The 137,583-nt window shown below is 36.0% G+C and overlaps 2 protein-coding genes across 2 annotated transcripts; both read right to left on the bottom strand.

Annotated features, from left to right (window-relative positions):
- Positions 1-27,853: 27,853 nt before the first annotated feature.
- LOC149784867 (glucoside xylosyltransferase 1-like) lies at positions 27,854-57,070 on the bottom strand. Its single transcript, XM_089978442.1, has 8 exons — positions 57,010-57,070; positions 53,148-53,555; positions 48,464-48,629; positions 44,645-44,785; positions 40,083-40,275; positions 36,711-36,860; positions 32,030-32,202; positions 27,854-30,176 (listed from the first exon to the last, which is right to left on the bottom strand). Exons 2-8 carry the CDS (start codon positions 53,495-53,497, stop codon positions 30,018-30,020), a joined length of 1,332 nt encoding a protein of 443 aa, XP_089834568.1. The 5' UTR covers positions 53,498-53,555; positions 57,010-57,070; the 3' UTR covers positions 27,854-30,017.
- An 8,442-nt stretch (positions 57,071-65,512) lies between these two features.
- LOC149784866 (prenylcysteine oxidase 1-like) lies at positions 65,513-94,091 on the bottom strand. Its single transcript, XM_089978441.1, has 5 exons — positions 93,677-94,091; positions 87,397-87,603; positions 80,915-81,095; positions 74,782-74,990; positions 65,513-70,586 (listed from the first exon to the last, which is right to left on the bottom strand). Exons 1-5 carry the CDS (start codon positions 93,756-93,758, stop codon positions 69,781-69,783), a joined length of 1,485 nt encoding a protein of 494 aa, XP_089834567.1. The 5' UTR covers positions 93,759-94,091; the 3' UTR covers positions 65,513-69,780.
- Positions 94,092-137,583: the final 43,492 nt, after the last annotated feature.

Raw genomic sequence — 137,583 nt, 5'->3', positions numbered from 1 at the left:
TGGAGTGTTTTATGGCGAAGAAGAAGCACAGATCATGTTTGAATAAACCCAAAATTTAGCAAATGATGTATGAAAAAAAACAAGGAGTGGCTATGGATTCTATCAGAATTTTATAATAAAAAAAAAACAACAGCATCAGCGATTTGTAAGTGATACCACGTAGCCCTTAGGGTAAAGACGTTCTCTCTCTCTCTGTCTCTCTGTCTCTCTCTCTCTCTCTCTCTGCCATAGAACGGTCGAAGCTTGTACTTCTGACTTTCTGCTGACTGCTGGACCAGTGCTAGATTTTACCTGATATCCATCGATTTAAGTAGTGTCTATTTTGGTATTTATTTGTACCTAGCTCAATTGCCTGTTTCAACATAAAAAAAATTCTCAAAAAGTAAACAAACAAAAAAATAATAATGGGATGAGCAAACTTTTTTAAAAAAGTTTGAATTTAAAAATACAAAAAGGTGTTTAAAATATTGCGATCTCTTGTTAGACAGCCTGACACATAGAAAGATAAATGTGGGTATCAATATAAAAAGGCGATACATTTTCAAGATAAAAATTAAAAAAAAGTAAAATTGGGATGAGCGAATTTGAAAGAAATTTTAAACATAAAAATGACATAAAAGGTATTTACAAAAAAACTGGGATGCCGCAGCGAGTTTCGAACTCTTGTCTTGTTTTACAGAAGCGAAGCATATTTTAACACTTTTCTACTTTGATGTCAATGGCAGTGCCAACAAGAACAAAATATCAATAATAATAATAATAATAATAATAATAATGTTACACGCACACGGGTATTTACTTGACCGAGCGGTTGTCAAACCCTGGCGCGATTCTCGCTAGAAGTCATAAGTTTCCCCGACTTTCCAAAGACTTCCATACAACCTCAGTTGTAAATCAGAAAGCCCGACGTGTCCATTCTATACCTAAATTTTCCTCTAATTAATGCAAGACCACAGAAAAACCAAACTGTCAACTATCCATCAACCGTACATCTGCGTGTTTTGGCTTCATTATGTTTCCGTACCACCAACCGTTCACGCCTTAGAACCTATGTGAGTACTCCCTAACAATGGGAACTATTTTAACTCCGCCACCTTAGGCCAGTCAATGTATGCTTTCCAGGCACATTTCGCCGATATAACTGCACCATATTCGGCCGCATGGCGACATAAACGGTCTCTGCCAAGTCCCTTTTTATTTATGCCCTTGTGTAATTTACCGGTTTAATACCGTAAGTGCTGTCCTTGCAGGCACGCTACCAATGTATACCACTAGATTTTAATATGTACTATTTTACGACAGGGACAGTCATTCGGTTCTGGTTGGAATTCACTACTAGTGAACCAGGACATCATGGAAACACACTAACACTTCACTCCGTGACGTTTGCTCCTATTGATTAGCTCATTAGTTCGGGCCAGGAATATTTCCATGGCGCCAAATTCCAATAATCAAACAAGTAATCACACAAATCTAAGAATTGCTTAAAACGGGGCACTACAACCACGTGCACATACTCTAAATTTACTACATTAATAATAATAATAATAATAATAATAATAATAATAATTATATGCCATGTCAAAAGTAACAAATTGTTATTGCCACAAGAGCAATGTTTGTTTTAAAGCATAAATACATTCTAACTTCGCATGCAAGCTGTGGCGTACTAAAGGTAAATGGCGTCGGGACGACGATGATAGCCTAAGGGTTTTTTGGCGCCACAACACCTCTGGCACCCATCCATGGTTTTGGTGCCCCAATGCCACTAGCGCCCGGAGCAAACACTCCGTCCGTACCCCCACTCTCCTTTACAACACTATTGCATACAAGTTTATATTATATACTTCCTTCTCCTGACATCATAGACCTAAAATCAAGGTTTCTTAATCGTATGCTTCCAAATATAAGTCAAGCCCAATAGCTCAGTGGAGCACCCCTCCCCCAAAGGTTTGATCTCCTTGTCATGCCACTTAATATCAGATAAAATGAATGAGCATTATTAGTTTATTACTAAAATAGTCCATTTTAGTCAGAAGAGATTCAAACTAAAGTAGGACATTATCATCCTTGTGTATTCCGAGACGATGAAACATAAGGTAGCTAGGGTAAATCACCCTTAGCTGATGATGTGATAATCTGTGGAAGTGAGAAAAAATAATTTATACGTTTGTGTAATTGTGTCACATACACACAAATATAAAAACCAATTCCACAAAAGCACTGTACCTCTTCATCAAATATTTAAGTCCAATTTTCATCGGTTCCGAAAAGTGGTTTAGCAGAAGTTTTTTTCTAGGTGATCACAAATATATACAATCAGGTTAAAATAATATATACAATCAGGTAAAAAATAATGTTCAAGCAAAAGATAAGCAACCTCCAGCTCATCATCATCACCATTAGCAGCACTATCATCATTGTTGTCATCACCATACCATTATATCAGTTTAGATAATAATTTTTCTTCTTGTTCTTGCTTTTCTTCTTCTTATAATACTAATAGGAAGAGGAATACATAGATTTATTTATTTATTTATTTATTTATTGTCATGGTAGCTTATAACTTTTCAGTACTGACTAATTTTAAGATCAACCAATAACAGCGTTGTCTCCAAAATTGTATAATCCTGTCAGTTTTACAGGCTTCCACAATTCAAGAAACTCAGTGTATATGTTGCTTTATTTCTTATATATTGGTCACTATAAAGGAGGATGTACTTCAGGCATGACATTGTTTTTTGGCTATATTTTAAATGTATTACCAGTAAACGGTAATAATATATGGCTATATGTATATTAGAAGTAACACTGAAGATAATATAGCCATTAAAATATTAAAATATTAAATTAAAATAAATAATTTAAAATAAAAATAAAAATTAAATTAAAATAAAGTTTTTGAAATGATATTAACATGGAAGTTTATAAATGTTTATGATTAAAATTTACACGAACCTTGTGCATGCAACATTAGTGCAACAAGTTTTATCAATTTGCATAATAATTAAATAGTTATTCTTTTGTAGTTTCTATTTCTGTCCACATTTTATCTTTTTCATAAGCCAAACTTTAAGTCTTTTATCTTCCAATATATATATAACCTAGTACCAAAATAATAACTTTGTATTTTATAAGAATATCTAGTTTGAATGAATTATTAATGTCAGTTTGTTTCATAATTCCATTCCAGTTTCCATCTGCATATTATTTCTGGTGCGCCTACATTTTTAATAAAAACGAAGATGGAGCCTTCATGGTAATATATGGTTTTGTAAAGTTCCTTGAAAAATTGTGAAAACAAAATATTTTACAAGAATCATAGAGACATGATACTGGGATAATTCAGAAAGGAAAAGAAATTGATTCCATTGCTGTCTTTCTTTCGATTAATGTTTCAACACTACAAGGACTTCCATATTTGTAAAGTGGTATGTGATGAGCCCTTAGAAAGACAAACTGTCCACATCTTCAAAAAGATCAAGCAAATCAACATCGAATGTGTATCAACAATTAGCATCTCTTGCTACTTTAAGTTTGGGTCTGTATGAAGTGTTACAACTCTATGGTGTTAAACTAAGTAACAGAAACAAGCGAAACCGTAAAGTTTAAGAAAAGCTAACTTTGTGCACCATCAACAGATTTATTATGTCAAGTAAATTTTTCTTCTTCTTCTTCTTCTTCTTATTATTATTATTATTATTATTATTATTGGTGAACATGATATTTGTGCTGCTGGTGTCTTTAATGTATTCTCTTGATATTGTTTTATTGTGGTGCTGTACACACCCTCAAGCACTTCTCCGCATTTTTCTGACATTACTGGAGGTGCCATCCAGTTATTGGTCTAAGTGGTGCTAAATAGTGATGGTGATTGTAATGTTTTGTTATTGAAGAATAACTCCAGTAGGGATCTATAACTTTTCTCATAGATTTTATTCCATAATATATATATATATATGTCAGCAGTGTCACATGTGCAGGCGCGCACTGAGAAAATATATTATGAAAAGAAGAGCGATAGATGCATTCCAATTAATATGTAAGGTATGTACAGCAAGTATGACTTAGAACGCGATGAGAATAATGATAGCGTATGACATGAAATTAATGTTACGTATAAATATGAGTGACAACATCATACGTGGAAATTTTACTAAAAGAAATTTGTTCAAAGTATAAAGACTTAGTTTCTAAGGATTCGACGCCAAACTATATAAACGATATGTTCAGTAAAAGGAAAAATAATGTCAATACAGTTTCTGGTCTATCGATACTACGCTCTATGCAAAATTATAACTTTCTTTTTTCTAAGCCCGAAATGGAATTGCATAAAAATAGTTTGGGTCCAATAATTTGGAACTGTCTACCTATAGATGTTAAAGAAGTACCATCAGAGCTTTCATTTCGTCACAGGCGTTTGAAATTGATACAATCTAAATAATGTCTATAACCGGTTATGGTCGGCTTCCCCCCCCCCCCCCGTGTGTGTGTGTGTGTGTGTGTGTGTGTGAATGAAAAAGCTTTCATATAAAAAGTGGCGGGCAACAAATTGTTGGTTTAGTGCGTATGCTACGTTAGGTCGTTAAACATGGTAATTACTATTGATCAAATAAGATGAAGATTTAATCTCCTTAGCTGATAGTTCTAGCTGAGATGAAGCATTGAAAACTCGTGCAGTACAAGGCAGATTCTAAAATAAAATACACAGACATTCATTAATGTGGATAGTCACTGTATCCTGATTGGAAAACATAGCTTTTGTTTATATCAAATGAGAAGAAACACTAACCTTAGCTGTTAAATGTCGTCTGCAAAAATGTAAGGGCGCCCCCCTGTGTTTCATTTCAACTATTGCCAGATCATTTGGAATCTGAATACATCATTTCATTTTTTGGGTTAAATCATTTAATTCTAGACTACATAATTTCATTTAATACTACGTCATTTGGAAGCAGATTTCATCAATCCGTTGTTCTTTAAATCATTTAATTTAATACCACATCATTTGGAATCTGAATTCATCATTTCATTTGTTGAGTTAAATCATTTAATTTCATACTACGTAATTTCATTTAATAATATGTCATTTGGAAGCAGATTTCATCAATCCGTTTTGTTCTTTAAATCATTTTATTTAATACCAGATCACTTCATTTAACGCCACATCATTTGAAATCTGAATTCATTATTTCATTTTTGGGGTTCAATCATTTCATTTCATGCTACATCATTTCATATCACACAACATCATTTGGAATCTGAATTCATCATTCCGTTTGATGGGTTAAATCATTTCATTTCACTCTACATCATTTCATTTAATACCACGTCATTTGAAATCTAAATGCATTATTTGGTTTTGTTCGTTAAATCATTTCATGTGACACCACATAATTTGGAATCTGGATTTATCATTTCATTTGCTAGGTTAAATCATTTGATTTCATACTAGATCATTTGATTGATGTAGTTTTGGCGGCGACGGCTGCCCATAGAAAGACGCGCAATACAAGTCCACATGATTAACTGATTAAATACGTATGATAGTGTATTGAACTCCAATTGCTACTGGTTAAATAATCTTTATTTCAATGCAGGAACGCAAGAATGAATGCTGACCGATTTTTAAAGGTTGAATTTCTGCGACTAGTGGAAGAAACAGAAAATAATATAGGATTTATCAAACAGTCATTTCTTGTACCACGTGGAAGACACGCTTTTCAATATGTAGGTTTTGTTGGTCACTATTAGTATTCAATAAAATATTCATGATAAAGATACATTATCATAAATTTAACAAAGCGTTTTCATGCTCCAACTAATACTCTCTCTCTCTCTCTCTCTCTCAAATATATATATATATATATATATATATATATATATATATATATATATATATATATAATAATAAGAAGAAGAAGAAGAAAACAGTAATTATTAATAACCACATTATAATAATCAACTTAAGAAATCAATAATTAATATTTGCATATTATTAATAGCTAAAGCTTTAAACTCGTGTATAAATTGCAATGCACGCTGTTAATATTAAGTTTTGTTACTTTACGAACTGTCTCCAAATTACGCAATTTCCAGCTTCTTTTAGTTTGATGTTGCATCACTTGCAGAAAAGAAAGTACATATTAATTTATTATATAACTAATATTAAATGTCACAGATATGAATTATACATTTACAACCAATATACACTATGGTATATACGATATAAATGAAGTGCGTCTCGGTGTTTCCATTGCGTTCCGGCGTTTCGGTGCGTTCCGGTGTTTCTATGCATCTAACAAACATGTGAAAACGACCAAATGACAGAAAGAATCCATAATTTTTTAAAAATTAGTTTGCTTCTTAAATAGCACCTGCACCAATTCAACCCTTTGATTTTGATGCAAACAACGGTATATTTTCTGAGATAAATGTAATAATGAGATAAAAAGATGGCGATAACTTTTATCAATTTCAAATTTGGGCAGACTGAGCATAAATGAATACCTACTTATTAAATACATTTTTACTGTTACATGGCATTACATAAAGGAATTGCATTTTGTGAAAACTTATGTCAATATAGTGTTTGCAAGCCAAACTGTTCTCTGGGATAAAATGATGCACTGTTAACATGTTTCATTTGTCAGATATTTTGAATGAGGTAGAATAAAAAAGAATCCTTTTAATCACCCTACCGATCCGAAAGAATTTCCAGGAATCTAAGGTAACAGTTTCTTTCTTCGTTTTAACTTTTTGTATTGAAATCATCTCTGACATTCTAAAGAAGCTCCAACACACCATATTTGGCATCAAAATGATTTTCTTATGTTAAACGAAACGGAAGAAAATAGTCATATTCCTTGTTTCTGACAGACTCTGGCAAAATGTTCAATATTTGTATCACAGCTTGTCTACTTGGTATAAGTTAAAAATAACCTTAGACAATACTCATGTGAATCAGTACCAAGAGAAGCATTTTTTTGTTACTTGCAATTATGTTAATTAGATGAACTTGATTTTGTGAAAAGCGCATACAGAGTAGAAATGCCCAAAGCAGTGATATACCTTGTGGATGCAGTGCTGTCAAGGAAGGAACTGTACATAAGCTCAATATGAGGGTACAGCATACACGAGGAAACCTGTACGCAGAAACTCCATGCATTTCATAATATAAAAAATGTATATGTTCTTCTTTGAAGGCAAATTATATTAATAAGCCTGGAACAGATGAAATAACAAACACTGAATTTGATCCCAGGCCAAAACATTTAAGGAAAACTCAAAATTATTCTTCATATTTCCGAAGTGGTTTTTCTTCTTGCTTTTTTAAAAATAATTTATTTTACAGGGGAATACAAAAATAAAATGAACATTTATAATATTTTAATCTGCAAATTTATGTGCCATTGCTCACGATCAGGACTGCCGGAAATTAACCCAAGAGCACAATTTGTTTAAGGGAAATAAATGTTAGTGAAATAAAAGAACATTTTTTTTTGTAAAGGAAATAAGAACGAGTTAAATAAAAAGATTATTTTTAAAGGAAATAAAAGTCGGTGAAATAAAAGAAAATATATGTTTGTAGAGGTGATAAGAGCTAGCAAAATAAAAAGAATTTGTTAAAAAGAAGAAAAGGAAATAAGACAGTGAGAAAAGGTAATTGATTCAAGGAAGTATGTGTTACTGAACTAACATGTCAATTTTCAAAGGAATTAAGAGTGAAATAACAGGACAATTAAAAAAAAAAGTAAATAAGAGTTAGTAAGACAAAAGTCAGAGAAAAAAACCTTTGAAATAGTATACGAGGAAACCTTTGAAGTTGTATACGAGGTCAGTCCAAAAAACAATTATGGAAAGATAAAAGGCTTAAGCATGTACAGTCATCAAATCTTGGGAGGGTATGCAAAGCTACAGACAAAACACATTTTTTGAAGCTTGTTCTTTCTCTTTGTAGACATAAGAAAGTTTGATCTGAGGCCATCCTACACAGAAAAATTATGAACAGGAAGATATGAGAATGACTTCCTATGTACAGTAAGGAACTAATTTTTTCTCTAGTAAAATATGCTTCTTCGATAATACTTACCTAATAATGATACATTAGGTGGGTCGGTGGTTCTTTCCGGGGTTTTCCCGGGTTCTTCCTCCACCATTAATACTGGCCGCCATGTATAGCCGTGTGCTGAAAAATGGCGTTAAACCCATCAACAACAACGACATTAGGAAAGTTACTACTACCTCGAAAATCCAGCCTTCCCAGATTATAACGTTTTAACTAACAAGATAAAAGTTATATACTCACCTAGGTGGCAGGTATGTACTTATCAAGGGCAAGAAGGCGCGTGATCTTTAAGTATCACTGCAGAGCTTCCACTGGGTCCTGTAGATCACCTTGAGATGAAGTGTTCACAGGAGAAAGGAATTATTAGCAAAGTCTGATTAATCATGAACAAATGCCTGTTCTTGGCAATTGAAAATGGGCATCATGAGTGATACTGACCCATTTTGTTGGATCACCAATAGGACATGTATTCGCCGATTTTGCTTGCCGTTCGCCGATGCGTGAGGAAGCATGACTTATGTGAGAGGTGATCCAATCCAAAATATCTCTTGTTGGCCATGTTTTTGTGTCCATTCCACTTGGGCAAGGATCCAACGTCATTGGTCATAAGAAATCCAAAATGAACAGAAAGATCGGATAGGTCTTTGGTTTGCCCTATATTCCCTCTTCCATGATAACGCAGCGTGCCAGTGATCGTGGAACGGTAGGTTTAATTGTGATTGGTGCTAAATGTTTCTCATCGAAGAGCCATAAGAAGTTAGCTATTGAAGTATGGGTGCCTGTAGTAGTATACATTGTTCTTGTGCACGCCATTGAGAATATATTCCATTACCTTCGTACACCTTAGAGGTAGATGGGCCATATCACTTGAAGGATTCTCCACCATTTATTATGACAACCGTTTGTCCTTAAAGAGCGAATTTTAATAAGATGCAGATGTACAGGTTCACTAACTCAGGACTGGGATGAAACACATGATGTCGTGGTTGCTAAAAGCATAAGAGGGTATGTCTTTATTCCTAACAATTCTGTTGCGAGATTAATGAGGTTGATCCAAGATTTCCCATTTGAGTGAAATAATCAGGATGGGGAAACACTCCGGTTCATTTGCTTCCTGTATCACCCTCTGAAACCTGAGGTTTTGGAGGAGGAGCGTATACATTTGGCTGTTGCAATCTATATAAAGAGCATCGATTATCCAGGCATAATGAATGCAGGACTGGAGAGACAAATCTTGGGATTATTGTATTCCACCTCATCGTTAATGGGTTCATCATATGTCGGTTCCATCGAAAAAAAAACAAAAAAAAAAAACCGAGGTATGAAGAGACCTTTCCGTTTCTATTAGTTCGCTGTTGCGGAACAATGAGTTCGCCAATACATTATCCAACCTGTGATATCCCAAACTTTGACGTGGATTTGTGCGTTGAGGACACCAATTTAGAAAATCCCGAACAAGAATACAAAGGTCTGGGGACTTGTTTCCGCCTTGCTGTTTGAGATAAGTCACCACAGTGGGGTTGTTGGACAGAACGAGAACTCCATTTCCTTGTAGGTTCTTCAAGCACCAATGAAAAGCTTTCAAAACGGTTTTCATCTCGAGAATGTTGATATGTATATAATGATACTGAGGGGGGCAAAACTCCTCTGGCATCCCGAAATAGACTCAACCCACCCACCCGTGTTGGCATCAGCACCGAATGTGGTTGCCGGAGGTTGTATTTGCACGGGTATTCTGGACGTTGAGTCTAGTGAGGCTTAATTGCCTTCAAGATGCAACCTCATACTGTGCAGACTGAAAGTTGGTTCAGTGGTCAAGGGTTCGGCCTCCATTTGGACACATGCTCATTGTAACGGGAGCACAAAAAGGCGACCTATGACTAAGACACATTGAGCAAAACCCAGCAGGCAAAGGAATTCTCTAGCAGATGGATTGTTCCGTATAAGAAAGGAATCTACCATTGTAATTAATCAATTCTCGTTCATGGAAGACCTAGTTGACTGAACTCTTGAATGTCTACGATATTGGAAATGTGATTGTTGACAAGGAGACTGAGAATGAGAAAAAGGGTAACAAGTGATATCATATCTTGCTCTAAATATATAACTAGCTGCTGGTTTGTAGCATGTTGTTTTTGTTGGAGAATAACAGGTCTTCTGGAAGTTGTGTGAACTGGGGCGTGAAGTCATGCCTCTTGCAAATCCACACTGATTGCACAGTAACCCCCGATGGATGGCATTTAGAACCCATTGTTGTATTCTATCGTGAACCCAAGAGCGTAAAAGACTTGAATGAATGTGCTTAGGTTGACGATCAAGTGATGAGTCCTACGTTTGTAGCTGAAGGATCTCTGGGCAAAGGAGGAGGTGCGATGAACGTGATAGAATCCACCAGAAACCGCTTGTTGGGTCCATATATCGTTATGGTTAATCTTCCCCATTCGGCAACGAAAGATTGGAGCCTTCCCGTTACCAGCATCTGTGATAAGAGGGGGTGGAGGAGCATGACATTATATCATTTATGATATGGAGGGTCTCGAGGAAACGTTGCGTAAGCGATCCACCGCCCTTTGCCTCTTTTCCACTTTAGTTCGGGAGAAATGTCGTTTTCGAAATGCGGTGGGACTGCTTCCCAGTAACTTGTGCTCTAGGGATGTCCATGCTACCGTGTGTTGGTTGCCTTGCAAACCCTCCGCTGTAATTGAACCAGTGAGGGATGAGAAAGAGTGTATCCTTGGTGGCTTGTTGCAAATTCCGTCTACTTGATGATTAAACGGTCTTAAAGAAAGGTGTCAGCAGAGAGCATTTTATCTCATTCCACCTGTTGAAAGTTCATAGTATGTTGGACCCTATGTTTACCAAGTGGATTACTCTATAAACAGGTTCCCACGTATGTCCGATAAAATTCGGGGTGGGGCAAGGTAAGCTTATTCCGCCTATTGAAAGATCACCATAGATATTATATGCTACGTTGATCTCACGGTCACGACGCTACGAATCAACTAATGGGTATCTAAATGGAAAACTGGTGTGTAAGATGAATAAAACCGCCCACAACAATTGCGAGGGAAGGCATCTGCGAGAAGAAGAAAAAAAAAAAAACGTCTGTATACATCTGGGGCTTGTAATTGCCCATATAAGCAGCCGAAAATGTCAGCAACTTTGTCTGATCGTGGAAGCAATTACAAGTATATTCTTCCGTAGTCAATGCTCACCTGCTATCTGAACTGTAGACCAGCCAGTAGGCAGTAGACTACCAAGTAGGTCTCCACTATTTTCTGACGTTTCTGGTAGTGGAGACAAACCGTGCCAGACACAAATTGGAATGAATACAAATTAGTTTTCAAAAGTACACATGAAACCTGCATCTGAATCCTTTATTTTTGACCCATGCCATTAATCATTTAGAAGGCTCATTTTTTTTTTTTATATAGCATTGATCCATTTTAGAACAGAACACTGGTGTCACGTATATAACTATAAAGTGTACTTTAAGCCAAGATAATATAAAAAACTTACTTACATGAATCCGGACATAGTGGAGATTACACACCAGACCTGCAGTTATTAATAAGGTTATAACAGTGGGAGGGAACACCATCGCAACCCATGCAGTTATGTAGCAAAGGCATCTAAGTGTGTGAAGATGGCAAAGTGATAACACTGAAAAGTCAGAAACTTTGTCATCAATGATAGAAAGAACAGAAAAGTTGTAAATTTATTGATGGCAACTCCTCCAACTTGTTTTAAGGTAGCAAACTTTTAAAATACTTGTATGGATTTTCGAGGCCTCTCTGTAGTTAAACTACTTGTATGGATTTTCGAGGCCTCTCTGTAGTTAAACTACTTGTATGGATTTTCGAGGCCTCTCTGTAGTTAAAATACTTGTATGAATTTTTGAGGCCTCTCTGTAGTTAAACTACTTGTATGGATTTTCGAGGCTCCTCTGTAGTTAAAATACTTGTATGGATTTTCGAGGCCTCTGTAGTTAAAATACTTGTATGGATTTTCGAGGCCTCTCTGTAGTTAAATTACTTGTATGGATTTTCGAGGCCTCACTGTAGTTAAAATACTTGTATGGGTTTTCGAGGCTCCTCTGTAGTTAAACTTGTATGGATTTTCGCAGCCTCTCTGTAGTTAAGATACTTGTATATATTTTCGAGGCCTCTCTGTAGTTAAACTACTTGTATAGATTTTTGAGGCCTCTCTGTAGTTAAAATACTTGTATGGATTTTCGAAGCTCCTCTATAGTTGAACTACTTGTATGGATTTTCTAGGCCTCTGTAGATAAAATACTTGTATGGATTTTCTAGGCCTCTCTGTAGTTAAACTACTTGCATGGATTTTCGAGGTCACTCTGTAGTTAAACTACTTGTTTGGATTTTTGAGGCCTCTATAGTTAAAATACTTGCATGGATTTTCGAGGCGTTTCTGTAGTTAAACTACTTGTATGGATTTTCAAGGCTCCTCTGTAGAGAGCGTGCTACTTAGCACAAGAAGTTTTAACTGGCAGCATCACTGGATTTGGTGCCAATCCCAGCATCCAAGGGAGATCTCTTTAACTGCCAACTAGGTTGTCAGATAACTTTAAGCTTTTTAGCTAAAACATTTTAATCTTAAAGGGCTTGATCTGTGAGACAGAAGTACTTCTCCTAATGTATTATGATTGGGTAAAGTATTTGAAAAAGAAAATCTTTGCAAATAACAAAATAGAAATGCTGGCAATATGGCCTGAAGTGATCCAAGATAGTTATTGAAGAGTTCATACTCCAGTATTGTGTCAACCTGGTTGTGATGTAGCAGATAGCAAATGTTTACACTCAAATGAAGAAGTTGGCTGATGAGAAAGTCCAGTGGGAAACTATAGAAGAGACCATTGATAAGATAATCCACTGACGTGACTGTATGGGTGTTTAGTCTTCAAATTCATGTGGCATCATTAATAATTATACATTCTTTTATATTCACCTATAATGGTCTCCTTATGCATTTGTGGGCTGAAAAGGTCAATATCCCGGAAGGAAGAGAAATGCACACCATTGTCAAGGAAAATGGGAACATACATAACAATGCTGCTATTCATTCTGGTTTCCATATCTGACATACCTGTTGCAAGACTGCAACTGCCCTTCAGTACCAACATGTCCTGTATTGTTGGCCATATTTAACTGGGCTTGCATATTTATCAATGTTGCTTGAAGAGAGGACACAGCATCCAATAACATGGTATCCCTTTCATGTACATAGTGTTGTTGTTGTTCATTAATATTGTCTCCAGTGATAGGAGCCCCACTAACCAAGGGCATGGAACAAGACATTCCAATTGCTTGCATCTGCACAATAACTTGACTGGTTCTTCTGGCCTGCACAGAGAGGTATCCAACTGACTATCTGCAGTGGTGTCTAGGTTAGGGGGCATGTCAGTGGGTAATGATTCATTAGCAACTGATGGAAACCCTCCATGCCAATACAGGCTGGCAGCAGTTCCACTATTTGATCTTGGCCGCCATGTTGGGAATCTTGTGTATGCCCTGATGGGTTGACATCCTCGGTTCTTCTACTGGCTTGAATCTCAGCACCACCATTGAAACCCTTCAGGTTCTCTTTGCAAAACTGAATAGGTTGAGATTTATTTAACAAAGCTGACACAATATAAAATAATCTCATGAATTTTGTTATCAGTTTTTTCATTGACCAATTTTCTGGTGACTGAGCATATTCCCAGTTTTCTGGTTGTGGCTGATGTATAACCACTGCAACAAGGGGTTGCTGCTGCAGCTTATCCATGATACCAAGGCCGCAATAAAAAGTTATCATTAGAATCAGCAATTCACCAGCAGAACTTTTGAGTTTGTGCAGTAAACAAAATAACACAACATGAAATCCACTTTAAGTTGAAGAATCAGACAAATTCCTCCTGTTACCATGTAGTACAGTAATCCAGATTAATTAAAATTTCCACCATCATGACCTGGGAAGTTCAGCACTATCTCAACATGGTAACAGTATAACTTATGTATGAGTCGTGGAAACACTATATACTCTCATAAAATGGTAAAGTTAAATGAATGATGAGAAGATAATAAGCAACTAAAGCCTGTCTACCTTCACAAGAGTCACTTGAAACTGACAGGCACTATCTGGTTTCTCTGCTCTTGCCCCGTTTCCCATCTCTCATTGGCTGATAGCTGATACATTGTGGGCAGGTGGCTGAACAGACATTGCATAAGAAAACGCTTATTTGTGTAAACATCAATTAATTAAATTAAATGCCTAATAAAACATGTAAACAATTTAAAAAACACAACTCAAGAGAACAATCAATGAAAGATAACAAAAATGTTATTAAAATAATCCATTTATTTAAATGTTCAATATTAAAATATTTTTTATATTATCTATATTTATACATTTATTTGTACCTGTTTATTTAAAAATTATTACTATCAATCATATTATTCATTAAAGAAGCTAATGTAATGCAAATAATCAAAAGCATTTTAACCTAAAATATGAAATAAATACACAAAAATATAAAAAAAATAGTGAAAAGAGAACAGAAAAACAGCATCTGGTATCTTAAAAATTTGTCAGAAACTGTGACAAATGTTCAATCAATAAATTTGCATCATTCATTCAACCAAAATATTCTCAACATGAAATAAATCAATCTGGATGATTCATTACCAAATGTTTCAAATTCAATCAGACATGTAAAAACTCTTTGTCTAAGACACATACAATCTTCTCAATGCACACATTAAATGCTATGCATTCATTTATATTTGTCAGTATAATTGGCATGGTTTGTGATAAATGACATACTTTTGTACCCATGGTATTTATGCACTTTAAAGTTTACTGTTAAAAAAAAACATTTTTTGAACCCATTAATTTCATACACTATTAAATAGCTTCTTTTAAATGTTTATTTTGTTTTATTAGTCTAAGATAGGCCATTACTTTATGGCCAGCAAATAACAACAAACAATAAAGAAAGGAACAACACTACATGAAACTTATGCAACAATGGATTTGCTAGGGAAAACAAAGAGGTCCAAGTTGGTTTAATATTGTTCACCTTGGTAACTGACGTGTTCGGCCAAAGCAAATTAAATTGAAAAAGGGGAGGGGAAAGAAAAGGTCAGAGAACCTTGCAGTCTATTAATGTTGCTGTGACTTATCTTCAAATAAATCAATGTAACAGTCAGATATTTGTTAAATTTACACTTAGAATCATTCAAGTTATGACAAAAGAGAAAGTATTTATGTATATAAATATTAAATGTACTGGAAAATGTTTCAACTTTTGTTCTGGATATGTTTTGCTTACCAGTAAGTATTAGTATTATCATTCCATACTTCACTAGTTTCTCTCAAACTATTTTTTTTTTAAATGATTGATTCTTTCATAAAACTACACAATAGAATTTCACCCAACAATATCATTTTATGGCACAATTAATATGCACAGTCTGTTGCTAATAATCAAAGTCATCCAAGATCTTGATGTTATAAACCCAGTTTATGGGAAATATATTCTACAGATGTACGGACATAACAAGATCAACCTATCGGATTGAGGTATCTCAATATATAGATCTCGTTTATTAAAGAACCTGTCATTGACAACGATAATATAAGGTTATTTACCAGGATGTGGCAAAACTGGATTGAAATGTGGTCTAAATAGTGATAACAAACTTAGCCAATCAGATAAATATCAATAGTGATAACAAACTTAGCCAATCAGATAAATATCAATAGTGATAACAAACTTAGCCAATCAGACAAATATCAATAGAGATAACAAACTTAGCCAATCAGATAAATCTCAATAGTGATAACAAACTTAGCCAATGAGATAAATATCACATCAATAATGTGTACAGATCTTGCTTATATTCAAACTATTCCAACATCTTGATAATCTAAGTCTATTCAACAAATCTGATCCAAATCAGATCAGAAATATATTTAATTAAGTGTTGACAAGCTTAGCCAATCAAATGTGAGGTAAGATAGTTCATGAATTTCATTCATAATCACACTTGACCAATATCTTGATGACATAGTCCAATATATCAAGTTTGATTTTTACTAAAATGTCTGATGAAATATACAGTTGTTACATATATTGGATTTAATTTATATTTGATTTAATTTAATTGTTCGTAAGTTTAATTTTTTAAATATTTTCTTTACATGTCAAAATAATGTAGTTTTGTTTACTATGAACTTGATATTTTTTCAGAAAATAGATTGACTTTGACTCTTCAGTTGTAAACACCTTAAGCTGACCTAGTTCCCAACCTTGGTTTAGAAATCAGTGAGAGAAGTAAACAACTTTTTATTTTTATCTTATTCTTAGAGTAAAATGATTGTTTTTTTTATGGTCATATTGGGACTACAAGCTTTAGACATGAATACTTATCGAAGATTCTGGAAAGTTGACCTCATCCAGGAATTCGTTTTGCATTTCAAGCTACTGTATAATCATTGTTTATAGAGATTTTTCTCAGCTTGGGCTTAAAACACTTTATGTCAAGGTATTTGTTTGTTTGTGACCAGTTTGGGGAATTACATTTAATGTTTATTCAAATTATTTGGATTTTAAAGGATAAATCTTTTTTTCTGGAAAAATTTGAGTGCTCATACAGAATTCTTGGACAAAGACATTTCATTAATTCAAACACTGGATTTATTGTTTGTGAATAACACAGAACTGTAGACCTTACAACACCACAAAGGATACAGTATACATCATCGCCTTCCATCTTGGATTTTTCATTGGGAATTGAATTTGAATTCATTAGAACATTTCATTACTAGGACTTCTGGGGCCCTGAGTAGCTGAGTGGCCTAAAGCACTCACCGTTCTGGATCACTGCCATCCTACCTCTGTCTGCATGGGTATGAGTCTCAGGCTTGGCTAATGTAGGTACATGAGAAAGCCTGCCAATAGTTTCTCGTGGGTTGGTGGTTTTTCCCAGGGTTTTCCAGTGTTCTTCCTCTACCAGCTATACGGGCTACCATGTATAGCCTATCTTGTGCTGAAAAATGGTGTTAAACCCTACAACAACAACTAGGACTTCTAAAATTTAATTCGTGGATTATTCCTGGATTATTTTTGGATTTGATTCTTAAAACGTAAGTTCTTATTTTTTAGTTTTTACAGTATTTTTCCAGAGAAATAAATTATTTGTTAAATTTTTCAAAGCTTGCTGTTTTCACTCTTTCTTTTGTTACTGCTTATTCGAGCCTTATCATGTAACATAAGACAGTCTATATCGTGATAAAAATCTCAGTCAATCAAATGCATGATCATCTCATATTTATGCATAGGTATCATTCTAAAACAAAATCATCCAAAACTTGGTATTATTAGCTTATTTACCAACCCTAATTAAAATTAGGTGATAAATACAGACTCTCGAGTGGTAAGAAGATCAGTCAATTATATCTAATTGAATAAGGATGAAAAAACAGCCTCTAGAGAAGGAACAAGCTCAGAAGTATATCATTCATATTTGTATATCTTATTATAGAAATCATCTACAACTATGATCATATAAGTTTACTGACAAAAGTGGGAAAAAATTTGATTGAAATTTGGTCTCCAGAATGGTAAAAAGGACAGCCAATCAGATGCAAGATCACCTCATTGACATGCACAGATCCTGCTCACAATCAAATTCATCCAATACTTGATAATTATACAAATAAACAAATCTTATATTTGAAGTTTGATGAAATGTGGCTTCAGTAGTGGCAAATGAGCCAAAATCAGAGGTAAGATCACCCTATTAATCTGTATGGATCCAGGATACGTTTGAAATTGTCCAAGATCTTCATGAAATTAGCATATGTTCCAAGTTCAATTAAATTCCTATCAGAAATTTGGCCTCCAAAATAGAAACAACTTCAGCCAATAAAATGCAAGACCATATCATTATTATGTGTGGATCTTAATGACATAAGCGCATATTCAATGTCTGATCCAAGTCATCAAAAGTATGGCTTCCAGAAAGGTAACAAGGTTAACCAATTGGTTGTAAGATCCTTCATTAATAAGCATGGTTCTCGTTCATTATTGAACTTGTTCAAGATTTTAATGACAAACTAATATTCCAAGTTTGATTGAAATCAGATCAGAAATATGGACTCCAGAGTCACAACAAGTAACTGTTGAAGGATGATCAATGACACAAGATGCATGGCAGTACCACAAGCTCATTTGGCCTTATAGCCACAAGGTAATGAAGCTGTCAAAACATAGAAGATGCAAAAATCGAATATGATGCACAACAAAAAAAAAAGTAAAAATTAAACTCCCAAAATGTTTTGAACTCTTAAAAACGTAAGGATTGAAACTTTGTGATCATCAAAATTGTACCAACTTAATAAATACAAATGCAAATAATTATTTTTACTTCCTGTAAAGATTTCCTAATCTTTCAAACAAAATACAGAAGAATGAACATTAAAATATCATTAAATTATTATATGTTTTAAATGATAAATTATTGATGAAATGGGACATTTCTTTTCCTTTACAGTGCAGGACATGTTATATTCATTTTGTCTGCTTTTCTATATGATTTAAAATAATAACTGAAAATATGTAAATTTCTGTAAATATTTGAAATATACAATTTTCTGTACAAACAACAAGAGATTCTCTAAGTCATCAAAAAACCCACTGATTTCATGACGGTGAGTTCATCTACATTTGTGGATATTGGTTTTTGAGGTTTTCCAAAAATTTTAAGATTGGGCAGGATTCCTGTTGCTTCCACAGAAGGGTCATTATTTACTGTAGATTGGGGCAGGAATTTTATTGTTTCCACAAAAGAATCATTATTTTCTGATGATTGTGGTGGTATTCCTATTGTGTTCACAGAAGGGTATTTGTTTTCTGCAGACCGAGATGGGATTTCTATTGTTTTAATTTTTTTAAATGTAGAATGAGGTGGTGTTCCAATTGTTTCCACAGAAGGATAATTATATATAATGGGTCTTTAAATTTGTTGTTTGTAGCAACCACAGAAACCACAAAAACTGGTACCTCCACAAAGAGTCAATTAGAAGTATTTATAAAAGCCTTTCAAACTTTATTATGCCATATCATGTCAACAATAAACAAAATTAATTGATAACAAATTTGGGGGAGAGAATGGTAAAACAAATTATAAATGATGACCTAATAAAATGACACTGGGCCAGCAGGCCACAAGCTGAAAAAAATTTTACACCAAGCTCATTCATGATTAAATTATTTATGTTCCCGGCAAAATTGATGAATTTCCCAAAAAATGGAAGAACATTTATCTGCCTACTTATGCAATTTTGACTTACTGTACATAAATTTCACACTGACACGATTTCATATCAAAACTAAACCAACAATTCTTGTCAATATATTACAACAGAAGCCAATGTCAGAAGACCTGGCAATCAGAAGTCACTTAATTAATAAAGTTAACTATGGTTTCATCAATATAAAATGATGCATACACAATCTGACTCAAACTCAATAATAATTTGTAAAGTAATGCTATTACATATCTATTATTATCACAATAATGTGATCTTCATCACTAGTTCATGTTGACTTGTCAGCATTAGAAAATACGAATTATGACACACAAAGCATCAAGCCATGATCTGGAATTTCTGATGCTGACAAGACATTATCTAGCAATCAAGATCAAATTACATGTACTATTTTGTATCTATCAGTTTTCAGATAATTTAAAAGAAATCAACATACTTCAATGAATAACAAAAGAAACTGCTTAACTTTACAACCTTTATAACATGAACATCATTTTAAATCATGAAACAAATTAAATGCTGATCCCTTGATATGTGCATGAATATCATAGTTTATGAACAAAGGGCAGGAAACAACACTCTCATTTCACACTGATCACTGGTAGTAACATGAATTCTTAGTAGCATAGGGGATGCAGACAAGTATCTGCTATTTGCAGTTACAGGCTAAAAGTGGTGTGCAAGTCCTTGTTATGGTAATGACAGCATTACAGTTATTTACAATGGAATTGGAAAAATTATTTGAACTTGATGATCAAGATTTGTTACAAACAATGTTATTAATTCATTTTGATGTCATATAAGCCTACAGTGTAACTGGGAAACATCATGGAAAGTGTTCCAGTCTCATTGGAGAGGATGGTGATACAGAATCAGAAAATGAGAGTATCAATTTCCTACTTCTAGGAAATGATGGTAAAGTTCAGGCTCTTTCTTGTGTAAATGTTTTTTGCCTGGAAAGTAATATCTGGGATTATAACACCTGCAAATAGTAAGAAATATGATAAATAAAAACTCATTTGTCTTATAAATATAAAGGATGATGCAAACTTGAGTTAAAATCCAAATGTTCTAAGTAATGTTATACTGCAGAAAATAGATGTATAAGGAAGGAGAATCAGGGCACAACTCCATCATATGAAATAATGGAATTCTGGGTATTTAATTCATTCAAGTCTCATAATCATAAAGCAGCTTATTAAATTTGGTTGAAATCCAACAAATCTTAGTGAAGTTATGCTGCAGAAATCAAAATTATGAGGCTGGGCAATCATGGGGGATAACTCTCACAAGAACTGATCAATATAAAGCAGCATACAGTGTTTAGTTGAAATCGATTAAACCTTAGTCAGGTTTTGTTATGGAAAGAGGCATAACACCTGCAAATGATGTTATGCAACACTGGAAATCAGAATCTTTCAAAGTCTCTTTAATATAAAACCCTATGCCACTATAGGTTTAAATGCAACAAACTGTATACTGCTGAAAGTTAGAAGAATCGACAATCAAGGGGCATAATTCCTTTATCATGTCATGAAATGCTGGAAATCAAACTCTTTAAAGGTCCAATTAATAAAACGCTAAATGGTACCCTAATATACTGACCTTAACAAATTTAATTTTACTTGACCAAAATTTATGAAGAGCAGCAACAGACAAGCTTTAACAAAAATGAAAAAAGTTATTAGGATGGATGCGATGGAGTGGTCATTTCACAAATCATAATTGTTAGGTCAAAAGGCCCCTACCTGGTCAAAAATTGGTGCCACTGAAAAAAAGGATAAATCTAAAACATATTTCATTACAAGCTCCTCTGCTTTGGGCCTCCCAAACTTTGAATTTAATTCCTCATTTTTCAGTAACCATGTTCCAACTAGAATTTTATTTTGGACGCTCAAGTCTTCATTTTCCATCTCTATTTAAGCTGTTTTCAGTATGAACTACAGCAATAAACAATATCTTTGGTCTTTATTTTCTGGGATTAAAAACAAAGGCCTATAGCACAGCCCCAAATGAACACTGAACTTTAAAGGACCCCACCTGCTACAATTTGCTCTAGAAGGATTTAATCAGAGGACTTTTATGAATAGAAAAGGGATGTAGCCAATAAAAATGGGCCACAACTCTGTACAAAGATGATGGTGTTTCATTTGTAAACCTCAGGTTTTGGACACAGGATAAATTACCGACTGGCTATAAGCCATAATGAATATTAAACACCTTGAACTTAGAACCCGTCTATCAAATTTCCGTCAGTGAAAGCCAAGGTATATAATCTTTTAAGATAGCTTTTTCTATTTTGAACTTCAACACTACTTCTAAAATATTGGAATTTTGCATATTGATATGACAACAAGTTAGATTTCACAAATTAGTAAAACAAAATCCTAAGCATGTATACACAAACATTACTGATACTTCTTATGGCATCTATTCCAATCATATTAACAAACAATGACAAAATCTGAAGGCTAGAGAGCACCTACTTTCTTCAATCAAATTTTTTAGTGGTCATCAGTGAATTTAGTGAATTAACTAATTTTCACTAAAGTGTTAGTCATAATAGCACTTTGTGATGAAAAGATTATAATGTTATTAACGTTCATGAGAAGGGCTCTTGAAAAGACCTAAAAAATTAGTATGTGTCATTTTATGTACTATTGCCATGTTCTGCTAAAAGGTGAATACATACATACATACTTGTTTATAAATCGAACCAAACTGCAACAACAAAGACCCTGATCTGCCATAGCATAATGAGCCTACAAACTAGGATATACGTTGGTTGTTCTACTTAATACTCCTTACAAACTTCACATACCCAGATCTGCCAGCGCATCATGTGATGGCAGATCTGGGTCTGTATAGTTTGCAGTTGGAGTCATTAGCAAGTATATACAGTAGTTGTTGTATAAGCAAGTAGATATAGTAGTTGTTGTATAAGCAAGTATATATGGTAGTTGTTGTATAAGCAAGTATATATGGTAGTTGTTGTATAAGCAAGTATATGTGGTAGTTGTTGTATAAGCAATTTTATATGGTAGTTGTTGTATAAGCAAGTATATATGGTAGTTGTTGTATAAGCAAGTAGATATGGTAGTTGTTGTATAAGCAATTTTATATGGTAGTTGTTGTATAAGCAATTTTATATGGTAGTTGTTGTATAAGCAAGTATATATGGTAGTTGTTGTATAAGCAAGTGTATGTGGTAGTTGTTGTATAAGCAATTTTATATGGTAGTTGTTGTATAAGCAAGTATATGTGGTAGTTGTTGTATAAGCGATTTTATATGGTAGTTGTTGTACAAGCAATTTTATATGGTAGTTGTTGTATAAGCAAGTAGATATGGTAGTTGTTGTATAAGCAATTTTATATGGTAGTTGTTGTATAAGCAATTTTATATGGTAGTTGTTGTATAAGCAAGTGTATGTGGTAGTTGTTGTATAAGCAATTTTATATGGTAGTTGTTGTATAAGCAAGTATATGTGGTAGTTGTTGTATAAACAATTTTATATGGTAGTTGTTGTATAAGCAATTTTATATGGTAGTTGTTGTATAAGCAAGTAGATATGGTAGTTGTTGTATAAGCAAGTATATATGGTAGTCGTTGTATAAGCAAGTAGATATGGTAGTTGTTGTATAAGCAAGTAGATATGGTAGTTGTTGTATAAGCAAGTATATATGGTATTTGTTGTATAAGCAAGTATATGTGGTAGTTGTTGTATAAGCAATTTTATATGGTAGTTGTTGTATATGCAATTTTATATGGTAGTTGTTGTATAAGCAAGTATATATGGTAGTTGTTAAGAAATAATGTAATTAATATTCCGTTTCTAAATTTGTTTGAATTAGTGTAATTTGGATTCTGAGAATCCCTTCTGTTGGAATAAGGCAGTCACATTTCATTACTTTTTGTTCGCACAGCTTAGCATGGGTGCATACATCACTTTTCTTTCATCTATAAACAGGCCTATCATAGAACCATTACCAGGCCAAGCATAGAACCATTACCAGGCCTATCATAGAACCATTACCAGGCCTAGCATAGAACCATTACCAGGCCTATCATAGAACCATTACCAGGCCAAGCATAGAACCATTACCAGGCCTATCATAGAACCATTACCAGGCCAAGCATAGAACCATTACCAGGCCTATCATAGAACCATTACCAGGCCTAGCATAGAACCATTACCAGGCCTAGCACAGAACCATTATCAGGCCTAGCATAGAACCATTACCAGGCCTAGCATAGAACCATTACCAGGCCTAGCATAGAACCAGTACCAGGCCTATCATAGAACCATTACCAGGCCAAGCATAGAACCATTACCAGGCCAAGCATAGAACCATTACTAGGCCAAGCATAGAACCATTACCAGGCCAAGCATAGAACCATTACCAGGCCTAGCATATAACCATTACCAGGCCTAGCATAGAACCATTACCAGGCCTATCATAGAACCATTACTAGGCCAAGCATAGAACCATTACCAGGCCTAGCATAGAACCATTACCAGGCCTAGCATAGAACCATTACCAGGCCTAGCATAGAACCATTACAAATGCATAATGCACATCAATAATTTACTTTAATTTTACATAGAAAATATGTTATACTTTAAAACCATGTACTCAAGAAAAGATCCATAAAAATTGTTTCATTCACTATATGCTAGTTAAGTGTGAGTGACTTGGATTTTTAAAGTAGCTTTAAAAAAATTTCAGTCATATTGGTACGATGTCCGCAGTGTGGCAGTTTATAGTGATGTCTAGCACTTGGGCATCATTGCACAGACATGTAGCATCATGTCCCACCCAATCACATTATCCTGACACCAGGCCGATGAGTCCTAACACTACCCTCTTAATGGTAAGCGCCAAGTGAGGCAGCTGTTAGTACCATTTTTGTAAGTCTTTGGTATGACTCTGCCAGGGATCGAACCCATGACCTCCCATATCCGAGGTGGACGCTCTAACCACTAGGTCACTGGAGCAGTCTGCTAGTTAAGTAATTACAAAGAAGCAAATATTGTTCTACTGAATGACTAAAGAATAATTAACACTAACAAAATGAACAAGACCTTGCCACTGAATTCTGTAAAATTTAATAATCACAGAAGTCATGTGATACACTTTAGAATGAAGCTACACAGCTAACTTGGTCGGAATTAAAAAGAAAATGTGAATGCTGGTTTTCACATCATAGTGAATGTTTATGTTAAGTTTTTCTATGGCCATAACCTGGTGATTTGCAAACTTATTCAAGAGCTTTTTCAGCTAAAGGTTCACTGTAAATTTGATTGGATTCCATGAGAAAAGGATAAAACCCATCAAAGGATAAAACCCATAATCAAACTCATCTGACATTCTGGTGAGGTAAAGTTTCACAGCCAATTTGGTTGAAATCAAACAAAACATGTGAATGTTAATGTTAACAAGCAAGTAGGATGCATATTCCAAGTTCATCAAGGGCCAAAACTCTGCAAAAAATCTCAAAAATCTGGTCTTTGTTGAAATAATTCAAGCTTTTAAGATAAAGCTCCAGTGCAAATTTTATTGCAATTAGACAATAAGAATTAACTGGAATGTTTCATCTCACCTGTTCTGCTGTGGCATATTACAAAAGCAATTACCACGGCATGAAAAGTAGGTCACTGTGACCTAAAAGGGCCCAGGGTGACTAGTGCTCTCCCGTATGAATAAACCCATAAAGTTTCACAACAATACATACAACATTCAGAAAAGAGAGTTAAATACATGAAAAGACTGATGTCCTATTGGCTGAAAAGAATCCAAGACAATTTCTTCATTTTAACTGCTGAGCAGTGGTGTATTGACAGCCCAAGGAACCCCAGCAACTATAGGATGGGATGCCTAGGCCCAGTGGAAACCCAAATTTCCATCCAACAATGTTTTTTGGGGAGAAAGGAACTCCTAATTAGGTTTTGCAGGTGGGGTCAAGAATTTTTCTTGATATGCTACTGATGCTGAGTGTTTAAACTATCATCTATAATGTCCTGAGCAAAAAGATTTTCAAGATTGTCACTGTGGTAATCATACTGGATGTAGGATGAACACAATTTTTATTTAGGACTAACTAGACATCATTTGAAGTTTTTGATAAAAACTCCATGTCAATATTGACCAGCTGTCCCAGAGGAGTAGCAATAACAAGAGTTTCAATATGTCCACCACTGTGGCCATGTCAAATTGGCATTGCTGTTATTTAGGACCAACTAATACTAAATCAATATTACCATACATTAGGGAGGAGTTGTAAAAAGATTTTCAAGATGGCTGCCACAGTGGCCATATTGGATATCAGATCAAGATCCTTTTCATGTAGGAATAAGAATGTCTTCTGGTGAAAATCCCCTATTGGGAGTAGTGGCAATAATTAGATTTTTAAGATGTTATGACACTCTTAATATCAACATCATGTCCATTTAGGACACGAGACTAGTCTTTTCATGAAAATCACATGTTGTGTTGTACAATAAATCCAGCAGGAGTAATGAAAACAAGATTTTCAAGATGGTCATCATGACGGCTGAATAGGATGTCAGATTAGTACCATTTTCATTTTGGACCAAATAGGCCAAAAGAAATCTTCCAGTGACAACTCCATGTTGATCCATTAAGTAGGAGTAGTGATAATATTTTTAAGATGGCTGCCACAGCAGACATATTGGATGTCAGATCAGAATTTTTTTCATTTATGACCAACGTTAAATATGACCAGCCAGATAGAAGCCCTGGATCAGAAAAAGCAAGATTTTCAAAATGGCCACCATGGAGGCCAAACTGGATTTTGAGTAGCACCATTTTGGACCAAGCAGATGATGGCATGAATATATACATATAAAGTTTCATGGCAATCCTGCAAGTAGTATAGGAAGGGTAATGATAACAAACTTGTGCTAACGGACAGATGATGAATGGAGATGAGGAATAACAGACTATCCATAAGCTCTTCTGGTCTGTAACTACTAGACCTAAAAATTTCATGGAATCACTGAAGAATGGCGTGGCTGTTTTTCGTTGGTTTTTAACAGCATAATCAGTTATATAATGCTCAGAAATGTCAGCCATGCACCTTTCCCAAAAAACATGAAGGCACCCAACCCAAGCTGGTCTGTGCAAGTTTTGAAACCACTACCCTTTTGCTCTACAAGCTCTGCTGTATCTCCCTAAATGGAACATGAAATATAAGTCACTGTGATCTACTTTGGTACATGGTGAGTAGTACCCTCAATGATGAAAATACACATCAAGTTTCATTACAGTAAACATAAGTGTCAGAAAAGCAATGCTAAGTGTGACAAATCATTGTAAGTAATGTAGTACAAAATGTAGGTCGCTGTGACCTCCTCTGGTCCATAGTGACTAGTACCCTCCAATAACAATAAACCCATTAAGTTTCACAACTCTGCATACAACAGTCCCAGATATACTGTACTATTTGCAAAATCCACAGTGACCTACTCTAGCCCAATGTGAACAGTTCCCTTCAAGATGAACACACCCATCAAGTTGCATGGCTTTACATACAACAGTATCAAAGAAACTGAGATAAACACAAAATTTAATGCTAGTACCATCATCATCAGAACAGTGATCCTTATGTCTCACCTGTAAAGAAAATATGAATGCTTGAGTGGTCACAAGTCACTGGAAGACCTATTCTATGTCAACCAAGGCAATAACTCTTTGAAATACAAATCTTCTCATCATCACTACTGAACCTTGATGGTAACTTTAGTTTAAATCAAATGAAAGATGTGGAGGCAGGAGTGTTCACATGGTTCATGTCATGATGATCACAGGCCACAACTTTAATAAATACATGCAGAATGTGCTTCACATTAAACCCCTAAAAATTTCACAGTAGATTTGGCTGAAATCTAATTTTCCTTGAAATGTTAAAGTTACAGCATGCCTAGGTCAACAGTTTTAAAAGCATTATTTTTTAGAAATATGGGCTTAGCTTAATCCTCATCAGACTCATGTCAGCTCTTGTTGACATACTTAAAGGCAAATCTGGTTGAAATCTCATAAAGAAGTACCTAAGGTGTGCATCAAGGGCCATAACTCAAGAATTTTGCTAACAATGTGCTTATCACCAATCTTGCTGAAATTAATCTTTTCAGAAAATTCAGTTCCAATCAAATGATAGTTATGAATGCAAATGAATATGTATGGACACATGGACAAGGAATATGAATGGACACATGGACAAGGAATATGAATGGACACATGGACAAAGAATATGAATGGACACATGGACAAAGAGACAGATGACCCATTTCTGTGATACAAAAGAGATGTTACAGTATGTACTCACAGCAGGTTTTTTTGGTGGAGAGATTTGATTTGGGGTTTTCATTTTTTCTGAAATATTCATTTCCAATAAGACTTCTTTGAAAAAGCAGAGAACCATGAAAATTCTATAGAAAGTGATTTAATAATATGTGAATAATATAAAAATAAATGTTCAACATACAACAAAATATTAAGAAAATGTAAAAATGTCATTACATTCAGGTGCCATGAAAATGGCAAACTGTACACAAAAAATAATCACAACCATTATTCTCCCTCTTTAGTTCAAATAATGCAGTTAGTCATATTAGGAAACTAGTCTAAAAGGAACTCACTCTGCAAGAATCCACCTTATCCAGTATCATGCATTTTTACTATTTTATTACAGATGTTCACACTCAACTGAGACAGAAACAAACAACCAATGACACGAGCACCACATCACATCAATGCAATGGGAAATGACAGGCCACACCTGCATGACAGCTACATCAAGCATGTACAGTTGTTGGTCAAATGTAATATATGTCATACCATCACCAAATACAGTAGAGTCCCTGCCATCTTTGACAAATGTTCAAACTGGAAATTGGTATTTATCCATAATGAGTCTCTCTACTACTTTTCTGAGGACAACTCTCCAGAGAGGAAAGCTGCCTCATTAGGGAGGAAAGAGTTCTTTTTTCTTCATACAGGCAGATAATCACACTTGTGTAAATATGCATAATGCCAGATTTGTTTGGATTTCCTTGTTTACATTAGTCCATAGAAGAATTTCTATATACTCCTTTTAACTGTCCAGTGTTGAATACATACCAGATATTCTTAAAAAATAACAAGATTTTCAAATTAGCTGCTATGGTACACATATTGGCTGTCAACTTGGCACCATTTTAATTTACAACAAAGTGGACATCATTAGAAGTCTTTTATGCAAAACTCCCAAGTCATAATGATCATCCAATCCGAGAGATTAGTGACAACAATATTTTTTGAATGTCAAAATGGCAGTCATTTTGAATGTATGACTGGTAATGTTTTCATTATGATAACTTGGTATCATAAAAAGTCTACTGTTGAAAACACCATGTTGATAAAGCCATCCATTTGGAGTGGAGTAGCAATAACAAGATTTTCAAGATGGCTACTGTGGCAGCCATATTGGATGTCAGATCTGCACCATTTTCGATTAGGACCAACTAGACATCATGCTAATATGACCATTTCAGCTATAACAAGATTGTCAAGAGTACTGCTATGACATCCATAATGGATGTCTGAGCAGAACCATTTTCATGCATGACCAATTAAACCATTAGATGAAAAATGTCAAGCCAATCCTCCAAGTAGTTTAGGAGGAGAAGCAATAACAAAATAGTGTTTACAGGTAGACAGATATCAGAATAAAGACAGTCAACAGGCAACAGACAATCCTACAAGCTCTTCTGGTCCATGAAGAAAAGAGCTAAAAATATAGGAATCAATGTGCCTGTTTCAAAACCACTAAAGTAAGATAATTACTGGATACCATACCATATGCCCTCCTTCCTTTGAATATATGTATACAATTTGGTACAATTAAATATTGAAAATGATCGTGGTAATTGCACTATTTATGTATCTGTGAATTATAACTGCTATGTGGGCTACTGATCTACCAAGTTCTTCACCGTGTGGTGTATGAAAAAGACAGAATAATGGACATACAAGACAGATGGACAGACAAAGGATACACCAGTATCCCGACACTAAATAGTTTGGAAAAACATATTAAATAGGAAATAACTTATTTCTCTTACAATGGCACACCAACAAGTTTCTTCATGTTTCTATGTAAATGAGCATAAGACACTCACTTGCCATAATGTTTTCTGACTTAATGACTCACCTGTCATAATGTTTTCTGACTTAATGACTCACCTGCCATAATGTTAGTTTATTAATGGATTCAAATTATATTTTAAATGTATCTTCTGAATCCAATAGGATAAGCTCTACTTTACTGCAGTGGCTGATGTCTAGGTATTATTGCCAGCAACTATCACTATTAGTGTCAGCAAATAAAATCTAGAATTTCATACAAAGACATTACTTTTATGTGAAGTGTCAGTGCAGCCATTTTTTTCTTTGGGATTTGGGATTATTAACTGCATCCTAATGGTCTGTACAATTAAACAAATAAAGCCGCACCAATGATTTTATTAAATTTGCAGTTAGTGTCTTGTGTCCCCTGGGACTCATTGTTTCATAATAATTTAAACCAAAGAAACTCATGCATACACAAAGGTTATCTAGTTGATTTCTTGTCTTTATTATCAGGTATATATTTTTCTATCTGACTCAGGAATATGTGTTTGACTTTGCCACAGTTGGAATTCTTTTCCAGTTCCAGGTATCTATTCATCTTCTCCAGTAGTCCATACTGTATGTCGATTCCAAGATGGTGCTGCAAGCACAAAAAGACAAGAATGTAAATTGACTTTTAGAACAGCAAGTCAAACCTAATTCAATGATATAAAAAACCTGTTACATGTAGAAATGTGTCAATATGACATGGATTCCCCTGCAATGAAATGAAATTAAGTCCAACAGGGGCCATAATGCCATCAAATTTCATTACAAAATGAATGGTCAACATCTTCTCAGTTTAAATCCTCATACCAAATTTAGTATCAATCTATGAATGTCTTTCAAATGGTACTGAGCAGATATGAAATCTGGGACTGTTGTGACATGACAGGACATGCCAAGACAGAACAGATGGATGTCTGTACATTCCCCTTCCACAGTCAGGGCAGAGACATACAATTCTGTAAAATCCAACATTTTAGATAAACACAGTTTTTCTACTGAGAATGTTAAAGAGAATTTGAAAATCTTTTCAGTTAAATGTCATTTAAAAGGAGATTTCTATATCAGAACAATTCTCACACATTAACTACATAATTATTTTCATACCAAAGACTTATAAAAATGGTACTAACAGCTGCCTCGCTTGGCACTCAGCATTAAGTAGTGTTAGGATTGGTCGGCTTGTTGTCAAGATAATGTAACTGGGTGGGACATCATGCAACATGTCTGCGACATGATGCCCCAGTGCTAGATATCACAATAAACTGCCACACTGTTTACATCATGGCAATATGACTGAAAAATTGTTAAAGCTACGTTAAAAACCACACACACCCATACAAGTTTAATGATAAATAAGTATAAAAAACCCATACAGAGCATCCGCATGCCTTAAAGGTCAAATACAGAGGATTATTTTGCAACAGATTTTTTAATTTTTCATTCCTAAAAACCCCATGTTTCTTTTTCTTATAAAAATTTGATTGCAGTTTACAGATTATTGCATTTAAAAGTGAGGATCATACATATGATGTGCAACTGATATGCATGCAGGCACTAGAACAACAATTATGTTAGTGTGGAGATAAGTGTTGAGAATTTGCGATAGAATAGTGATCTTATGGAGATTCAAGAAACTCCTTTTTGAGGGATGAAAGCGAGATATATTTTGTAAATATTACATTATACAAATCAGAAAAAGAAGACAAATACATTAAATATCTATTTTTGGTCAAATCTAAATACAATAACTTTTTAAAATAAAATAGTTCTTAGTAAATACTTCTCTCCCCTTTCAATGTAACATCTAATCTTCTGCCATGTTCTATTTGATATTTGCAGTTATCATTTCTCAGACATTAATCAATAAAGCAAAGGTTAAATTCAACAGAATAAAGGTTACAGTGACATGTTTTCAATTCAAATTTCTATACCACTGAAAGGGGACAACTTATTTATGAATATTCTTCTTCCCGTCCTTCTACCTGTCTCTGATCCAATAATTACAGAAGGTAATCCAGTTGGCAATAATACAATCTAACTCTTCAATAATTTTAGCAATACACTGTGAATTCAGCACGACTAAATCCGATTAAAAAAGAGATTTTTCATTTACATATGTTCTGTATACAGCTTGAAAAATGTACTTACTGATAATTTTCTCTATATCTTACCTCTGAAGAGACATTTTTCTGAGGTCCCTTACAACATATTATTGCAGGAATAAACTTCTTGTAAGCAGCTAACTGTCTTAAGAGTACAATTTTTCTATTCCCCAAAGTGGCTGTTTAACATGTTTGCCTGTATGCACAAAGTTTTCCAGATGCCCCAAAAATCTAATTTTAGTCATAAATTTGCTAAGTCTCAATATTTTTGCCCACATAAATATCACAAGCTGTTATAAATTTTCAAAGAAACAGAATAAAGAAAGGAAACATGATGAAGTACCTCCTTAAATGCTGTATAGACTGCTTTGAAAGCTGGCTGCTTATCATTATGCCAAACTCTACGACATCCATGAAGCACATAGGCCCCTGTTTTTTCTGCGCTGTGACAAATGCTCATGTACATGCAATGGTCTGGTCTGTAATTCCATTCACAGGGATAAACATACAGTTGATCTGAAGACAGAAATGTTAAACATGAAGCTAATTTGCTTCAAATTTCAGAGTAATAATTTTGATAAAGTATGAATAGAAACAAAAACTACAGCAATCTATAATAACGTCAACTTATTTTGGGGAACTTTGTGATTCAGTAAACATTTGCATTCTAAAATTTTGAGCGACTTGCTCATTGGCAATATGCATATTGTTTGTGTTCATTTTATAATTTACATGGATAAAACATACCAGCATTTATTTATTTGCCAAGTATGTTTGGACAGATCTTTGTGAAAATTCACACCTCACTGTAAGAATATAAAGTCTAACAGAATCGTTTATCACAATCATGTTTTTACAACAAAATAACCTACCCCTATAAATGGATCCCTATAAATGGATCAAAAAGGATGTTTACTACACCCATACAACAACAAATCAATTACAATAAAGATCCACTACACAACATATATATACTCTGTATACACTGAATACTGAATGACTCATTTATTTGTGAAACCAATTTTTGGAGTAAAATGTGCTTTGATAAAACTGAACAAATTAAATAAGGAGTATGACTATTACCTCACAAATCCAACCCTCCCAATCTTGTTTTTATCACCAAAAGTGCTAAAGGTTGTCTGCCCACTAACATGAAAGTCTGACAAGAGTAACCTACACTTGGGTTGAGGGATTGTTACTAAACCCATAAGTCAGTTACTACTGAAGTGAATGTGCATACTCAAACAGGTTGCAATGTAACTAAAGGAATGCTTGAATGTATCAAGTGGAGTGAGTTACATCCCCTTTTCCAAGAGATGATCACATTACGTACATGAAGCAACTTGTGAGAGATATGGGCAATGTCAGCACCTTGAATGCCCAGACATGTCTTGTATGGGAATAACTCCCTCTTGCCTCCTAAAATCCAGTGGAAGTCAGATGGCTGCATCAGTGTGAAACTGCTGAAAAACCTGAAAAAGGTAGCCTGTTGTGATACTGCTAAAGGTCCCACCAGGGAAAAGTGACCCTTTGGGATGAAAGATTTCTGTGATAAAAGCTAGAGAAAGCAATTTTTCATTAAATTATGTTTATCTGTCTTTTTGATAACACTTATATGATGACATTAATATTTGTAAAATAAGCTTGCTACCTCCTGAATCCAGCCTTACAAACTTTAACTTATTACCTTCCCTTGACTGCCGCTAGGAGGTGCCAGTTTTAAGCAAGCTGATACTTCAAATAGATGCTCACATTTGTGGAGAGGCTGGAAGGATTTTACCATGATGTAATTTGGTAAGTATGCTCAGAGTAAAACAATTTACACAAAAAAAATGTGCTATCTCCTTTGAATACTTTCTGTGATCACATTAATTTTATTAGGAGGGAATGCTGAGCATCCTACATCTACCATGGGCACCCCATCTTTGCTAGCCAAGGGGTTCTGATAACCCTATCTACATCTTGGCGGATCAAACAGCATATTGGTGCTTTGTCCTAGTGACATCTATTGGATTTCAAGTGTTGCCTCCCTTAGTATATAAAGCCAACTAACCAACAGTATGGTGCATTGTACATCCACCAGACATGGTGGTGGTAGTTGACCTAAAAAGGATTTTTTGTAAGTTTAACATCAAAAGTATGACTATGTACCAGAGGGAAGCCATTATAGGTGTATTTGAGTGAAAGGTATTTGTGCAAACACGGACCAATACTGGAAAATTGCTTATTTATCAGTCCATTCAAGTTGTGTGCTCCCCTTCTCTTGATCGTTTAGAAACTGTTCAAATATGAACAACTTAATTTTGATTGGATGTGGTGGCTCAGACCTGAAGCTCAGAAATATCTGCTTGATATGCTAAGGTGTGGACTGGGTTATCAGAACCTTGGCTAGCAAAGATGCAGACACCCTTCAAGGGCAGAATCGTTGGAATATCTTTATGAAGGATAGTCCACTCTCCTAAGTTGACAGTAGCACAACTGACAGTTACATGATCCATGATAACTACATCCAGCTAAGAAAAACTAGATGAACTATTTTTACCGATAAAGTTTCTATGCTAAGCTATTACCCATGAGGAGGGTCAACTGTGTTCTATGCTAAGCTATTACCCATGAGGAGGGTCATCTGTGTTCTATGCTAAGCTATTACCCATGAGGAGGGTCAACTGTGTTCTATGCTAAGCTCTTACCCATGAGGAGGGTCAACTGTGTTCTATGCTAAGCTATTACCCATGAGGAGGGTCAACTGTGTTCTATGCTAAGCTATTACCCATGAGGAGGGTCAACTGTGTTCTATGCTAAGCTATTACCCATGAGGAGGGTCAACTGTGTTCTATGCTAAGCTATTACCCATGAGGAGGGTCATCTGTGTTCTATGCTAAGCTCTTACCCATGAGGAGGGTCAACTGTGTTCTATGCTAAGCTCTTACCCATGAGGAGGGTCAACTGTGTTCTATGCTAAGCTCTTACCCATGAGGAGGGTCAACTGTGTTCTATGCTAAGCTCTTACCCATGAGGAGGGTCAACTGTGTTCTATGCTAAGCTATTACCCATGAGGAGGGTCAACTGTGTTCTATGCTAAGCTATTACCCATGAGGAGGGTCATCTGTGTTCTATGCTAAGCTATTACCCATGAGGAGGGTCAACTGTGTTCTATGCTAAGCTCTTACCCATGAGGAGGGTCAACTGTGTTCTATGCTAAGCTCTTACCCATGAGGAGGGTCAACTGTGTTCTATGCTAAGCTCTTACCCATGAGGAGGGTCAACTGTGTTCTATGCTAAGCTATTACCCATGAGGAGGGTCAACTGTGCAGCTGCCACTGGACCCACCAGATTCAAATCTTGTCTCTGCAAAGGTACTTCCCAGTGATAAAAACTCAACTCATTTGACAAGGTAAGATAAGGACTATGTTCCTTCCAAACCTGAAAAGCTTGATTATATAATTCATTTCAAGAAGGTTGATATGAAGAGATTATTTCTCTGGATCCCACTTGCCACTGGCCATGTCAAAGTATGATCATAGGTGGGTTTCCTAACTGTATGAACTGGCATCCATACAAAACAATAATTTCCAGAGCAGCCTTGCTGTGAGCCACGTTTTATTGCAGAAATAATACTATGTTCATCATGATCCTGACCTTGTGATCAAGTCAAATGGAAACCACTTGACTAGCACGATCATCTGCAAGGGGTGCATGTTGGTCTTGTTCAAGATGTTTTGTTGTGAAAATCTGAACTGTCTCTATCAATGAGAAGAAAAGTGTCAACAAAAGCAGCAACGGCAAAACCAATGGAGACTGCATCCTTCATTATGCAGTGAGGGTTACCCATACCTTCTCCGGCCAGTGTAAACATATAAATCACATATAACCCAAATCACACCCTATACACTAGATATACATGTAGTGTGATTGACATCAGTTCCAACTAAAAACATTTACACCCTGTGTACTTAATAACATTGGCAGAATTCACATACAAGGTCAAATACTACAGTTAAATTGAATTACATAGTACAAACCCACTGGGGGCCATTGGTGCTGACATGAAGTTAGACAAATGAAGTGTGAAATTTTCATCTTTGATAAAGACAGAGCAAGAAATAGACATAGATTAGCTGCATTATAATTCCCCATGTCAGAAATAGCCATGAATATAACTGGAGTAAACTTCCCTGCATGAGAAACAGACATAGATATAGCAAGAGTATACTTCTCTGTTTAAGAAAACTGCCTAGAATCGCTCAGATGGTGAAAAAGACCCAGTGGATTTGAGTGACGTATAAAACAAACATTCTTCCTAGCATGAGCTGAACTGTTAACTGACCTAAGGACCCAGTCTCTCTACCCAATGGGAGATCACTCTTACCTGACATCAAACTTAGTGCGCACAGAACAATTATCACTTTGGTTGCTCAAAAGAAGCTTTGGTGGGGGGTGGGGTGGATTTATGATGTAGTGGATATGATCAGGTAACATTTTCTTTTTTAAATTGTCTCAGTGGATAATATCTGATGCTGCACTTAATGATTAGAACCAAACATCAATTCTGTATGATGAAGCAAACATCAATTCTGTATGTAGAACCAAACATCAATTATGTGTGTAGAACAAACATGAATTCTGTATGTAGAACCAGACATCAATTCTGTATGTAGAATCAGACATCAATTCTCTATTTTCTATGTAGAACCAGACATCAATTCTCTATTCTCTATGTAGAACCAAACATCAATTCTGTATGTAGAACCAGATATAAATTCTCTATTCTCTATGTAGAACCAAACATTAATTCTGTACGTAGAACCAAACATGAATTCTGTATGTAGAACCAAACATGAATTCTGTATGTAGAACCAAACATGAATTCTCTATGTAGAACCAGACATCAATTCTTTATGTAGAACCAGGCATCAATTCTCTATGTAGAACTAAACATGAATTCTGTATGTAATCTCTAACAATTATGCCCTCACTTACCATGAACAAATCAAATGAAGAAAAAAACATGCCACTTTTTTTACCTGGATAAAAATGAAAATATATATTGATTAGGTCCTGATCTCCCCATGTAATTTTCAGCTTGTACTCTTTGTAATAGTTCATCATAGATTGTAACCAAGGTGAGGATCTCAGCCTTGTTAGATTCATCAACATCACTCCAGAATTTACTCCTGAAAAAAGTTAATGAACAAAATGCAAGTAACATAAACATATTATATACAAATATAAATTTATACCTTAAAACTGACTGTATGAGTCAAGTCTCTATCAAAATGCAGCCATAAAACTGACAAATTGCCATGGAATATGTCTGCAAGAGAGAATGGCTTAATGAATGTCTATGCCCCTCAGTTCACACAGCTGCAAGTTTAAAAAATAAACACAGTAATTCTTCACTTGTTTGAATATAATATTTAATACTACTAAAAAGTCTGAAGCAAATTTAAATTTACCCATTTTAAAAATTCTAATGGTATTTTCAACATCTGAAGAGCATGATTTAAATAAACACATATATTACAGTAAAACCTGTTTTGAGAGACCACCCCTTCTACCATGGGTATCATTATGTCCCCAATCCATGTAAAATAGACCTCTTTGTTGAAAACTGAAAGTTTTGCACAAAAAGGATTTCTATTTCTTCAGTAAGTGACCTTGACCGTTGCTCCTTTGACAATAAAATGATAGGCAACTTCTTTCATACTCTAAGTGCAAACCATTCATAAAGTGTAATCCTGGTCTATGATGAATATTGCACAGAAATCATATTTTATTCTTTCAGTCAGTGACCTTGACCTTTCACCTTCTGACACTGAAATTCATAGAATTCTTCCTTATCCCAAGTGCAAGTTATCCACAGAGTTTGGTAACTGTAAATGGTAGAAATTTGAATTCTTGTACAGAAACTGTTTTCCTTCTTTTAGTCAGAGTGACCTTGACCTGTGAGCTTTTGGAATCTGAAGTCAATAGGTTTCTTCTTACCCCAAGTCCAAGCCATCCAAAGTTTTGTAACTGTAGATAGTGGCAACTAAAGTTATTGTGTGGTAACCAAAGTGGTAATAAGACAGACAGATGGATGCACATCATAACATTAATATGCACATATAACAAAAACAAATGGTTATCTTATGGCAGGTGTGTGCAGAATGGTCAGTTTTCAAGGTCAGAAAACCAAATGACTTTATAAAGGAAAAATACCCACAATTGCTGAACATATATTTTATTTTTTATTTAATTCGTCTTAAAATATTACATACATTCATATAAGTTACAATGCATGAAAAAATACACTAATTATAAATATAAGAATCTTAACTTGAAGTGTATGTGTCGTCTTTTGGCACTATGGTATGTTTAACAGCAGTAACAGATGACAAGATTTCCAACCATGGCACATTTGGCCTCAAGTGCAGGTTTTAATGGCAGTATCAGCATTACAGACCTTTACAAAACCCCAAAAATTAACTCATCCTGGAAAAGCTAATAACTTAATGAGAAAGAGAGAGGAATGCCTTAAAGCCGGTGATCACATATTGTAAATCCAAAGATAAATGATTTACGACAGTATCAGTTATAATGAATGGAGGGTGAGATGGCCTCTGGTATGACATTATCAGCATTGTGTGGCTTTGACCACAAACAAATAAACAAAATGAACATTTGAGCTGATAATTAATCCATGACAATTAATCCTTTAAAGATGGAACTGTTAATCTTAACAGGGATTTAGTTAATCTTAGCAGGGATTTAACAGGGATTTAGTTAATCTTAACAGGGATTTAGTTAATATTAACAGGGATTTAGGTGACAATGAATTTACAATGGTGGTTTTGGCATATATAAGTCTGGTTTACTGTCTTCAGCATACAAATTTACTTTTATAAATAAAAACTGGAAGCAATACTCAACTTTTAACCCCATTTTTTTATATGCATCTTGGTTCAAAACAATCTGTACACTGCCTGCCGACTCTACATAGCAACCATGGTTACCAAGGATTAAATAAAGGTTCTGTTGCAATCATATATGGTTTTACAATAAAGTCACTGACAACAGCAATGAGAAACATGTTCTGTGAAACAATCATTGTTACTGGTCATGTTTAGCAGGTGGTCACTCACAATGGTTCATTTATATAGCAAAAACAATCTATGCACACTGATTTTGGTTGTAAATGACACGTGGCTGCTCATTGCAGAGGTCACTCAAATCAGGTTTTACTGTACACTACTTCAAATTTCAGGACAGATTTAAACATTTATGAAAACAGACTTAAAATTACAAGAAATACTTCTAAGAAAATAATAGCATAAGATTAAGATGAAGCAGGGTTCAATGAAAGTTGCATATTTGTGATAATGGCAAAAAAAAGTCACATGGACTACTATAAAAAAAATTGGTGCAAATTTCACAAGTCCCATCATGTTCCTAGTTGTGAATTCAGCAAATTTACCAGTGATGTGCATTGTGCAGATACATGTCTGACTTGCTAAAATTGGTGACTAAGCAAGTCTAGTCACACTGCCTGATGTCAGCTAATTCATACTTAGCATGTGAATAGACATCTTCTTGAAGGTGATCCACTAACGTTCTCATGACTTTTTCGAGGAGAATTGCCAAAATTAAAAAATCAACATCATACAATCGAATGAAATTGTCTGCAGAATACTTCCCTCTTTTTACCCAGTCCATCATTAAAAATTGAATATAATAAACTTTTGGAAAGGAATTTTGAGTGGCTATGAAGTCAGAATGATATACATCATGGGTCAATGTAACCTGATATACATTATGGGTCACTGTAACCACAATCTCAATATTATCAAAGTCAGAATTTGTTATTTTTTACTCTCAAAATAAAGACTGTGCATTCAAATAACAGTAATTTTTAAAATCAACACTCTGTGATGGACATGTATGAAGTAATTCTCATTTACATATCATCAGATATTTGCTTATACAGGATTTAGGCTGCTAAATAATACTTAGGTAATATAAAATAAGATATCAGCAATGAGTAATAGCTGCAACATACTGGTTAGTAAAAGACTAAAGTACCTTACATAAATTAAATATAACAATTGAAACATGTTTACTTTATAAATTAGGTCTGGATATATTTTACAGGCAATCCATCATAAACATCTAATTTTGCTATAAATTATCAGTAAATGGTGGATGATTCCTTGCTGATGTCCTTATGATATCACACAATGACTTCCCTTAAATGAAGAAATGTTAATATCGATATCTGACCCTTATATTGATATCTGACCCTTTCATAAAATATCAAGACCAATATCCCTTAACCCAAGTTTGAACCCTGCATTACAATAAATATACTTGAATGTGTAAGAATTATGTCCAGAAATCTACAAATTTAAATAGCATACCTAAGGCTCCATAATAAGGGTGCCTTGCAAATCTATTATACCACCCTATGGCAGCATCCTCATGTTCCGGAGCCAGGGCAGCCAACTGTGTGGAATTGAAAGATTTAAAAAATCCCCAAATGTTATCAACTGGGGACAGGAACAATACATCTGTGTCCACATAGATCAGGGCATCCACATCTGTTAAGATTGACTGAAAGTAGACATCAAAATGCCCTCTTGAAATATGAAAGCAAGAGAGCCAGCAATCATAACCTTTGCAGTTACTCACCACTCTGATGCCCCAAAACTTACAAGAGATCAATCAGAAGCAATGACACCAGATCAAATCACTGAATGTCTGAAGGGTACATCTAAAGATGCATCTGGTATGTGCCCAGGTAACTTCAGACAGAACCACAAATGCATGCACATACAACTACAAAACACAAGTACTTACTAATAAGCAAGCATTTGCCCCCCACCCAATCATTTTGAAGTCCAGCCACCAGTGTTAGCTCTTTTATTAATCAGGATGTTAAACCGAAAATGTAGTCTATTTCCAGACATGCCAAATCAATACCAGCAGGTATAATAGCACCAGTGCTGATGTCAGGATACAAATGAATGACAACAAAAGCATTTAAAATCAATGTGAAACTCACCAAACACTACAGCTCAAGTAGATATTCAGTCCCTCAAACAGCTACCAAATGAGTCTAACCCTATGTGGACCAATATAAAATGCACATGAATGGAACAATACTTACTTCAGCAACTAAGAACTGATGGCAACTTTAATCTAAATGAAATAATCTAACCTTCCTGATCAGTTTTGTCAATATTTCAAAACTTTGTAACATTTAACCATGTGTGTGTGTGTGTGTGTGTGTGTGTGTGTAGGAAAGAGAGAGCACACATTGTATCCAACTCATGGCCCATAACTTTTCAAAAAGTGCAATGTCTACTAGTCATTGTAGTAAAAGCAGGTAGGTTTACAGGTATTCAATGCTATATGAAACAGAAATACCTGTTTGACACAAGAAAATTGGATCTTCTATTTTGTATAAACTTAGATAACTATCAAACTGCTAAATAGATTGACATACAGAAACAGACATGCATATTGTTACAAGTCTATGCTCTTAAAATAAGTAACAGAAAAGAGTGAAAAGCAACAAACTTTGTCAAATTAAACAAATAATTTATTTCCCTTGAATACAAAGTAAAAATGTAATAAAAAGGATATTACAGTATTGTGTGTGTGTGTGAGTGTGAATTGGATTTTTAATGTAGCTTTAAAAAAAATTCAGTCATATTGCTACAATGTCTGCATTGTGTCAGTTTACAGTGATGCCTTGCACTGAGGCATCATGTCACAAACATGTAGCATGATGTCCCACCCAGTCACATTATACTGACACCAGGCTGACCAGCCCTAACACTAACCTTTTAATGCTGAGCACCAAGCAAGGCAGCTGTTAGTACCATTTTTGTGACTCGGCCGGGGATCAAACCCATGACCTCCCGCATCTGAGGCAGATGCTCTAACCACTAGGCCACCGGAGCAGTCACAGTAATGTGAATTAAATCCCAAATAATCACATGAATTACAGACTCTAGTAGAAAATAATTTAAAGTCCTGAATAAAATTCAGTAGAAGCCCAAATTAAATCCCAAACTGGAGGTGATGTGTCTGTGGTAGTTCATAGAGTGTTGATGTGCCAACAGTCTTTTGTTGAATCACAGTAATATAATTCCAGGTTTGAATTCACTATAAATTTGAGTGAATATCTCTAGATCAGAGCAGTTTTTTATTTCCAGAGAAAATAATCACCTGAATTCAACAATTTGAAGAAAATAGATTAAAGCCTGAAATAATACTGGACACAAAATATAATACAACTTGATTGTGCTAGAACTTAAAGCACAAATTAAACGCCCTCTCAATTACAAGATTATATAGTTCTCTACTTGACCTCAGGTCAAAAATTAGCATTTTCTATACAAAAAATATTACCTAATGGAAAATAACCAGAATGATCCTGATGTTTACAAAATAAAAATATTAATTATTATTAGAAACCACTTACTAATATTAAATTATTGACCCAGACCCAAATAAACATTATTTACTTCCATTAATAATGATCCTGATATTACGTCCATACACATAGAGAATATTTTAGCTATGTATTAGTTGTTTATAGAATAAAATGTTTACAAAAAATCAATTCAGGTCAAGCAGAAATTAACTAAATTTTGGACAAGGTCAAGTCCAACATTTACGGCCATTATGGTAGTCAACAAAAGAAAGTCTTAAAAACTTTCAAGCTTAGACCTTGGCCGGCAGCTAAGCTGACCCCCTCTACCTTACTAAAAGAGCTTTATTTTTCCTAAATTATTTGGCTTATATGCAAGAATATACATTATATATCCCTGCACTACAGTCAGACATACATATCCATGTACCTCAGTCAGACATGCATATCCCTGCACTTCAGTCAGACATGTATATCCCTGCACTTCAGACACAGACATTGCATATCATTGCACTGCAGTCAGACATTGCATATCCCTGCATGTCAGTCAGACATATAGTATCTATGTTGAAATCTGGACATAGATATGGAAATCCCAGTCAAGGGGTTTCATTATTTGTCTTTCCACTCGGCAAGTCTCGTAGGGAGACATATAATGTAACCCCGTGACTTGGATTTCCTTGTCTTGGTCCAAACACCAACATAGATTATTTTTCTCACCCAATATTTTCCTTTAAATTAAAAAGAACTATTCACTAGTGTAATATAGTTCACGTGCAGATGTTTACATGTAGCTCATTAATACAAAATATGTTAATGAGGGCTGTGGTGTGACCGTTGCATCTGAAGTACACAGTTCATACACGCGAGCAAAGAAAAATAACAATTTAAAATGTCGCATAGTAATGAGGTATCATCACATTTAATATATGGATGTTATATGAAATTGACAATAAATAATTAATATTTATTACAAGAAACTGTTTCATTTTCATCAGTTCCAATTTTGAAAAGTTATATTGTAAATAATGAAACGATACTGGGTACTCAGTTCTACAGTAGTTATACTTAGTACAAGCTGGAACGAAGAGTAACACGTTGCATTAGATTATTCATGCATAATTAGTGATCTGTGTCACTATCGTATAAAGCTCTCCTTTTCTTAGGAGGTGGTGAAACTGTTTGTGACATACTTGTGTTGCCCTTATTATTGATTGTAAAATTACCTGTGTATAAAAGACCCTCCAAATATGGACCCTAGTTGATAACCATGTGCTAAACTTTCAAGTTCACGGATTCTTTGAAGAAGAAAAAATATGGCAAGTGCTACAGTGAAATTTGCTTATGGATTAATATGTTGATGGATAAATGATTCCTTCTGGCTGGCAAGTACATTATTTGTCATTAGATATTGTAGGCATATTTTTGATTCAACTGGGGCTCAATGTAGATGCTTAAAAAAATTAGAATAAAGCATGTTCGACATAACACAATTCTGGCTGTGACTAAGTTTTTCGTAGTTGTTAAGAGAGTTGGGAGGCTATGAAGTGTATAGGTCCATAGTCTATGTGCATGGATCAGTGTTTTCTGGCATAGTTCATTTCACACAGCATTGAGAATTTTATCCTATCAGTAGCACACTCAATTTTCAGGTCAGTGTCATTAAATATAGCTAGCAGTATATAATTTGTTTCACACAAAGTATTTAAAACTAGTTAGGTAGCTTTAGCTGCATTTAATGATGCTGACCTGAAAATGTACTGAGCTAGGACTGCATATAGGATAAAATTTACCATGCTGTGTGGAACGAACTAGCATAATACCCAACAGCTCGACATACGTTTGTGTGTATCTTTGTCTCTTTCTAAATGTTTTTGTATGGTGTGTTCTATGTTGTTGTTGTTGTGTGATTTTAGAATAAATACATCAGGGTTTCTTCTTTTAAAAGTAGTTCTGAGCATGTGGACACCTTGACTGAGACAACTGGTCTGAGATGACTAGACTGAGACAAGAAAAGTAAGGTTAGCAAAACAGCTAGATTTCTCTGTCGCATGGGTGAGAAATACATATCCCCACACTTCAGTCACAGACATTGCATATCATTGCGCTAGTCAGACATGCATATCCCTGAACTTCAAAGACATACCACTGCACTTCAGACATGTTCTTAATGACAGCAGGTATTTCTTTATTCACAAATAACATATTTTCTCCCTTTCTCAAGACCTTTTGAGCAAAGAAAGATTAGAATATTTCCACCACATCTGTGAATTTTATATCATATTGTACTAGGCTGCATACATATAAAAAAAAAAGCTGAATTCTCAAAATTCCTCTTTTTTTAAGCATATTTCCAGTGAAACCTGTTCATAAAGAATACTTATATTCCTTTATATGTAAATGTTCTTTATTTACTTCCAGCATTTAGAAAATAAGTTCATAGTGTCTTTTATGAGCATGTGCTATTTATATGGTGGTGTCAGTTCATAGAGCCAGTATTGTAGTGGGTGCTGTTAAAACCCTACAACCTGTCCAACTTACCGGCATGAATAAGCGCTGTGAAGCACAGGGTTTGAAGAGTGTCTTCCATTCATCTGGCTTGGAGGTTCCCTCCATTGGAAAGGACAGATCATAAATGTGGTACTGAAATCTTTTCCTGAATTCTGCTGGCCAGATATCCAGCTGGCATGAAAATGAAATAGTATAAATAACTTTAGAAACACTTAAGAGTTCTGTATTATGGATATTTATTTTAAATAATTGTGCGCATGTAAAGTGTAAAATCTGAACAATTGACATTAAAATATATCACATTTATCAACTGATTGAAAAAATCATTATATATCTTAGATTTATATCTTACTGAATACACAGTAAAAACTGTCTCAAGCAAGCACTGGACATCATGCCACATATAGTGCATGATGTCCCACCCAGTCACATTATCCTGACACCAGAACGACCAGTCCTAACACTAACCTCTTAATACTGAGTGCCAAGCGAGGTAGCTGTTAGTTCCATTTTTAAAAGTCTTTGGTATGACTCAGTCAGGGTTTGAAATGGTGACCTGGCATACAATGTAGACGCTCTAAGCATTTGGCCACCAGAGTGGTCCACAGTTTTGATGAGTGGTATTTGGCCAAGTGATTGCTCAATTAAATGAACCACAGAAAAGTGTTTGATGAGTGGCATTTGGCCAGGTGATTGCTCAATTGAATGAACTCAGATCACAGTTTGATGAGTGGTAATTGGCCAGGTGATTCTCAATTAAATGAACTCAGATCACAGTTTGATGAGTGGTAATTGGCCAGGTGATTGCTCAATTGAATGAGCTCAGATCACAGTTTGACAAGTGGTATTTGGCCAGGTGATTGCTCAATTGAATGAACTCAGATCACAGTTTGACGAGTGGTATTTGGCCAGGTGATTCTCAATTAAATGAACTCAGATCACAGTTTGACGAGTGGTATTTGGCCAGGTGATTGCTCAATTAAATGAACCAAAGAAAGAGGCTGTATACTCTCAGACAAAGTTGTGTTGCCCTGGAAACATCTACTATTAAGCCAACTCATGCAAAGTAGGATCATGTGGAAAAGTTGTACTTTGGATATATGAGATTAAAAGGGATCAATGACATTGGTACTAATCTGCAGATTGTTTCTTCAGCAGTTAGTAAGTGTGAAATGTATGTAACCCTTTAGTTTGTATGACATGAACATAATTATAACATTTTAGTATTATACAATGTATATAACACTTCGGAATGTATGAAATGTGCTTAATTAAAACACATTAGTATGTATAAAATGTAAGGTATATAAAGATAACACTTTAGTATGTATGAAATGTATACATTTATAACATTTTAGATTGCATAAAATGTATATCATTATAACACTTTAGTATGTATGAAATGTACATAATTATAACACTAGTAAGAAAGAAATTATATACAGTAGTCCCCCTCTTAAACGGCACCCCTGACCAGCGCCCATCCACTTCTTACAGCCTGAATCCTTTGGCACCGACAAGTTTGTATTCAAAAGTACCCCTCAAGAATGGACGCCCTCTAACGTGACCAGCGACCAGCATATTAGTGCAAAAATGGAAAATATTCCCCTAACGAGAGGCCACTGTTTTTCCAATGTATCCAAACCAATAATTAGTTCATATCGTGATGTAAGGTAAGTAATCAGATTACCTCTATCATCGATACATGTCTCCCAATGTCAAGTTTCCATTACTGAAAGAAGTGTTGACTAAAGTACATGTAACACTAAGATTAATATATCATTTTCTATAAAAGCCGATGTTTACAGGAAATGGGCTCAACAATGTTATGATTGTGTTTTGGCTTCACACATCTATCAAGTTCTTCTCTTTGATGATTACAACTGGACATAATTGTCATGATCATTAACAGGGTCAGTATAGGCTAAAAATAGATTTTGTGCATTAAGACACGCACAGAGAGAAACTGAAAAAAACAGGGTACCAGACAAAAAAACTGAAAAATCGTGTGACATTATTGCTTACTTTTATGAAGAAGGCATTTCATTCACTCAACCAAAGTTTTGTCTGCATAGTCAAATTGCATACAGTTAGCAACATCCGAATATATCATTACCAAATATTAATATGTCATCACGTAAATGGAGACCTATTAATTCAGAAGAAAGTCAGTTAATCTACTCGATGACATTAGGTGAAGTGTTAAGTGGGACTTGCTGAACAATTTTATGAAGAAAAGACTCAAATAAAACAATTTTATCTGGAAATGGCTTGAATAAACAACATCATAACTGATAAGGAGGTTATTCAGTAACAGTGGGAAAATGGAGGAAATGGAAAGAGAATTATGTATATACCAAGATTTAAATGATGTTTTTGAATGGTTTTGCAACGTGCATCACAACAATACCCGCTCACATAACACAAATAAGAACTATTAATGTACATTCAGTTGAAATAAGTATATTATTATTATAACAAGAAGAACCTTTTAATAATTAATGTTACTTTTAAACAAAGATATTAAATGAAGATATTAAATGCTTTGAAGTATGTAGCTTTCTTACTACGTACATTACATACTTCTCACAAAAAAATTAAACTCCCTCTGGAAAGGCCACCCGTCTTATAAGTCCACTTTCCCAGTGCAGAATGGGTGGCAATATAAGAGGGGGACCACTGTAATTATAACTCTTAAGTATTCATGAAATGTATATAACACTTCAGTATGCATGAGATGTATAATTATAACACTTTAATATGTATGAAATGTATATAACACTTCAGTACGCATGAGATGTATAATTATAACACTTTAATATGTATGAAATGTATATAACACTTCAGTACGCATGAGATGTATAATTATAACACTTTAATATGTATGAAATGTATATAACACTTCAGTACGCATGAGATGTATAATTATAACACTTTAATATGTATGAAATGTGTATAATTATAACATTGCTTGTCTTTCATTTGCTAAATGGAATAGGAACTATACAAAATACTTGTAATCAACAAAATAAAACAGACAGTAAAAATGCCTTTATTAATGTGGAAATTTAATGATGTCAAGTTTCTTAGATGTTCCCAAATTCTATTAAATTGTATCAAGTTTTATTGAGTCTCCATACTATAAAAGGATACAATGTCTTCTTTTGGAAGCAAATGAACAACACAAACGATTATTAATTTTGGATTTATTACAACTGCATCAGATGAAAGAATATTAGGAAAAACCTTTCAATTTCATGAAATCTGTGCATGTAAATTAAATCAATTTCTGTTTATCCTAATCTTTGACAAATGTGTCATTAGACATTTTTCAGCACTAACAATACTTTTAAAACAAACCAATAAATCATAATTTACAACCCCCATTTGGACAAAGTTTGGTGCTTTGAATATTAATTTGGTTCATATTTTAATGCAACCATAACTTTGTGGCCAAGCTAACCCATGAAAAGCATGAAAACTGGTACCCTATGAATAAAACTGAATTTACAATATTACTGATTAGATAATTTAGTGGACAAAAATACAGTGTGCATAATTGTTTTTATTTCTGCTTTGTCACTGTACTGACTTGCTCTTAGCACAGTACCATAAAGTACCTCTAACATCATTCCCGTTGGACGGATCCATGTTCTTAGAATGATATGCAAACTTACAAATGCCAATCATATTCAGTGGTTAGAATTATACATGGGGAAGAGTTGTAAAACATTACCAGTACTTTCATATGGACAAGAATTGTGCATGGGGAACCAGTGTAAAACTTTACCAATACAGCAACAACTATGCAAAGGGAAGATAAATTTTATTTGTTTATTAACTCTTTACCTGATCTCTGAATTGTTGCTGCAAATCTTGCTCAGCAAAGATGTGGAAGATAAGCGGTGATAGAGAAAAAAGTACAGCCGATTTCAACATGACAACTGACTCTTCTAACCGGTCACCGCAGGCCACAACAGAGAGGTGCATGCCATTCTTGAATGTCTCAGATGTCCTGTATAATTAAAAAGTCACCAGTGAGTATAAAGAATGTCATAGCTTTATTATCCCAAATTTTGTCAACTCACAAACATTAGTAGCAAAATTTGACAACAAACTGTCAGACTTCAAAACTTCCCAACATCTCTCCATGTAATATGCAAATACTCAAAAAGATCATCAATCTAAGATTACAAATGATTGAAAGTTTGTGTGACACTGCTATTTGTGAAGGATAATGCATTTTAATGGGCCATCAAATGATAGAAAACATAAAAGCCACAAAATAATTGTTAAATATATGATAATGTCAAGAGAGGTTTAACTTCAGGTAGATATACACAAATAAAGGTGTACCATAGTACTACTATATTCCATTGTTAAGAAATCTGAACAAAAAGTTAATTATTGTCTTAATTACAATAGCCACTGTCACATTATGACAAGAAGAACATGGCTATATTGAGTCATTAATTACAAGTTAATTAAAGGTATCTAAGAGTCCTGGTGTCCAAGTAATTCTAGTTAAGGCCAGATGAGGGTGATTTGATAAAATTAGTCAGGCTATCGGTAGTGAAATGAGGCTATCCATTTGGGAAATGAAATATCTCTGTGTGATATAAATTACCAACTATCGATCTGAAGGGTGTGGACATTAAAGAACGGCTTTTCTTTCTCGGTGGTCTAAGAGGAAATTTTAAATTATTGACTATATCTTGATGAGGAAATGGGAGCTAAGGGTTTGTCCCAATAGAAGGAGACTGAGGCAGTCTATCCAGGCTGGTTTGGACAGGTATTGAACCTGAAACCCTTGAATGATGAGTCTAATGCTCAACCAAATGAGCTAATGTGACTCCCTGAGAGAAGCGCATAAATTAGAATAATTACTTCTGGTAGATCCAAGCACCACTTGCATAGTTAGCCGCTCAGTCTAATATGAAAACTTGGATCCAGACAAAACCATGTCAAACCATCACTGAGTGCACACATGTGGGAAAGGTATATTCCACTTGGTTTTCTCTCATGGGCAAACTGTACCACACATATAGCAGCATTCTCTCCGGGTTATTTTACTCTGCATGTCACATTATGCTATCATTTCAGCCTGCTAGGGTTTAGAACCTGCTAATAAGCCATAAACTTATGATGCTATGCTTTTATCTTTCCCACTATCCTTATAAAATTAATGTGTTAAATTAAACATCATGTCATTTGATTCAGAGCCATATACTTCTTACCTCTTCTTTGGTACTGAATTAAGATGATCCATAATACTGTAACTACTCATTCACTTAGCTCTTATCTGGGGCCCCGAGTGGCCAAGTGGTCTAAAGTGCTCTACGCCACGGATCACTGCCATTTCACCTGTCTGCGTGGGTTCGAGTCTCGGGCTTGGCCAATGTGGATATGTGAAAAAGCTTGCTGGTAGCTTCTCTGGGGTTTTCCCAGGTTCTTCCTCCACCATTAATACTGGCCGCCATCTATAGTCTATCTTGTGCTGAAAAATGGCGTTAAACCCTATAACAACAACATGCTCTTATCTTTTCTACCTTGTTTGCCTAACTACCAATGCACAATCTTTGCAGTGGGTTTCATCTTTGCACTGACATAGTCATGTGATTGACCAGTGATGAATGAGTCTACTGTTAATGTGTATTATATATTTCAGTCATTTTCACCACTGTCTAAAAACATTGTACAAATTACCTTTCAAGTTAAGCAAATTCTTGTGAAAAATGGACACACATCACTTAAAAAATACATAATTACCCAGCATTCAGGTAGCCTCATGTTGGCCTGGTTACAAAGATCTGAGATTGGTGTCATCCATATGATGTCCCCATTGCAAGAGCATAAGAAATGAAGGATGAGGTTCAACGCTGAATCAAATACTTCATATCTATGGGTGGAAATTGTTGGATCAGATGGTAAGTTTTCCATATTGCTAAATTTTGGTTCAGATCTACTGTGCTACCAACAGCTGAGATGAGATGGTGTTGGGTGGGAGGGTGTAATTCCTGTCATTATTACAATAGTTTTGTTTTCTTAGTAGTAACAGTAGCTGTAGTTGTGATTGTTGTCATTCTTAATAATTTCCAGAAAATGTGATGAGTAATTAAAGTTGCATTTTATCCATGAGTTGCTCTTATATTTTATAATACAAATTTGGATACAACACGGTTGTGGTGTGGCTCCCAAAATTTCATTTACATGTATTTTTCTCATACATAGAAAAAAATTCTTTCTTAAAAGTACGAAAAACGCATGCAATGTTTATCATTTAGGGGAAGAGATCGCGGATGAATAATACAATACGAACGTGATGTGGCTCCTGAAATTTTATATGTATTTTTCTCGTGCATGAAAAAGTAGATTTTTCTTCTTTAAAGTATGAAAATATGTAAAAAGATTATTCTGTGATTGTGTAGGGCTTTGCCAATGTCGCAAACTTGGATTTTTTTCCCTTACTGGTGGCAAAATATACCATTTGGTGATTTTTTATATTATTGGCAACACTGTATGCTGTTTAAACTTGTATATACAATCATTGGTTTGGAGTGGAGAAATTCAGAGGCCCCATGAAAGGAAGCCGCAAACTGGATATAAAATGTACTGAAATTTATCTATTGTTACATAAACAAATTCTTTGTCCATATTGACAAACCATGTAAACAGTGCATTGTTATATTATAATCCACTTATCCTGAAATCTAGCATGAGTACTGTATGTTGAGAGATATCTGCTTCTTTGTTGTTGATATTTCTGGTAACAGAGATCAACCAGAGAAAGCATTCTCTCGTAATCTATCTTTCATCAGATTTTTGGATGCTCGCTAGTAATTAATATATTTACATAGACTGACATTTGTATGTGGATGGTAAGTAAAATTCCTCTTCTTTTCACTCAGAATTAAGTCCTTCAGAACACTCATATTTTCTGTAATAATCCCAGAACACCTGCGTCTCTATCATCCGTTGATCCTTTGTTAAATTTCTGACGCATGCATGGAAGGCAGCATCACTCTGCTACCATAAATGTAAAAAAATAACACAAAAAAAACCCATCTTACTTATTGGTTTATTTAATAGGCAGGGAGGAACAGAAACTAGAATAGACCAAACAACGGCCAATTCCTTTTTAAAAATGTACCCAGATAAAATAGTTTGCTGAAATTTCAAAGGAAACAGATTACCTTTGAAGTACCAATTGTTTTGAAAACGTACTCAGTAAATGGAAAAAAATCAGTCTCAATCATGCAATACAATTATTTGATGTTGCCGCCACAATAAGAAGCTGTCCTTTAGTGGTGACTTCAATAATGCATGCACCCTTCATCAAAGAAAGCCAACTATAATCGTCAATAAAAACAACAAACTTTTCTTCAAAGGAATTCAGTACCAAACTTAAAAATAATGAAATCTGATGGATTTTTGCATTTTCCAACGTTACTGGAACATGTTAACTGTGCTGTGAAAGTTTCGTTTTTGCAGGGAAAAAGTTTATGCACAACCAATGGCAGCTTAAAACGCAAACTAACTTTTACCGACTTGGGATGTACTGAAAAGTAAATGTGCTTCATCATTGATTGTGCAATGTTTTTCCACTGAATTCAGACCAATATGACCTGTGACAAAATTATTGAATATTTTAAAACTGTGTGTGTGCATATTTTAGATGGAATCACTTGTATTGTGGAGTCAATTCTAACTGATGAGATTCGCAGTTGAGTACACGGTGTTGATACTCTATTCATGCTATACATTAAACATGTATATATAAACAGCATTCACATACATGTACCAATTCTTGGTTCTCTAAATAAAGTAATCTATTATATATGCCTTCCATGTTTTCACTACAGGTGTTTTTCTCAAAAAATATGCATTGATTTAATATGGTAACTGTGCCGATGAGGCACATATTTTACTGCACATATTTATTACCTACCCCCCGCCCCTGTGCAAATTTTGGGGGGTACATGCATTATTTTCTTCAGCTAACTCACCTGGTTGCTTATAACACGGTTTGGTCTATAACATGGTTGGCTTCTATGGCTCCAAACTACCGTGTTATAACGGGGTCACACTGTATATATGTTTTAAAAAGATGCAAATTTAAAAGTGTTGAATTATTCCAGTACTTAATTTGTATTAGAAATATTTCTCCCACAGTAAACAACTAGTTGGTATTTTTAATGTATTAGGATCCTGGTAGTTTTGTATCTTTTTGAACATCCATTATGAATTTTATCTTCCTTTTTTTTTCAGACTCTGAAAGGTAATTTTTACAACGAAAAGAATCGGAGTGTTTTGATTGTACAAAGACACCATAAGAAAAACAAAACAGAAAGACTTTAATGTTAATGTGGCATTAAAAATATATAGGGAAGCAAAGAAATTAAATGATATCATTCATTTAAATTCTAAGACAAATGAGTATGGCATTAATGCTTTGCCTGATGCTATCAAAATGTTTGGGGGAGATCGCTGATACCAATGAGAGAAAAATCAATGAGTATTTGCAAATTTATACCTATCACTGGGTTTGCCAGCACTCTCCTGTAGCTGAACAGCCTTCATAGCTTCAGCATCTTTCTTTCCATTTGTATCCCCTGTGGAAGACTTTTCTGCCTCATGTAGTACAACTGACTCATCTTTATTTACATTTGTATCCCTTGTGGAAGACTTTTCTGCCTCATGTAGTACTACTGACTCCTCTTCATTTACAGCATAAAACTTGAGATCTGAATCTTCTGATAAAGTTCCAGTTTCTTGGCTGTCCATTGAATCTTTGCCTTTCTTTATGACATAATACATATAAATAGCTACCACAACAATCACTGTAACACCAAACTTGAAAATCATTCTCCGTCGCCTTGACATTCAATTGGATTGCTTTTCATTTGGTGGGCAAAAAAATGAAGTACATTCCTTGACAAATCTGTTAAAAAAGCAAAGTTTTAAATAAATACAACTTGTAACAAGAAACTCTTAAATGCAGACTATTTGCAACTGCACATATCACAACATGTAAATTCTGAATTTGAACAAACATTGTTTCTATGATATATTACAAATCATATCAATGAAATCATTTTAAAATTTAAGATGAAGTACATTTTACAATGCCTGAAGTACATTTTACAATGTCCAAAAACATGTACTAAAACTCAATAATACACTTGTCTATAAATCAAGTCAATAATACTGTATATACTTGTTTATAAATCAAGTCAATAATACTGTATACACTGACTTGTTTATAAATCAAGTCAATAATACTGTATACACTTGTTCATAAATCAAGTCAATAATACTGTATACACTGACTTGTTTATAAATCAAGTCAACATGCAATCAACAAAGACCCTGATCTTCCGTAGCATAATGCACCATTAATATGAGTTTATTTTGTTCATAATTAATTTCATCCAACAGGTACATAATATCAAGATCAAACTAGTATGCTGACAACCTCAGCCAGTCAACGGCTAGATAATATCAAGACCAAACTAGTATGTTGACAACCTCAGCCAGTCAGATTCAGAGCCACATCATTAACATGCATCATTTTCACTCACAGTCACACTTAAGCAAGATCTTCATGACACAGACCTATTTACCAAGTTTTATCAATATTCTCTAAAACTAAAGCCTCATGAGAAATAAAAACCTCTGTCGGATGCAAGATCACCTCATAAATATGCAACAGTCTCAGTCATAATTAAAATCTACCAACATCCTGACAATATTAGCCTATTAACAAAGTCTGATTAAAATCTGGCCAGAAACAGTCTCTCTTGTGGTAGATCTGTTAAATTTTGTATGGCAATACAGACTGGTTCAACAGTGATTCAATCTATTTAGAGGTTCAATATTTTTAAGTGGATTGATTAACCAGATAAATGCTATTTATATCGAAATAAAAATCTGTCGTGCAAAACAAAATCTATTACTTTCTTCTGTTATCAAAATATGTGACTCTTACACACACACATATATATATATATACATGTAGATATGTACTAAGAATACTTACATATCTTATTTGAAATTGTAAGTGGAGGGCCATTATATGTACGACTATAGTCTGAATATACATTCCCATTTTTTTGTACCCCCTACCAATTTAAATGACAAAAAGCACAAATGAAATAAAAGATGAACAGAACCTAGTTTATGTATTGATTTATAATTTCAAACCTGATTATGCCCAGGTGGGACCCTAACACCGTTATCATCTGCACATTTCATTCAAACAAAGTTTTCAGTATAAAAGAATACCTGTTCACCAGTCATTTCCAGTCCCAGACTAGTCAATTTTCAACAAAGGATGTATGCACAACTACAGATGTATGTAGAAGGAAAATACTATGTCATCTTCTTCTGATATTTACAATATCGAATCACACAAAGGAAAAGAATGACAATTACAAATTTGCCTTTCATGTGGATTTAACAAGCGATGTGATTTCCATGTACATGTGAGCAAAGGATACAATCTGATTAAAATCAGATCTCCATTGTCCTACGTGAAGATCTAATGACAACCACAGGTCATGTCCTGGTGACCTCTAAATTAGCCAATGGAAATACAGCTTTCAAAAATCTGAAAGTGAATCAAATGGTTAGGTACACATTCTTGCTCTTTATCCACACTGCTCAGCCTCCAAGGCAAAGATATAAGACTTCATCTTACTGGCTGATAAAATTAGCAATTATGGTAATAACACAAGGTTACCAGAATATGACCCCAAAGCGGTCACTGTCAGATGTTCATGTATAACAGTGAAGATCTGATTTAATCAGATTGACAAAGGATATACCTTTTAACTCTCAACATTATCTGGCAGTTACAAAATAGGATCAACTCCTCACAATGTTGTCCAAGGAAATCAACCTGCCCATAGTGTACACAACATGGTGCCATGATAGTATGCAAGTTCTGTTAAGCATGAAAGGTGCAAAGAATGCCATTGTTAAGGACACTCTGGTCACATTCAGGTTAGAAATTATAAATAAATGAATGAATTGACTACATTCTGTGTACTTTTTATCACATTGAAAGTTTCTGTTATTGAAAGTGTTAGGGAGGTACAAAACCAACGTGAAGGTATAATCAGACTATAAATCAGATTCAAACTAAGCTGTGCAACAGTGTCAGTATAAGATGTCATTTGGCCCACTGTTTCCCTGGCAAAGTGGTCAGAAAAGAGCTACCAGGATATGAGTATTAAGGCTGCAAGCCATCGACTCCCTCCAACACAATCAGGCATGTCAGTGGGTCGACATGTCACATTGTAGAACTCAGACTTAGTCCTACAACGCAAGACACATAACCCGATATTTTTCTTCTGGGGGTGATGGGTCTTACTGTCTAACTAACGGCGCTGTGTAGAAAGTCAAATTTTCAGGAATATCACACACAACTGGCAACCAATAAAGATGCTTTTCTACAAAGTAAAGTTATAATGTTTTTGTCAGACTTTACTAACCTGATGGCTTTTCTCCAATAAATTCAAATTCTCACAAAAGAAATGGACCTGTTTTCAAGTATCGTTGGCCTACACTTCAGTTGGCTGGAAAGTGGAAACCAATGAAAGCAGGGAATGCCGATATCAGGTTAAGTTGAAATATTATTCTTTAATGAAACAAATAAAAATATATTATGCAAAATGGGACTGTAAGCAACGTTTTGTTTCGTTCAAGAAACATATCTCCCACATGAACCTACTTAAACATACTTAGGCATATCTCGACTACTGTCGCATTGTAACCAGTTCAAATGTACGTCAACAGAACATGAAAATGCATCCATTTGCAATTGTCATGTATTCATGCTGGCAGGATAAAGACAGCACAGTAAGTATATTAATGACACATAAATTAGTGGAAGAGTGCTGATATAGGCTGGCAAGTGTGGGAGATATTCCTGAAACATTTACTACTCATTCCGATGTCAACCGACATCGGAACACGCTATACAAGGCCGTTATTTGGGTAGTAAGGCATAGCACTAAAACAGAAACATGTGCTATGTCTTACATTGTAGGACTAGACTCAGACTAAACTTCATCACAAAATAGTTTCATTTCATGCTTCTCAATTTTTTATCATTAGTCTATTCATGTGTGATGTATTCTGTTTTTAAAATTCGATAAATTACACTGTTATATTTAGACAATAGAGGCTTTATAAGATGAAGCAAAATACCATACAATCGAGTAACTATCGAAAATATGTTCCTTTAGGTTACGTTGCCTTTGTAGTCTAAATATGTAAATTCCTTTGAGTTCTCGTAAATACCAATACAATAATTCAACAACGAACAACTATTTTTTAATTAATAAACTGTTATTTGTTTGATGCTCTGAAGTGCATAAGAGATTGCATACGTTATTTATACACCGATTACTTTCAACATTGTAAAGCAGCCATAATGAACCGGGAGTCACTAGATAACTAGAATAAAGGTTTTTACCGGAATAAATACCGGAATAAAAGTAATTACCGGAATAATTGTGCATTAGTAGGCGAAACTGGGGTTTTTGTTTGAAACTCAAACATGTGCAGCAAATGGTGACAAAGATATTTAATGCAAATTACATATTCATTACAATAGGTATAGACTGAAGACTTGCTTTTAAAAAATCTAACATTTAGAGCATTGGACAGGAAAAATTCATTATGGGGGGAAATTACATGCTGCAAAAAAAATAAAAAAATTAAACTAAACTGTTCACAAAAGCATGGTGATATTATATGTATGTGTCTTGTGAATTTAATTTAATTGGCATCCAACTTCGTTTACACCCTCGTGTTCAGTAGTGCCGTTCGACAAGGGGGTCCACAGAACCGATTTCTTAGAATCAGTACCCTTTGGACAATTAAGATTCAGTGTTTTGGTTCTTTTTTTCTCCACCCAAATTCGCGTTATATAGAAGTCGGTAGAAAACATTATTTGTATTTTATCACCAACATTTTGCTGAAACAAAAATATGGCAAAATACCTGATTTGATGAAATGTATTATGAATTACGTTAAATCAAGTACGCAATACTATAAAGTCAAATACGTGTATAATACAGACAGGAAATAAAAGCTGGTATTATTGATTTTCAAGAAAGACAATGGACAAATAAAAATGCACAATATATATATTTCAAAATATAAATATTCTTATACGACATTTATCTCAGCCACCCCACTTTAACAAATATCATAATAACAAGAAAAACTACATTTTATTTTAAATATAAAACAATCAAACATAAGATAAATCACAACAAATTATCGACGTTGAAAGGAATATAATACTGGAGAGAGGAATATAATACTGGACAGAGGTATGAATGCATTCTTTCACACTTGAAGAAAGCAAAACATTTCATTATGATTAAGAAATCTTTAAAAATATTTAGTGCATATCATTGACCCGTTGTGCTGTAATAAAGATGGTATTTACAAAAAGTTAATCTCAATTAAATAATTGAGTTCTTTGATGCAAACATGTCAATAACTTAACATTGTCAAAATTTGTACATATATATATATTTTTTTTTTACAGCACGGTCTGTCATTTTCAGATGCGCTTTTTGTCGGAGATGGACCCAGGAAATACAAATGTAATGGCTTTCACCATAGCCTTTTCACAATCGCTCCCGATTACCATGTCCCTTGTGTCCACGTTGTGTGACTAAAATTTTAATTGCATAAAGAAACGAGAGCAATTTTCAAAATTACTGTTTTCATATATAAACATTAGACCAATGAAAAGTGTCCGATCTCGAATTTCTGTCATGATCAATGTTACTTCGTTTGTAGCATGTAAGAGGTACATGCATTCCACGCAAGTTAAACGTCTGGTCAGTTCAAAGAAACTTCTGTCCGGTAGAGCACAACTTTTTTGTTTTAAAGTCCAATAGTTGTTCATCACTGTGCAACATTACACAAGGAACATTACCAGAAATTCTTAAAACAGACTGAACAAATGAATGCTTGTGATCCACTAACCTTTTCAAAACGAGAACTATGGTCCTTGTGCACAACCATCTATTGTCTTTTAATTTCTATATTTCTGTCATATATTTGGTGTTTACAAGAGGAGCCCAAAAGCTCATTGAGTGATTCCATCATTTCGTTCATTGTGTCAGCATGCGGACTAATGTATCCCTCTGGATTATGTTTAGCATTCCCATTAGGATAAATCCCAGGAAATTCCCCAATATATTCAACGAGAATAGCATATAAATCTGGTGACAACCGCGTCACACTTTAAAAAAAAAAAATCTACCTTGGGTCACCTTTTAGTACGGTATAGTAACGCTTGATGATGACAAAGTTGTCCTCAGATGGTTGAAAAGGCAAAAGAACGTGAACTTTGTTAACGAAAGTTCCGTACAAGGCATTGCTTTGAAACGACGTGCTTTAATCTCCCATCACGCAAAATTAGAAAGTGCGTTTTAGGCAGGGCACCCTTGGAACTTTCATACACACCGCAATTAACAACGAAATCGCTTCTACATTTGTATGACTTTTTTTTTTTATTGCATTGTGATTATTTTTTACGATGAAGAAAACGTTTTCCTTACGACCATTAACAATTTACCAAGTGGGGTTTTTCAACATTGAAGAATATGAAAAGCGACGCTCGTTTTCCACAAATTCTCCGAGTATCTGATCTATGGATTATCAGCTGAATTGGACTCAAAATTTGATTCATCGGGAGAGTCTGCTATAATTTATGTCTGACAGCCCGTTTTCAAGACATGTTCGCCGTCATCGTCGAAGGATGGAGAGGTTGTTGAGCACTCGGCTGCAACGCGATGCTCGATATCGTGGTCGTAGGATGTTACTTTAGTGTTGGGTAGGCATTCAATGTCCATCAAATTTGGAACGGTATGGCAAGATCAATAAGTTTTCTTACACAATATTATATAATGAATTTCCATGCTATTTATCAAAAGATTTACATAATTTGTGTTGTTTGTTTATTACAATCGTTAACTCTTTTAATGTATCACGTTGCTCACATGCGTATTTCAAAAATCATTCATCTTTTGAGCCTCTTTAACCAAGGTACATTACGCAATTACGCAAAATAGTGATTTAATGTTTCCTGTGATATTAAAAAGCACCACTGATGTTCGGGCAATGTGATTCCCACTATACGTATGCTCCAGTATTGTCTTCACTAACTGATGTTATTAATACCTCTCTCTCTTCTGGGGAATTCCCATCATTTGTCAAAATTGCCATTGTAAAGCCTCTGCTGAAGAAACCAACACTAGACCATAACGATTTAAAGAACTACCGCCCAGTTTCTAATCTCCCATTCATTTTAAAAATCTTAGAAAAGGTTGTTCTGTCCCAACTTGTATCTCATCTAAATTCAAACAGTCTTTATGGCAGTGTACAATCTGCATATCGCCCATGCCACAGTACTGAAACTACTCTTTTAAAAGTAGTTAATGACATTCTCTCTGCACTGGATAGCGGAAAGATTACAGTCCTCACCCTCCTTGATTTGTCTGCAGCATTTGACACAACAGACCATGATATATTACTTCACCGTCTCCAGCATGTATTAATGGAATTCATGATACAGCCTTACTGTGGTTGAAGTCCTACTTGGTCAACAGGACACAAATTGTATCTGCAAATCGAATACACTCCAACTCAGCTGATCTATGTTGTGGTGTTTCACAGGGGTCTGTTCTTGGACCTGTTCTCTTCATTCTGTACACTCAGTCGCTCTCAAGTGTCATAGATCATCATCCAGTGTCTTTCATTTTCATGTACAACCTACATAAGCTTGATGTTTCCTCAATTATTAACAAAAATATTTTGCACCTGTGATTAAAACCTGCAATGGCATTGATGAAAACAAATGAATGCACACCCGTCACATATTAAGTCAATGTGACACCCACCCCCACCCCCAAATCAGTTTTGAATCACAATTTAACAGTGTATTATGTACATATCCATACATGATCGTGTGTATATTTATCATATAATAGTCCCAAAATAGAAATGTTGCATTTCAGATATTGATTAGCACTTCCATCAACAATAATTATAATTTGAATTCCTTTTTCACATTAACAGTTGTTGATTTGACAGTTTCTTGTATAAAGACAAGAAATGCCCAGTTCTGCTTTGAAAACTGATAGGCATGCGAGAATAATCAAGAAATCACAATTTCTTCCTTGTGAATTAAAGACACACAGAAATAGGTTATTGTAGTTTATTTTAAAATACAGACAGTACTGTTACTACAATCATAAAGCACAGGTGGCTATACATGCGTGTATATTTATATAGATTGATATGTGGGTTGCTAAATTGACCTTTCTGGGTACAAGTTTTCAGTCAACATATTATTATAAAGATAGATTTTAAATTAAAAAACTCACAATAAATAATTTTCTGAGAAATTAGGCTTATGAACCCCAACAAGAACTGGTAAAACATCCGTTCTTAGTGGTTTAAAAATTTAACCATTTGTTTAGCTTCTTGCCACACCCTACCCTGACAAATGGAATTAACTATTTTCTCATTTATATGGAAGTCAAATGTATATAAAATTAAAAGGGAAATTCTGTTTCAGAATATTCATAATGGATGATTCGCAATAATGGATATGATTTTTTTTACATCAACTTTAAAAATAACTTGGATACACAGACTTCTCACAATGTGACATAAACAACACTATCATATTACGAGATGATATATACTGTAGTTAAAATATCAAAAGGACATGAAAAATGTTTCTGATTGTCTGATTTGGATTTTAATGTAGCTTTAACAATTTTTCAGTCATATCGCTACAATGTCTGCAGTGTGGCAGTTTATAGTGATGTCTAGCAATGGGGCATCATGCCGCAGACAATGTAGCATGATGTCCCAACCCAGTCACATTATCCTGACACCAGGCTGACCAGTCCTAACAGTAACCTCTTAATGCTGAGCACCAAGCGAGGCAGCTGTTAGTACCATTTTTGTAAGTCTTTGGTATGACTCAGCCGGGGATTGAACCCATGACCTCCCACATCCAAGGCAGACACTCTAACCACTAGGCCACCAGACCGGTGAAAAATGTTTCAATGGCTTGGGACTTTAGAAAGAAATGTACTTCAAACAGATCTCATGGAAACAAACTTGAGTTTGAACTCACTAATAAGAATAAACATGATACCTGCAGTAGCCTAGTGTGGTATTATGGCAGTAAACCGGCACTAATGTCATTATTGGAATTTAACATTAAGCTGCCATTTTGAAAATGTGACAGTATGGTGCTTATGGGAATGTAATGTTAAAATGTTGACAGGATTAACATTAGTATGGTATTATGTCAGTTATGGGAATTCAACAAAATTTACCATTTACAAATGTATCTCCAAACAATTATTGGAAATTTAGTTCTAAAATGATGGTTATAGGAAATGTAATGTTAATAGTGTCCCACAAGGTTAACATAAGATGACTTGTGTATCCATAGGACTTGCATGATGGGCCATAACACTATTAGCCTTCTAAAGGATATGTTTTCACATACACACTCACCTGAAGAGTAAAAGTGCTCATACATGCACATTATCACAATTGAAAAGGTCACACAAACACACACACACACTCATGGAAAATTGGTTTTAAGATTTAGTTGGGAAAGACAAAACACAAAGACATGCACATATAAAAACAAAGAGTTTTAGCGATGATGAGTAGTATCTGTGTGGCTTTAAATAGGGCCATCGAGTTTGTCAGTTAAAAATGGATAAACATGACTACACAACTTCACTTGTCTTCTTCACAAGCTTCAATGCACTGCTGGTTCACAAATACTTCACTGAGGCACCCTTGTCTCTTCACAAGCTTAACTGCACTGCTGTTTCATAGACAAATACTTCACTGAGACACCCTTACCTCTTCACATATCTTTTTCCAAACAGCGGTGTCAGGGATCTTGGTGATGGGCCACAATGAAATGTAGTCTGGATCAAACAGCATTATTGAAATGATAACTGATAAATGTATATTGGTCAACAACTGAACCTGTCTTGAGAATGGCATTCTTGAAATGATAACTGATAAATGTATATTGGTCGACAAATGAACCTGTCTTGAGAATGGAAAACACATGGGATGAATGCACCTCTATAGATCATTGAAGACTAGAACAAAGCTTATTTGAAGGCTCCACCATCAGAATGTCTGACATATTTCTATCTGGTCATGTTTTCCATCAGCCAATCAGAATACAGTGGGTGTCTCCCTTTCTCTCTCTTGCACACACATTCCATAATATAGTGACATCTAATTATGCAATCTGTTTCATTTTACAGTCATAAACAACTCATTTTGTATTTTTTAAAATATGCTAAGATTACAATTGCATTTGGTTGTTAACTAAAATCTTTTTTAGTTGTGAATATTCTTTTTCAAGAACTCATCCTTATTTGTTTCCTTCATTATTTTAATTTCTTTGATTTTCATGTTTGTTTTTTCTTTGATTTAAAAAAAATCTCATAAAGGGTCTGTTAGTTGTTTGTCATTGTGGCTGCTACTAGCATCTCAATTCAAAAAATTTAATTATTTCTTGCTTCAGTATTTATTTTCATTCCACAAGTTTGTTTGAAATTTAGTGAAAAATAGTAACAAATGGAATGCATAACGGTTCCATGCAAGGGTCCCTAGAACTATCTCCTTCAGTCCAGTCAGGTTTCCATATGTCTGCCTTGTGACTGATGAGAATTCTTAGTTACATTTTCTGATTGATGTAAACCAAATTGAATGGGTAACTTCATCTAAGGTAACTTTTATGATGTTTTCCGAGCTATGGCTCCTAAGCAGCTTAGGCTTCTGGCTAGTCTCTGAACACTGCAGCATTTTTAATCACATTTGCTAATAATAAACAGTGAGGTCTCAGATTAATTTGATGAAGACCAGATTATTATATTTTTTTGAGACACAATAATACCCATGACCCACTTAGAAGAGCCGTGCATCCCAAGGTATTTTGAATACTATAACATTCACATTTGTTTGGCATCAACCATCATCCCCATTTTCTTAAAGCTTTATTCTGACAAGATCTCAGACGAGTTTGATGATCTGCAGACTTGGACCATATTTTACTCGTTCTGGGGTTTGATTGCCTTTTTGGATGGCTTGGGAAAATTAGCAGTCATATTTTTATTTCAGTCTAATCATACAGATCCTAGTTACAGAGTTTCATATTGAATCAGATAATACCAATTTCAAGAACGATTTTGATGATATCTTACTTAGTTATTGCGATTGAGATACGTCCGATTTTCATGATACAGTATAAACTACATCTACTGAGCACTGGTTTCAGACCAAGTGATCAACAGATTGAATAGCAAAGGTACATTTGTTTGTCAACAAAGACTTCAAATGTTTCCATGAAGCAAAATTCTAATGTGTGTGTGTGATTTAGATTTTTAACCTAGTTTTATCAATTTTTCAGTCATATCGCTACGATGTCTGCAGTGTGACAGTTTATGGTGATGTCTAGCAATGGGGCATCATGCTGCAGACATGTAGCACAATGTCCAACCCAGTCTTATTATCCTGACACCAGGCTGACCAGTCCTAATGCTAACATCTTAATGCTAGCACCAAGAGAGGTACCTGTTAGTACCATTTTTAAAAGTCTTTGGCATGATTCTGCTGAGGTAAGAACCCGTGACCTCCCACATCCAAAGCTAATGGAAATACAATGGTAGACACATATAACTCAACATAACTTCACCAAATCATGATGTCTATGAAAATTTTGATAAATTCTAAAATGCAAACTGTTGAAACCTGTTATTGTAACAGACACAGAACAATCTGCTGTTTCTTCAACATTGTGACAACAGGTGTTCTGGGTCAGTGACAGTGTGTAATATAAATATTAGGCTTTACAGTTTTATGTTCCAAGTCCATGCCACATCATCTACCATTCAATCTGTCTTAGTGTATGTTTCTGAATACAATACATCTTTCTGCATACATGCATTAATAGTGTTTTATTTTTTTTGAGGGTCTGATACTTGTAAGTGTCTGTTAACATGTTCCAACAGTTTTATACATGTAACATTTTGCTGCGTGACTGGTAGTGCAACATTTATTTGTATATTTCACATCATAATTTGCTAGCAAAGAATCAAAGAATGAGTACAAGTATGTGTGATTTCTTCCATATTTTTTTCTTCTTTTCTGCGGGTGGGCTGCAAACAATCCAAAAACCTCTACATTCTAATAATCAGCCAGCTGGCTATTGTTTCATGAGAAGTCATATCTGGCATTTGGAACAATTGAGCCTGGTTTATTGCTGTGCCTTTCATACCATTAACAATTTCATTTCTACATCAAAAACACTGCTATGGTTTGAGTACACAAAAAAATAATTGTTCTTAAAAGTTTGTGTCAGAAACTACTATCCTTGCTCACGTTAAAAATGCCTCCTAGAACCATATTTCTTAAGAAGGTCATTATTTACATGCCCGACAAACATGTTCAGCAAAACTGTTAAAATATTTGGACATTGTTGGACAAGGTCAACCCAAAGGAGTAATCCAGTGAATATGACAGGCAGTGATGTCACAAGGCATGATGGGAAAAACATCATACTACCCTATATTGTGATGTTTGGTCCCAACATGCTCTTTTCTTAACCCAGCTTTTTGTACCTGGCCTCCATAGTAAAAGTCCATAGTGATCAAAAATGTTCGACTGGAAGCTTTCTGATGACAGTTGAGGTGCAGAGCATCAACATTCTGGACTGAACAGGCTTTGGCTAAACTAATTATTAAATTTTAGAATAATAATATTTGAGTAAATACACCTGCATGCCCATATCAACATACACTATAACAAATGAAGTTTTCAGGATTGGTTTATTTATTATGTAAGAAGACAAACTTCATAATGGACAATTTGCAAATAGAAACAAAAGTGTGCAATGATACTCTTAAGTAATTTTTAAGAGTAGTTACAGGTGCATGAGGAACTGCTATGACTCAGTGGTTAGATTGCCAGATACATGACCAGAAGGATACATGTTCAATAGATAGGCATATAAGCCTGGGTTGGCCACTAAGGTGTCTATGGGCAAGGCACTTTATCCAATGGCCTCAGCATATAACCTTTCATGTGCTGATGTACTTATAAAGGCCAATAAATGAACCAATCAATAAGTCTACAAACAAAAGGTTTACTGTGGATGAACAGAACAAACTGAACACACCTTCAGAGAGCAGTGTACATGTCACAATGGGTCACAGTTCAAACAGCCACTGAGTTTTTTCCAAGGACTCTCAAGAACTTCCCAAAAATTTCAAGTATTTCTTTTCTAAAAGAAATTAAATTTTCTCTTTATGTTACTTTGTTTATCAAAACAATGGGTTAGGATGTTTTACGTGATTTCTGTATATAAAACTAATTTCAAAAAACTTCTTTTTCCTTAGAAAAAGTCGGAACAACTATTTCAATATTACCCTTCATGCAAAGCTCGTCTAAGAGTACAAGAGAATCTAGAAAGCTTGCACATCTTCAAAAAAAGCATTCTGGTTGACACTGGATCAAACAGAAAACTGATTGAAAAATTGGAGATCTCCCTAAAAATAACCAAATCCATTTGAGAACAGCATAGGTAATGTATCATTATTTAAAGTCATTTTTCCTAGCATGCTAGCTGGTAACACTCCCGATCTGACATCCATGTCTACCAAATAGTACAAAATTCCCAAACCAAATAAGGAATTCTTCAAAAGAAGTTACACCAACATACAGAAACTTTGCTTAGGAACTGCAGATGATTAGAGATTTGAAATGCACTCTATTTCTTTCTTTCAAAATCAATATATCCAACTGCTTCAAAGATGAAGAGAAACATAAAATATATATATATTTCAAAATATATGAATATAGGTATATAATGATGCTACCTATTCAATACTAGGTATGCATGTTCAGGTGAGTGTTCCTGTGAGGGACAAAAAGGAATGAAATTGATGATACACCATGTTGTACATACAAAAAATATTTGTGTATTTGTATGTGTGCATGTGTGTATTCATTCATATCTAAGTCTAAAGGTAAATTAGCTTGCCAACTAATGATGTTACACCCTCTTTAAATAAAGCTATTATTATTATTATTGATTTAATTGTCTTGCAGATTTCTGTTTACAGCATTAATTATTTCAAAAGAAATGCATGGTTTGATTACTAGTATTTCATGATAACGGATTCTGGCTGTAAGGAGTGGGTGGCTGCTGGTCAGGGCGCCGTTCAAGATGAGGACAGCTGTACTAGTTAACCCAAAACAAATACTGTTAATTTATTATTGGCTTGGGGAGGTGGGCACTGGTTATGTGTGAGCATGTTCATGTGTTTCCCAATTATTTTTGATTTTGTGGGTTCCTACATAACGAATAATGATTAATCTATAAAGACAACTGTGCACTTTCCAAATTTAAGTACCACAAAAATATTACTTTTTCCACATACAAGAAAATGAATAGCAACAGAAATAAATGAACTCAAAGTGTCCACTGAATAAGTTTACTACATGAATTCAGGCCATTGCTGCCTTCATAAAAGATTACTACATCATATAATGCAAGACTGCAGAAAGCTATTTCAGACAAAAGTACAACAGTGGAAATCTGTAGCCAAAACATGCCATCAAAAATAAATGGGTATTATTTTTTTGGCCCAAAAAACTACAGTTTATTCATGAGATTGTCTAAAAATGCAGATAATCTCAAAACTGAGGAATAATGAAACACACGCATAATAATACCTCTCACATGTAAGGCATTTTCAATAATACAAAGAGCAACACAATTTTCTTGTTTGACTTTTAATTAAAAACAAAAATTGACACCACATATTTTTTCAATAGTCTTCTTAAATTGCAATGTAGTTGCTTGTTTAGTGAAAATCTGTGTTGTACACATATAGTACATACTAAGAGTAAAATATACCATTAATCATCTACATTGTTATTCAATATGTTTAATGCAAGCTAAAACAGAAGTGTCAGTGAGACCAGTTTTGCAAAATCTTGTCAAGTGCTGTATGACAACATGGATTTTACAGTTAGCATTGTGGTGCTAAGTGTTATAAGCCAACATAGCTCTAGTAGTAAATAAACTGACTGAACTACTATTCTAGCACCCAAAGGACCCCATATTAATTTACTGAGGTAATGTCCAGGCTATATGTTAATCAATGCACAGTTAATAAAGCAGCTGTTGTTGTTGGAGCCTTCTGAAGTGGGACTTTGACATGTAGACGATACAGCAGGAATTTTTAGCAGTGGATAACTTGGAGCAATTTTGTAGCACAGAGCAAGGTAAAAAAAAGAAATCAATAAAAGTACCTATCTTATGTATTTACTTATAAATTGTATCCAACTGCAAATAACATAGACACTTATCACATGTGCTGGCAGATCATTGATCTGTGCAGCCTGCTGTTAAGGTAGTATATATGGGGCTTTAAATGTTATCAAGATCTGCTAAAATATAATTAGCCAAAATTTAAATCCTGTTTCTGACCAAAATTACCCAATTTTACAATACATCATGATAATATGGACACAATCTGTATAATTTTGATTGAATTTCAAAACAGTGCCAATGAAATATGTTTAAAAATGTTTTAATAAGAACATCTTTGATATTAAAGGAGCTGATATGCTAATAAGAGTTAATAGTCAATAGGTCATCTGTGACTATTCTCTAATGAGTTAATATTCAATAGGTCATCTGTGACTATTCTCTAATGAGTTAATAGTCAATAGGTCATCTGTGACTATTCTCTAATGAGTTAATACTCAATAGGTCATCTGTGACTATTCTCTAATGAGTTAATACTCAATAGGTCATCTGTGACTATTCTCTAATGAGTTAATAGTCAATAGGTCATCTGTGACTATTCTCTAATGAGTTAATACTCAATAGGTCATCTGTGACTATTCTCGAATGAGTTAATAGTCAATAGGTCATCTGTGACTATTCTCTAATGAGTTAATATTCAATAGGTCATCTGTGACTATTCTCTAATGAGTTAATATTCAATAGGTCATCTGTGACTATTCTCTAATGAGTTAATATTCAATAGGTCATCTGTGACACATCAGCTACTGTACATCCAGTACTTTTTTTTTGGTCCATTTTATGCATAGTCTATATATATATAATCATGTACATATGAGACTTCAGTGTCATTTTCCTGAACTTGTGAAATACAATTAGTATCCAAATGCCTGTAAAAAATGCCCATCAACTATACTGTATTCTTTATTCAAAAAAGTTTGTAAAGCCTAAAAACAAAATCAAGTTTTAAAATATTTCGACAAAAAGATTTTTAGTGATCCATAAACTCCAAACCACCTGTGGAAATTAAACTTCACTTTTCTAACTTTCAAACTGATCAAATAGCACTTTGTTTATAAGCTGAATATGAAAATGACAGCTTTTTTGAAGAGGTAAATGGAAGCCTTTGATCTTAGTCACAGAACTCATTACCTCACATCTTAAATGGCATATCATTCAGTCCAGTTTTTTCCTAAGGTGTTTTAAGTTTATAAGGGATGGTTCATTTCTTCATTTTTAGACTGAAAAATTAACTATTTTAAGTGGAAAATGCCCCCACAATCATCTAAACTGCTCTCTAATGTCCATGCCAGCTTCTGTCATTAGAGGTCATGGATTCAAATGGTTAGATGTATTACAGTGTCAATACAGGTGATGGATTCAAATGGTTAGATGTATTACAATGTTTTCCTTTTAACCAATAAACCTTAAATTTATAAAGAAATGGTAATGTAGCAAGCATTCTCTTCACTACATCAATATGCACTTACTAATGAGTAAATGACAATCGGTTCTCTACATGCAGTCTACTGATAACCAAGAATGGCGAGTAAAATGACTAAATGAGGAAAAATCATAAAAACTCTTTTCCCCACCATAAAAAAAAAAAAAGAGTCAAATATACATGTACCTATTTTGGTACCTCAGTAAAGAAACCTGATCAAAAATACACAGTGAAAACAACTGACAGAGTAAAGAACTCTTTATCATTAACGGTTCTGTGAATAATTCATGTGGTAATCTTTCAGTGCTACAAGCTAATTTACAATTCTGTTTTTTCGGTTCTTGATTCCCTTTCAGATTCTGCAGACAATTCATCTATTTTATCATACTGTCCATTCCAATGATAATATGCCAGCAATGCCACATTTTTAGCACTTACTATACTCATTTCGATGGCAGAAGCTGCCATTTCTATCCCACTAATATGATAAAGCCGTTCATTCAATATAAATGATGGTAAATTAATGGATGAGGGATAGTTAGGGTATGCCATCCAATTTATCATTCGTAAATCATTCTGTTTTGGGCAAATATGATTAATTTCATCCTCTGTTGGAACTCTGTTTGAAAAAAGTTTATAAACAACTTTACCATTTTTTAACTCTTCTTTATGAGGTTCAACAGGTTTTTGTTTTGAAAAAGAATTAAAGAATAGCTTGTCATTAACTGTAAGTATAGTATGTGGTAGATTATTAACATTATCATATCCAAAGAATGTGGCATTTGGTTGTCCTTCTATGAATGTTGCAACTGTTAAATGGAAATCATAATCTATGGGTTTGATTTCCTTTTGAAAATTACTGAACTCGATATTTGCAATTCCCTTGTAAATTGGAGTGGCAAGGACAATGATGTCATACTCTTTCATCTCTGGCTTTTCTTGATCCGAAGATGTGGTGTAGTGAATGGTGTACATTGGTGTATCATCTGAAAGTAGAGTCACGGTGCGAACCACTCCATGTATTAAATTGGCCTTTGATTTTTCCAAAAGGCCTTCTGGTACCTTTTGGTTGCCTCCGATAACATTCCACAGCCCTGGTTCAATGCCAGCCATTGATACAGCACCTGAAGTATTAAATAAAATATGCATTACATCTTCATGTCACATCTGTTACATTGAAATATTGACATTAAAACTATGAAGTATATTAAACATTTAGATTTGGAATAACACATCAATCATCTGGATCCAGACAAAGATTTACTCCATATAATCAGGTGTCCAGATTGTCAAAACTGTGAACAGAAGTGTATGGATTCTAATCATGCCTGTGCCAGTTGGTGATTTATTATCTACTAAGTTACTACTGATCACTGATTGAGAGTAACATTATGGTTTGTACAGGCCCAAGGTAGTTTTCAATGATTTTCAGATTTTTCAAAGAGGATGTTTTACTTATTGAATTTGAACTTTCTCTACAATACTTTCTTTATCACAGCATAAACTGGTACAAATGTATAAGAAAAACACATTACAAATAAACACATGCTTACATAAAAGATAATCTACTCCACCTGGTACCTAATTGTGTCACATGTTGCTTGATTCACCTAATATTATAAAATTTAACGGTGGTTCGTGAATATGAAAATAACCAAAATTTTGAATTGAAAAAAGGATATTTTATTCAGTTTTCTAACAGATATGAGAGACATCTGAATTTAAAAACTAACTTTTTTTTTTTATACAAATTTAAAGAGTTTTCAAGGCTATCCCTCAAATTCCAGATTTTTCAGGGTTGTACAAGACATGTTCTTACATAGATTTCAAGGGGCCCAGAGTGGCAGAGTGGTCTAAAGCACTCTCTGTTATGGATCACTGCCATCTCACCTCTGTCTGTGCCGGTTTGAGTCTCGGATTCAGCCAATGTGGGTATGTGAGAAAGCTTGCCAGTAGCTTCTTGTGGGTCGGTGGTTCTTTTCGGGGTTTTCCCAGGTTCTTCCTCCACCATTAATACTAGCCGCCTTGTATAGCCTATCATGTGCTGAATAATGGCGTTAAACCCAACAGCATAGATTTCAACTACTTAATGCCTATGATCAGACCATAATAAGTCCTTAATCGGCTAGTGCACTCTGTATGACAAATTATATATTGTCATTGCTGTACTCTCTTTGAAAGAATCGAATGTAACTTTATCTCACTGCATCTCACTTTCTCCACCTCTCTCCTAATTACCACAATGACTGTAAATCTTGGGACACTATAAGTCATGGGACATCCTAAAATTATTTTCAAAAAAGATTTTTTATGACATGTAAATGTTGAGACACCATATTCAAGCAATTTTTTCATGTACTATTAAGTCTTGGGGACACTACTAATTGATCAATGTATTTTCTCAATTGTAACGTTAACCCAACAGCATAGATTTCAACTACTTAATGCCTATGATCAGACCATAATAAGTCCTTAATCGGCTAGTGCACTCTGTATGACAAATTATATATTGTCATTGCTGTACTCTCTTTGAAAGAATCGAATGTAACTTTATCTCATTGCATCTCACTTTCTCCACCTCTCTCCTAATTACCACAATGACTGCAAATCTTGGGACACTATAAGTCATGGGACATCCTAAAATTATTTTCAAAAAAGATTTTTTATGACATGTAAATGTTGAGACACCATATTCAAGCAATTTTTTCATGTACTATTAAGTCTTGGGGACACTACTAATTGATCAATGTATTTTCTCAATTGTAACGGCCTTTTCTATATAAAAAAAAAAGAAAAATCGACCATGGATATTTATTAAAAAAAAGAAAAATCAACCATGAATATTAAAGGACTATCATCATGAGTGGATACATGGAAATGATAAATTGATATAATTTGTTTTAAAAGTTAATAAATATATTATATTTTCCTGTTTCCTTACTATATCTAACAAATTCAAATATGTTTAATTTGATCAATGACAAGAGTTGAGCATTAGCGGGTTGCTGTAAGCATTTATAACAGTATCTTATCCTTTTTTTCTTCAATTTCTTATTGTTTGTTCAAGCATTATTGCTTTAAAATATTGAATCAATGTACCAGTAGTTAAATTTTATTTTGCCTTGAAAATACAAATACCTAACTCGTTAAAATTATGCTTTAAGTATGACAAGAATGAACAACAATAGTGTTTGGTTCAATGCTTGCATCTAGTGAACATGTTTACATCATGGCATCGCTACATGTACATTGATGCTTTTGACTTGCACTAAATGAAATACATCCCTTTGATATGAATTATAGGCACCATTGCACTAAACTTACACAATATCTCCAAAATACAATAATGCTTTCAAAATAATTGTAATACATTAAAAGTTCAGACACAGTTTACTCTGAATACATGATGATTCACTGGATCATAAAAACTTATTCATAAATGAGCATTCACTGTAGCTTAATTTTTTTAATGGATGTTAATAAGATGCAAAATCTATCTAAAATACTAATCAAGTGAACCGATCCGGTGGCCTAGTGGTTAGAGCATTTACCTCAAATGTGGGAGGTCATGGGTTCGATCCACGATTATAAAAATGGTACTAACAGCTTGTACAACCTTGGCGCTCAGCATTAAGAGGCTAGTGTTAGGACTGGTCAGCCTGGTGTCAGGATAATGTGACTGGGTTGCAGTGTCCATTTTTCAGAATGAGTATTAAGAATCTGCTTAACTTAAATAGTAATATGTGTCAAATGTTTGACTAAAATATATACCTAACACACTAACAGTAAACTCTATTATTGCAGGCTTATAACAAGACTCTGTCAGGGCCAAAACAAAACAAGCATCAAAGATCATGCAGCAGTAATTGGGCTTCACAACCTAATGAGTAATTATCCTAGATTACCTTAACTGCATGCACAAGAGGTAAGATATAGTGTCATTTGAGACTGGGCTTTGAATCAGGTGAGACGATATTTATTTAACAGATTAATTGTACAGGGTAGCAGGAAATATGAAAGCATATCAGCATTGGTGAATTATGTATTGTCATGTTCTAATGATAGTGTATTGGGAAAGGCAAAGGGCCCTGAGGCAAACAATGAATTATAATTGTGCAAAATTATGTTGTTTTCTATTTCTGTTATTCTTTCCATGCTGGTGTCATGATCAGCAGATTAGTTTCATTTTAAGATGCATAACTGTTATAATAAGTAAAAACAGCTGTGGCACAGTTGTAGAATAATCTGCATAAAGAATGTCTGCATTTTAGAAACCGTTTCAAAAACAGCAAGATCCCAGCCCAGTAAAATATTGTTATACTTAAAATATATTTTTATTTATACATGTATGTATATGGTTCAATAGCTAGTACAATGCAAAATCCTGGCTGTATAGTGCTGGCAAAAGGATAACTTCCCAAATATTTAATGGTATAAAGTTCATCAAGTTTAGGAATATAAAACCTACCAAAACAATGAAAACAATTACACATGACAACAGGAAAAATAAACATTAAATTATTTAAAAAAGATCTATAAAACTGTACATAAAAAACAACTAAATTCTTACAGAATAAGGTAAAAATCTGTTATACAAAGTACACTGAAGTACACTCAAAGTGCACTGAAGCATCTCAAAATCAGATGTGAGAATTTGAGGCTGAAATTTGAATTGGTTCTGACACATAAATACTGATTCTTTTGGTTGCAGTGAGTTAGGAAATAAATTTAGTTCATACTTTCTTATTATCTTCATGAAGCTCCTATAGATTATATGGACACCTGTTCAAAAAGAACATTGTTGAAAAGGGGTCTGAAGTGATGTTCCTCAAAATTTACTCTTTACATGTCTATAAAAGACACATTTTTGCAATTCCTTGGGTGTCCTTTATGAGGTTTCACTTGTACTTAGCAGCCACCTGTATGCAAAAGCTAGTTCTGACTGGGTCTCAAGGTGGCTAAGAAACCTTTCCAGATGCATTGCATTCCACCTTCTCATAAGATGCTGGCAGCCAGCTCAAATGCTTCTACTTTTACAAATCTTAACACTATAGCCACTTACAGCAGTAATAACTTTTGTTATACTGTTGCAATTACTTGACTTTATACTTGTGGTCTGTTTGTTTTGTCTGGTTTAATGCCTTTTTCAGCACATGATAAGCTATACAAGGCAGCCTGATGTTTGGTGGTGGAAGAACCTGAAAGACACAGGGAAGAACCACCAGCCCACATGAAGTTACTGGCAAGCTTTCTCACAAACCCACATTGGTCAAGCCAAATTTACTAATCATTTCCATCCTATATTTAATTGCATCTTACCAACAAGTCCATGCACGTCAGTGGTTTGTCCATAGTTCATCCTCAAGCCTCCCATCACAAGTTCATCAATGAATTTGTCAGAGAACCCTTCCTCCTTCAATAAGGTCCTGATGGATTTCTTAGTCCAACTGACTAGAGTTTCATCCATTGCACTGAGAAGATCTTCTACAGTTGAAAAAGCATGACCATCTGCCTGTATCTGATACAATCTGTAGAAAAAAAAAGAAAAAGCATGTCTTGTCATTAGGGGTGGAACAATACACATGCCATGTATCGATCAATTCATGATACACAGCCTGTGATATAATGCATATCGATACACATATGAATGTGATCCTCTTTCCATTTTTTGAAGGTAGGTGGTGCCCTTTTCTTGTTGACATACTGGTAAGGGATTCTATTTCCAATATGCAGTTTACAGACAGACATCGAGTTATCATATATTTATATGCAATTCTCATTGATGACAAGATAAAACTACTTTCAAGCACACTACCTGTTGGCTGTCAGTGAGTTTTATTCAACGTTTTTATAAGTCTACTTTCAAACAGACTACCTGTTGGCTCTCAGTGAGTTTTATTCAATGTTTTTATAAATCTACTTTCAAGCACACTACCTGTTGGCTGTCAGCGAGTTTTATTCAATGTTTTTATAAATCTACTTTCAAGCACACTACCTGCTGGCTGTCAATGAGTTTTATTCAACATTTTTATAAATCTACTTTCAAACAGACTACCTGCTGGCTGTCAGTGAGTTTTATTCAACGTTTTTATAAATCTACTTTCAAGCACACTACCTGTTGGCTGTCAGTGAGTTTTATTCAACGTTTTTATAAATCTACTTTCAAGCACACTATCTGTTGAATGTCAGTGAGTTTTATTCAACGTTTTTATAAATCCGCTATCAAGCACACTACCTGTTGGATGTCAGTGAGTTTTATTCAATGTTTTTATAAATCTACTTTCAAGCACACTACCTGTTGGCTGTCAGTGAGTTTTATTCAACGTTTTTATAAATCTACTTTCAAGCACACTACCTGTTGGCTGTCAGTGAGTTTTATTCAACGTTTTTAGTCCATATAAGACTGGTTAAATTTAGCTCACTTTCACCACCAGGCCTTTGTTTTTCACTGCATTAATGCTTTCACCACCAGGCCCTTTGTTTTTCACTGCATTAATGCTTTCACCACCAGGCCCTTTGTTTTTCACTGCATTAATACTTTCACCACCAGGCCCTTTGTTTTTCACTGTATTAATGCTTTAAAAACATCTTATTACCAAATTCATGTCTAATTTAAACCTGGAAGATGTTATAATGTTATCTTCAAAACAGAAGAAATAATGCAATATCCTCATGCAAATGAAATCTTGTCTAGAACAAATCTGGGCATAGGAATAAGGATGAATCTGTCAAATTATACTTCCCGAAGATGCTGCAGCCACAGTTATATTGTTTTTGTTAGAGAAGAATGAAAACTATTGACAATAATCAGTCCTATTACAAATTTTTGTATAAAAATGTACACAAGGTGGTAAGCTTGAGTGGTTTGTAATCTGCCTCCTCAATCATTCTGTGCTAATTTTATTTATTCTGTTGGCACCTTCCATCACTGGTTAAACATCTTCATGTACAATTTAAGAGATACACTGCCAGGATTTTATCTAAAGCAAGGACCTCTCCCTCTGTCATGGAAATAAGGGGGAAGGTATACAAAAAAGGCAGGGAAGGAGGAAACATTGATAGTGCTATATTTACCTAACATTTCCATATCTGTCTCTCCTTCTTTCTGCTCCACTCTGTTAGAGCTCTAGTGAAATAATAGTCTTTAAAAGATGTCACCGCTAGTTGTATATACATTAATCTCTTAACTCTGATCCTTATCTGTAAATGAATATTGTTCTGTGCTTTTCTGAAAGGGCATATACATAGCTAGCTTTGTCAGCCTGAGTAAGTTGGGAAATTGATCTTTATGACTGTTTTGTACAATTTTCCAGAAATCACAGATATTTTCTTTTGGATACATCTGCTCTAAAATAGAATTTTTCATTATTAAATATAAACGGTGTCAAAGTTTCACTTTTTTCAATCAGTTGTTTACTAAACCATTCTTATCTGTTCCATAATGCTGTATCACGGTATGCTTGTTCAGAGATAAATATTCAAATAAATAGCTTTACTTCATTAATTTCAGTTGTTATTTTAAAACTTGAATCTCTGTGTTCACAGACATACCTCTTTCATCACAAATGATTTCATGCTGAAGGATTCTTGTTTTGCCTGTATTAAGTGCCATTACACAAGCTTGGGGTTTTTCCCACAGCATGTGACCATGGAGCACTCTCTCCTGTTGCATGCAAATCAATAACCTTCTGGCAGAATTTGTATTTTGAAAAGCTCTCTGAAAACTATCTCATAATCCAAACTTGATATTTTTCGTCATGTAGCCACCTAAGTTGGAATCAGCATCCAGACATGTCGAAGCAAATGATTCCAATTTAAACCACTGCTACATCCGGGCTTCATACAAACGTTGGTTCAAAATGTACAAATGCGCAGTGGCCAGTTGTGGAAAACTTTCCATTACAGCGCACAAACTTAGTGAGAGATTGTGTTTTTGTTGTGTTTTTTTCCCTTTCATTTTATTAAATTCTGTAAAATGAAAACTATTTATTAATACCCTTTGGCTTTTTAAGGTACACAGTCAATAATGATGTTCCACTCAGTCACATTATCCTGACACCAGGCTGACCAGTCCTAACACTAATCTCTTAATGCCGTGCACCAAACGAGGCAACTATTAGGACCACTTTTATAAGTCTTTGATATAACTCTGCCTGGATTCCAACCAGTGAACATCATCCAAGATGGATGCTCTAACCACTAGTTACCACAGTGGTCATATAAACTAAGTAACAGAAAGAAGCAAAACCAACAAGTTTTATGAAACTAAAGAAATAAATTAGTTATCAATGTAATTTGAGAGGAACTTATAGTATCATGAAGTAAATCCCAAATAATCCTGATAAAGTTCTAGTGAAGTCCAAAAGAATGAAAAGTTTGGTATAAATTTAAAAAACCAGAAATGTAATGGTCTGCCAAGAATCTTGACGTTGTCAAAATGGTGTTGTCCAGAACTCCTTTAAATAATTCATGATAGTTCCAAAATAATATTTAAGTCCAAAAATTGAGCATACTCTATTTCCACTTAAAGCCTAAAAAAATGTTTTTTTCTCTCAAATATTATCTAAGAAAAACATAAAACCTCCATGTGACAGATCATACTCATTCTAATTTTTCATAATACCTATTCAGGTGACCTAACTCATCCAATAAGGATTAACTTAATTCTTCTAATATACCACCCAACCGATCTGTCCAATGGAAAAAAGGCAACCGACTTTACTAACAATTCTATTATTAGTAACTGTCAATATGTACACAAGTATCTATTTATAGATCCTATGCAATTCTGTGTTCTTTAATATCCCTAAAACAGACCCTAGTCATGCAGGCAAAATCTATGATAATCAATACAATTTACAGCCATTAATAAAAATTACAAAAATTAAATAAAATCATATAGCAGGAGTTACAAAAGAAAAATATAGATATATATAAGACATTACAAAGTTGTAGGAATAACATTAAAAATTAAATGTGCAGTGATTTCATTGGTTGTTGAAATAAAAAATTAGTGTTATTTTCAAGATCTATCATGTTGTAAGACTCCATTCCTTGCAAATCTAAGCCAACATTTGTCCACCAAAAACTAACAATTTGAGCAGTAGCATAGAGATTCTTTTAGAGAGTCTTAGTTATTCAACTCAGATCAGAAAGGGATATGAATGTAACCTAAAGATCCTGAAAAACGTTTTTAAGCACTTTTTCTGGAGAAAAAAAAAACATGGATCAAATAGGGCTATGTTTTTGATTGTTTGAAGTACTGAAAAAAAGGAAAAATCAAACAGAATGTGGGGCAGAATCATATGACCTACCACTTGCTGTTTAACCACCATATCTCTACAAAGAAGTAGACTAAAATACCTGCTCCTCCAGGAAACAATGAACTGAACTGAACAGGTTCCATACTGCAGCAACCAACTTTCATCTGAAACTGCAGTTCAGGCAAGGTTGACATGCTGTCTCTACCACTCACAAAGTACAACAAACAGATGGACCAGGCTGCCAAGACAAATTCATAAGATAAGAAAACTAGATGTTCTCTTAAAACTGCATAAAGTACCAAAAAGAAAGAACCACTTCATGATGGTTAATACATATAATATGGATAAAGGAAGGTCTCCAAAATTTTAGAATGGTTGGGACAGAAGGTCTTATTTGAAGAAATGGAGGGAAAAGAAGAGGGCAAAATCAAAAAAGAAAGGATAAAGGGACACTTGAAAGCATGTATCTGGTTATCTTTTAATGCCAACAAGATAAAGAGTTCACTTTGAAAGAATAACAGCCAGTAGATAAGAATAATGGTGACAACTAGAGTTAAATGTAACAATGATTGAGATAATTTGTCCTGCTTGTTACAAATCTATGTCGCTCACGGCTATAACTTTAAACAAGAGTCCCCTGAAGAGACTGTTGCTCTACTGGGCAAAAAGAATTTCCAGTAATTCTAGACAAGACCATTTCTTCCTTTGAACTGCTGATAGTTGAAACCATTTGATATTCTTCAGAGATAACAGGATTTTCAAATTAGATGCAGCGATGGACATCCTGCTATCAGATTGCTATCGTTTTCGTTTAGGATAAAGTGGACATCCTGGCTATCAGATTGGCATTTTTTTCATTTAGGATAAAGTGGATATTATTAAAAGTCATATCACAATAACCATCAATTCTGAGGTAATAGAGACAAGATTTTCATAATAGCCATGATGACTGGCACCATTTTCGTTAAGGACCAACTAGATATCATCTGAAGTATATTGGTAAAAACTAGATGTTATTAGAGCCATCCATTTGGATGCAGAGATAACAATATTTTCCAAATAATCACTATGGTAACCATGTTGAGGGTTAGTCATTTTCATTTAGGACCAATAAGACACCATAAAAATGCACCTGATAAAATACTCATGTCAAAATGGCTTTACCTTTAAGAAGAATAGCTAAAACTAGATTTTCATGATGGTCACATATTGAATAACAAATCAGCATCATTTGAATTTAAGATCAACAAAACATAAGCTGCCATTCAGTGAAAACCCCATGATGATATGACCATTCATTCTCGTTAAGTAGTGATAACAAGATTTTCAAGCTGGCCACAATGACAGCTAAATTAGACAAGAGTTTCAAAATGGCCGTCATAGTGACCATAGTGGATTGCAGATCAGCACTACTTTCATTTAATACTAACTAGATATCTGCCATACAAAGTCTTTTGGTGAAAACATCATTTTGACATGACCATCCATTTAGAAGGAGTTGCAATAACAAGATTTTCAAGATGACTGTCATGGTGGTCATCAGAACAAAAACATTTTCATTTAGTATGAACCAGACACAAAAAGAAGTCATTGGAAGATTCTGGTGAAAACGTATATTGATATGACTATCCATTCACAAGATGTTCATTCTCAAAACCATACATATGGTCAGATTAACACCATCAGGACCACTTCTAATAAGTCTTCTGGTGAAAACCCCATGTCAATATGACATTCCATTTAAGAGTAGCAATAATAAGATTTTCAAGTTGGTTACCATGGTGACCATACTGGATGTCACATCAGCACCAATTTTCATTTAATACCAACCAGATATTATATGAAGTCTTCTGGTGAAAACCCAATAAGACACGACTTTCCATCTAGAAGGACTATCAGTAATCTTTTCAATACACCCACTGAGGCAGCCTTATTTGATAGCAGATCAGAAAAACTTTTATATAAGCCAAACTAAACATCATAATTAGTCTTCTGGTGAAACCCCACACTGACATGATTTTCTGCTAAGGAGGAGAACTGATAACAAGATTTTTAAAACAGCATCAATTTCATCATAGAAGTCTTTTAGCAGCTTTTTAACAAACTAAAAAGTTACAGAAATAAACATTATCTTCCTAGTTCTACAAAAAGCTCAAAATGTTTAACGATTATTCCAGTAAGCTACTTACTTTTGCATAGGCTTCAAAACTTTTTCTTGCACCCAATTTTTGATATTTATGATGTCCAAGCCATAACGCCAGACAAGCTTCATGAGGGTTATTACAGACCAGTCACTGGTTGAAAACAGCATCTCATCTCCATTAAACAGTCCTAATGTACCAGAATCAGGTTTTGTATCCATACCAAGCCCTGATTAAAAGAAAAGGAATATCATTATTGTTTTTATTAGAGTAAATGTAACAACTCAGACATCTCTGTAGGCACTTTACACTAGGAGTCTTGCCTCTAAGTTGTCAGATATTGTAGATGGTTCATATAGCCCCAGGGCTTCTAAACATTTTCAACGAGTATTATGTTTCGTGTAATGAAAATTGAACTTGTTCCATTTGTTGCTTTGTTTATCATTGCATAAATCAGTATAATAGTGATAAAAAGAAAATATAATAATGAGTGCACCAGTACTGCCAAGTTCATAACTACCTGTTTTCATGCTGTTTGATCCACCCACATTTTATCCATTATTATTTATTTATTTATTCGTTATTTTGAAAAATACAGATACCAAAAACATTTTTAACTTAAAAAATTATGTTTTACTCACTGTTAATGTTTTATATTCCTTCAGAAAAATTCAAGGTTTTTCAACAAATTCAAGAAGGTTTAAAGGCAAACCAGTCCAGAAAGAAACAACTCGATCCATGTGTGTCCAGCATTGAGCAAAAATCAAACAAATTAAAAAATTGTAATAACTAATTATTATTATCGACTGGTTTCATTTTAAGTTCACTTATCTTCAAACAACAGTTGAATATGATTGGTTTGATTTGGTGTTTCAAGGCACAGCAATGTAACAATTTAACATGACAAAGGCTTATTTTGTTCATTTATTGTCAATCTGATATGTTTAATTCAACTATATGGTGAAAATGGACACCCAAAATATCCAATTTCAGGAGACTTCATGTGCAAGCCACGTATTTTCAAAACCTGTTTGATATAAAGTTCTAACTCCTACAGTCAAAATATGATACTCTGATTGCCTTGGATAAGTAAAAATCAGCAGTCTAGAAGTGAGACTAAAAGTTTGTTTTTCTTTTGTAACTTAATTTTAATTAAAGTATTTTTAATAGAACCGCTTGACGAAAATATACAATGATAAAACAACCAAGATACTCTGAGTCTTTGAGGGAATGAAGTTTGCACATTATATGTCTTATATTGGTCTTATTTTTACATACATTTTACAGAATTTTAACATTTATGTTTTATATTTTATCTTGTGCATGATTTAATATTTTTGGAATATTTATCTTCCTGCATTTTGATGCAATTTATTTATATATTTTTTGAACATCTGCTGGAACTACACAGCCACTTTTTTGCTGATGAGTCATAAAACCCTGTCAAAAACATGCATCAAAGTAAAGTTATCAAAAGCTGGGAATTTGAGCTTCAGCTTGAGTATTGAGCCAACACACATATATATATATATATATATATATATATATATATATATATATACACACACACACACACACACACAGAGTACACATTAATAACCAACAACATTTATAAATTATATTGTGTTAAAACAAGAACTCAGAAGAAAAAAAGTGTACAATGTGATAAAAATTCACCTGAATATGGACCAAAAATCAAACATAATATTTAGCACCTGTATTAAGAACCTACTCTATTTAAAATTCCTAACTGGATCGAAATCTTCAACATCCTGCTAAAACTTGAAACTGGCAACACTATGAAACTTTTGTCTTTTCTATGTACTCCATAAACATGGGAAGAAACTCTTGCCCACTGCATTCCCTTGACTATGACCTCACCTTTATTTCTATGTACTCCATAAACATGGGAAGAAACTCTTGCCCACTGCATTCCCTTGACTATGACCTCACCTTTATTTCTATGTACTCCATAAACATGGGAAGGAACTCTTGCCCACTGCATTCCCTTGACTACGACCTCATCGTTTTTTCTATGTACTCCATAAACATGGGAAGAAACTCTTGCCCATTGCATTCCCTTGACTACGACCTCATCATTTTTTCTATGTACTCCATAAACATGAGAAGAAACTCTTGCCAATTGCATTCCCTTGACTACGACCTCATAGTTTTTTCTATGTACTCCATAAACATGGGAAGAAACTCTTGCCCACTGCATTCCCTTGACTACAACCTCATTGTTTTTTTCTATGTACTCCATAAACATGGGAAGAAACTCTTGCCCACTGCATTCCCTTGATTACGACCTCATCGTTTTTTTCTATGTACTCCATAAACATGGGAAGAAACTCTTGCCCACTGCATTCCCTTGACTACGACCTCATCATTTTTTCTATGTACTCCATAAACATGGGAAGAAACTCTTGCCCATTGCATTACTTTGACTATGACCTCATAATTTTTTTTTTAAAGAAAGGTTTAAGCATGCTTATTTTTCTGACATTAATGAGATCAGAGAATTCATTCACAGAAGAAATCTCTTCACATACATGACATAAATCATAAATTTGGTTAATCAAAATCTTTTAGTTTTTTTAATGAATTAAAAAAAAGTGCTCAAGTAAATGACCCTTCTGAATGCTTTTCTGACAGTTTAGCTGTAAAATAAGAAAATGTGGACATTTATTTTGCAACTCTGTGAATATCTGGGATATTCCTGACATCTAAATCAAATTGTGTCAATATTTTAGATATCTGGAAAAAAATTGCTGAAAATTTTGCAATAAAAAACAATGTTTATTTTTGTTAAACCAATCATAGAAGTTGGGACCAAAAATATCCCAAACAACAGGAAACATACAATATATGTTAGATTTACATAACAATCATCAAAATTACCAATGGTAATTAACTGCAAGAGATGGCAATTATAATCTGAAAACTTTCATTCTGGTTACTGGAAAAAATTTCAATATTTATTCTTGAATCACCTAACTATAAAACCGTAAGACACATATTCAGTCACTGCTAAAATTTATTCTCCCAACTGCATCATAAAAATCATCAAATAAGTCGATAAATACTTTTCTATGTCCCAACTCTGTACATTTATCAATGTCCCAACTTTGTGCACTCTTCAATGTCCCAGCTATGTGATTCTGAATTTTAACTATCAGCCTTACTGCAATTATCATGGATGAATTGGTAACAAGCTAACCCAATTACATAATCAACCAAAGCCTTACTTGACTTGCATCAGGTCATGTGGTAGTGTCACTTGCAAAGGGAAACAACCAAACTGATTGCATTTTTAATCTATCCTTGATTTTATCCTGAAGAACAATGTGTTGAAATGACCACAGGGAATCCTAACATATATTTTGCATACAATGCCAATAAACAAAAATTTCAAAGAAAAGGAAAATTTCAAAATTCTGAGAAACAGTCACAACCTGGTTGTTCCAATTGTTTTTATGAAAACGAATTTCTTTTAGAATTCGTCAATAATATTTTTTACAAAAACATTTTTGTATAGGCAAAACACAAAGAATGTTCCATACAAATTTCCTTCTCTTGAACAGAGTTAGTCAAGAAGAATATTATTGCAACTCTTGCTAATGAGCAAAAAGTCTGAAGCTTTAAAACAAGCAGAATTTTTTGCTTGAAATAAGATACTGATTATATTTGATGTAAGATACTGATTATATTTGATGTAAGATACTGATTATATTTGATGTTTGATACTGATTACATCTGATGTAAGATACTGATTACATTTGATGTAAGATACTGATCATGATGTAAGATACTGATTATATTTGAAGTGAGATACTGATTATATCTGATGTAAGATACTGATTATATTTTTTAAGTGAGATACTGATTATATCTGATGTAAGATACTGATTACATTTGATGTAAGATACTGATTATGATGTAAGATACTGATTATATTTGAAGTAAGATACTGATTATATTTGATGTTTGATACTGATTATATTTTTTAAGTGAGATACTGATTATATCTGATGTAAGATACTGATTACATTTGATGTAAGATACTGATTATGATGTAAGATACTGATTATATTTGAAGTAAGATACTGATTATATTTTTTAAGTGAGATACTGATTATATCTGATGTAAGATACTGATTATATTTGATGTAAGATACTGATTATATTTGATGCAAGATACTGATTATATTTGAAGTGAGATACTGATTATATTTGAAGTGAGATACTGATTACATTTGATGTAAGATACTGATTATATTTGATGTAAGATACTGATTATATCTGAAGTTAGATACTGATTATAATGTAAGATACTGATTACATTTGATGTAAGATACTGATTATATCTGTTGTAAGATACTGATTACATCTGATGTAAGATACTGATTATAATGTAAGATACTGATTATATTTGAAGTAAGATACTGATTATATCTGTTGTAAGATACTGATTACATCTGATGTAAGATACTGATTATAATGTAAGATACTGATTATATTTGAAGTAAGATACTGATTATATCTGATGTAAGATACTGATTACATTTGATGTTTGATACTGATTATATCTGTTGTAAGATACTGATTACATCTGATGTAAGATACTGATTATAATGTAAGATACTGATTATATTTGAAGTGAGATACTGATTATATCTGTTGTAAGATACTGATTACATCTGATGTAAGATACTGATTATAAAGTAAGATACTGATTATATTTGAAGTAAGATACTGATTATATTTGAAGTAAGATACTGATTATATTTGAAGTAAGATACTGATTATATTTGATGTAAGATACTGATTACATTTGATGTAAGATACTGATTATGATGTAAGATACTGATTATATTTGAAGTGAGATACTGATTATATCTGTTGTAAGATACTGATTACATCTGATGTAAGATACTGATTATAATGTAAGATACTGATTATATTTGAAGTGAGATACTGATTATATCTGTTGTAAGATACTGATTACATCTGATGTAAGATACTGATTATAAAGTAAGATACTGATTATATTTGAAGTAAGATACTGATTATATTTGAAGTGAGATACTGATTATATCTGATGTAAGATACTGATTATATTTGAAGTGAGATACTGATTATATTTGAAGTAAGATACTGATTATATTTGAAGTGAGATACTGATTATATCTGATGTAAGATACTGATTATATCTGAAGTAAGATACTGATTATATTTGAAGTATGATGCTGATTATATCTGAAGTATGATGTTGATTATATATGAAGTATTCTATTATAATGTACATTTTATCACTAGAGATGATACTTTTTCAGAAAATTGTTTGACATTGACTGTTAGTTTATAAACACCAGGTGTTGATCTAAATTCTGACCTGGATTTAAAATTATTAAAGAAAGTTCTATTTTATTTTAAAATGATTGGTTGTTGTCAAGGTCATGATTGGTTGTTGTCAAGGTCATGATGGGACTACGTGGGTTAAGAAGAGGTTTTTTTTTTAATTCTGGGAATAAAATCACTAGTCTAATCAAGGTCATATTCTGTGTATGTGATATAAACATGTGACCTCCCCCCGTTTGATTTCGCAACTTGGGGGAATTTCGAAACTGCATCTTATGATACAATATAATATTTGTTCTGAGAGAGATTTCTCAGTTTTGGGCTTTTCATACTGATGTCAAGTTAATTTGTTGTAGCCAGATTTGAGCTATAATAATTCTTCAGATCAGTTGGATTTCAAAAGGATTAATTCTTTATTCTCTGGAAAATATTTTGAGGAGTGCTCACACAGAAATTCTGGAAAGACATTGCTTACAAATTTCATTTGGATTTCCAACACCTGATTGCCATTATTTGTATTTCTACAAGGAACTGTAGATAAGCACAGTACTCACTACAGCATATGTCATCGTCATCCTTCTTAGATTTTACAGCAGGATTCGAATTTGAAATTATTAGAACATTTATTACCAGGACTTTTGCAATTTAATTCGTGGATTATTTTTGGATTTGATTCTTGAACCCATAAGTTCTTCTCCTTTTTTTGATTTTTACAGAATTTACCAGGAAAATAAATTGTTTGTTATATTTTAGAAAGCACTCTTTCTGTGTTACTGTTTATTAAAGCATAAACACGTAACAATCTGTGTGTGAAGTTTCATGACAACTCTCCAAGTAGTTTAGGAATAGCAGTAACAAGCTTCTGCTAATAGATGGAAGTCAGACGACAGGCGATCCCATAAGCTTTTCTGTCTTCAGTGCAACTGAAAACACACCATAAATCAGTTTGGAATTCTTGTTAAAGGTACTTGTTTCTGTCATGTTGCTGGATTAATCACATTGTTTGCAAAACAAGTTATTAACATGCTGCCTAAGATTCTCAATCTTTTTTAAAATAATAATTAACAATATATTTTACCTTGAAAGTGACTGTGTAGAAATAATTTCATTATTAACCCATTTTCATTAAATGTTGCAATACAATTTACATTACTGTGAATATAGCACACCTAACATGTTAGTAAAGTTGACCATGTACATGTTTTGTGGGTGGATGACGGATCCTCCTGCATTATAATAATGGTCATCTATGTTGATAACTGCCAGTCTACCCCCAACAGCTTTCCTCTCAAATACATCAATCTGTGCAGAATCACCAAACAACTCTCGCAGAAAATAGGCAGCCGATGTTCCACCAACTCCTGCTCCAACAATACCTGAACAAAAGAAGGAAAACTATGTCACAAATGATATAAAAATGTGATGGATTTTAAGAAAACTGGCTTGAAAAAAACCAAGCTTGAATTATGAAACAACTAATTACTACTCTGAGTTTTTTCAAAAATAATTTTTCATATTGCTGTGCTTTAAACTTTTATATTTCACTCTGGTAGACTACAAACAAAAAGTTGTCAAAGACATGGTTCACATGTTATGCATACTTTAGATATATTTGTTCCACATATTAAAAACATAAAGTACATAAAAATGTAGTGTTCTCCACATGACCTGTTACATTTGGTTTGGTTCTGTGAGTTTAATGCAAATTTTTCAGCACATGATAGGCTACACATGGCAGCCAGTATATTTGTATCCAGGAAGAACCTTTGTAAACTCCAGCAAGAACTACCAGAACAACGGAAGTTACTAGCAGGCTTTCTCACATTGGCTGAGCTGAGCCTTGAACCTGGGTGGATAGTGGCAAGAGATCTGTTGACCGATCGGCCACCCTTAGCTTCAGGATAGTGGGGCAGATATCATAAGTAATCATCATTCTATCAAACCACACATATATGTTTTAATGTAATGAGCCCATACTGCTATGTATTTTCAACAGTATGAAGAGATGTAGCGGCCTGGACTTGATTATCTAATGCTTCCATTACAGTAAATCATTTTAGTGCTTGATTTTGTTTTAATTTACCAGAAAGGAAATGATCATGGGGTAATCACCATGGTACTAAACATCCAACAATTTATACTTCCAAATCTGCATATATATCCCAATGTTAAATTAACAGATAAATAATCAATAGGTGCTGAGATTAAAGTCCACACAGACGGATCAAAAAGCAAGAAAGTAAAATCACTTGTAATGGAGAGACTATGAAAAATGGCATACGTTATCATCCAAAGCAAATTAAAGATTGCTGTTGTTGTTGTTATAGGGTTAAACGCCATTTTTCAGCACAAGATAGGCTATACATGGCAGCCAGTGTTAATGGTGGAGGAAGAACCTGGGAAAACCCCGGAAAGAAGCAACAACCCATGAGACGCTACCGGCAAGCTTTCTCACATATCCACATTGGCCGAGCCTGAGACTCGAACCTATGCAGACAGCGGTGAGATGGCAGTGATCTGTGACAGAGAGCGCTTTAGACCACTCGGCCAATCGGGGCCCCCAAATTAAAGATTGCAGAATTTTATTAGAAAATAAGAGTATCTGAAATAAGATATGGCTATCAATGGATAATAATAACTTTTGTAGACAGGGATGGTTTGCAGATCATCATTGTAGAAGTCCAACCATTTTGCACTGCTGATAAATCAAACAGGAATCACTATTCAATATAACTGAGTTGCTAAAAACATTTTGCTTTGTGCCAAATGTACTATAAAAGTAGTGTTTTTGAATGTATTGAAAGATTTTGTTTTGCAAATACTTAAAATGTAATACACTGCATATTTCTTATTTTATTTTCACATGCTTCCATCTTGCTATATCTTCGCTTGCCAAGGTTCTGATATGTTAACTTTATTTACGCCTTGTCATATCAAGCAGATATTTTAATGTCTAGCGACATCTATTGGATTTCATGAGTTGCCTCCCTTAATGTTTTTTTCTGTGGATCTCCATACAGTATCAGAATTTTCTCTGCATATGCATGTATGCAATATATATATATATATATATATATATATATATATACACACACACACACACATATATACATATAGGGGGCCCCGAGTGGCCGAGTGGTCTAAAGCGCTCTTCGTTACGGATCACTGCCATCTCACCTCTGTCTGCGGCGGTTCGAGTCTAAGATTCAGCCAATGTGGGCATGTGAGAAAGCTTGCCAGTAGCTTTTCGTGGGTCGGTGGTTCTTTCCGGGGTTTTCCGGGTTCTTCCTCCACCGTTAATACTGGCCGCCATGTATAGCCTATCGTGCTGAAAAATGGCGTCAAACCCCACAACAACAACAACGTATATACATATATATATACACACACACATACGTATGTACAAGTCCCTGATAGATAAAGATTTAGTGAGAAAGCAAGATTGCACAGGTAGTTAATCACAAAGATACTGAAAATGCAGCATACTGCAATGATATTTGTGTGTTTATCACATATATGTACAGTATAACTGTACAGATTGCAAGAGAGAAAGAGAGCATCTTATGAAAATATGAAAACGTGAAGCAAATAATATCTAACCAATACACATCATTATGTGTACATAGTTACATATGTAAAAAAACATAAATTTGCAGCCCTATATATGAAGTGCTGTAATGAAGCTAGAAAGTCTGTGGTCATATTAAGAAAACCGGTTTAAAAAATAGTGGCATGTGTAGCACAATTTTGTTCTGATCAGTATACCAATTCAGATGGAGAAACGGATCTCATTCATCCTTGTACAGTGTGACCCTGCTATAGCACGCTCTGTTATAACACAAATTCGGATATAAAATAGTCGTGGCGTGGCTCCCGTTTTGTTCTTAACAGTATACCAATTCAGATGGAGAAAAGGATCTTATTCATCCATGAAGCTACTTGAATGCTTCAGTACAGCATCTAGGATATTATTTTACTGGCAACAATGAAATTAAGCATTATTTTGGCCACATGACTTCATATGAACACATTAGAAACAATTACATTGTAATTACAAACAGCATAAACAGTTAATTAACTGCCACTAGAGCAATTTCTTTTTTCTATTTGTCCACTTTCACCAGAGTAACTCCTGCACTATCCCAAGCATGATTTTACAACCATCCTCCATTTTACAACCATCCTGTCATCCTCCATTCCATGACTTTTAACTTCATATGATTCTATACCATAAAGTGACTCTCCACCATAAAGTGATCCAGGTTCTGTGAGGGGATCCATTCCATTATATCGCTAAACTGCAGTCTTGCACTTGCTACCAAATGATGTAGAGTTGCAATTGGAAAAAACATATTCGATAATGACTTAACACGACATGGAAAAGCTAATTTCTCTGACAAACAAAAAAAAATGTGGCACTATTATTCTAAAGACAGTATATGACAAAATATAAGTGTTTCAACCATAGCGGAAGGATTTAAAGAATGATTCATAAAATTGTGCTTAATGATGCTTATCAAAATACACTCATATGTAATTTGTCCTTAAATCATAAGTATAAGGCATCAACAAGTCAACTAACACAGAGTTTTCAATAGATGCATACCCTCGGGTTTTGACACATGTTATTTAAAAACTACCCATTTTTGAAACGCAGAAATTTCAACTTGAGCGTCTTTTTGAAGCACGTAGATTTGGGCTAAAAGATTAATCTTAATTACCCTTCCTTTGCTTCCAACTCATTTTCTTACCAACAGTGAGCTGTCCATAAAAAATATACTAATGAAGGCACTGATTGACATCTGCTCAACAATAGTTTAGACCTTGACAGCCAATAATATTGCGACAATGGAAGATATACACAAACTGGGCGGAGGTAACAACAGTTCACTGAAGTCTGGCTTAGATTCAGCTGACTTGTGTTGGATTATTTTGAGATTATGTTCGAAGTTGATGAGAGAAAGAGGAAACAATTATGACCAGAATGGACTGACTGCCTTGGTATGTTTGGACATCAAATTATAATCAACTGGTCAGAACTAGAGCATATCATTATGGTGACTAACAAAGCCAGTTGTCAACGGAAGTGGACCAACTTTAATTGTTTTATTGGCAAGTTGCTATATTTATCGGGATGTTTAAAAGTTTGGAATCATTTATGTCTTCACTGGATTCATTTCTGATTTAGTATTGGCATTTGTTTGATTGCGTTTAAAATTATAATCTGTTAGACAAAACAGGAATATATGGTTTCTCAATAAGCCAGTTTCTGGCGTGGGATTGTGTTTTATTGGCGATAAATTTGCCTAAATCGGCAAAACATTTAAAACCTTGAACATTTTAATTACTGGATCATTCAGAAAAAAACTGAAAGGACAGAACACTCAGTGCATACATCTGAACTCTGAACATTAAAATCATAATCGTGCAAAGAAGTATATTTTCTTTTCTGTCTCTGTTCCTGAAACGACCTGGCAGTGATGAATTTTCTGACCCTGAGACTCGAAAGAAATATAAAGAGTCTGCTCTAAGGAAAAGAAGAGTAAATCTCCAAAATTTGTTAGAAAATTTAAGTACAAGTGGAAAAATGAACTGACAATTCTGTGATGTACATCAGTGATATCTGAATAATATAAAACTTTCACAGTTGTATGGGTATATACTTTCATATAAAATTATTTGAGCAGATGATAACAGAATATGTTGAAAAGTTGAAAATATAATAAAGTATAAAACAATCATATGCAAAGTAACACATAGTGACATATAGTTAGAAAAACACTTTTACAAAAATGAGATTGTATATTTCTAACAAAATAATGTACAGGTATTTCTCATTCAGCACGAGACAATAAAACTTAAACATTATTTCCAACCAATAATGAGGAATCACAGCTATGGGCTCATGACTGCACAAAAGAACCCTCAAGATTTTAGTTTTGACTCCTGAGATTTTGGGGTCAAGGGTCAAATGACTCTTCAGTTTGGAAATATATTGAGAACCCTGTAACACCCGTCTTAACCTCCTTATCTTCTAACCAATGAAAATTCATATTATCCTTTTACAATCACTTGATTTTCATTTGGTCAAAATGGGTTAAATAAAATAAGTTTGTTGAAATAAAAACAAATTTTTATTAATACAAACTAAAACAAATGAGTAAATCAAGAGATGCAGTCAAGGCCATATTGGGGGAAGGGGTCCATAAACCTACCCCAGGCTAAAAGTAAACCAACAAAAAAAATGTACACACACCTAGTTATTTAAAACTTGACCATCGTATTATTCTTATGCATGATTACTGGGTATTATGCACAGCACACTTTGAGTAAACAGACACATAGACTTTTGCCTTGGTTCCCTTTCCAGGAATGTCTATCGATCTATAAATATGTTGTTAGTCACACTTGACTATTAAACAATTGGTGGTGCATTGTCAAAGATAAAGCAAAGATGGAAGTGATAGGACAGTCAGAAGAGTAATGATAGGAAAGGCATAAATAAGCAAAAGAGTGTCAGGGTATGTTTTCATCCGATCTTACTCACACCGATCCAGCTACCATAGCAGCGATGAGATAATGAACCTCAACCAGCATAGTCCTGAGAATCACTTCGTCTTACTTGTAGCTGACTAGTTCATTAGAATGTGATTTTGGATAGTTCCTGCTTGCAAAATACCAATTCAGGAGCTTCTGCAATTATTGATGGCACTTTGTTCCAAGTACCTATTGTACGTGGGATGAAGCTGTACTTGAAACAATTTGTTGATGCTGACTTTAATTGGAACTTATTCCTGTGGTTTGTCATAGTTTGGCTATACGCTATGGTCAAGTATTTGTCCACTAGATTGTTCATTACCTTGCACAACATATCAGCAGGACCTTGGTTCGCCTGGATTTGAGTGATTCCCACTGGAGATGGTTTAACACTGTACTGAAACTGCTAGTATTATGGTATCTATTTGTGGTGAATCTAGAAGCACTCCTCTGAACCATCTATATCTTATTTATTACATCTTTATTAATGTGGCTTCTACTCAAGACATGGTAGTACAAGCGTGAAATATGCTGTACTTTTTACGTCATTATTGTCAGGACCCTTTTTTAAAAAATTACCCCCACCCCACCCTCTGAACTGATCTGGACCTGCCGGTGAAGACTGTCTATGGTGGTGGATTATGTGACTATTCTGGGCGATTTGGTGGAGGGGATATTTAAGGAAAATTAACAGGATTTCAAGACGTAAGCGTACAAGATTTGCTCTGAAAACGAATCTTCAGCTATTAAACCACAAGACATATACATGCGGTGATAATCAACAACGTAAGATGTAGCACGAAATACGATTATGAAGATGCTTGCGACTACCGCAAATTTAGGCATAACGCGAAATTAAGAACGGGAAACCACGCTACGTAAAACATACAGTGAACACTTTTGAATTATTACCTATCCTTGGGACTCCTTCACTGACACCAATTCTAAAAAAGCCTACAATAATCAGGCATACTGCAGACCAATTGCGAATCATAGCTTCGGCGGGTTATATAACAATATTAAAGAAACACTTCGAAACGCCGGTCTGCTTGAGTCAATGTAGCTTGGTTCCCTGACTATTGGGACCACTGCCATGTACATTAGTAAGACAGGGGACCGGTCTAAAGTCCAAAGATAGAACTCAGGTTATACTTATTCCTTCCGGTTCAGGAATATAAGCCCAATCTATTTTTTAGAGCATTTGTTCCACTCTCATTTTCATCGTGATTCACGAACTTCATTTAGGCATTTTTTATATTGGTTAAAGGTAACTGGTTGTTCTTTGGAATATGAGGATTATGGTGTGTATTTCGGCGACAGTGCACAGTGAGTAATGAGGCAATGATGTTGATCCGGAAGTGAAATATGTGACCCATTCTACGGTGTTTTGGTTACAGTCCAGGCTCTCTCTCTCTCTCTCTCTCTCTAAAAGAAAATAAATAATAATATGCCGGATAATTTATGACAAGATTTTCACCATGAGTTCATCTTAAAAGATACTTTAGGTTAACATATGATTTATAAGGATTTGGACACAATGTAAAGTACAGTACCACGAAACAAATTATGATCACAGTCGAACAAAACCCTTGGGCGACAAACTGGAATTGCGCTATAATTTGGAATCCCGAATTGTTACACTAATTCTGAAATAATTGCAAGTACTTGCAAAGCTATTCTAGTTTATCGGATCTCCGGGGTTAGTTCAATGCTGTCACTAGAAGCACCGAACTACGCTCAAAAAACCGAAATGCACCGAAATATGCAAGTACTTATATGTTTCCGTGTATATATCCATGCACACATTGAGCAGCAGAGGGGGGAAACAGACCTTTGCCTGAAAGGCGTCGAAACGTCGAAAATAAACCTTCCTACGAACGATTGAAAAAAAAGCGTCGACAGATTTTAAAAAAGCGTCGACACTTTACTGAAAAAAATCTCTGGAATTTTTCTAATTAATATTACTCCATTGTCGTTGGTGATTTTTTCTAGTTTATTATGCATGTTGTTTACGCAATTACGCCTTCACTGAGGTCATCACCCCCTCTGCTGCTATAATTAAATCATTATTTTATAATAAAATGGTACATCCGGAATCTCATACTGCAAGAATAGCTCGAGAACGATTAGAAGCAATCAAAAAATTTCTTCCTGTTAGAGATTCATTCAGAAAAAATCTACAAGCGCAGCAAGAAGCACAAATTGAGTACGAAGAAGACACTAAAAAACTGTTTAAACCCGTTACTGCAGCTACTGAGAAAGTTACAACAGTCATCAAGGAAGTTCTTCTTCCGGTATCAAAACAAACAGCAGAACAAACCGAAAAAATAGCAGCGAGAACTAAAAAAACAAAGAAGATTTTACGAGATCTTCCACCTGACATAGCCAGGGAAATAGCTGCAGCTCAACCTCCACATGTCGGTGAAGAAATACTTGAAGGCACTGGAAAACTTCGTACTGAAGTCGCCGACGTGAGAAAAGAACTTGCATCTGAATCCAAACCAGCAGGAGAAAACTTAAAATTGATTGCAAGATTTAACGAAGGAATTGTTGAAGATATTAGAAATATTGAAAAAGAAAAATTACCTGAAATGATATTATCTGGTATATTTAATAAACCTGGTATTTTAAAAACTGGTCATGAAAAAGTAAATGATGATAATTTTATTAAATGGATATATCGCGTATATTACAACAAAAAACAAGCTAGAGGTCCAGAATACGAAAGTCTTCATGAAGAAGTAAAAAGACTTTATAAAGAGAGAATAAAACAACTAAAACAGGAACAACTCTCTCAGTATCAACTTCCTCCACCTCTGCAACAGATGGAACAACAACAGTCTTCTTTGCCGAAACTTAAAGAGAAGTATCTTAAAAGAGCAAAAAAATCCTCATCTAAAGACACAGAGACAACAGAGGAAAGAGATCCTGACGATGATCCTCCTGGCGCTGTAGGAAGTGGTTTTTTGACTGCATCAGGAGAAAATAATTTTGTTTGTCCTGATAATATCCTCAATGATGTATCACGGTTAGAAGTTCTTATGGGGGGAAACGTGAGTAGTTAAGTGGGATACCCTACGTACAATGGGAATTAGCATTACAGGGACCCCTGGGACACTCTACGTACAATGGAAATTTAACATGGCGAAAAATCGTGGGACACTCTACGTACAAGGGGAATTTAACATGGCGAAAAATCGTGGGTCACTCTACGTACAAGGGGAATTTAACATGGGGGAATAGAGTTTGGGTTTGTTTAGGGACAAGGGGAATTGAACATGGGATTTTTTTTTTTTTTTTTTTAAATTTTTTTTAAATTTAAATTTAAATTTAGGCAATTGAAAGGCTATCTCTTTTCGAGAAATATGGCTGGCCCTGAAAAGGGCCTTTGGGTTTTCTTCTGCTTCTAGTTTCTTCTTTTTCTCCACCAAGTTCTTATTTTATCTCCAACACTCTTTCTCTTCTTTTCTTTCTTTTTTTTCTCCTGCTCTTCTTTCTTCTTCTCTTCCTCCTCTTCTTTCTTCCTCTTCTCATTTTCTTCTTCTTTTTCAATCTTTTCGTTCCATTTGCTTATTCTTATTCTTTCCTCTTCATCCTCCTTCTCCTCCTTTATCTCTTTCATGACACCACTAATCTTGTCCTTTACCTTTTTTAAGTTATTAATTTCCATCTTTACACGATGGGGACTATAGGAATAATGGTCTTCAACCAGTCTTATCAACATCTGCTCCATCATTCCTAAGTTGTCTAAAACGTCTTGTAATGTTTGTATTTTGTCCATTTGGTTAGAAGCCATCTTCTTTTTTATTCTTTGCAGAATGGTTTGAACGACGAATACTGTGGGTTCTTATACTTAAAGCGCGTACGTGAAGGAAAAACATCCCCCTAAAACGTAAAATTGATCTTACCTAGATCATGACCAAACAACGCGCGGACGTGAAGGAAAACATCCCCTACTTTTTCATTTCATATAATAAAACCCAAACTATACTCTCCACATACGCTAAGAAACAATAAACAAATCCATAATCTACTATCCACACAATCGTACGTGAGCGGGTACAAACACAAACACACAAACACAAACACACAAACACATACGCTAAGAAACAATAAACAAAATCCATAATCTACTATCCTCACAATCGTACGTGAGCGCTTACAAAACCCAAACTATACTCTCCACATACGCTAAGAAACAATAAACAAATCCATAATCTACTATCCACGCAATCGTACGTGAGCGGGTACAAACACAAACACACAAACACATACGCTAAGAAACAATAAACAAAATCCATAATCTACTATCCTCACAATCTTACGTGAGCGCTTACAAAACCCAAACTATACTCTTCACATACGCTAAGAAACAATAAACAAATCCATAATCTACTATCCACACAATCGTACGTGAGCGGGTACAAACACAAACACACAAACACAAACACACAAACACATACGCTAAGAAACAATAAACAAAATCCATAATCTACTATCCTCACAATCGTACGTGAGCGCTTACAAAACCCAAACTATACTCTTCACATACGCTAAGAAACAATAAACAAATCCATAATCTACTATCCACACAATCGTACGTGAGCGGGTACAAACACAAACACACAAACACAAACACACAAACACATACGCTAAGAAACAATAAACAAAATCCATAATCTATTATCCTCACAATCTTACGTGAGCGCTTACAAAACCCAAACTATACTCTTCACATACGCTAAGAAACAATAAACAAATCCATAATCTACTATCCACACAATCGTACGTGAGCGGGTACAAACACAAACACACAAACACAAACACACAAACACATACGCTAAGAAACAATAAACAAAATCCATAATCTACTATCCTCACAATCGTACGTGAGCGCTTACAAAACCCAAACTATACTCTCCACATACGCTAAGAAACAATAAACAAAATCCATAATCTACTATCCACACAATCGTACGTGAGCGGTTACAGAACCCTAACTATACTCTTCACCTACGCTAAGAAACAATAAAGAAACCCATAATCTACTATTCCCACAAACATACCTTAGCTCTTACAAGCACCAACACACAAACGCATACCCTCACACTATCTTAGAAAAGAGTTAGTGTTTATATTCACACTACTCTACCTACACATTGGCAAATTGATGGTTATTTCTTTTCTAGAGTATTGGGTAGCCCTGAAAAGGGCTGTTTTTTTGGAACTTCATGGACACCTGGTTAATGGTGGCACCTTCCAGGCCTGGCGCCACATACACATCTTATCCCCCAGTTACTTTTTACTTTTTTGGGGGAGAGAGCAGAGGCAGGATATGTCGCTTCAGAATCCCAATTTTCGCTCTCTGGGATTCTGAAATTTATTCTTCTTCTCTTCTTTTCCTTCTCCTCCTCCTCTTCTTTGTTTCTTCTCTCCTCCTCTTTGTATCTTCTTTCCTCTTCTTCTTCTTCTTTATATCTTCTCTCCTCCTCTTCTTTTTTTCTTCTTTCCTCCTCCTCTCTTATCCTTCCCTCCTCCACAATGGCTTCCGCGGCCAGTTCATTCAACAGGCGCCTGGCATATTCCAGATGCACATGAAGTTCCAACAGTTTAGACAGTCTCGTGTTCATTTTTGGTGTTGATCAATCAACAAGGGTAGCTAGACTGCCCAGCGAGTTTCAATTTACAGTGAAAGCGCGGACGTGAAGGAAAACATCCCCCTAAAAAACATAAAATTGATGTTACCTACATCATGACCAAAAACAACAACGCGCGGACCTAAAAGAAACACTCACTCACTTTTTTATGCTACCCATCACTATTTTAAAAATTTTTTATAAATCACTTCAATAGACTATCCACATACGCAAAGCAATCCAATCTAACTCCAAATATACACCTCAAACACCAAAAAAAACATCATTTTAATCTACTATCCATACCAACTTACTTAACCACTTACAAACACAAACACACAAACACATACCCTCACATTTTTTAAAAAAGACTTAGTGTTCATTTTCACACTACTCTACCTACACACATTGGCAAATCGATCGTTATTTCTTTTCTAGAGTATTGGGGTAGCCCTGAAAAGGGCTGTTTTTTTGTTTGCTATGGCATTCTTTTTTTAGTTTCTAAGAATGCGATGTCCTCTGAGGATAGACTTTCTGGCGATAGGTCTGCTTCTTCGGAAAGAAAAGAAGAACTCTTTGGTGTCGATACGGCAATCGACAAAACCTCTGTCAGGTTCAGGTTGCTGCTGCTGCTGCTCTTGTTGTTGTTGTTGTTGCTGCTGTCTCTGAAGTCTGTACTTCTCTGTCCATTCTTCTTTTTCCCTGTTCATTTCTTCTCTGAAGAGCTCTTCTATCAGGTCTTCAGTGATTTTTAACATTCTCACATTCTCTATTTCTTCTGGCTTCGGTATCAGACTGTGTCTGACCCTATGCAAATTCACGTAGGCTTCGTTGAGTTTAGCTAGTTTGGAGCACATCTTCTTAGGAGGATGAGTCGACAATGGATGGTTAGACTGGAAACAACCCGGTTCTTAAAGTCAAAGCGCGGACGTGAAGGAAAACATCCCCCACACGGTTTTTGAGTCGCAACGTTTAGTGAGTGTCATGAGAGGGATAGTAAGAAATGAAAGAGCATCAATCCAACATTCTTATAGCTAAACAAAAGACAAAGGCATTTTTTTCAAAACACAACATTTTTTATTCAAAAATCACTTAACACTAAACAACAAGAACTCTAACATTTTTTAACAATAATCCAACACTAAAAGTTTCTCCACTAGGTAAAGAGGGATAACAGTCTTCCATGGTTTCTAGTAATCTAGGATGACTTCTCTCAAACTGTTGATTTCTATGGTATTATCGAATTCTGCATACAGGATGACGTTCACCGTTTCATCAGGGTCTCGGTCTTTAAACTGAATTTCCACACGAATCTGGCCGGATTTTATAGGGTGGAAATGTCCCTCGTCGCTGCCTTGGTCTGGAGTGAAATCGAAAGCCCACAAAGCGTAGCCTCCTGCATAATCCTCGTACGTAATACCGTGACTGGTATTGGTTCCTAACTGTCCGGTGGCTTCGTACAAGGACAAGTACGATCTCAAGTAATTCTTCTTTTTAAAGTCAGGTTCGAAAGGTCGGGTACACAAGGTCTTGCCATCGCGACTGACTTCGATTTTGGACACGCCAAAGTGTTGAAAGTAGAAAGGATTTTTTTCGGCAGCTCCGTTGAAGGCTGTATTCTCGACGATACCAACGATCAAACGTTTGGGTAACTGTCCTTGGAACAGATGATCTTCGATCATGGATCGCTGTCCCTTGGGAATGGTGAAGGTTTTCACTTCCACGCGTCGTATGGGATACTTGGCGGTCGTTCTGCTCAACGTCTGACTGATGTCGTTTCCCACTTTAGGTAACACTTCCACACGGCGTACGTAGAGTCTGGCTTCTAGGATTTTGGTTTTGTAACCGTCACTATCAGCCATCAAATGGAAAGCGGCACTGCTACGATTCAGTCTCAGGCGGACATCCACCCCGTTCAGCAAATACTTTTCTTGCAACCACATGTCCAAATGCAAACGATCCATCAGTTCTAAACTTGTGTCGGCTCCCGTGATTCTCTTTCTTCGTTCTACAAATCCATCATTGTTGTCTTTCTTTTCATCAGTTTCCAATATTTCAAACTTGGTAGGTTCGTCAGCTTCCCATACCACACAGGCATTGAGATGAGTGTTCTTGGCATCTATTCCGTACGTCAAGAGATTTTCCAGGTAGGCACGATAAGGGTAAGTATCCATGCTGCTACTGACCAGTTTGTTATTCAAATACAAGTCCACTCCACTGAACAAGGAATGCATGAAATTGTTGACGGGAGCTACTGCTTCATCGTCTATAGCACCTCCAGTCTTATCTAGAATTTTGACTTTCAGGTACAAGTAACTGCTATTCAGATCGATGTAATCTTCGGGCTGTCCTTTGATTTCAAACTCGATGGGAGCGGAATCGGTCAGTGAGGAGACGGGGTGAAATTCCACCCACTGGGATTCTTGCATCGTCATCATCGTGGGGGGCATGGCAAACAGATCCAGTTCCGTCTTGGAACAAGCGCAAGATTCTCGGTGCATCATTTTTTTTGTCTCTTTTCTCAATAATCGAAAACGTCTAAGTCTCGAACGGTTCTTCTTTTCTTGGCCTTTCTCGCTTGAAGTCTGGTGAAAGGGTGTTTTCTTCGTCGTCTCTTTCTGCCTTGTCCTTGCTGAATGCCTGACTCGGTAGCGTGCAGGGCATTTATAGGTGTTTCTCCTTGGCCTAAAATGTCTTTGCCCGTTTGCAGCAAGACATTTTTGCCTGCCCTCATGAAGGCTTCTTTAGGGTTTTGTTTGTCGATGATGACATTTTGGAGAAATTCTTTGCCTTGCGTCAGTGCCGCATCTTTCAAGGCGTGCAATCCGCGTGTCACCATCGGTTTCAACACCGGGGCCACCGAACGAAAGGCCGATTTTAACATATCTCCTAAGCCGTGTCCTCGCTGTCGAGCAACCCCTCGGTACACTGGATACATGACTTAAGAGTCGTGAGAGAACCGTTTTCGAAAATGGAGTTTCACCGTGACTTTTCCTTTGGTGAATGGAATATTTTGTCCCAGATCTCCTTTTATAGCAATGTTGACCGTGTCCAAATACGACTTACTGACAGGCAAATAGTGAGGATGGACAAATTCGCGGTGGACGTGGTAAGTGTTTCCACCTTCCTCGTCAGTGTTCGTGGCAGAATCCACTTTGAAAGGAATGACACGCAGTAACGGTACGGAGGTGTGTCCCACCACGTTGTACTCCACCACATCGGAATACACGAACATCAAATTCAGTTCTTGGTTCAGTTCTACCGGGGCACGAAATAACTTGCTAAAAGACTCGTTGTCGTAAACGATGGGTAATTCGTTTTTCTTTATCATGGTCTTTCTCATGTCCATATCTCCGCCCAACATGTCAAACAATTCAGGACAAAATAAAATGGACATGATTTTACTCCGTTCAAATTTCATCAAGAAGCGACGAGCTGCTTTGTGGTACTCCATGGTGACATTTTTGTTGACATGCTCCAAAGCTTTCAGAAACACGACATTAAACCTGGAGGTTATGGTGCTGACCAAATGTTGACCACTAAAATAATAGCCTGGGGGAATGAACAAGTGATAGGTGGTGTACTTTTGTGTACGGGTTTTCTTGTCATATTTGACATTGCTATCCATCCACTGTTGCATTTGCTCGTCATGAACTTCCACATCAAAAAAATTTTGATTGGGAAGGACATTGAGGACTTGGGTCGGGTGAATCATTTCTACTAAAGCCACTTCCCAATGGGCTTCGTGATCTAACTGGATGGCCTGAGGTAATTTAGCCGTGTAACAGCACAACGTGTTCTTGGGAAACACCTCCATGGAACTGTCACTGGGTAAAGTTAAGTAGAATTGGTTTTGGTGACTCATAATTCCAGAGTTCTGTGGCTGTCCGAGGGGTTACTGGACGTCAGAGGCGTGTCTCCGTCTAAAATGGGGTTCTGGTTGTGATTGAAGTGGTGACTGGCACTGGCACTGGACACAAGGTTCCCGGGGTTCCGGTTCGAGGTGAATTTCAGGGAGGGATTAGGAAGCAGGTAACCGATGCAACTGCTCAATAAAATGGTCCACAATTGTTTGTCTCCTTGTTGCAAACTCAAATTGGCGATGGCTGCCCCGATGACACAATACACCACGAAGATTTGGCAGAAAAAGACGATTTGCGTTTTAGGCACACGTTCTCCACACCACACCCACAAGGGTTGTTTTTGTAAATCTTGCACAGAAGAACTAGGGGAAGGAGGAGTGGTCGACGTAGCTGCGTCTGCTGTGTGAAAAGGCATGATGGTCACTTCTTTTTATAGTCGATGACTTGCGAAGCGTCGATCCAAGAATCAAAACTGGGCGGATATCCTTTCCAACGTACTTTGACTTCTTTGACACGTCGTTTGCCCACTTTACGGGTTCTGCGTTCGAGAATGCTTTCGATGTCGTACACGTCGTCTTCTTTTTTGGTGACACGTTGTAACTCGGGCAAATAAAACGTTCCTTTGAGCACTTCTCCGTTCATGTCTTCCAATTTATAGACGGCAGGATGACGGCCATGCACTCGTCCAGTGACGCGAAACAGTTCGGTCGTCCAGTTAGGTAAGTAACCTTTGTCAAAAGTGCGTTTGGTTTTGCCAATGCGCACCCAATCTCCTACGGCCAAGTCTCCACTTTTCTTGGGGACAGCCCTCGTCGGGGACGTACCAAACAGGCGCTCAAACACCAGCACTTCGTTGTCGGGAGTCACGTCTTGCGGGGCACGTCCGATGCTTCGATGGTAAGATTGGTTGTACGCTTGCACCAGGTGCGGTAAGATGTCGATGTACTTCAGAGTGTGGTGATGCGTAAAATACTTCCACATGCGTTCTTTCAAAGTGCGTTGAAAACGTTCCACGATGCTGGCTTTGGTTTCGGGATTCTCGGTGGTAAAAAAATGAATGTCACGTTTCTTTAATTCTTTTTGGAAAACTTGGTTCAGAAATTCGGTGCCTTTGTCCGTTTGCCATCGAAGAGGGTGACGACCGCTTTGTTTCAACACTCGTTGCAGGGCTCGCACTAACTCGCTGCTCGATTTGGTAGTCAAGGGCACGACCCAGGGAAATTTGGAAAAGACGTCGATGACACAAAACAAATATTTGTAGCCACGATTGTAGCTGGCCAAATGAGAGACATCGGCTAAATCGGCTTGCCATTGATGATCGATGCCTTCCACCCGGGTGCGACTTCTGGCAAACTTGCGTCGAATGGGTTTGTGTAAAGTGTAGGTAGCTTGTTCTTGTAACCATCGTTGCACTTGAGGTAAACGGAGACTTTTCAGTCGCGTTTTGGCAGCACGATACAATTTTTGAACTCCTGCGTAACCCGCAGGATGCGAGGGATCGTAGTAAATGCTGGCTAAGACTTTTTCCATTTTTTTGTGTTGGTTGGTGTGTTAATAAGACACCCACTCTTGGAGGATGTTACTCTTTTTCTCTTGGGGTACTTTCTTGGATTGCAATGCTTTGCGTGTGCGACCGGCAATAGGTGTTGAAGAGGAGGAGGATGTCTGAGCGGGGGATATCGGTTCTTGTTTCACTTCTGTCTTCACTTCTGTCTTCACTTTCTTTTTCTCTTGTGATGAAGAAGGGGTGGCCATCATCTTTTTAATCCATCCAATTCTGGAGGTAGGTGGTGTTGTTAACTTGCGTACTTTTTCTGGTGGAGTTTGAAACCCTTCCTCTTCTTCTCCTTTTTCTGTCTTGGTCACGGGTACTGGTGGTACTGGTACTGGTACTGGTGATGGTGCTGGACTTTTCATCAAGGTCTTAAAATCTTTCAGAGTGGGTAGAGCTGTTTCGTCTAAAGCTTTCTGGTGAAAGAGTTGCAGTCGTTGCAAGAGTTGACCGTACTTTTGCGATTTTTCTGTTTCGGACAAATCTTGGCGATCCATCAAGGACTGCAATTCGTGTTGTAACTGGGACATCTCGCTCAAATGGGGATTGGGAGGTAAATGCGGGGTGTGTTGTTCTTGCCACCGATGGTATTCCATCCATCGTTTGTAAGGTACTAAAGCTAGTTTTCGTCCTTCCATGGGGTTGTCAGGGGTCGATTCTGAGATCTTGGAACTTCCGAGGCCTTTTTATCTTGCTCCCACCAGTCCTCCCAACATGGTTCCCAAGACTCCTTTCAGTATGGGGCCTAACAAGAGAGGTAAAATACCTCCACGTTGCACTAACATCTTCTTTTTCTGACGAATGGGAATTTTCTTTTGAACCATTTGGCGAAGAACGTGACGATGTTTGCCTAAGCATTGTTTCTGGTGTTTGGACAAAGGGATCGTGCCTTTCAAAACGTTCAAACAACATTCGCACACGGTATCGATGACCTCTTTGGAGGCTGTTTGAATGAGTTTTTTTCGTAGGGGTGGAGAAGCTTTGGACAGGACAGATAACATGTCCCCATGTTTGGCTAAACGTGGTGGCAGTCCTTTCCTTTTCTTTCCTTGGGGTTTTCTGGAGGGTGACATCTTTGAGTCTTCAGGAGCACCAAAAAAACACTGATACCCGACTTGGTCACAGGCCTTTTTTATACTGGAACGCGTCGCCACTGATTGTCTTTACGTCGTATTAGTTTGAGGACAGGCATGACACGTCGTGCAGGGGTACGTAACGGACTAAATCGAGCCAGTTCTTGCTTGGACAAATCCAGCAAACTTTGTAACATGCCCGATCTTTCTTGAACTTTGATTTTGGGAGAAGGTACTTTGTGAGCAGCAGCCACTGCCACTAAATTGGAGGGTCCTGCCATTGGGGAAGTTCTTTTGGGGGTCATCAACGGAGAAGTTCTTGGTGTGATCAACGTCTCCAAGTACTCTTCAGTTCTGGGTGTCATTAACGGAGAAGTGGACAAACGTGAAGTTGCCGGAGACGCAGTCACCGCCGTGGCAGGTCGTGGTTTGCGAGTGTAAGGTTGCGTCCTGGCCGAAGTGCCTCTCTTGCGACTAGTTTTCTGTGGACTTTTCTTTTTCTGGGGGCTTCTTTTCTTTTTCCGGGGTGGTGGTGGTGTCTGGTCAGAGGAGGGTCCTGCCACTGGAGAAGTTCTCCTTGGGGACCTGGTCTTTTTCTTCTTGGGGCTTCGTTGGACTTTTGTCTTGGGTATAACTTTGGGGGCATTAGGATCCCATCTTAAGAGTGAGCGAATGATGACCCCTCCTAGAGTACCGCTCCCTCCAGGTTTCAAAATGATTTGTTTTTTGGTTTGAGTGTCGATGCGGGGATCGGCCAGTTGGACCAAAGCGACTTTGTTTCGATCGAAAAAGCGTTTGGTTTGATGAGGAATCTGAATGATTCCTTGGAGTAATTGACGTGCCGTCACCGTGAACCATCGTAAGACTTCTTTGAGACTAGCTTCTAAGACACGAGCTCGTGTTTGTGGATCTTTTTCTCGACTGATGCCATACAAGGCACGAATCAATTTGACGGGAAGATGCGACTGAAGGGACGTCATGTTCGCACTGAGAGTGAGACAGACGAAAAAGGGTCTGAGGTTTTTATAGATTTTTTTATGTGGAGTGAAATGAAGTCGAGGACGGAGACGTGTATAGGACAGGCCCTCAGTCTTGGCACCAGTGGTGAAACAAGTGGGTACGAAATCGCAAATCCTCGGGAGTCGTAGGTTTCAAATCGACGAGTAAATAGGCGTGTGGAGTTTGAGTGGCATCGTCGTACGCCTGAGTCAACCAAGGCGTTCCTAACTGTTTGGCTAAGACTTGCACTTGCGATTTATCTCGAGGGCTTTTAAACAAGACCACGTAATGCGCATTGAGACTGATGGTGCGATGGGCTTTACTTTGTTGAAACAAATTTTGGGTGATGTAAACGACACTGGCATTACGGTGATGCCCTTTGCGCGTGAACCACAGTTTAATTTCTTCTTCGTCTTCTCCTAACATGTCGTCGAAAATGACCAAATGGGTTTGACGGGAGTCAGAGACGATGCCATCGTCTTCTTTAGGAATGCCTTCCACAAACACGATGGAATCGCCTTGACTTTCTCGCAAGAGGCTGTACGCCGATTGCCACTCTTTGTAACACCACACGATTCGTTGAGGGGATCGATCGATCAAATGATGTTTATGTTCGATCAAACGTTTGACGAATTCGGTTTTGCCTGAACCGCTAGGTCCGGCAATGAGCATGTTAAAGGGATGGCGAAGATACAAAGCCTCCCAACTGGCACGATCTAAGTGTTCGTCGATGACTTTGACAGTAGAGGAAGAGGGAGCAGAGACAGCAGAGGTAGCCATGGTGTGAGAAATGTCACTTGTGACACGAAAAACAAACAAGACAAGAGTTTATATACTTTTTCAGAACACGTTTATTGAATTTTTTTTTCAAACATGAATACGAAAGACAAAAAATACATAAAAGCCAAAGGCTTAAGTACAAGAATAAAAGGCACATGATAACCATGAACGTGGAATAAACACAAGTGTCTGTACAACATGTTTTTGGGTAAAGTTCCAACCAGTTCTATAGTGGGGTAAGGTCACACAAGTGTCCTCCCGAAAGGGTCTTTCAGGCCTGTCCACGACAGTCCTGTCCTGGGTGACGGGTTCTTCTGGCACCGTCACTAACACAGGTTGAAAAGTAACTTTTTTCCTTGAATAACTCTCGTGCATACTAGGCCACCTCTTGTGTCCAAGCCTCAAAACCCTGGTCTCGGTGATGTCCAACATTTGACTCCTAACCAATCTGGTTTCTTCTTCGTCAACGACATGGTAAGTTACTTCAATGAACAATGAACTATCGATCTTGCCTAGGGTTCCTTTTCATATACAGACCAATACCGACGTGACCGTACGGTAAGGTGAAGTGATTGGGAAGTCGCACTCGCTTCTGGTATACAATTTGATAGACTTTTTCCAAGGGTCGACTGACGATGTGGTGAGTGGGTAAACGTACAATCTTGTTCGGTTGATAGGTGGTCACTTTAAAGTTTCCATCCTCTCCCGATTGCAAGGCTTCTTTCAATACCCCAAAGTTGACCACTCGACTGGTACGATGATTCAGAGTCAGTCCTTTCACTTTGCACGTCGTGTGCACTTCTCCTTGTTTGTCCCGGTATTCGTAGCCGTAATTTTTGGGACCACCACTGACGAAACTTAGAATCTTGTCGTCGGGATGCTCGTCTGTCCAGGCTCCTAAACGGTCTCCTTCGATGTCAGGGTGCTGTTGACTCGGGTGATGGATGTAAATGCAACTGTCCGTGTCAAAGTACAGGACGCGTTCTTCTAACAGTTCTAAAGCTTCGTACAATTTTAAGCGAGCATGAGCTGTCACGTAAGCCGCAATGATGACATTTCCAAAAGGGTCGTCTTGTACAAAGTCCAGATCTTCTTCGTAATTGACCAAGATCAAATCCTCGCGAACGACGTCCACGTGTTTCATGTATTTGGTTTTGTCGTGAATCATCTGGAAGTAGCGGGAAGGTTCTGTCAAATATTCCGTCTTGGGTAAACACGGTCGTTGTGCCATTTTACCCCACAAGCAATTTAACATCACTTTGGCAAACGATCGCCTGCCTTCGTTTTTTTCGATGTGGTCTAAAGAGATGCCTTCTTGTTCGTAGTATTTCTCTTTGAATTTTATTTGGTCTTCGGGAGTGTGACACCAGGAAGGATAGCCGCTGGCTTCTTGCTTCAGTTTCAAAAAGGCATCCACGTAGTCGGCGAAAATGCCTTTCTGAGTAGGGTCACCCTTGTGGTACTGTTGTGTCTTGGGAAAGTGGCAAATTTCGTACACTTCTAACAGTTGGTATCCCATGTCCAGAGCTTTGAACAATTCCACGCTGACCCAGGTTCCCGTCAAGGCCCGTTCTTCCTGGCTGTGATGGCAAGGTTGGTCCTGGTTGCACGTTTCGGCACAAGTACGGCACAAGGGAAACATCAGTTTGCCTTGACAATGGTGAGGTAAGACGGGATGGTATAGGTTCGTGGGAGGCAAAACTTTACACTTGATCAAGCCTTCGTATTGTCGAATGTTTTTCAGGTCGATGTGTTCCGTGAACAATTGCGGGTGCCCTACAGGAAAGCGACAATATTTGCACACGTAGGGATACAGCGAACACACGTCCAAGTATTTGATTTCTTCTCCTTTCTCTTCGTCGGCTTGGTACAGCAAACAGGTGGCATTGGTCCTTCCTCCGTACAAACTATCCCTCGGGTTCAGCGGGTCCATGAACTGGTAACTTTCCACGAGGCGTTTAAACTCGGGATCGGTTTTCATACGGTGATCGTATTCGTGTTCCCACATTTCCACCACTTGGTATCCTTGCTGTTCTAGCTTTAGGCGTCGCTGACAAGTGTCCTGGTACAGGTCTTCCATGGTCCGTTGTAAAAACTGATTTTTAGTGTCACGGTCAGGGTAGCAGACGGGACATCCGTGAAATAAGCAACCGTTAAACTCGTACACGATCTTGGGGTTTTCTAAGTCCCAGCCATCGACCGAATAAGTTCCGATGGTCTTTTCGCCTCCTCCGTTGCGGGCATGCTGAATCCATTTGTCTTCCTTGTCGCACAAGTAATGTAACCAACGTAGGGCTTTGACCGAGTATTGACGCTTGACATAGTGGGTCGTTTGAGGACTGATGACAGCCACGGTCTTTTCAGGCATGAATCGTTGGCGGTACACTAAGGAACACGCTTTGGCAATGGTGCAAGCTTCTTTCAAAGGATCGACCCCTCCGTGTTCCATGAACAGTTCTCGAAATTTTCCACAGCAACGCCGTAAAATGTCCACGTCGGAACGACAATACTTTAGCATTTTTTCCTGAAAGTCGAAAGGGTCCGAGGCGTGAGCCTGGTACCAAGCGTAGAAAGCTTCTCGTTGTTCGGTACGCATGTTGTCGGGGTCGTAATAGTGAGCCTCAGGCAAATGGGGTAGAACAGCATGTTGATTGGCTTCCGTATTGAAAAAGTGTGGAAAGTACCCTTTAGCCATTTCTGTCATTCCAAACGTTTTAGGCATTCGGCTCAAAGGCATGGCCAAGTAACTCATCGAATCTTTAAACTGTACTTGTCCCACTTGCATGAAAATGATTTTGGCTCCGTTCAAAATCACTTTAGGACGTTCGGTGCCATGTTCCGTATAGTACCTCAAAAGAAACTGTCCATCGTATCCGGAGAAATTGTGAGCCATCACTGTGGCATGACGATGACAATCTCCGTAACGTTCGATGTCCTCTTGGCTCCACGTCTTGTCGATGGGGTCTAAGACCCATTGGGCAAAATCGGCTAACGTGTTTGGTCCCCGAAAGATTTTTTCACGCCCTCCGGGAATCTTGCTGCAGTGAGGGCAATGACTGAAGATAGGTTCTTGAATGCACTTCTCGCACGCTCGATGAGCCACGCAGAAATTAGGAATATGAATGCCGGTCTCTTGCATGCATTCGAAATCGAAAAAGATGAAATTGCCTTTCTTCTTGTGACCGTCCTCTTTCTCTGGTGGGGGATGGTATTTTTGCACGTAGCATTCGTGTTCCAAGTCCACGATGTGGTGAAAAATGTGACATTTTTTCTTTCCTCGACATACGTGTGCCTTGGCATAGTTGGTAAGTATGCCTTGTCCACAGGTAGGGCACAATCTCAAGAGTTGACAAGCACATTTCTGCTGTGAACCTTGCGTCTTCAGATGTTGCTGGTAACAGGCAGGGCTGACAAACGTACGCAGACAAGTTGAACAAGGCACTGGTTCTTCGCTCAGACAGGGTGGAGAGGCCAAACATCCTGGGCATTTCAATCCACAATGCTTGTGTTGTTCTCGATTGTTATAACCATAATCACATTTCTCACAATAATAACCGTATCCCAGGAATCCAGTGATACTGGTAATGGTATCGAAATGGTCATCGTGATGATAGACATGAATGTATTTTCCGTCCTTAAAATCTTGGCCTCGAAACAACAGAGGCCCGCGCATTTCTTGAGGGTGCACTTTCAAGGTGTAGCGTGGAGCTAGGGCATCTTGCAATTTTTGCATCTCAGGAATGCCACAGGGTGTGTCTTTGGACAGTCCGGCTTGTTCTAACAGGAGTTCTGCTTCGTTTCGTTGTTTGGCTCGATAGGAACGTTGAATAGTGTTCCAGGTTCTTTTCCATTCTACCGTGTCGTTCTTGTTGGCATAGGTTCGTCCCACCACGATGGCTCGAGCTAAACACATCTGGTCTTGAGGGTTGTTAATTCGGACGAGACTTGTTTTGATGTTGCGAAGGTCGTCCACCAATAACATCTTTTTGCGTCCTGTCCCTTGAGGAAGAGAGACGTGAGCCATTTTCAGTGTGGCTTTACCATCGGTGATGTCAAACTCGTCATTAGATTGTTGTACGTGTTGAAGCTTGTCCATGACTTTGGAAGGGGTCAGTTCTGCGGGTCTGCTAAACTCGATCCAAACAGGGGATTTCAAACCGTCGTGATCTATGGATAGTGTCAAGCGATCGTCTTCTTTGGGTTGACATTGTCGCTTGAGTGCAGTGAGCAAAGAATCCCACATCTCGGTGATAAACCCTTCTGCTTTCTCTAAGGGTACGTCGGCCTTGAAATCTTTAAACTTCACCGTGTAGGTGTAAGCCGTGGTTCTAAATTTTCTAGAGGAGCGCTTTTCCGTCTCTCGAATGGAATAGTATTTTTCAGGGTTGACTAAGGGTGACGAACTTGGTTTAGAGGGTTCGGATTCTGGTTCACTCATGTCCTCTTCAAAATCACTGGCATGAATTTGTGCCAAGATTTCATCCCTGGTACGAGGCGATAGATCACGTTTCTGCCTCTTACTTTCTTCTTCTTCTTCTTTCTTCTCGAATGAATAGGATCGTTTCATCTTGAGTGCAAAACGTCAAATGACTCAAGTTCAAACACCATAGACTAATTTATAGTCATGGCAAACCAGCGCGTATATAAAAAGGGTGTGTCTTGTCCTTTCACTATTCATTTCACTCTCAAACCGAGCACAACGATGGAAGAGACTACCCAGATGGAACGTTTCGTCAGAGCTTTGCGAGGGGTCATTAGAAAATTCTCTTCAGACCAGCCCACGGACTACTCTCCTTCCTTTCGAGATAAGAGTCAGGATACTTGCTATATCTGTCAGAAGAAAGGGCATTGGTCTTCAGAGTGTCCAGACCGTCAGAAAAGAAAAAAAACAGGGGCTAAAAAAGACAAAAGTCAAGATACCTGTTATTATTGTAAAGAAAAAGGACATTGGTCTCCAGATTGCCCAAAAAAGAAACAAGAGGAGTCAGAAGAAAAGAAGGATTCTTCGGAAGAAGAGAGGGATTCTTCGAAAGAAGAGAGAGATTGTTCAGAGGAAGAAGAGGAAGAAAGAAGACAATTATATTTAAAAGAAGCAAAGAAACAGTAGAAGAAAAGAAGAAGGGAAGAAAATGAGGTAAAAACGGTGAAGAAATTCAAAAAACAGAGAGACTAAACAAGGAGAAAGAAGAAGTCAATGAACTTTTAATTAAAGTGTTCTGTGGTGAATTGTGAATTGGATTGTAAAAAAATGGATAAAAGAATACATGAATGATATAAGGTAAGTGTCTTTGAGTTTTGATTTTAAAATAAGAAGCTACACTCACGCACTCATACACAGACACGTACTATAAGGGTAAAATGGGTGGGGTTTATTTTTGAGTTATTGGCAAATTGAAATTGTATTTCTTTTCGAGAAATGTGGGTGGCCCTGAAAAGGGCCTTTTTATTTTGGTGTAGGGGTGAGTTTAACCAATCAACTTTAACTGCCTTAAGCCTTTGCCACGGCCAAGGCCTACTTCTGATGATTGGGTTGAAATCACTAAGGGTGGTACGACAGGCTTAGTCACAGGGTTGGCGTGTTTAGCTCGGGAAGGTCGTATTCTCTTCGGTCGTGATAAAGAAGTCTGATACATTTGTTTCAGACTTCTTAACTCCGCTAAAATGTCCAACAGTACCGTAGCCGTTTGATTTTCACCCTCTTGTTTCTTTGCTGCTACTTCTTCTTGCTGTTGTTGCTGTTGTTTTTTTCTTACCTCTTCTTGTTGCTGTTGCTGTTGCTGTAGGAGAAAAGCTTGTTCCGCTTCCTTTTGTCGTTGCATAAATTTCTCCAATTCTTCTTTCTGTCTCTGTCTAAAATTCTCAACTTGCGGTAATGAAGAAGGTAACGAAGGTTCCGGAACAAATTCTTGCGAGGTAAGAAAATCCACAAAATCCCAATGTACCTCTTCTGAAAGTAAGTCCGGGTTCCCTTGGGCAGTCTCCCCTGCTGGTGCACCCCAATGGATCGTTTTCTGAGTTTCCGTCATGTTGAATCACTGTCGCATAGATTGACTGCACACAAGCGCTAGCGAATCTATATAGACCAACTGACGTCACAGACTACTCTCTTCGGATTGGATGCGGGCTGACTGAATTTTGTAACGCGTGTTTGGATTGGTGAATGAACTCAATCCGTTTCAATCCTACCTCTACCTATAAATAAGCGCAGTTCAGTGCATTGATTCACTTGTTCTCGTCGCTTCAAGATGTGGACCGATGTGCAATCTTCTACGCTTGTGTCTTCCATGATGTTCCGGACGGACATACCCATGTATGTCCGATCCAAGTGGACCGTTGTCCACAGGACAAACACCAGCCTGTGGATACGTAGGATCTACGTTGAAAGACATGGATGCCTGAAAAGAGTGCTGATTTACGGACCAACAGTGAGACGTAGCCTAAGGACAAGAAGAAGACCAATGCGGTACCCTTTATGTTAATGAATACATTAACATAAACCCAAAGGCCCTTTTCAGGGCCAGCCATATTTCTCGAAAAGAGATAGCCTTTCAATTGCCTAAATTTAAATTTAAATTTTAAAAAAATTTTTAAAAAAATAAATAAAAAATCCCATGTTCAATTCCCCTTGTCCCTAAACAAACCCAAACTCTATTCCCCCATGTTAAATTCCCCTTGTACGTAGAGTGACCCACGATTTTTCGCCATGTTAAATTCCCCTTGTACGTAGAGTGTCCCACGATTTTTCGCCATGTTAAATTTCCATTGTACGTAGAGTGTCCCAGGGGTCTCTGTAATGCTAATTCCCATTGTACGTAGGGTATCCCACTTAACTACTAACGTGCAGGAAATAATTCACCAGAAATAATTAATGAAGCATCTGATATTTGTCGGCAATTATTTCAAGGTGGTATCATGGATATTGGCATTTACCGAGAGCTTATTGATGAGCTTGTTGATGATTAGTCACCGCGATTAGATAAATGGTAAATAAAATAAGATGATCATACACAATAATCATCGTAAATCCGTATCGGTCAGAGTGGTGAACTCACGATTACCAATCTACAGAGCTACTTACGGAGATGGACTTGGTGATGTTATTCAGGGATTATTTACAAGGTTAGCCCCAAAAGCAGCGCCTATTGCAAAACAATTATCGATGAAAGCTATTGATATTGTTCGTGAAAAAGCTCCTGGTGCAATTATCAATGTTGCTGGGAAGGCGTTCTCGGCGATCAAAGATAGACTAGCACGATTAATAAGACGAAAACAACAACCACCGGTAAAACTGGCAAGTACTGAAATTATGCCCGCAGACGTGAGTAAAATAATAAATCAAGCTGCAAATCAAAAACTAGCAGCGTTAGCAGATCGGGGACTCGGTGAATCGGGAAATAATATTTCAAGTTTAATATCAGGAAGTGGAACTTCCCGAGGTGGAACTTTACGAACGCGGTAATCAACGTGTTAGACGAAAATAATTATAATAAAATGTTCAAGCGCGTATCCGACACAGCATTTGACATGGAAGCACCTGTCCTTAAAGATGAATCGGTACGTGATTATCAGTTTTATTCTTATGACGCACGAACACCAGATCAACGTGGAAGAATTGAACTACAAGTTCATGACACAAGTAGATATTTTCTACCCGCTGAGGCTTTTATTGAGGTAGAAAGTACAATCATAAAAAACGGATAATACTAATTACTTAGATCAAGTAAAAGTTGGTTTCGTCAACAACGGGATCATGGCATTATTTGATAGCGCCACGTATATGATTGATGGAAAAAATATTGAATCGATTGAGAAGGATGTAGACGTTGCTACAACAATAATAGGGCTGGCAAGATATTCTGATGATTATACAAGATCAGCAGGTCCCACAATGATGTTTGTGAAAGATAATTCTAATAACCCTGAAAGCGATCCGTATAATATAAGACGACCAAGAAATTTTGCCAATAACGCGGATGCCGATGTGTGGCCGGTGGTTCATGGTTCTAATGAAAATTTCAACTTGGGATTTGCAGCACGTAGAAATATGTTGCTAGGAGACAATAGAAGATTTTCATGTACAATTCCACTATCGCATATTTTTGGATTTTGCAGGAATGTTAAAAAGATTATTTTTGGAGCTAGACACACGGTTGTTCTTGTAAGAAAGGGTGATGATAACGATGCTCTGTGGAGACCTGTTGGTGATGCTGGTAAAGTAGTATTATCGAAACTTTCACTGTGGATGCCGGCAATGACTCCAACGATCGCAGAAGAACAGAAATTAATTTCTTTCATGGACACAGGTGGTAAATCCTTGTTGTCATGGTTAACAACAAACACAGATAGTATGCAAACTAACGTTAACGGTCAGTTTACATGGCATATAGCATCACAACAAGGTGTTTCTGCACCACGACATATTTTTATTGCGTTTCAAAACCATGATCGTTTAGGTAGTCAAGTTCGCTCTCACATGATATTTGATAAACTAGGTCTTACAAATATTTCCTTACGTATAAACGGACAACAAGAACCAACAGAGAATATACAACTAAATTACGAACAAAATCGTATAGGACGTGCATATCATCGTTTGATGTCATTCATGGGACATGATCAAAATGTAGATACTGGGTTGCAAATATCACAATATGATTTCAGGACGTTGTATCCGATTTATTATTTTTCACTGGAGCATCTTGATCTATCAAAACAATCCGTCGTTGATATACATCTTAAAGCAACATTAAATACAGGTGGTGTTGATTACAGAGCAATCGCGGTTATACTTAGCGATAAAGCCATGTTACTTGAAGGTGGTAGTGGTCGAATGAGGTTCGTTGATGCACCGGTGGAAAATCTTTAATTATTATTTGGAGCGTGGTAAGTATTTATCATAAAATGTCATATCATCACGTTAGTGTCAGTCTGACTCCTGGTCAGATTAAAAACCTTCAATCAAATTCAGCAAAAAACTGTGGAATGAAAATATCACTCAAGCGAGATCAGATCACGGGTGGTCAAAATAAACTATCATTATCAGAACGCCAGCTTAAACATTTCAATGGCGCTAAACAATCAAAAACAGGCGTCAAACTCAATCTCTCTGCGGGTGCCATTAAGGACTCAGTTAAAACAGGTGGTATATTTCCACTTCTTGCAGCTATTCCAGCGTTAATAGCTGCTGCTGCTCCAGCCGTAGCAAAAGCAGCCGCGTTAGGTGCTGTTGGAACAGCTGCTGGAATGGCTCTAAAGAAAGCAACAGGGCAAGGATACAAAAAAAAGGGACGCAGCTTAAGATTGCCAGGATCTCGTTGGGGAAAGGGTCTGAGGCTTCCACGTTAGACGCTCCAGCATAAAATTTTGATTTACTTGATGCTGTTAAACGATTAAAAATAAAAAACTTCAGAGGTGTTTTCATGCGAGATCAATTACCAAAACAACCAAACAAACTAGAAACAGGTATTATTAATCTCGATGAACGTTCTGGACCTGGTACTCATTGGGTATCATACGCGGTTGATCCACGTGGAATCGTTTATTTTGATTCATACGGGTTAGCTCCACCTGTTGAATTTATCAAGTATGTCGCACCACTCCACGCGAAAGTTTGGTATTCAACGTTACCCACACAAACAATGACAGATCCGCCAATATGCGGCCGTGAAGTAATTAATGTACTTAACGCTATATCAAAATCATCCAAATCACCACATAAAGTCGTGCATGATTATACAAGCAACCGATTCGTTGTGCGTAAAGCGTTTTAAACAACAGGTCTTATTATAATGGTTGATATTTATGGAAGAAGATCCTCACGTGTTAAGAGAACATCCGGCGATGTTGATTTGTCAAAGTACGCAACTAAAGATGACCTCGCTAACGTTATGAACTTGGCTGGAGTTGACCCAGATGAGGTTGTTATTTTTCAAGATCGACATGGTAAACTAAAAACAAGCAATATCAAATGGAATGATATAATCCGACGAGTACTTGGTGCAGTTACGGATAATATTCCTGTGTTTACTGACGGCGGCAGAATCAGGGATTCAAGTATGTCACTTAAAACCATCAGAGATGAAATTGCAAAAAGTGTTGCTAATCGCGTAAAAAATACCGGTGACACAATGACAGGTGAACTTAGCATGAACGGAAATAAAATAGTAGTTTTAAGAGATCCAACATCCGACGAAGACGCAGCAACAAAAAAATACGTCGACACCGTAGACGGTAAATTATCCACGTTACGGGCCGAGTATGATGTTCACGTAGGCGCTTTTGGAAGATTTCGAAGAAATTTTCAAAAAACCGATGATGCCATAGATGAATTCTTCGGCACTCCGCACGCCATTGACATAAAACTCGTTGATATCAAAACTAACCTAGACACGATCAAACGAACACAGCAAGACATCGTAGCGGGGATTCCTGAGGTCGTCAATAAAATCAGTCTGATTAAAATCCCAGCCGGAATAACTCCGGGACATATCACAAACATCGTATGCACGGTATCATCGGGATTTGCAACATGGTCGCAGCAAAATAATACAATCAAATATACCGCAACAGTCACTGGCGTGTACAGGCTGTCCGTGTTTAGTGCTGCGCGATTTGAGATCTTCACAACGTATCCATGGCGTCATTCCACCGACAGGTTTTCCGGGGTTGTATCTGTTATATTAAATAGCGGAACCGAAGAAATATTTATTCTGGAAGCAGCTGATAAGAAATTAACCGCAACATCTTACTGGTGGTGTTTGGAATTTGTAGCTGAAACACCTCAATTGGTTACTGCATAAAAATATATGGACGGTGCACAATACAGGTACAATCAAGCGCGTGAATGGCAGGCGGCGCTAAAAGATCAAGTCGAACAATATACAGTAAAAGTAAAAAAATATCGACGACGATTAGTTATCGTCGACGTGATTGTTTATTCAGTATCCGCTGTTGTTGCTGGAACCGGTGTAATATTATCAGCGGTGACAATGATGGCACCAGTAGCTGTAACTATTTGTATTTCAGCAGCAACAACTATTGCAGGTGTGCTTAATATCATCGCAAAAAAAATATGTACTTGCACGAATGAAAAATTATCCGATTTCATAATAAAATTACACACAGCGACGATAGCATACTCGAAATTGTCCTCGTTGTTATCAGCAAGTCTCAGTGATGGAATTATATCTGATTTCGAGTTTTCAATGATGACTAAAATATACGACGAAGGTATCGGTATTAAAGATACAAATATTAATAATGACGGAATTACTCCAGCAGATCGTGACTAACACAACCCCGCACAAGACAACGATGATCTCGGTAAGCTCGATTAATCCTGAATTTAATATCAATTTTCCAACTGCAATTCACGCTAATGAAATTGCACTAGCGCAATTACGGGTATATTACAGCTGGCCAAATATCAAATCAAAATCATTTAATGGTACACCAGCAAATAATTCGCTCGTATTTGCTAATAAAAACAAACCCGATGGAACACCTGTCTGGGTTGTTGTTGGAATACCCACTGGTAGTTATGAGATCGAGGAGATCAATGATGAATTTCAACGTAGAATAAAATCAATAACAGGAAAGGAAGCAAAAATATCGATTAATATTCATGAGCCGACGCTGTCCTCGACGATAGAGATACATTCTCCTGATTATGCCGTTGATATTCATTAATCTTCAATCAGATCCGTACTAGGTTGGCCTGATGTTCCCCCGGTACATGAAGGACCACCAGAACCAAAATTAATTGAATTTCTTACTGACGAAGCTAGTCTTATAACAACTCCAGAATACCGAGATTTGTATCCATGGGGGTGGGTGGGGGATAATTATTACATTTTGAGAGATGGTAAAAGATATCCTTCACTACCGTTTTCTATCATCGCTCTTGAAGCAAATATTGCAACTAATATCGTTTATGAAGGATATCTCAGATTATATGCTAACAGAATTAGAATTGAATACACAACTACATTAACGATACTAGCACAGTTGTTTAAAAACTATATCCTGGAGTATCCTAATGACGATCTAAAACATCAGATCATTGCAACGATACAACATTTAAATCAAATTGTATCAGATCTTAAATATTTTAATCAGAGCATTATTGAGGTAATAAATGCTAGTGATCATATAGATACAGGAGAAAAAAATAGTATCAAGCAAGCATATATTGATCATTATAAAATAACTGAAGCAGAATTATTAAAATTTACACTACCAGTATTTGAAACCGGCGAATTAAGAAAAACGCTCAGGGATCTTATCACGAAAAGTTTTTCTGAAATACTCGATGTGTGGAGAAAACTAGCCCCACCAACAACTGTTCTTAGATATAATAATGATCCACTCGGCGGTGGAAGACACGTATCTCCGGGAATCGTTAATATAACATCGACAATCGCGGTTAATCTAGTTTGTGACGTAATAGAAGGTAGTTATCAAATAGATTTTGGAAAATCAAATCAAGCTCAACAAGGATATATTTTATATACATTTACACCACAAGTCCCCCCTGGGAATTTGATCGTGCAAGTACCAACCAATCCTGTTTATTTACGTACGCATAATCAGTATTTGTCACGAATAAATTTCAAACTCACAGACCACCTTAATCGCTTAATTGACCTACGTGGAGAAGAGCTTGTGATAAATTTATATGTAAAGTCTTAGATCTTTGATCAAGAATCTTCGATTCTAAATTAATCCAATAAATATTATATAATGTACCAGCACGTGAGGGTTTTTATACATGACGAAGAAGCACTTGAAAACGCCATCAGAACATGGTTTTCACAAAACACAGAACAATTTAACGTTAATTTAGTCATTGATGAATACGGAAGCGAGGATTTCTTATTAACACAAGAACAGTTAGATGAACTCCGTCGAGAACATATTATCGAGATCATTTGTGACAGAGATCAGGCACACTCCTGTATTAAATTCGATCAAGTTAAAAAAATAATAAATAAATAAAAATATTGGTGCAAAATATATCTGATGAGGTAACTGTGTTGAAAAATTCATCTTTTTTGAATATTTTATTTTTTTTTCTGAAAATTTGATCATTTCACATAAATCTGAGTCATCAACTAACACATCAAATTCAGAATAAATAATAATAATTCAGAAATAAATATAATAATTCAGAAAAAATAATAAATCTCTAACCCATCAGAATTATAAATTTGATCATTTCACATAAATCTGAATACCAACTAGCCCATCAGAATTATAAATTTGATCATTTCACATAAGTCTGAGTACCAACTAACCCATCAAAATTACAAATTTGATCATTTCACATAAGTCTGAGTACCAACGAACCCATCAAAATTATGAAATTTATTAGTTTGCATGATTCTGAGTACCAAGTAGCCCATCAAAATTATGAAATAAATAATAATTCAGAATAAATAATAATAATTCAGAATAAATAATAATAATTCAGAATAAATAATAATTCAGAAATAAATATAATAATTCGAAATAAATATAATAATTCAGAATAAATAATAATAATTCAGAATAAATAATAATAATTCAGAATAAATAATAAATCTAAGTACCAACTAACCCATCAAAATTACAAATTTGATTGATTTGCATAAATCTGAGTACCAACTAACCCATCAGAATTATAAATTTGATTGATTTGCATAAATCTGAGTACCAACTAACCCATCAGAATTATAAATTTGATTGATTTGCATAAATCTGAGTACCAACTAACCCATCAAAATTATGAAATTTATTAGTTTGCATGATTCTGAGTACCAAGCAGCCCATCAAAATTATGAAATAAATAATAATTCAGAATAAATAATAATAATTCAGAATAAATAATAATAATTCAGAATAAATAATAATAATTCAGAAATAAATAATAAATCTAAGTACCAACTAACCCATCAAAATTACAAATTTGATCATTTCACATAAGTCTGAGTACCAACTAACCCATCAGAATTATAAATTTGATTGATTTGCATAAATCTGAGTACCAACTAACCCATCAGAATTATAAATTTGATTGATTTGCATAAATCTGAGTACCAACTAACCCATCAGAATTATAAATTTGATTGATTTGCATAAATCTGAGTACCAAGCAGCCCATCAAAATTATGAAATAAATAATAATTCAGAATAAATAATAATAATTCAAAATAAATAATAATAATTCAGAATAAATAATAATAATTCAGAATAAATAATAAATCTAAGTACCAACTAACCCATCAAAATTACAAATTTGATCATTTCACATAAGTCTGAGTACCAACTAACCCATCAGAATTATAAATTTGATTGATTTGCATAAATCTGAGTACCAACTAACCCATCAGAATTATAAATTTGATTGATTTGCATAAATCTGAGTACCAAGCAGCCCATCAAAATTATGAAATAAATAATAATTCAGAATAAATAATAATAATTCTGAATAAATAATAATAATTCAGAATAAATAATAATAATTCAGAAATAAATAATAATTCAGAAATAAATATAATAATTCAGAAAAAATAATAATAATTCAGAAAAAATAATAATAATTCAGAAATAAATATAATAATTCAGAAAAAATAATAATAATTCAGAATAAATAATAATAATTCAGAATAAATAATAAATCTAGGTACCAACTAACCCATCAAAATTGCAAAATTGATTCATTTGCATAAATCTGAGTACCAACCAACCCATCAAAATTGTAAAATCGATCATTTTACATAAATCTAAGTACCAACTAACCCATCAAAATTGCAAAATAAATAATAATTCAGAATAAATAATAATTCAGAATAAATATAATCTCAGAATAAATAATAATTCAGAATAAATATAATCTCAGAATAAATATAATCTCAGAATAAATATAATCTCAAAATAAATAATAATTCAGAATAAATAATAATTCAAAATAAATAATAATTCAGAATAAATATGATCTACACGTGGTCAGGCCAGTCATTTTCATTTTCATTTTGGATCGTTTCACCAACTAGGTTACTCGCTAACATAAGTTTTCTCAATAGTCTTATGCGAGTACTAATTGTTTTCTTTTCCTCGTACTCGTGGGATAACAACGATCTAATTTTTTCTACTGCGGCAGAGAGAGGAATGAATTCCTTCACCTGATTATCTTCTACGGTAGCTAGCGACTGAAATATTGCCGCCTGAATCCGTTTCATGAGCTTGTATTCAGATGATAGTGTGTGTATTCCTTGGTTTTTACGTTCTTGTAAAATCTCAAAATCAGAAACTATTTTTTCAGGATTTAGTTCATTAGATATATTAATCCCGTTTTCCTCTAGTATTTTGATAGCAACAATTACATCATTGATATTTACTTGGTTCATTATTTAGTATATAAATCTTTAAAATAAAAAATAAAAATTTCCCTAGAATCCCTATCGAGTCTTTAGCGAGTTCGTCGGGATGTTTCAAGGACAACAATGAATGAAGAGCTCCTATCGAGTGTATTAGCGAGCTCAGATTATGAATGAAGAGCCCCTATCGAGTGTATTAGCGAGCTCAGATTATGCATAGGACGGCACAAACATATAACTTAATTAAGGAAATGAATATATACAATGATGAATATATAATGAAATGGATATATACAATGAATGAAGGACGGCACAAACATATATTATGAATGAACCTCTATTCGAGTCTTTTAGCAGGTTCATTAAGTATGCAATGAATGAAATGAAATATATATAATGAAATGAATGAATGAAGAGGCCATTTTCTCCGCTGAGAACCCACCAAATAATCAACCCGTGGGTGGTACAAAACATGTATCAACCACCAGTTGATATATGGGTGGTGTTTCTCGCGGAGAGAGGCTGGCGGTGCCCCAATTAATTATAAAAATCGCTAATATGCGTAACCACCCGACCAATTGTCAGTCATGGGATTCGATCCTGGACCGCGAGCGTCACAGTCCAATACCATACTGTTTGAGCTATCGAACCTTGTTACGAACATATGTTTCGGAAGTTAATATATAGCTAAGGAACCAATACAATTCTGAGTTCAAGAAATACGTTTTCACCAAACAAGTTATTTATAAAAGCTGGATTATTTACTATACCACGCCATCTAACTGTTAGATGTTTTCATCCTTCCTGTGACTATACGAGATTTTCAGTCCTCTCTATAACTGTTCAGTGGAGAAATATATTTACGAGATTCCCCACTCGTAAATCCGTGTCATAGTCAAGGGAGTATTTAGTTGCTAATATTACTCGAACCACACATACGCATAAATACACACGTACACAATTTCTGCACTGAACCAGGAAAATGCAACTGATTTTTAATTCCTGCACGTATTTCTGTAATCGAGTAAATGCACGCAGGATCCCTGTGCTGTACTGTAGATCTAAAATTAACCCCACGATCGATACAGACTAGACGCTGGATTCTGCACTCAGTAAGCTGGAATATACATTCGGTTTTCTGTAGTTTAGATGTAATGTTGCTGTCTATGTGTTGTGTTGTTCTAAATGTTTCACGAATAGAACAGAAAAATACACGAACTGTACATTTTTGTAAGTTAGAAACCGTAGATAATTATGACCATAAAATTACCTCCCTTTCATGAGTCAAAAAATAAGTAGTGTATGGGGGAAATACTATGACATAAATTTTAAAAATTAATTCGAGGTGGTGATGATAGTTAACAATACTGAAAGGTGATTTTCTGTTTATATTTTTTTGAGAAAGCAGATCTGGTTATATTTTCTGCTACTTTTTGTACTGAAGACGGATTAATATCAAAGTATTTCGCAGCAGAACACATCGAACGAAATATAATTTCTTCGCCAGTTTCTCTGTTCGCAGAATTTACCACCCTTCTAGAAACTGTCTTACATCTTCCAGTATTACCACGTGCACAGTTTTCGCTATATGTAATAACCTGAAGGTTGGATAAATTATTGTTTTGAGTATCCCCGTCAGTATGATCGATCACAAGACCGTTTTTGATTACTCCAAAGAAACATTCGTAGATGAAACGATGACAATGATAATGTTTTCTCTTCCCAACAGTAAACATTAGATAACCAGCATTAGTAATATAACCAACCGGTTTTTTTAACTTACAGTGTCTAATGACACCGTTAATATTTGATTCATAGTTTGTTATGACAGGATGTGGAATAAATATATTTTGCTCCATTATAATAATATTATTTATTTAAATCATTGTTTGTCTGAAATCTTGATATATAATCCTCCACGGATTTTATAGCGTTTTCACTATTATTATTTTTTTTGTCATAATATCTTTTAAGCTCTCTGAACCGTTTTCCCCCGCACCTTCCACATAATTTTGTTTTGCCTCGCACTCCAACACCACACTGCAGACACGGTATTGGTCCTAGACTCCCTCGTCGTATGCCCTGTAAGTGCATCCAACAAAATTCGCCTCTACAGGATTTATTGCATCGATTTACTGAGCCGATCATCAACCATCTGCATTGAGACATTGTATACATATATTCTTTATTTAAATATTTGTTTGATATATATGAACGAATTCGATAGATTATCCCGAATAAAACCCTCAGGTGGAAATAGATTTAATCTTGACAGAATATCTTCTGACTTACCGATGAAATATTTGGTTGATCCGAAAAACAGAGATTTGATTAATAAAATTCACGACGCCAAGAAAGAATTTCACACAGATGGTGCATCTCATGTCTGGTCAACGTTCAAGATTATACGCAACAAAAATATCATTAACGCTATGATGAACGACAAACGAGCAGCAACTATCATTAACTACCTCTTTGATATTCATCAAGGTAATCGCAAGTATCTTTTCAGAATAAATTCGTCGTGTTGACAGAAACAGATGATTGGATTATCCGTGACAAATATGATCCTGTCCACGGTAATAAAAAAACTGTCGTACTAAGTAGAAATTCCAAACCAGGTATATTGACTGGCATTGACAAACCGTATTATGAACGAGCATATCCTGTGACCGCGGTTATTTATGGAATCTATGTGATAAATGAAAAACCCAGCGTTGATAAACTATCACCGATGAAACTTTCAAAAATAAATTGTGTGGCTGAACGAGTAACAGAACATTTTACGAACGCGGCCCGTGGAAACGGCTTAACGGATAAAAGACGTAAAATAATAAACACGTGGGGAGATATGGTTAAAAATACCGGTGCGTCTATCAAAGATGTAGCTGGGTTAGGAAAAAAATTAAAATTTCCAATAACCGTAGCGACGATAACAGGGGAGATTTTGTATGAATCAAAATATAAATCAAAAGGAGCCTCAATTACAATTACTGATCATAACGCACACGCGTGGACTAACGCAGTAACAGTGTTTCCACGAAATCGAACTGTTAAATGTTATCCCGGAGGTATGTTTGATTTTATTAACGAAATAAGTAAAAACGATCCTGTGTCAGTATGGTTATTTCAGAGTTCTAACGACGAATCAGATATGAAATTTGATCAGTTTGTGAGACCAAATGGCGTTATTTATCGAACAGATCTTCTTCACGAGAAAATGAAAAACCTTGCACTGCAATATACTGATGACGCTGAAGAATTATTGAGCAGCTGTTTTACTGTTCCGTCAGTTGCGGCTCATTTTGCTAGAGAGAAAAATTCGTGGAAACCAACTCGGTTTGATTTTCTCAATGACATAGTATCGAGTTGTGTCGAATATGGACACGGCGGATTGTGGAATACTAAATACGATCACAGAGATGTTATTTCAGTTGATATGGTTGCGTGTTATCCCGGAAGTTTTCTTGGATACGGAGATTGTTCTGCGTATTTTGAGCGATTCGGTCATCCGACGCACGAAATGACGCGAGTATCGATAAATGGACCATTACCGGATTTTGACCTAACTGGATTTGCTCGTATCGAATCATTCGAGTTTGCTATGGGACTTCATCCAATTTGTTATGTTTGGTTTGGAAAACATTTTTCAGAAAAAAATGTGGACACCAATAGTACTATTGCGGTATATGCTTGATTATACGATATTAACACGGTTGATTGTAAGTGAAGCAATTATATCATATCGAAAACAAACCGAGGTTTGGTTACCACATTCGGACGAAACCGATTCGAAGGATCTTGGTAGAAAAATAATTGGCAAATTTACCCAAGGAGCAGCATATGATCACAGACGACATTGTGCAAGATTGATCATGGACGATACTGAGTTAGATTTTATAATCGTTGATACAATGAACAAGAACACGTTTATAAGTCGAGAAACAGTTTTCTTGTCAAATGGAAATAAATTAGGTACAATTGTGAGCTACATGGACGGTGAGTCACCTCAGTATACTCATTTAAGATCATCGATGCTCGCGTATGTTTCAATAAATCTATTATCGATGATAAATAAGGTTTCTGCGCATGCCGTCAGAGTTGCTACTGATTCGTTTTATATAAAAAAAAAAACATTCAATACTGTTAGAAGGATTAAACATAGGCACTCATACATCGTGGGGTTCGTGGAGAATAAAGAATGAATATATGCTCGATTATTCCGAATCCGCTGATGTTGCGGTTAAAGATATTTACTGTAAAAAATGTCAAACGTTGACAACTTCGTTGTTACCATCGGTATACGATCCAATAACCAGACACAAAACAGTTTATCTAAACGGACCTGGCGGTTCTGGTAAAACCACTCGAGCTATCGAACTATTTCAGAATTCAGATATGATTGTTCTAACACCTACACATAGACTAGCGAGAGAGATGAAACAACGCGGTGTTAATTCCTGTACTTATCACAGCTTTTTCCGATGGAAGGGTGATGCATGGACATCTTTAAGGATGGGAGAGAAATACATTCCAAGGATCATAATATGGGATGAGATATGCACTGTACCACTAGAAACATTAAAAACATTTCTTGATTGGTTGTTAACAAGAAATACTGCCGTGATAATGTGCGGCGATCATAGTCAACCACCACCCGTAACTGGACCATCTCCACATGATTGGCTGAAAAATTTCGTTGACCACGCTGAAGAAGTATCTGATGATCATAGAGCACTTGATGCAGCGTTGAAGGAATTTAAAAAATTAATCAGACTACAACCGAATAAAATTCAGTGTGAAATAATGCGTGAAATAATTTCAGAAACACCCATGAAAGACTTTCTGCAAACGTGGCGACCAAACGATTTGATAGTTGCAAGCAGAAAGATAGTTCGTGATAAACTTCAACGGGAATTGTTTCAGTTACAACGAGAAAAGTTTCCAACGTTGTCAGTTCCGTTATGTTATCGACCAGCAGATACGCGACGGCAAAATATCGACGTTGATATACCAGGAGAGTCAAAGAGGAAACAGAATCTTGTATTGAATGATATTGTTGCAGTTGATGTTGATGTTGTTGAAGATGCTCTACGTGCTGATAAATCCCCGTGGACGCTTGGATACGCGATGACGATTCATTCATCTCAGGGATTAACTATTACTGATACAGTTGTTTGGATCGTTGATGATCACATCGAATGGTCGAACTTGGTTTATCTCGCAGTGTCTCGAGTTAGAAAAATATCTCAATTGAGACGAATCGTCATGGACTCGTCAGTGATTAGTGATGACCTCGATGAATATCGAGGTGATATAATAAGAAAAAAATTATCTGGTTATGAACAGTGTGATAAAAAAAATAAACGCAATTCTGATCTTGATGTTGATTTTATTAATGCGCTGAAACAACAACAGAATAATCATTGCGCAAGTTGTAATTGTATAATGCTATGGCGGTATCTGAAAAATGATCCAAGACAATTTACCGTAGATAGAAAAAATAACAATCTTGGTCATACACGAGAAAATGTGATGTTGACCTGTCTTGAGTGTAATCGACGTAGAGGCGCTAGTGCTAGTTAAGTGATCGCGGTGGTAGTTGTGTATCCGTGGGGATTATTTGTAGTTGTTCACGTGTAAATCCACGTTGAGGAGCAGCTGAATCTAATCTGTAGATTGCAGGTCTACCTGAGGATCTTGTCACGGTGGATATTTTTTGTGTGGTAACACTCCAAATAGGATCAGTCGCTCTCGCTTTACCGCCTTCAAGTTCACCAGGCTCATATAAATACCTGACTGTGACATCACCCAATATTTTCTGTTTTTCAACATCTTTTCGTTGTGTTGGTATATTTTTTTTCGTAATTGCGCTAGTGGGTTTCATGTTGGTTGTTCGTGTGATCTCATTATTTAATGCAGCTATCACGTTTGGTAATCTTGCCACCCATTCACGAGATCTTTTATCCTGAATAAATTTCCTCGCGTACTGATATCCAAATAACCGCTCAGCAAGTGTTCGATTAAATCGCTCAACAATTGCCTGATCACGATGAATTGCAGTATGTCCTCGTCGTATTTTGGTATTATGTTGTTTCATCAACGATGATACTGGACCAAGAAATTCCTTACCAGGATCAACCTGTAGCAGCTGTGGCCATCGTAGACCACCTTGTGATCCACCACCTCGTTGATAAATTCGTTTAAACGCATCGGCTACCTCAGTTGCTGTTTTAGTCGTTAACGGTTCTGCATCTTTATATCTACTTGCAACATCAACAACAGTTAGCGCGTATTTGTACGTTTTTCTACGTACAGTATCATGTGGTAAAAACAGAATATCAGCTTGATGAACCTCATTAGGAACACTGACACTAAAATGAGCAAATCGAATTTGCTTAGGACGTGGTAGATAAATTTGCCATATTGCCTGCCTGGACAACCACGCTTTAGCAGTAGAATGTTTAACCGCTGCTGCATCAGCGAGTTTACTAATTGCTGCTTTACCCTTCCTGTATCCAACTGGTGAATAATAAATCGATTCCATTTATATATTACCAGCCCCTAGCGCTAATTTACCCTTCATCGCGGATCTTACTAACCAATTAGCTAATTTTTCTTTGATATTATTATTTTTTATAGCATTTAACGCATGAATTAATTTCACATCTGCAATATGCCTATTTTGTAGATTTTTACTCTTATAAGCTACATCATGAGCATGACAAGCTCGATCAATAGCGTTTATTGGTTCCTCGCCTGGTTTTGGTTGATCCTGATTATCAAGCCTGATATCGAGTCGAGTACCAGGACCGCAATAATTATATCCTGGTAGATGTTTTTCTCCGCTGTATTTAGCCCATGGAGCACCTGGAAACTTTGACATCAAATTTGCAATATCACCACCGCGCCTATTAGGTAAAAACGAAAATTTCTTTCTACCGCATATAGAACATTTTCCACCATATGCTATTTTTTTTATTTTTTGTTATAACCGTAGCTAAATTAGTGGTTGGAGTTTTAACTTTACAGCGTAAGCAATATAAATTCATAGATATTTTATACAACATGGATATAATTGATTTCTCAGCGACAAGAAAACAAGAACCTGTCAAGCACCATCCTGCGTTACCAAATTCCATCAGAATGATAATAATAGGACCATCTGGAAGTGGAAAGACACAGTTGTTACTTAATCTTATAATGAGATGGTTAAAATGGGATAAATTATATTTGGTAGCCCCGTCAGTTGATGATCAGCGATGTTATAATGTACTTAAGGATTTTAATGAAAACGCTAACGACGTTATCGAGTTTATAACCGATATTGATGAAGCACCATCAGTTGATTCCATAGACGGACTTATTAATAATTTAGTTGTATACGACGACGTGATGCTGGACAAACAATCAAACCCAGCCAGGATTTTTTCTCGAGGTAGACATAAAAATACCGACGTTATTTATGTTACTCAACGATACACACAGATACCAAAAGTGATCAGAGATAACTGTAATATTTTAGTTGTGTTTAATGGCGTAGACACACATACGTTGCGAAATATTCATCAAACCTGGTGCAGCGGTGACATGGATATAATTAAATTCAGAAATTTCTTTTTACGAGCGCAAGCTACTCCGCATGGGTTTATAACAATAAATTTACACGATCCTAGAACAAGATATCGTATTGGACTTGATAAAATATTTGGATAAATTAATAGCAGCAGAGGGGGTGATGACCTCAGTGAAGGCGTAATTGCGTAAACAACATGCATAATAAACTAGAAAAAATCACCAACGACAATGGAGTAATATTAATTAGAAAAATTCCAGAGATTTTTCTCAGTAAAGTGTCGACGCATTTTTAAAATCTGTCGACGCTTTTTTTTTCAATCGTTCGTAGGAAGGTTTATTTTCGACGTTTCGACGCCTTTCAGGCAAAGGTCTGTTCCCCCCCTCTGCTGCTCATTGTTATGATTTGAATCTATTTCAACAATATAATAATGCATTAAAAATAACTTTGCTGAAATTGTAATTTATATAAAATATTTACGTTTTACCCATTCCTAGCACATGTCATTAATGACAACACTCAGTCGTACTTGAGTGCAAGGCTGGCCTTTGGCCGATTGGACCGATTTGGCTTATTCGGGACCCCAGGTCTCAGGGTCTCCGAGCGTTAGTAATTTAAAAAAAAATATATCCCTATAGAGATAACGTAATTTTAAAGCGATGGAAGAAAATTTTAAGTTTAATATCATATAAAATTTGTTTAAAAGTTTATTTTCAAATGCCGTGCCCACAGGGGGCTCTTCGCGTACATCCAGGGTTCACCGCCAAAATTATCCTAATCGGGCCCCGTGTTTACTAAGACCGTTCCTGCTGGAGTGGACATGTATAATAAACAGCAAATCGTAACACATACACAGAATGTAAGTGAAATATATGACACCTCCAAAGTATTCGCCGACATTATATTATAAATCTCTAGCGACGTATATTTCAAGATTCATGTTTGAAAATTTTAGGAATAATTATCACATTTTATAGATTAGGCGTTCGTTTCATTTGTCAGTTTTTCGCCTGTTTGTCCTTTGTATCACTGGCGCTTGATTCAGGAGGAAACCAATGATAACATACTCCTAATTAATTGGGAGTGTGTTATAATCTATTTCCCCCTGAATCAAGTGCCTGTGCTTCGTATAACAACAGTTTTGGAGTCCTGGCGATTTTCTGTCCTTTGATTTTTGATATTTTTTGTTTGTTGAAGTCCTGTCGGCTATGACAGTTCATTGTATTTTGGAGTCCTCTATCGCGAGTTTAATGCGGTGTTAAACCCGGGAATTTCCGAACATATTCAACCAGTGACATGTTACTTGCCAGGCCCACCTTCCCCATGTTACATGACCCTCTTTTTGTAGAGTTTACATGTGGATCACAAAAGCTTGATATTTGCCAGGTTATAAGTCGAAGGTCTTTATTTAGTTGTTGTAGGGTTTAACGCCATTTTTCAGCACAAGATAGGCTAAACATGGCCGCCAGTATAAATGGTGGATGAATTACAATGGAAAACCTCGGAAAGAACCACCGACCCACGAGAAGCTACTGACAAGCTTTCTCACATACCCACATTGGCCGAACCCGAGACTCGAACCCACGCAGACAAAGGTGAGATGGCAGTGATTCGGTCAGTTGGAGCCCCGTCTTTATTGTCTTCCGCTCGAATTGGTTTTCTACAGAATACTTGCCATCTTTTGTTTCTTTTTACAAATCACTCAGTTCGCCCTTCTCTGGCAGCAAATATTATTATTTTTGGGGTCGCACTGGCAGATATATCGTACACACTACAGTCGTGCCATTTCTTTAACGTGTGCGACATTGTTTTCTCCCCTTGAATAAGAAATGAGATCAAATGGAGGACAATAGTGTGCAGTGAATTGAAATGTGAATTTAGCGACTTAAAATGATGGATGAAGCAGATTGTAGGTTTGGGTGATTCTAATGACTGCATTTTAAGTCTTTGCTCAATTTAAAAAAAAACCAACAAAAAAAAAACCACGTATATAATATATACATCGTAAATAGGTAAACACATGTTCGACATTCTCTTGTTCATAATCTCACTCTTGCATATAATGTTATATTTCAAGTTCGGAACGATGCGCCCTGTATTATACATGTACCATCAAGTACAGTACGACCCAGTGACGTAATTACATGATTTGTGCTAGAAATAGGTAATAAGTAAATAATTCGCATCAAAATCTCCTAAATCAAAGTTCATTTTGACTTTAATTATTATTATAAAAACAATTACAAATGATACTTTCGGTGAGTACCTTTATATATATATATATATATATATATATATATATATATATATATATATATATATATATATATATATATATATATATATATATACTTGTGTATTACGATTTTTTAAAAGTGTATTTGGGTGTTTCTAGTAACACTTTCATTGTTTATACTTTGACGCAGTAAACTCTTGAAAGGCAGATTTAATACATCCATTTTTATCTACATGAATTTTTAAATAGGTTGTGTGAGTGGATTATGAGAACTTACTTATAATAGGCTAATATCATGAAATTGATATAATATTTCTGCAGACTATATGCAATATATTAAATGAATAATGTCATTTAATGCAAAATAACACCGATAAATTGGTAAGATTCACTTATGATTTATGAACATAATGTTTTCTATTCCAACCCTGAACAGCATATGATACGAATGGCGATAGATCCATCTCCAACTTCTTTGAGTACATTGTTAAGTAAGACAGTAATGAACAAAACTGTTGAAACGTTTCTATTACTAAAAGTTATAATAAATTTGGTTCAAATTCATTTTATACAATTAACAGCGATAAAAATGGGAACGTTACTGATTTTTAATCGGTGAAATGTGTGTCATAAGGGTATATTTAAATCAGGTTAAAATAGAAGATCATCAAGGATAAACCATTTATTAGCATAAGAGGAAAACACCTGAAATTATAAATGGAGAATTGTCTAGATTAGCATCTAATTTAGCGTGGATTACATAAAAATTACACAAATTGCAAAGTTACATAATAACAAACAAGTTACTAAGCATATATTGCAATTGGGCTAGAACTGCATTAAACAGAAAACACAGTTCATGCTGATTGTGAAACACAGCATTAAAAGTTAAATGGCTGTACATGATTCCCAGATGAAAGAATTTCACAAAATACGTGATCGTATGTACAAAATAAAATCATACTTACCTGCTAGACAGATTCAAGTAGGTAAAAAGGTTGAAGTTTTTTAATATCAGAAGAAAAAAAAACATATATGTTGCTATTGAGTAGCTGGAACTTTTCCAAGTGAAAATACACCGGCGAAACATTTTTTTTTTTTTTTAGAACAACGAATCGCTCATGAGACAACCCATAGATACGTTGCTCCTACGCTCTGAACTTCATACGTTTTCTGGTTGCATGACTGTAGTGTCTATCTTATTTACGTCGATGTAGATTTGCCTTCCTTTCATGGGTCAACAAGGCATATTAATTACTATATCTCTCGTATGCGTTGTCTTCATAAACATTTAGATTCACCATGATGGGGCTTTTTCTCTGGTAATTTAATCTGTCTTGAAAGTTATTAGCATTTGATGGTTACACGTCATGTACTGTTTTGCCCTGAGTATCTGTATGCACTATACACAGGACGAGTGTTTTCGTTTGGTTGTGCATTTTTGTCTAGCTTGCGTGAGTATTTGCTTAAAGGTTTTCCCTATTCTTGCATGATTTGCAGTCTACGGACTCCTGTTGATTCCTAGAATTGTTTTTACGTTGTATCATTCTAATTTAGGTTATCTATACGGTGAATTGTTCTATATTTATACTTAGCGGGATATATATGTCTGAAAAGTGAAATGCCGCATCCCGTGAGGGAGGAGCAGCACCCTTTTTTTCCCACTAGGAAAGAGAGCGGCATTTTTCTTTCGTTCAGAAGGGGAGAGTGTGAGTCGGACCCACCCTCTCCTTAACCCTCCAGGGATGCTTCCACAAGAGAATAGGTCGATGTATGATGGTCTCTTCCAACAATACTGCTCAGTTCATTTTGTAGTCAAAGCAATCGTTGTTCAACGATCTTCTCGATCTGCTGGAGGAGCAAACGATCTCTCCGCAAAGAAACATTTGCGGTCCAAGTTGACAAGGGCATCATTCCGCTCAGGGAAAATCGACTTTTAAGGTGTATGACATCAAAATGGAGAATCTTACGTGATTGGTGTTGTAGAAAATGTGCCAATCTTAGATGCTCCTCTGAAAGCGCAGTGGCTGAATTTCATCTCTTCTTTTTCGAAGAGAAACAATGCTCGGTTTCTGCTATTAAGAGCTATTGAGCAGCTCTTTCAACACTCACCTTTTCGAAAGGCACATCCATCGGGAGATTCTCATTTAGCAGATCTGACCAGGTATTTCGAGTTATAAAGCCCATTGTCGCGCTCTCTATTGCTTAAATATAATCGTTCTGGTGTCTTGAGGTCTCCAAATAAACACCCCTTTGAACATTTGAGAGAATCTTCGTTCTAGAACCTTACCCCCGTGACTGATTTTTTATATATATATATACTGTCCTAAGCGTCTGCGTGACGAAGGAGCGAGCTCCATGCCTAACCATGGAGCAGTGCTCAGGTTCACTTGAAATTCAACTTCCATGATGTTTATATTGATTGCATTAGGTATCAAAAGAGCTTACCAGTTCCTTACCAATAAGGCCCTGTCTTTTATGAAAATTAAAGCCAATGAAGGTCTAGCAGTTGTTGCCTCATGGACCTGTCTAGTTCGTTTGTCTTTGGAGAATGTGATGAAAGCTGCGTTTTGGCGCTTTGACACCTTTTTCTTCCGCTTTTACTTTTCCTCGTTAGCTCACCAAAGCAAATTTATTTTGTCCTTGGGCACAGCCGTCGTCGCTCAGAAAGTACCCCATGCGAGTCCCATCACACAGTAGTCTCCTGTTCTTGAATGGTGGTGAGTATTCCTCGTGCTTGTTTTAATCGGCCAGTTTTGGGACGATCAGCCTTCCACCAAACAAACAATTTCAGTTATACCACATCAATAGGTTTGATACCTTATAACAAATATATAAATTTACTTTTTACTTTAAATTTCTTGTTTTAAATACTTACCTGCTGATATTGCCAGACTCACACCTCCAGCCCCGCGCGCACCGATGTTGAGGTATTTTCCACGCGGAGAAGTAACAGAAATGCAATAGTAATCGGTAACTATTACATCATTAAAATTAGTGCTAACACACACAGTCCAATGAAAACTATATATCTGATTGATAGCTGTTGAATATAGTCTACTCATATTTATAGGTTACTGCATTTGTATGGGAGTGTGTGTGTGTGATTAGGATTTTTAACGTATCTTTAACAATGTTTCAGTCAAATCGCTACGATGTCTGCAGTGTGGCACTTTATTGTGTCTAGCACTGGGGCATCATGCCGCAGACATGTAGCATTATGTCCCACCCAGTCACATTATTCTGACACCAGGCCGACCAGTCCTTACACTAACCTCTTAATGCTAAGCGCCAAGCGACGCAAGTAGTGAAGTGGGGAGATTCAGCGTCAGTGAATTAGCATTAAAAACCACCCTGGGCCTGTTTAGCGTCAAGGGAAATTTAACATGGGAAAAAATCATGGGCCTGTTTAGCGTCAAGGGAATTTAACAAGGGGAATAAATCGTTGGCCTGTTTAGCGTCAAGGGGAATTGAACATGGGAATAAATCGTGGGCCTGTTTAACGTCAAGGGGAATTGAACATGGTGGGCCTGTATAGCGTCAAGGGAAATTGAACATGGTGGGTCTGTATAACGTCAAGGGAAATTGAACAGGGGAGAGGGATATAACACACACACACACACACACACACACACACACACACACACACACACACGACAATAGACATTTGTTTAAAAAAAAGGTGGGCATGAAAGTGAATATCTTTTCGAGGCATGGGAGTGGCCCTGAAAAGGGCCTTTGGGTTTATGTTAACATACCATATTGTTAACACATAGGGCACCGCATTGGTCTTCTTCTTGTCCTCAAACTCTGTCTTACTTCAGGGCCATAAATGAGAACCCTCTTTAAACATCCTTGCCTCTCCACGTAGATTCTTCTTTTCCACGCACAGGTTTCTGTCATTCTAACAATAGTCTAGGTGGATCGGACGTACATGCGTAAGTCCGTTCTGAACATCATGGAAGAGACAAGAGTTGATGATTCCACGTCGGTCCACATGTTGGTGACGAGAACAGGTGAAGGAATTCAGCAAACTGTGGGTATTGATAGGGAGAGGAAGGATTGAAACGGATTGAGTTCATTGACCAATCCAAACACGCGTTACAAAATTCAGTCACCCTTTGTCCAATCCGAAGAAAGCAGTCCGTGACGTCACATGTCCTATATAGAGACACTAGCGTTTGTGCGCAGTCAATCCATGCGACACAGTGAGCATAAACATGGCGCAAACTCAGAAGACCGTGAATTGGGGTGCACCAGTCGTGGAGACTACCCAAGGGAACCCGAACTTACTTTCAGAAGAGGTAAATTGGGATTTTGTGGATTTTCTTTCGCAAGAATTTGTTCCGGAACCTTCGCCACCTTCTCCTTCATTACCGCACGTGGAGAAGTTTAAACAAAGACAGAAAGAAGAATTGGAGAAATTTATACAACAGCAAAAGGAAGCGGAACAAGCTTTTCTCCTACAGCAACAGCAACAAGAAAAGAAGAGGTAAGAAAGAAACAAGAAGAAGAAGCAGCCAAGAAACAAGAGGGTGAAAGTCAAACGGTCACGATACTGTTGGACATTTTAGCGGAGTTAAGATGTGTGAAACAAATGTATCAGACTTCTTTATTACGACCGAAGAGAAAAAGGCATTCAAGAGCTAAACAACCCAACCCAGTGACACCACCTACCCTACCACCCTTAGTAATTTCTACCAAATCATCATCATCGACAGTACGCAGTCCAGAAGTAAGTTTGGCCGTGGCAAAGGCTTAAGGCAGTTAAAGTTGATTGCTTCCTAAGTTTTGTTGTTTTAAACCCACCAAGACCCAAAGGCCCTTTTCAGGGCCACCCATGTCTCTTGAAAAGAAATAATATTTCAATAGCCAACATCAATTAAAACACAAAACCCATTTTTACCCTAGTGTACGTGTGAATGATGGAGTGTGTGAGTGTAGATTCTTTTTCTAAAAATCAAAACCAAGAGACACTTACTTTTTATAGACTTTCTATTCTGGTACAAATTTGACAATTCAATTCACAACACCACATAACATTTTAAAAAGTCCATAAACTTCTTCTTTGTCTGTCTTCACTCTCTCTTTTTTTTAAATGTCTTCACTTTCACAGCCTTTTCCTCCTCTTCATTCTCACTTTCTTCCCTTCTTCTTTTCTTCTCCTGTTTCTGTTTCTTCGCCTGTCTGCTTTCTTCCTCTTCTTCCTATCCATCACTCCCCTCTTCTTCTTCTTGCTCCTGTTGTTTCTTAGGGCAATCTGGAGACCAGTGTCCTTTTTCTTGACAATGATAACAGGTATCTTGACTTTTGTCTCATTTAACCCCTGTTTTTTTTTTGTTTTTTTTTTGACGGTCTTGACACTCTGAAGACCAATGCCCTTTCTTCTGACAGATATAGCAAGTATCTTGACTTTTATCTCGATAGGAGGGTGAGTAGTCCCTCGGCTGGTCTGAAAAAAATTTTCGGATGACCCCTCGCAAAGCTATGATGAAAAGTTCGATCTGTGTAGTCTCGTCCATCGTTGTGCTCGGTTTGAGAGTGAAATGAATAGAGGAAGGACAAGACACACACCCTTTATATACGCTGGTCTGTCATGATTATAAATTAACCCATGATGTTTAAACTTTAGTCACTTGACTTTTTGCAGTCAAGATGAAACGATCCAATCCAATCGAGAAGAAAGGAGAAGTAAGAGACAGAAACGTGATCTATCGCTTCGTACCACCATGGCTGAAGTATTGGCAC

The sequence above is a fragment of the Sinohyriopsis cumingii genome, chromosome 13 (assembly GCF_028554795.1).
Source record: "Sinohyriopsis cumingii isolate HCF-2022 chromosome 13, ASM2855479v2, whole genome shotgun sequence".
Taxonomy (NCBI): domain Eukaryota; kingdom Metazoa; phylum Mollusca; class Bivalvia; order Unionida; family Unionidae; genus Sinohyriopsis; species Sinohyriopsis cumingii.
Note: the sequence above shows the minus strand (reverse complement) of the source record. Positions and strands in the feature narration are given on the sequence as shown.

Coding starts and splice junctions, on each gene's coding strand:
- LOC149784867 (XM_089978442.1), bottom strand. CDS start 53,497: ATGTCAAGGCGACGGAGAATGATTTTCAAGTTTGGTGTTACAGTGATT. Junction 40,276..44,644: donor CACAGCGCTTATTCATGCCG/GTAAGTTGGACA, acceptor GTCTACTTTCAG/TCAATCTTAACAGATGTGGA. Junction 36,861..40,082: donor CCCTTATTATGGAGCCTTAG/GTATGCTATTTA, acceptor AACTTTTTTCAG/GAGTAAATTCTGGAGTGATG.
- LOC149784866 (XM_089978441.1), bottom strand. CDS start 93,758: ATGATTCGCAATTGGTCTGCAGTATGCCTGATTATTGTAGGCTTTTTT. Junction 81,096..87,396: donor CAACTTTACTAACATGTTAG/GTGTGCTATATT, acceptor TCTTTTAATCAG/GGCTTGGTATGGATACAAAA. Junction 74,991..80,914: donor GTTTTGAAGCCTATGCAAAA/GTAAGTAGCTTA, acceptor TTTTTTCTACAG/ATTGTATCAGATACAGGCAG.